Source organism: Catharus ustulatus, chromosome 5 (assembly GCF_009819885.2).
Source record: "Catharus ustulatus isolate bCatUst1 chromosome 5, bCatUst1.pri.v2, whole genome shotgun sequence".
Lineage (NCBI taxonomy): Eukaryota > Metazoa > Chordata > Aves > Passeriformes > Turdidae > Catharus > Catharus ustulatus.
Window position 1 is genome coordinate 56,878,545 of NC_046225.1, and position 123,130 is coordinate 57,001,674.

The 123,130-nt window shown below is 38.9% G+C and overlaps 1 protein-coding gene across 2 annotated transcripts; it reads right to left on the reverse strand.

Annotated features, from left to right (window-relative positions):
- Positions 1 to 34,478: 34,478 nt before the first annotated feature.
- On the reverse strand, positions 34,479 to 111,557 carry STIM2 (stromal interaction molecule 2). Of its 2 annotated transcripts, XM_033059934.1 has the most exons (13): positions 111,503 to 111,557; positions 70,667 to 70,797; positions 59,352 to 59,466; positions 52,447 to 52,558; positions 51,707 to 51,822; positions 49,418 to 49,595; positions 48,399 to 48,576; positions 47,661 to 47,828; positions 47,361 to 47,461; positions 46,877 to 47,115; positions 43,011 to 43,212; positions 42,589 to 42,737; positions 41,665 to 42,211 (listed from the first exon to the last, which is right to left on the reverse strand). In XM_033059934.1, the coding sequence occupies exons 2-13, from the start codon at positions 70,727 to 70,729 to the stop codon at positions 42,174 to 42,176; spliced, it is 1,659 nt and encodes a 552-aa protein (XP_032915825.1). In that variant the 5' UTR covers positions 70,730 to 70,797; positions 111,503 to 111,557; the 3' UTR covers positions 41,665 to 42,173. The 2 variants fall into 2 exon arrangements, with proteins under 2 accessions (XP_032915824.1, XP_032915825.1); XM_033059933.1 differs by lacking the exon at positions 42,589 to 42,737 and having other exon boundaries at positions 34,479 to 42,211.
- Positions 111,558 to 123,130: the final 11,573 nt, after the last annotated feature.

Sequence of the window (123,130 nt, forward strand, 5' to 3'; positions counted from 1 at the left end):
AATATTCATACGTGTGAGAGCAGGGGTAAAAATAGTATTTCCTCTTGATCTTTTTCTGGGAGAAGGCTGAAGATTTTGGTGGATCAAATACTTATTCTGCCTTCCAAGCTCTTTAGACATTTATCCAAAGATCTGCTAAAGCAGTCAATGCAGATGGAAATGAAACTTTAAGACCTAGCACTACAAGGTATTTATATTGAATTGCTTTAGAAAAATCCAACTACACATATTTAAAAAATGCACCTTCCTTACAAAATGCCATTAATCTGGAAGCTATGCCTCCAGTTTCTCCCAAAATTTATGGCATTACTTTTAAAATAAAACCTAGTAAAATTAACAACCTCCAGAAAGATCCAGTTCAGAAAATATTGTGCTCAAAGTCCCAGAGTTTCCCATTATTTATCAAATTGATTTCTATGAGAAATTCTGTGGTTGCCTCCTCTCCTCTTCCCAGCAGTTCTGCCTTTGTCTCCAATAACAGAAATTTAAAGCTCTTTCTTATATCATTTTGCAGTAAAAAACAGTTGGGAAATATAGCTGGTTTAATGGTAGCCTGTAGAAAAAAATATATATATTGACTGTAGTGGTCTGAAAATCAAGATATATAGCTCAAGAAGTGACCTACTGACAGACACCAGGGTTTTCAAAGTATCATTGCTCCATGTAGTTTTATATCTACTTGCATTGAAGTAGATCGCATTAAGGGGCCTGAGCCAAGCCAGTTCAAACTCAAGAAATTATTAGTAAGCTTGCAAGTCTATATACATGGAATAAAAAGTACCATTTAGAAACCAGTAGTAGGTCTGCCTCCATGTGATTTATGTGCAAAAGCAAAATTGTGCAGAAATTGACTAGTAAAGGGAAGGCTTCAGTTTTTTCCTAGTGGCTGTGTTCACCATTAGTCATTTCTAACACACAACACTTACTAATAAATGGATCACATCAGGTTTTCAAGTTGTTTTCCTCATAGTACCTGCATGTGATATATAGAATTAATTTTATCTTCATTTATATACAAAAATTTGGGCCCTAAAATATGCTCATAAACAGAAATTCTATGACAGTAAAGGAAGCTACTATGCCAAAATACAAAGTTCATATAACCAGCTTTTTCATTCCCATCTATTAAGTCTCTTGTTTACTCAGACATTTCTGAGATATTTGTCTCTCTGCCTAAACAAAAAGCTACAGTTTCTTTCAGGGAAGCATCAGTAGTTCATATCAATGCCATGAGCATGTTCTGTACTGGTCCTGGATGGGGATTCACCCCAAAACAAAGGATAATTGCCTGTTTCTCAAAGTCCTATTCCAGGTTCCACAAGTAAATTTCGGGTTTTCCAGGGCAGCATTGACATGGGAATCAGCTTTGGCACATTAATCTTCACTATTTAACGCTGCAAACACTCCTCATCTGCCAAATAATTTATGCCTTTTACTGATGCTAAATCCTTAGAACAAACATATCAACTATATAAAGAATCAGTTTCAAATAAAATGATGATTTCTGCCCCAATGACGTGTTTTCACTCAGGAGCTTAAATTTCTTTTGCCAGGCAAAGCAAAATCTGCTGCTCCCCTCATTAGCACTTCACAGTTATTGAATAATTACTTCTCATTCCTAAAAACTCACCTTGCTGATACATGTGGATGTGCATGATCTTTCACTAAGCTTCATTCATACTGCATTTTCAGTCAGGTATTTTACAGGAGCCACATAGCATAATCTTTGTGATATGTTTTATAAAGCACAGAGTACACTAATATTCAATAAAAGGTTAAGAAACAGAGTAAAATTAATGAGGAAAAAAAATGGTTGTTCCAGTATCATAGGCATTTCCAATATTTATTCTTATTGGTTTTCTCTCCTGCAGGCCACAATGACATGGAAGACAAAGCAAAGGAAAGCAATTCAGCTCATGAGTTACATCTAGTTCCCATGAGGAAGCTGATAAGAACACGATTAAGTGGAATCATCCAAAAACATTTGAACTATGAGTTATTTTTCTGAAGCAAAATGTTTCACTGCGCCTGTGCAAAACACAGAATTGCATATATTTTTAAAATTCTGTAGAAAACTGACCATGTTCAAAAAGTAACAAGAATTATATTCTTCTTCTGTAGATGACCAGATGGAAAATAAACAAACAAGGTCTCAATGCAATTTGTCCCACTAAAGAGTTTCATTGTTTTGGGTAAGAGTTGTAATATTACTTCATTTTAAACAATCAGTCCTTCAAGAACATCAAGTCACTTAAAGCAGAACCATTAAAATAAAACTAAAAACAAAACAATCTAATTTCTGCCCTTGTTGTAGGATGGGTAATTACACAAAACACAACAACAGTGAAAGCAAGATCATTACACAGAGAGTTAAATAGAGGGAAGCTCCCAGAGGAGCACATAACAGATGTGGATGGTATATTACGCCATTGTTATCAGGCAAAACTATTCTCTTTTCTTGCAAATTAAGTTAATGTATTAGTATTAATACATAGGGATTTGAAAAATAAACCAGATTTTAATTACCATCACATTTCTATACATGGTGAGGATTGAGTTCCTTGTGTCAGGATGCATCTTGCAGAGTATTAGCTACTTAGATGTGATTTCTCTGGATTTTTACCTCCACTGCTTGCAGGACAACAGGGAGGGAGGGAAGGTTGACATGGGTGGCAGCAGCAAAAATTCTGACTTTCCCCTCACTGAGACCCCACGTAGGCTCTCAACACTACCCATCCACCAACAGGGATGGGGGCTAAAGAAAAGCAAAGTAAGGGTAGGCCTTAGAGCAGTCCATTTGAAATATCCCTAGGACTGATCTGAACAGACAGTGCAGAGCTAAGGGCTGTGGTATGTGCATGAGTAGGGAGAAGCAACACCCAAGGGCCCAAAGTCAGACCCAGTCAAGAGAGAGGGAATAAAACATTTCCTCACCTCCCCTGCTGCAGCCTCACAGCTCATTTGTGTTCTCCAGTTTGTACCCCCCATGGCCCTTGCCAGGGGAATCTCTCTGCTTTTGGGCAAGGACCCTGAGTCTTTGCATCCATCTCTCCCTGCACAGCTTCACAGAGAGCCTCCTGTGCCAGATCCACGTGATACAAACCAGGGCAAAAGGTTCCTTAGGAGTACAAGGAGCCTTCCTCCCACCTCTGGAGCAAGAAATGAGAAACTTGCATAATTAGTTAATTTAGACCCTGTAATGAGCAATGTTTTATGTTCTGACATTAAAGAATGTAGGAATCATTTAAAACCTGGAAGGCAAATTCGCTGTTGGTGCAAACAGCTGACTCCAGTGACATTCAGCTTGTTTATGCAAGCAGCGAATTTGGCCTGCGTGTACTTTTTGCTCAATGCTTCTGTCAGACAATGCAGAACAAACAATATTTGGCTTCATCTCACTCTGGGCAGATCAACTATTTGCACCCAGGACTTTTTTCTTTGCCTGCCAGTTTGAATTTTCCCCCAGCCCAGGCTTTGATGTACCTTTATAACAGCTGCAAAACACATTTCATGCCAAGGAGCAATTTGCAGGCACAGCACTAGACATTTCAGAGCATTGCTAGTTATTCATACAGTATTTTTTTGGCAGCTTTTCGAAATATAATTCCATAGAACTGTCGTCTCTCACAGTAACATGCATTTTCATGCATTAGTCTTTTTTTGTGAAAATAATTTATAATTTTTTACCACAACAGAGAACTCATCCTAGCAACATAGAAATTTTAAATCCAATAGTTCGTTTTAATAGTGCTAATCCTAAAGCAGTCTTAACAAAAGCTGTGTCGACATTTGTGTACAAAACATCTCAGGTAACAGAAAGGAGGGGTAAAAAGGCAAACCTGTAAAAAGCACCTTACATCCCCCACTGCATGTTTTAGCTGACCTACCTTTCCCCAGGGAAAGAATGCAATGCCTGATAAATCATATACATGCTGTGAAAGAAAAGGCTCATTTCTCTGTTCCCTGCTTTTTCTGTACAAAATGTACATAGAAATACTTTTAATTTGGATTACAATTCCCCAAAAGAAAAGATTTCTGTTAAGTAAATGTAACTCTTATGTACCTCATTTACTCAAAACTCCTAAAACTAGGCTAGGAAGGTCTTGTACGCTGTCTGAATTTATGAGTAATTGCATAGAAAAGATATGGTAAATATTATTTGTTTTAAAAAAACCCAAACATATCTTGCCTCATAGTTTACTATCAGCAAAAAATAAAGCTGCTCATATAAGCTTAGCTCAATGAAAAGAGCTTTCCATCACAAGCTAGATTCTGGAATATGAGAGGGTGACATGTTCTTAGTTTAGTTGCCTTTTAAGACCCAAATATATCTCCTACAAAGTTGTCCAAGGACAGTTTCATCACAGAATTTAAATTCTATTGATATTCAACTAAAAGTAATCCACTCCTACAGGCCAACAGCCCCAGGGCACCATTTCTAGCCTTCTATTTCTCTCAGTTCAGCAGGCACATCACTGTTTTCTTACTTTGTGTTTCACATCACAGGCAGACTGAGCCATCACCCTGAGCTACATTTTCAATGTAGAAATCAGACACTCAAATCTCATATTCTGGAAGACATATATCCCTGCTCACCAAACCCTCCCATCTCATTCACCTTGTCAAGTCATCTCAGTAGACTTAAAGGTATCCTGATATTCTGGCTTTTAGGAAAATATTAATTCATCCCCAGGATGTGGGCTGCAGGCACATCAAGGAAAACCTCCAGAGAAGAGCCACCTGCAGCAAGTTTCAGCTCAGCAGCATAGGTCCCGTCTGTCCTGGAAGGCAGGTCAGCCCTGCTTCTGCAGGGAGGAGTGTCTTTGTCCCATCTGCTCCAGGCCCAGAACCTCTTTGGGAAAGAGAGAAAAGGATAACCCCTGCCAATTCACCACTCTGCTCCTGCCCCCTCACACACCATCCCCACCTGCCAGGGATGAACAATTTGAGGTTTAGCTGGCAGCAAGCATCTTGTTCTCTCAGAGAAAATAAAAACTAATTGCCTTCATTATTACTGCTGTTTCTCATCCCATTTCTGCTTTGTACCACTTGGCTCTTTTGATCACTCACCTTAAATATACACAGACTTCAATCCATTAAGATTTATCAGTGTTGTGTTCTGCAGGTTATTACTCTCTCAGAAAACAAGTTTTCTCATAGTATGATAGCATTTGGATAAGTAAGGAATGAGTGTCTCCCTTTGCACCTTATTTACTTTTCCCCTCCCTGCACGTCAGTTAATAAAAAAATACGGATGCAAAGTATATGAAAATCTTATGAGATGAGGTCCTGCACAAATATACAGAGAAGTTAAACACCATCACCAAGGAAATCAATAGCAAAGTCAGAAGAAGATCCAATCCCTTGATCCAAATCCAACAGTCTCAGAAAAGTATTTTATGTCTAATATCATGTTGGTTTCATTCATGACATATTTCTCATTGCTGTTGCTTGAAATACTTTCAACAGGGAAATAAAAAATAAGTGATGAGCTGGCCTTTATATTCCTGGTTTATTTTTAAATTTAAAAAATCCTCACATCATCCCTAAATCCTATATTTCAAAATTTATTTTGCTTAAAGAAGACCAAATGAACAGCAGAAATTGTGGGTATTTTTTGTTTTAAAAGAGGATCTTTTTATTTAAAAAGGAAGGAAATATCTACAAGTATTTCTCAACTGTGATTTGCTAGACATAGATACAAAATACAAGTGCAGTTTAGTTGACATAATATTAAGTACATAAGAAAAATAGTCAAACCCTAAAGACTGATTTTCTAATATTTAAAACTTTACTTAGAAGCATTTTTGGCTATTTGGTAGGTGAAAGAGATCCACATATCCAAAATGATCAGAGCACGTAGCACAGCATCCAGGTAGCTTTGGGGTTGTCATTTAAGAGACTCAGACAGCAAAATACTCATCCAGCAAGGCAGCTGGATGCACAATTTATTTCCAGTCCCTTTTCTCATAATAAAGACTACTTTTCTGTCATAGCAGCAACATTCATTATATTTGAAGCAGTGAAACAATGAAAACATCATCACACTGTAATTGGCCTGAGGGATGCTGGCATGTCAGTTCTTTCAGTCTGAGGAACATTGTGGCTCATTCCTCCAGTGATCCCCAACCAGAAACTGCTCTGCAGATGAGAGCTCCTACACCTTTGTTACAGCTGTTAGTCTGCCCTGTCAGTGTTAGATATCCTAAAATGGAGTAAGCAAACTCAACAATCAGTCATCCCTACAGGATTACACTCTGGCTTGTCACAAATTGTGGGGTTTATGAGCAATTACAATTAAATCATTTTGTGCTGAAACCGTTATTGAGAGACACGACAGAAACAAAACCAGCAGCATAATTCAATTTGTTTTCTCACTAAAGATACATTGTTGATCAGCATTTTTCAAATCAAGGCCTTCTACCCTTGTGTCTTGCAAAAGACAGAGGACATTTCTCTAACCTCATTAAGTTCTCAACAAAGACCAGAAGGAATACTGTCTTCAGTTTTCAAAAGATGACATATGGTGTGTTCCACAGGATTGTCAGAACTAATCTCTGAAATCTTCACCTTAAATTGGCTGACAACTGTGCTAAGCTAAAGTTATTTTTGTGTTAACCCTTAGGAATACAGATTGCCAGCAAACAGTAAAACTAGTAACCTTTGCAATGCCTTTTAGCTGAGGATCTGAAAGGCTCAAGGCATTATGTGTGTGCCAGCCTTCAAAACATCCAGCAGGAGAGATACTAAAGCCATTTTAAGGTAGAAGTATCAAGTACCAAATTGAATAAATAGACAGCAAGAGACGTTTGCAACTCAAGGACAGACATAATTTCCCCAGTCCTAGCTCACAGCTGCAGAGAGTCTTGTCATTAAAGGAAGTTATTTCCTAAATGTTTTCCAGACTCACTACAATATCAGCATCAGCCAGTTTAAAAACTTCTGAAATCTAACATTTTTACATTCACAGAAAAACATACGCAGAAGGCACTTGCTCCAGTTTTGTTGACTGTATGAAAGCTGTTCTGGTCAGGACCCAGAAAAATACTGATTCCAACACTTCTATTGATGTAAATCAAGAATTTGATGAAACCTGGGAGACCTCTGCCTAAACAGAGAATTAGATTGCTGTTGTCCTGAGCAAGAACCCAAAGTGAGATGCTAAAAAATATTAAGCAACTTCCCCACCTTCCCCCCACAAATCTATAAAACATCATTCTGCACTTCACAGGTCCCATGCAGAAAGCTGATTAAACACTAATATAGTCAGCTATCACAGCCAGCAATCATGTAAGACAGGACTTTATTAAAAGGAAAGTTTTTTCCATTAAGTACAGAGTCACCAGATACAACTTCTTCCATCATTTCAGATGGTCTCTTCCAGCTTTTGCTGAAGTCTGTTTCTAGCATTCCTCTGTAGAACATGTGAGGCTATCTAAAAAGATCAATAAGATCAGTGAACACTAGCAAAATCTGTTTTAACAACACATCCAGACCATTTTTTCTCAGAAACTAGACAACGTAGGCATTCTCTATCTCAGTAGTGGAGAAAAGGAAAGCTCACATCTCTAGAAATCATTTCCCTTCGCTGATTTCTTGATCAGACATAAGATCTTCCCTCAATTTCATCTAGAGATCTTGCTTTACCCCTTCCTAGATTTTCTTCGCATTAAGGCATATTGCAACATACTTCTGCTCCAAGGTGAGGTATTTTTCTCATAAATCATTTGACTAGAAGAAAAGAAAAGCTTTTTTGGAAGCAAGGAATATCTATTGTCCCCAAGACATTTTTGTGTTAGATTCCTACATATTTTTATCTCTAAACCCTGCTTCTCACAGCTTCTTCCTAGTTGTATTTCCATAAACAGCTACAAGCCATACTTATTTTTGATCTGCATGCTCATTGTGCTTGACTGTAGTGCTAGAAATCACAGCCCATCTGGGTATGTCTTTTTTCTTTATCTGACTACTGTTTACAAGAATTTGCCTCTGCATATTCCCCAAGCTGTGAATGTGGTTATTCAATCATGATACATAAAGATCATTTCAGGGAGAATCTCAGCATTGAGTATAGGCAAAAAGATAGGCATTCCTTTCATGAACAAGGAAAGAATCTTCAGCTGGTTTTGTTCAGGAAGCAACATCAACTTACACACAATTTTTGGGAGACATCACTCATATTCTTGTGAATAGAGAGTCATCAGAGCCAGAGACTCTCTGGCATGCACCAAACATTAAGCTTGCAAGCTCCTCTAGGCAGAGAGAAAGAAACAAAGAAAGTATTCAAGTCCCTTTTATATCACATACACCTAATACACAAGTGAAGGAGCAAAAATAACACCAGTATAAGCTCTTCATCTAGCAGCTCATCACCTCCATGGGAACTGCTATAGCAAAGATTTCATGCCAGCTTCATATTGATCAGATGAAAATCAGTTAACCATTTTCTCCTCACAAAGACTCTTGTCATGAAACTGCAAGCATCTTAGTGATAGAGAAGTTTCTTGCTCGATAACAGAAGCTTTAACTTCAGCAATCCTGAAAATTAGGCCACCAACTGCATTGTGCAGCATGCTATTCTCAAAACTCATTGCATTCAAAGGAATTATAAATGTCTATTGTTCAAAATGTTATCTGTTGATTTTATGAGGTTTTTTTTTTTTTTGCAGCTGCACAGTTGTGATAGATTTTTGCAAACTTTATTTCAATTATTCCCTAAAAATTAATGATAATCTTTTGCAGTAGGCCAGTATAAGTTCAGAATCTGTAGATTCTCTTACAGAGCTCTGAGAAATAGACATTACTGCAAAAATTCACGTCATCAGAACACATGAAATGTTACACCTGAGAATACCATAAGATTGTCAGATCAGAGTTGACCTGTAATTAATAGCATTGCAATGAAAAGCATATGCGTGTGCATATATATTGAAACTTTTATATGCATAAAACAGCTTTGTCTTGCATAATATTCATAGCATATAAATTAATACATAATCTAAATAATTCTCTCCTACAATACTAATGATAGTGGTTTCCAGTTAGACCTCATATACACTAAAAATTTATGCCTTTGCCAAACCATGTATCAGAATATGCAACACTATCTGTGAAGCACTGGCAGCCAGCAGGCCCTAGGTTTCCCAACATCTAGAAATCCAAGCCTGCTTTACACCAGCTACATTGGCAAAAGTGTTCTGCTTTTAAACTGAAATCCTGACTTTTCTAGGGCAACAACACTTTCTACTCTGCATTGCCATTTCCAAATATAGGCAGGAATAGTCCTTTCTGTAGTAGGTTTACTGGAAGGCATTCAGGGCATTTTCAAGTGAAATACAAATCTATTTTCCCAAGCAAAACAGTGAAATTCCAAGGTTAGGGGAAATGGCTTCTGCTGATGTCTGTAATGTGAAGATACATGGCTGGCCAGGATCTAAGTGCCCCAAGATGTGTTTGTGAGAGCCTCCAAAAATCATGAAGAGTGATAAGACAGTGTTTCAACAGCCTCTGTAGGTCACACCACCTCTCCTACTGATTTCAGTGCTCCAGTAGGTTTTATCATGCCAGATTTGTGGCCACACTCTGATGGGCTCAGACTCCCCAGGTGTGTCCAGCCCTGCCTCTTTAGGCAGGGAAGCAGCTCTGTAAAACAGCAGTGCACTCCTGTAGGAACAGTCACTGCCATAAACACACACAGCCCAGCTCCAGGGGACACGCCTGTTCCTCCCTCATCACATTTCTACACTTCAGTGTTTGATCCACATGTTCATCCTCATGACCATAGCATATTTAGAATTCTCCTAGCTGGCTACAGAAGAGCAGGACCTGAAACACATCTGCTACCTTCTCTTGACTTTTGATTCAACAGAACTTGAATAAATCATATCATTTAAATAATCATATTAACATGAGCGGTTACCACCACTATGTTGTTTCCTCTCCTTCTACGTCCATCAGATCTTTTTAACACACAGCATCTCTGAGATGAGGACTAATTATTGCTTTGTGTTTGCACTCCAATATGATTAAGGCCTACTTACAAGCATTTAAAACAATAATTGCATACTTTTATAAATTGCTACACAGACTACACAACTGTTTATCTTCAGTGTATGTAAAAAAAATGTCACTTTGCAGTCATTTGGAAAACAAGATACAGCACTGAGGGCAATACAAATTGGTAATTTTATATAGATAGAGATATAGAGACAGATATGTATTTAAATCCCTGTTGAAAAACTTCAGGACCTAGGATGAACTTTTCATGCCTAAGCCTGTTCCTATCTCAACCAACTCTCTAGTGAATACAGAAAACAATTAAGCAAAGCTCATGGAGGCATCCTTGAAATCTGGCTTTAAATAATAAAAATTGCATGGAATTTTTTTCCCACTATTTGGGGTTTAATTAACATTTGCAAGATATAACATCATTTAGTCTAAATGAGACACTTCATCCGATCTGGCTTCAAGTATCATAGACACAACCAATTCCACAATGTTTTTCCAGGGAAGCAGATTTCTGCCTGTAAAATAAGTTAAAGTGTAAGTATCTCCAGGTTTACTCAATACATCATATAACTGATGGCATATATTAATGTGACATGAGCTTTCCAATGAGATCATGGGAGAAACATTTCTGTGTTCATGCATCAGTGTGTCAAATTCCTTTCTAGTTGTAGCAACATTCATTGTTCTCTCCATTACACTATGAAGAGTTGCACTGGTTAGTTTGGGGTTCTCTTAAAGCAAAGAACCTGAGAAAAAGTGGGTATTTTGATCTATGTAAATATTAAACTAAAGAAAATGATTATGAGACTGTTAAGGTGATGCAGGATATTACATTAACCCGCCTCAGCAACTCAGGAGGAATGAAAGCTGGGCCATGAAACTCAACTGTAATTGTTTAATGTGGATGAAAACCAACAGTTTAGAACTGATCACATAACTCACAGCTAGTGTGCAGTGTTAATATGCAATACCTATATGAGACAAAAAGGCAAAAAAAATTTTTGATACTGCAATTATTCAGAGAAATGGAATTTAAATCAGAATTTGGCGTCTTTAAAATGCCAGCTCAGAATCTGAACATATTACCATATTATTGTACTTAATATCCCAGTATTTTCAGGGAACAGGAGTATGTTTGCCTAATTTCCTGAGATGTTATTAGGACATTAAAATTACATGGGAAAGCATGGTTGTCCCCACTTGTACGCATTTGTAACACCATCACATGAAGATCTTACACATGCCACACACTTCTTTGCCAGCTTAATTTTCAATCTATTAAACATTTTAGTTAACTCTGGGAGTAAGTCCCGAACGAGCACACAAATGCGGCAGATAAGGGAGCAAAGGGAGAGGCGCCACAGGCCAGCCCTGCATCCCCAGCTCATGAGCTCTGTTTGCCCCTGACATCTCCAACACCCCTCACAGGCAGAGGAAATTAAACACCTGAATTCAAGCTGAAGGGAAGAATGAAACACAATATGCCTGCAGCACATGACTCATTCAATATCACTACCCCCAGGCCAGCAATGTTGGGGAGCATTGCTACAGGCAGGTTTAATGCCATCTTTAATATGCTCAGCATAAGCTATTTTTTTTTTCAATTGGCTATACTGAGTGTTTTTTCTTTTTAACAATAATGGAGCACAGTCTCCAGACTCCAAAGAGTTTTTCCAGATGAAAAGTAGCTCTAATGGCACTCTCTGAGTTTTTATAACACAGTGAAATAAGGTAAGTCCAGTATCATTTGAAAGTGACACTGGAGGCAGAATACTTCTCTGTCTACCCCTCAAAAAGAAGGAAAACCTTCAGGAAAATCTGTTCCCCATTCAGAGTCACATGGCTAAACACCACTTAGATTAAGTCAAAACCAAAAGTTATTAATTCTCTCTGACTTTCAACAAGCTAATTTTGAGGCGTCACATGGATAAACAGAGCACACAAGAGTCTGGTTGGGTATAGTACTTGAGTTAATTCCCTTCCTTCGCACAAGTACTTAAAAAATATAGGATTTTCTATTTAGACAATATAGTTTAATTTCACAAAAATGTATGCCAAATAATAAGCAAAAGGAAAAAAAAAATCCAAAACCCACCATCAACAATCTTTAGGAAGACTTCAATGTGTAGATCAGAAAATAGATCTTTTTGCTCCCTTACTGTACCAACCAGAGTACAGTAATTTCACGAATACAAGCCACACGGACTGTAAGCCGCATCGCCAGGTGTTGGCAAACATTTCGTTCTTTGCCCGTAAATAAGCCGCACCCAAGTATAAGCCGCTCTGTCGTTCGCAGCGAGGACCCATGTGCAACAAAGTTGCCAAATAGTAACAGAATCGCGGCAAGGCGAGGTTTACTGGCTCAGCTCAGGCTGTGAGGGCTCGGTCCACTCGGGGCTGCAGACAAGGCCAGGTGGCCCAGCTCGGCGCTGCTGCTCCGCGGGGCCGCTCGGGGCCGGCCGCCGCCGCCGCTGGGCTTGCTCGCCCCGGCCCGGTGCTGCCCCGCGGTGGCAGCGGGCCACGGAGCCCACCGGCACCCACGGCGGTGGTGGGAGGCAGGGATGGAGCCCCCCCGCTCCCGTGGTGGCAGGAGGGGACGAGAGCCCCCCCGCTCCCACGGTGGCAGGCAGGGACGGGAGCCCTCCCCCTCCTCCCGAGCCGTGGGAATGGCAGGAGAGAGCCCCCTGCCTCCCTCCTGAGCCACGGGGATGGCAGGAGAGAGCCCCCTGCCTCCCTCCCAAGCCGCGGGGCTGGCAGCATGGAGGCCTGCCTCCCCCAAGCTGCGGGAGAGGAAGGAAGGAGGGAGCTCCCCTGTCTCCCTCCCCCTCCTGCACTGCCAGCAGGCATCCTGGCTCCACCCGCTGCCAACACAGTAACCAATGTGTAACAATGGCTTAAACCCGGGTTTTACTGGCTGGTGCTCGGCTCACCACATGGGTTTGCACTCCTGGGGTTGGAAATGTCAGAAAATTATTCACATATTAGCCGCTCCTGAGTGTTAGCCGCATTTCCGGTGTGGGAGCAAAATTTTAGTCAAAATGGTGCGGCTTGTATTCGTGAAATTACTGTATTTATACTCTTTACCTAATGGGACAGAGCAGTAGTAAGTAAGTAGGATAAAATTTAAAGTATTTCAGTTCTGAATAACTGTGACTAGGTTACAAACTCACCACAAGTGGTGGTATCCAAATTCTCCACAAGAGAAGGGAGCATTCACAGATGATTGCTTGACTTTTGTAGGAGGTTAAAGAATGTGTTAGACCCCTTTCTTATTCACATATTCTCTTTTCCTTATTATTCTTTCTTTGGTTATCATAACCAGTAAAAACAAAGAACTTCAGGTTGAACAGCATTCCCAGTTACAGAAGTAACATTACATGTATTGGGATTAAGGCAATGAATACAGGCTTGTAGTCCCCAAAATTTTCAAAGATAGTACCTAGAAATCATTAGAATGGGTGTGAGCAGATTCTCACATAGAAACGTATGCACACAAGAGACTGAAGGTGATACCTAAAACACGACATGACTTTCAGAATTAATAGGATTTGACCCTTGAAAGAAAGAAAAAAATCTGGGGAAAAAAAAAATGTGACAGTGAAAATAAATATCAAGCCACAATGAGGGAAGCTGCTCTTGATAACTTATATTCTCTTCTCTGTGCATATGACCTGTAGAGCCTCTCCAGAGACACTCACCTCCCTGAAGGGGCGTAAGCTGTTCTCCAGACTGAACAGACACCCCTGCTCTGAGTGACCAAGCATTTGTGCTGCTTCTGCAGCCTCATTTGAGACACACAAATGCAGAGAAACCAGAGCTGACTGTGCCAGCTTTTGGGGCTTACACCAGGCTACTTTCAATCTCCCCTACTTTTTACCTTCCCTGTTCCAGCAACCATCACACAGGGAAGAATGTAAAAGGAGAAAATCCCTGAAGCCTACAAAAGAAAAATTAACAAAACAGCAAATCTGTATGCGCAGTAAAGCAGGCAGACCCTCACTACCAAAAAGGGAGGAGCCTGAGACAAGAGCAGCCATGCCCAATGTTAGGAAGGATAGGTTGGTTTCTTTGCTGTCTAAAATCCTTCCACTACAAGTATTATGAATAAATGTTGTATTTAAAGAATCTGTTCAGATGAAGTGCATGGAAATTATTTTTGTGATCAGATTCTGAAATCTTTGGGGTGTTTTTATCCACATTGATTAAGAACTAATAAAGGCCTCTTCAAGTAAAACATCAGGTATTCCTATGCATTACTCAGCAGACATTAGAAAAGCAAAAAACTACCAAAATACAAACAGGTTTTTGTTGAGGTACATCAAGAGACCCTTAAAAACCTATTTCAGCATGAGACTGAGGGAGTGTTAGCATTTTGAACAAACTTTAAAATTCCATTCTTGTGCTGTTTGCAGAAATAAAACCCGCAAACTATTCCCTGCAGTCAGAGAGTCTGCTCTGATAAGAGTTTTATGAGACTAAGCATAATTTAAAATGGAATAGTCTTTTTTTCTCCATATAATTTGCTGTTTCTCCCTGTTCTCTGTCTATGCCATAACTTTATTTTTTAGAAGTAGTTTTCCTTTGAATTGGATTTAAATACTCATCATTACAATTCAGTTAAGTAAGACTGCAAGCACAAATGTTCCTCTCAGTCAGTAAAAATGTCTTGTGACAAGTAAAATTTTTTTAAAGTTGCTTAGTTTTTCAGGTAACATCTTTGCTTAGGTTTTTTTTTTAAAAAAAAAAAAACAAAAAACACCAAAAAAAACCAAAAATTCCATAACTCCTGAAAATCCAGCCTATGAATGGATCCACTTTGTTCAAGGATCTCCAATCCACTGTTGACACAATAATCCTTCATGATCCTTCAGTTTCCAACATGTGCCACCTCTCCAATCTCAACTTTGTCATTTTTAATCATTAATAATGTTCTAGTATTAGTCATTCTCTGACAACACATGAATGATGCATCTGCATGGATTTTGAAGAAGGTTGAATCTTTATTAGCTGCAAGGCTTTTCCTCCTCTTCCAAAAACCTGTCACCTTACTGTGCCTGGGCTGAGTTAGATGCCCTCTTTCAACAGGCAAGGAATCACAGCTAGCACTACTAAAGCAAATCCCTTGGCATCTCTCCCTCCTATGAGGAGAAGTATAAATCAGCTATCCCCTAAGTCTCTGTTCATTATTTGCCCCTGGATGCTGGTATTCTCAGCATACCTTCCTTACAAATGTTGTAACTTTATAAGATATATCCCTGTAACATGCCAAACCGTATTTTTACTTCCCTTTGAAAACAAAACTTTCCTTTAAAATGCATGTAATGACATAAGCTGTTCCCTTTTCTTCCAGATAGTGAAAAACTCTTCAGGCCGAAAACACACAGGCAAACCAGGCATTAGGGTCTGGGTAATATTTCCACTGTAAAGGAGAAAGACAGGCAGTGCTAGCAGAACCACTGTCATTCTCAGGAGTGCTCAAATGCAGAAAAGACTTGTCAGATTGCCAGTGGCTGCAGAAAAAAGACCAGTCCCCCTCCTCCTTCAAAATGTAAGGAGATATATGTCTCATAAACAGCATATTTTAAGGGCAAGAATATAAGGAAACTTCAGCTAAGGACACATTTTAGGTACTGCAACAATGATGAAATATTATGATTAATACCTGAGCAATGTTCCAGCATGCATCACACTCCATTGAAACACATTTTAATTCCAAGGTATTTATCTTTATTCTGATCAACCCCTATAAATGCAGGGGGTGGTTAGCATTTACTTTATTTTCAGCATTTACTGTGTTGTACTATACCCTTTTAATAATTAAATTTGAGATGCAGCATAGACTATATATATTCAGATAATATTTTGAAAACTACTCAACTTCAAATTATTTTTTCTGCCTGTCAGGGTTCTTCATAGGTCTAAAATCATCAGACCTATAAATCATTATTTGTTATAAAATCACAGATTTCTCACACCTCTCTTTTCTCTGCAGGTCATATACATACAGTGTTACAACCATTCCCTAAAACGGCTTGTGCTTCTGTTAAAATATGTTTTCCACAGAGAAGAGCTCCAAACTGAGAATAATTAAAAAAAACCCCTCTGAAAACTAACTTCTGTCTTTTGATTAAAAGGCAAAATATTTGAGCAAATATTTACTACTAAGTTGTCTCCAGGTTTTCTCAGTGAAACTACAGCAGCCCCACCAGGCAGCCAGCTTTATCTTCTGGCATCCCTGCACAGGTTTTTCCCTGATGGGCTCTGCAGCAGCACAGCACATTGCTTTCAAGAGGGCAGGTAAATCTTTTCAATCACTGTTTGAGCAGTAAAATACTGAAATGATATTGCTGGAGGAAAATGAGGGGAACATTGAGATAAAGGTCAAAGCATACAAACTGACATCTCAGAGAGAAGCTAAGACACTTTTGCCTAATGCTATGTTAATAAGGGTGGAGTAGATACCAATACTGTTTGCAGCTCACATAAATAAAATTGTGCATAGTACTTGGTAAAGTGGTGGGTGTTAAGGTTTCACTTATGCTTTCACCAGGAGAAAATGCAAAGTCAAAAACCTTTTGTATGATAGCTTCATAAAACAGTCAAAAACCCTTTGTACAACAGCTTCATAAAGCACAGTAAAAATCCTTTTGTAAGATAGCTTCATTAACATTAAAAACATGTAAGAGTATGACATTCCTCTTGTACAGGGAACAGCTACAAAGGTAGTAACCCTCACCTCCTGAACATCACTTTATGTTACTTGATAGCAAACCCCTGTGGAAAGCACATTAAACAATATTAGCATAGAGCTTCCTGCTTCACAGAGAACAGAATCTCCTCGCAGTGACTAGAGCAAGTAGAAGAAAAATGATGTCATGAAAGGTGACCTCTGAATAGTTTTATAGAGAGGTGATAATATAAACCTATTCTCCCAAAATAGAGCAGCACAAGAATTGCAGTTACTACCTAAGGAGGATTAGTTCAACTCTTCTATAGCAAGGAGAAAGTATTTTGTTTAAATTTAAGAAACTAAAAACTAAGAAATATGATTACACTAGGAAAAATCCAGTTTTGTATGACCTTTCCTATTGACAACAAGGTATGAGTAATCTATAGAAACACCAGTCTTGTCATATCAAGCAGTGCATAGAAGCATTAATGCTGAAGACCTTCAAGACTCCCTAATGATAAATGGTTGCATTGCAGTAGAACTAGTTAGCATGCAGAGTGCCAAAATCCCTCGAGAGTCAAAATATTTCTGAAAATACATATCATAAATTTTGGAAGGATTTGAAAAGTAAACGCAACAGATTTTCTACAAACAAACAGAACAATTGAAGGCAATCTTTAATTTTATTTAGTAATGGGGTTGATTTATTTTTTTAGACGCACTAAGAGAGCAAATTCATACAAGTTTTAGTCAATAAAATGCTACTTTTATAGTCTATAGAAATGCTAAACTTCTAAGCTTTGAGGATTTTTACATAAATAAAGATGAAGGTCAGAAATAGGAACAGCACTCTTTCATTCCTGTTTAAAAATATTTAGGAGTCTTTGAGCCAAGCTGAATGATGGATTTTTTTCATAAATTCAAGTATTCATGTTGTCCTGAAATTTTTACATTAAAATTTTTTGTTATTTATACGTACTTTTGCTTTCACAGTTAAAATAAATAAATAAATAAAAAAGGCAAGAAATCCCTCATTGGGATGGTTCTCCAAATTTTCCCTTTAATAAAAAAGCTTTCTTAAGGGGTGTTGGGAACAAGAGTCACCTCCAGCATCTCCAGCCCAGGACTCTGTCCTGGTCCCTGGGGAGCTCATGTCTATGCTCTGCCTGAGGGATGTGGCCACTTCTTTTCCAGCTGCAGGTTCAGCCAGTGGCAAAGCTGCACACACATCCAGAGATGCTGACACGGTCGCACAGGCTGCCACAGAAAAGGTGCAGCGTTCAACATCTTCACAAAACACAGACAGACAGCCAAGTGCCCTCCTCCGCAGCTGGTAGGGACAGGAGGTCACTGGTGAGAGCACACACGCCTTCTTGCATCCCCCAAGCACCAGCACAGCCCCTCTGTCCCCCCAGCATCCCTGCCCACATCCTGGGCCCCCAGCCCCCTGCACAGCCCCTCCTGGGGGCTGGTCCTTAGTGGGGTTTGCAATGAGCACACCCAGACACACCTGCTCTGGGGGACACAATAGCAGCAGTGACAAGTGCCAGGCACAGGCTCTGACCAAGCCTCCCCACCCAGCTGTGGGCACTGAGCCCGCACTCGCTGCTCCTGCCACAGGAGGATGTGGACTAGGCCTCCCTGCCCACTCCCATGGGTGGCACAAAGATGCTACTCACTGGCTCCAGTGGGTGACAACACAGGCCAGAGGAGCCCACATCCCACTCTGACTCCAGCTGCTCCAAATCCACTCTCACAGCACCCCAGCTGCTGCACCTGGTCTGTGCAGCACTCAGGGATTGTACAGAGAATCTTTAAGACACAATCTGGTGAGAAGGTCAGACTGACTGTGATCAGTATGGGTTCAGTCAGGCAAATGTTCTGACCAGCTTTGTTTTACAAGTGACCAACAGGTTTTTAGTCCCTTTTCTCTCTGTGTCCACATTTTTCTGTTCCGACTCCCTTCCCCTGCACATTCCCCCACCAGTTTGGGCAGTACCAATAACCCTCTACAATATTCTGGACCCTCAGGTTTACAACCTTATCAGTTTTAAAGTGCCAGTTTGTAGATAGCTCATTGTTTTTTGTTTGCTTCTTGTCTTTGTCCCATTATGTTTGTCTGCCAGGTCTGTCTCTGTGTTTCAGTTATTGCTTCCCTCTTCTTTTCATCATCATGCTTGACAAGGTCCTTGACCAGATAATCTGACAGAAATAAGTGTTCCCATATTCCCCACACTATCAGTTAGTTTGACATACCTCTACATACTCCCACATAGTCTTACAAACTGCTGATTGAAGTGAAATCAAGTAAAAAATGCACTTCAGAAATATCCAGGGATAAATTCCTATGGGAGCATTCCACCTTCTATTCTTGCTTCTGGTGTGCTCAGGCAAGGACTGCACTCATACACTTGCAGAGGACTTATATTCCCTGCATTTACAAAGCAGTTCCATTTTATTTCAATGAATCCTCCAGCAAGGAGAGTTATACTCAGCATGAGTAAAGGGTGCTTTCAACTCAAAACACAAAGGAGATTATCCTGCAACAAGTCAATAAGAGAAAAAAAACCCCACAGCCTAGATGGTCCACAAACCAAAGACAAGTATGTCGTCAACAATTCTACTTTCTATGAGAAGGAGGAAAATAAATTACACATACTCCAACTTCAAGGAGAGGCTTGCAAACCAACGCTATAATTGCTTCACTCTCTTTTTAAACCACTAAAAATATAGAAAGCTTTTGGTAAAATGTAGTATAACTTTGAAAGAAAGGAGAGTTTTTCCTTCCCTCGTATTTCAATATTTACATTTGTGTGCCCAGCTAATAGTCCCCACGTTGCAAAGATGAGCACCATCATTCTTGGGAGTGGCACTACAAAATAGTGTTTTGACTCCCACAACAACTCTGCTACAAAACGAAGAACAACTGGTAGCACTGAGAAGATTTTTTTTTCCTAAATAGTTTTAATTTAGGAGTAGCAATAACCTACTCACCATGCGTGGAGAAGGAGCCTAACAGCGTGGGCAATGAAAACACATACTAAATAGAAGTAGTAAAGGTGGGGAAGGAAAAACACTAACATCCTTGGAATTCCCTACCTCCCTCCAGAGCTCCAGAAAGATTTTCTAGACTTGAAATCTCTGACCTCCAAAGGAGTCTAATTAAAACCTCCCTCCTCCTGAAAGATTTCACTGCTTCCCCTTTTTTCCTCCTATAATCTAAAGTTCAGAAACAGTGCCAGAAGGACACAAGAAATTATGCTTAAAATATATTACACTGGCCAACAAAGAAATTATATCCAATGTTTCAAAATTCTTGGAATTAGAGGATCTAGGTAACCATTAGAGGGGCTGAATCCTTCTAGGTTTTTACAATGCACAGAGCAGTTTACACAAATGTATTTCAGCCTGAAAGAGCAGCTTCCTTACAAATGTGTTTAAAGTGTCCCATCTCCCTGTTTAACATGCATTTTGTGTTACAATTTAATCCCTTCATATGCAAAGAATTTGACATAGCACTGTTGTAAAGATTAGCTCTTCCCCCAGCCTCAACCCCTCCTAGGAAACTATACATACATGGCAGTTCACACAAATCACCTCAAAATCATTTCAAGTATCAGCATTTTGTAGCAATTATACTTTACAAAAAAATTTGCAGCTTCTAATTGAGCAAGGCACTTTTCATATAGGAAAACACTTTATTATTTTTTCTCCTTTAAAAAACATGGCTTATGAATTCTACCTGCTTACTGATACGTTTGACACTATTGGAAAAATAAGGCAACTGATTTAGGCAACAAGAATTATTCACACTAGGGAGATCTATATCATTAACCATTTTTTGTTTCTTAATCTGTTCTTTGTGCGCTGTAGATAGAGCAATTCTGCCACCTAGAGTAAAATCCAGGTCCAAGATAGAAAGATTTTGGTGAACATATTCTGTCTGCTTGACTAAATTGAAATGGAAGACATACCTTCTCTGGCAGATAATTAAATGTAAATATTATGGGTTTATTCATTTATTTTTTTAAAGCATCCTACAAAATATTTAGTTGGCTGCTTGCTATCAAAATCAGCAGCATTGCCAGAGAACCAGGTGAAATATATAATAAATACAGTTGAGATAATTTACATTTTTATTGGCCCTTTCATTACGTACTTCTCCAAATATTTCCACAACTTCACATAGAAGTTATAGGTTTTCCCATATAAGTAGAAGAAAATTCCCTTAGCAAGGTTTTTTAATGCTGCCAGTTGATACATAAAACACTGTCTGTTACCTGGGAGGGGAAAAATAAGGCAACGGCAAGGCAAATTCCTTACATAGAGCTGATGATCTTTAGCTTAATTTATATAAAAGCCAGAATTTCAACATCTCATTAGTACGAACTAATGCCACTACATCCAGTTGTCTCACAAGAATGAAGAACTTATGTCTCCTCAGATAGGAATATGTGGTTTTAAAGATTCTGATAAATTTAAAGCAATAAATCATCCTTTTCTGGGGGCTGAAAGGACATATACTGAGCTTTCCCATGAGCGGTTATGTCAAAGTACCTAATATCACATAATTTTTACTCTAGTGACTCAAATACCTTTGTCATTGCAGTGGACAGAGATTTGTTTGCAACTAAAAAGACTAAAAATATTGTTTTCTTCCTCTATTTTCTCTCAGTCAGGGGAGAACACCCTGCAGAGGGTATGCAAGGTTAATCCCTTGGCTCACCAAGCATTGGTTGAAAAGGCAGGGACAAGAATTCTCTTCAGGGGCAAGTATTGGATGTAACCTTCAGATCACAAAGTCTTTAAAAATTTGTTTCTAGAAGCCAGGAAAATTTGCCAGATAAAGCCTCTGTCTTTTGTGCAGATCTGTTCCTTAAACACCTGCTACTCCCGAAGCTGAGACAGTGAGATGACTGAACCTTGGCACGACCCTTCCTGGCCATCCTCTCATGATAAAAAAAAGCACCAAAATTAGTTGTTGTTGGAATTAAAAATAGCCTCTGCTTATTGGCAATAATATGTTGCACTGAATGCACATAGCACACTTCATTTGAGTATCTAAGTGTTTTGCAAACATTAATTAAGCTCTGCACTGCTATTATGATTCACAGAATGCCATTATCACACCCAAGGGACGCAGGAAAGAAAGCCGTTGAAGCAAAGTATAGGGAAGTAAGCCCTTGAAAGCACAATGAATCTGGTTCCATTTCAGATCACATCAACCTACATACATCCTAGGACAAAGAAAATAAAGTCAAGGATTACTCAGAATAGAACAGCTGGTTTTAATGTGATTTATGAAGTATAGATACTTTTAAAAAGTACTGGCTTCTTTTGACCTTTCTTCCTTTTCTTGTCATTTGCAGGATTATGTATTATTAGCATTTCCCAGTCCTACTATTATTTCTGTATATTCTGTCATCTTCCTAACCTTGAATACATTCACCTTTCTTTTCAAATCTGCTAGTCTCAACCTTCTTGCAATCATTTGACCTTTGAGTATCACATTTCCTCCAAACACCCTATCCCCAAAGTTCTTTCACTTGACATTTCCCTCCAGAAGTCAGAGAACATTTTTCCTCCCTCAACCTTTAGCACATTTTTCAATAATGCACTGATCATTGCTGACTCCCTGGGGAGCAAATCATTTTCTATTCTAGGAACTAGGAGTAAACAGGCAGAGTGGATCTTGGGAGCCAAGAGCAGGAGGCATTCATTGTCCACTGCTGCATCCTTTCAGCTCATCTCAATTACAACAGAAACGCACTGAAGAGGTTCCATAACTGGTGTGTTCTGTGCTGTTATAGGTCTTTGTAGCATCAGTCATATTATCAACAAGCAGCCAGGATGACTGAGTGCCTCTCTGAAGTGCCTGTGTACCAACATTCGGTGTGCAGACACGAGGACTTGCGCATGGTTGGAAGGGCTACAATCTCACTGGGACCATGAAACTTGGTGGGATAACTTACACAGCTTCTGCAAGAGGTGGGTATGATGGTGAGGAGCTGGAATTGCCCTTGAAGCAAGAACACTGCAGGGGATGGACAAGAGCCCTACCTAGGGATGAATGATGAGCCAGCTGACAGCTTATGGGCCCAGAATCACTGCTTAGACCAAAGCTGGTAATGCTGTAGTCAATGTCTGCTACCAACCACCTGATTTAAAGTGTTGGATTTTCTTCAGGCAATTGTAGAAGTCCACTATGCACTGGCCCTGCTGCTCATGCAGGCTTTGACCACCCCACTATCTGGTGGAGGGACAATACAGTAGAGCACAAGTAACTGAAGTAACAGCTGAGGATGTTTCAGGAGTGCATTGCTGATGACTTTCTGACACAAGTGATCAACCAACAGCCAGCCAAAAAGGGCAGATGCTCTGCTGGACTTCATCCTTGCAAACAAAGAACAGCTGGTCAGGGGTGTTGTGATTTAAACCCCACAGGCATCTCAGCCCCATGCAGCTGCTCACTCACTACCCTCTGCACAGTGCTGAGGAAAAAATTAAAGAGGAGCAAAAGTGAGAAAAATCATATGTTAAGGTGAAAACAGGGAGCCGGGGAAAGGAAAGGGAGAACAACAAAGCGAAAAAATTTGCAGAAGCAATTGTTTAGGACAGCCAACTATTGCCCAACCAAACCCCTGAGCAACAGCAACCCCTGAAAAACTCATTCCCAGTTTTATGGCTGAGAACAATGTTATGGAATCTCCTTTTGGTAAGCTGGAGTCAGCTGTCACAGCTGTGTGCTGTCTTAGCCTCATGTCCACCTCCAACCTCCTCACAACAGCAGAGCGAGAAACACAGAAGACCTTGATAGTGTGTTAACACTGCTCCGCAGTAGTGAAAATATTGGGGTGTGATCAGCATCACTTTGGTCACCAATCCAAAATACAGCACTTAACAGAAATTAACTTCACCCCAGCCAGACTCAGTACAGGAAGTGTAAAGGCTTGCGGAAATCATGGGTTGTGGAGTTCAGGATCCAGAAAGGAGGGGACAAGGCATATAGCAAGACCCTGCACTCCAGGAAAGAGTACTTTTGGTTTCCTCGGGGACCTACTTCCTCAGAGGAGACATGGGGACTGCAGTTCTGGAGAAAAGAGAGGGGTAGCTGTTCATTTTTGTTCAAGAATTGCCTCCTCCAATCTCAAGATTTGTCTCTCCAATGGAAAGGACTCCTGCACAGATGAACAGGGAGTTCCTGACAAAACTATTCTGTCAAAAGGAAAAAGTAAGAGATGACAGCAGGGACAAGCGACCTGGCAAGAACACAGGGACACTGTCCAAGTGTGTAGTAATAGAGTTAGATACATCAAAGACCATCTGAAGCTAAATCCAGTGAGGGACACAAAAGGCAATATAAAAGCCTTCTACAGGCACATCAGGAACTTAAGGAAGATCAGGGGAGTGTGGCCCTGCTGAATGGGCTCTACAGTAGTAGTCAACACAGATAAGGCTGAGGTACTCAATGCCTTCCACACTGTGGTCCTTCCTGGAAAGAAATCTCAGGTTCTTAAAATCAATGAAAAAGTCAGGAGCAGGGGAAGTGGTGTCAGTAGAGATGGGATGCACCCAGAAGCGCTGAGGGAGCCAGCCAATGTCATTGTGAACCCACGATTAACAATCTTTGAAAGGTCACAGTGATTTAAGAAGGTTCCTGAGGACAGTGAGTGTCATCCTCCAGAGGGCAAGGAGGCAGATATGAGAAAACACAGGCCAACTGGCCTCACTTCAAACCCTGGTGCACAAAATAATCCTGGAAGCTATTTCCAAGCACACAAAAGGTGGTGAGTCAGCATAAACTTAGAGAGCAGGACTCATCCTGAACAGCCTGACAGCCTTTCTCAACAAAGTGATGAGCTCAGAAGGTGAGAAGAAAGTCATGGATGTGGTTTATCTTTGCTTTATCAAGACCTTTGACAGTCTCACATAACTTAAGAAACACTGACAAAATACAGAATAAATAAGTGAACAATAAAGTAGATTGAAAACTGGTTGAACTGCCAGGCTCAGATGGTGGTTGTGATCAGCAGTACAAAGCCTGGCTGCAGGACAATCACTAATGTATCCCTGAGGTTGATACTGGGGCCAGTACTGTTTAACGTCTTCATTAATGAACTGAAAGATGGAACAGAGTGTGCCAACATCAAGGTTGCAGATGATAAATTTTGGGGAGAAGTGGCTGATACACCAGATGGCTATGTTGCTTTGCTGCCATTCCAAGGGAGCACAACAGTTGGGAGAAATAAGCAAACCTCATGAAGTTCAGGGAAATCAAATTTAAAGTCCTGTATTTGGGGAGAAATAACCCCATGCACCAGCACAGGCTGTGGAGGGCAAATGGAAGGAAAGGAGCTCTGGAGAGAAAGGCTGGGGGATCCTGGTGGATAAGGAGCCACCCTGCACCCTTGAAACATTCTGGAAGCACTAGGCAGAGCCAAGCCAGCAGGCAGAGGGAGATGCTAATTCCAATGGTGATACACAACACAAGTGCTGTGACCAGCCCTGCACTTCCCAACACATACAGTTAAGATGAACTGGAGCAATCCCAGCACAGAGATACTGTGGAATCTCCATCTGTGGACATACACAAAACCAAACTGAATGTAGTCCTGAACAGCCTGCTGTAGGTAGCCCTGCATTCAGCAGGGGTGTTAGATTAGACAGTCTCCAGTGGTCCTTCTGGTCCTAAAGGTTCTATGACTCTGTGACCCATATTCTGGTGACTGAACAAGATGTAAATAAAATAATTTTTAAAATAACAAAAGACCAAATTACTTTCCCCCAATATGTTTAAAACTGAATATACAGAAAGAGATCAGATAATGTCAGACATTATCACATACTGACTGCAATCCACCAACAGGTTAAACCTGCAGACATCTCACCCACAGTAAGAGCCCAGAACACTTCTGAAAAATTAGGAGGGCTCACTGAGTGCATTGAATTCCAAGTAAGACAAGCTGCAAGACTTTTTCAAGAATGGAAATGCAAACTACAGAAACAGGGACGACGCTCCAGCAGACTACTTACGTTAATGTTGTCAGCTAACGAGCAGAAAAGGGGATAAGCTTGAACATTCCCCTCTCCTATTTGTGTGGACTCCATTAATATATATAGGGTTTTAAAATAACTAGAATAGAGATGTGAAATACATAGAGAGCACTCCTGAAAGTCTTTTTGATGTTGTCATACCACTTATGTTTTGCATTCTCAATACTTCTATATATTTTCCATTTCCCATCATGTTACTTTATGAAAGTCCCTATTTAAGATGAAGGAAGGTGAAACTGCTTTTTATAATATACTCTTTCCTGGATTTTCATTTTACTTTCCATTCACTCCTCCCCCTACCCTCTAAAATAGGAATTGGTTAGAGTATCTTGAACAACAGAGGAGAGTTTAATTTAGCTTTAAAAATCAACACTTTTCTTTGCAATAAAAAATGCTTAGCTCTCAGAAGTTCTATCCCTTCATCTGGTGAATTACTAATATCTAGAATTCAAAATAGTTCTTTTAAGTAGCAGAAGCTTAACATTCATTCAACCCATTGCAAGAAGCCAGTCACTATTACCTTTATTTGACCAAAAGTTGAACTGTCTAATTAAAAGTCACAAAACAAACAACTGACAATGAGAACTAGATTTCAGCTTCTGAAGCTTAGCTAAATGTATTATGTTATCTATTTATATTCATTAGAGCAAAGATCTAAAGGTACTATCTTTACCAATACTCGCCTTTGAAGGGCCAGAAGACAAAAGAAATCTCTCACTTCAAAGTGACAATAGACGTAACAGAACTTTTCCCTTGAAAGATTCATTGCTCTAAGGTATTAGTGAGAATTTATATAAATACAGTAATTTCATGACCATAAGGCACACCAGACTATAAGGCACACCCCCCAGGAGTCGGCAAATTTCGCAACTTTGTAGATCGTATAAGGTGCACTGGACTATAAGGCGCACTTTTTTTTGCAGTGAGGAGCCCCGCGGCGTGCAACAAAGTAACGAATTAATAACAGAATCATGCCATCGCGGGTTTACTGGCATGCGCTCAATTTGCAAGCATTTTGCACAGATTGGCATAGCTTTTAGATGCAGTCCTAGGCTCCCTCCCCGTGCCGTGAGTCTCGGCAGTCCCGCCTGCCCGCGGCGCCAGCTGGCGAGGCGGGGCTTGGGGCAGTCGCAGCTCACAGCAGTCAGGGGTGGCTCGGGGCTGCCCGTGATCTGGGTTGGCTTAGGGTGGCCGTGACTGGCGGCTTCTGTGGCCGCCCACTCCTGCCTTCCCCGTGCGGCTCACGCCGGGCCAGTGGTGGCGCTTCCCTCTCTCCCCGCACAGCGGTCGGGGCCGGCGCCGCTCCACTCTCTCCCTGCGTGGCTCGTACGGGCCAGCACCGCCTCCTTCTCTCCTCGAGCCACATCCAGGGCCAGCGCCGTCTCCTTCTCTCCTCGAGCCACATCCAGGGCCAGCGCCGTCTCCTTCTCTCCCCGCATGGAGGCCGGGGCCAGCACTGGCTCCCTCCCTCCCCACGCGGTTCCTGCCGGCTGTGGTCGCCTGCTCCCGCCCCCGCCTTGCGACTCGGCACTCCCACGGCACCGCCCCCCCATTGCGGCTCACACTTCTGGGGTGGCAAATGTCACAACCTTGTATATCATATAAGGCGCACCGGACTATAAGGCGCACGTCCAGGTTCAGGGGAAAATTTTCGTCAAAAGGGTGCGCCTTACAGTCGTGAAATTACTGTACTTAGCCATTTATTTCTTTTTACATATATATGTATGTGTATACATATATATATTACACACACATACTAGCTGATGCTGAGCTTGAAGTAGACAATGTCAATTTTCTTTTAAGGAAGCTTCTTTAAGGGGTTTGGGGTTTTGGGGGTTTTTTCCCCTGTCACACTAGTGTGTGCCATGCTAGGCAGTGGATATTTGATCTAGACAGAACCTGGTTGAGCTGCTCAGGGTTGAGTCTTATCAGGTGCAGCTCTGAAATCACACAAAGCACAGCCAGCAGCAGCCTAAGCAGATCAAATACTAAGCTGGGGTGCAGTGGGAAACCGCAGTAAGGACTGCTTTATCTGTCTCCTGAAACAGAAAGAACAAAGTCCTACCAGTTCATTAAAAGCAGCTTTGAAAGTCCTGTAGTATTCTCAGGTATTTTCAGAGTCACGTAAGATGAAGAGGGCTGTAAAAAGTTGTCTAAGGTTTATGAAGCAAACTTCTTCCCAGTTCAGAGCAAGATACAACTGTTACGTGTTATCACTAAAACAAATGAAAACATAAACACCATACTACCTCATTTTCACTAAAGACAGGCAAATGACTTGCAATAGTGCAGATTAGCAATAATAAATTATGTTCTTCCACAGTGAACTGCACCTTGTGTTTTCATACACAATAGACCTTTTCTGTGTATTTCTAAAATCCAGTTCTAGTGTTGTGGAAAGAAAGCACAACTAAAGATTCAGTGATTAAGGTTTTATTTGCACTTCTAGCAGGACTTAGCATGAAGCTGACCATACCATACTAATAGAGATGAGAGGCAGAAGTGCAATAGAAACATAATTAATAACCTAACTGGAAAACATTATTTGAAAGAAGCTCCCAAGCTAACTTGCATGAGCTATAATTTCAAGCTGACAAGTTGATGGAGCACTATTTAAGTGTTTCCAATTTATAGAATAATATTTTAAACCAACTTAAAATCCACAGGCGTAGATAAATCTTTCTGGTGTCCATACCAGTAAGCTATAAAATTCAAGGAGCAAGGAGGCTTCAAACTATAGATCCACAATCCAACAGTATTTTCCAGAAAAGTAGTATCAATGTGATCTTTGAATTCCTGCCATTTCTATTATTCTCTGTCCCCTGAATTCTCCATAGCTCCAATAACACCCTACAGTACACTACTGATCAAAGCAGGTGTCCCTTACTGATGTAATCCCCGCTTTTCTTATATATAGAAAAGCATCCCAGTAGGACACAAAGATTTCCCCAAGTCTTCAGGAGGAAAATTATGAATGTGCTAAGTCATGAGCACAGCACTAAAATACTCACTCACCACTGCAAGATCCTGAAGAAAAAAGAGGAAACAGCCAATGTTTCAGCAGAACTCAGGCTGCATCTAAAGTGAGGGAACTATTTGTTTAATTTCCAAGCCTTTCTGTTAAAATGAATGTTTGACTTCTCCCAGACAGTATAATACAGTAAAAAATACAGTAAAAAGTAAAAGGCTTTTTTACATAAAATAAGAAATGGAGCTGTCTGCCTAGGTTATGTAATTCTTTGCAGAGAAGTCATCCTCTAATGTGAATACTAATTTCCCTTGTGAAAAGGAGCAGCAATAATAACCAACAAGTTGAATGTTAGCATATTTGCGACCTAACTGTCAAATCAAAATGTGTGAATTATAGGGCTGCTTTCTCCACTGATGGTAGAAATCTAACATATGCCAGTTTACACTGTGCTTGGAGATGGAGAGCATCTTTTAAAGACATGGAAAACATATGCCCCCTTCTCCCTCTGGAACAAGAAAATTAATGTTTGATTGCAGTGCAAAAAATAAAAAAGAAATTTTTAAAAAATCAATTACAGCTCTTTGATAAAGGTTTGTCTGAGATCCCCTGGAAAACAGGACACTTGACAATTCTTGACTACAGTAGATACAAATCCAAAACAGTTACAGCAAATAATTGCCAAGGAAGGCTGAATTATTTCCATACAAATCTCAGAATAGTCTGGTTCCACAGGAATGCTGAAAGATCTGGCAGAAGCCAAAGAAGATGATCACCCAAACCAAGAGGCACCACCTTTACCTATACATGTGTATAGTAAGTAAGTAGCATGGGCAAATATTCTTCACAATTTTGGTAAAGGGCATATTTAAGATAATCTAGAGAAAGGAGTGAATATATGTTATTGGGGAGCTTACACTTGATTTCAATAGTTCTAGATAAAATGAGGAGCACAAGCAGCAGAACTGAATTCTCTGCTACACACCCAGGAACAAGGCATGGGGAAGTCTAATCTTGAACTGAAAATGCCAGCTGGAGTTTCTGCTTTCATGGAGCTCCCCTTCACAGTACTCCTACAGGATCTTTATTTTTTAAATATAAAATCTCCAAATAATTCTCAAATTATTACCATACGATGTTACTAATGATACAGTAGGAGTCTGGTCAGAAATGTGGAGGAGCCCCATTTGTGTTTTTCTTTAGCTTACTTTAATGCTGAAGAGTATATTACATCTCTCAATATGATGATTCAAAAACAAAAAAGTTTCTCTTTTACAAGAGAAATTATTACCACAGCAGCTAATGATTAGCTTGCACAACTGGCCTCACTATAAATGTCTTTATCACTGTATTTGTACACATTCAATCCCAATTCCAATGTGCAAATTCAAGTTGATTAGCAGCTCAACACCAAATTCTACATGAGGCTGCCAAGTCTCTTTCCTCACATCTAAACTACATCTAGATCATACTATGGGATAAAGTAGTTGATATTAACAAAACTAATCATTTAATCACTCTTGTATGCTTTTTAATGCACATCCCATCTTTAATGAAAATAAACACTGAAAAATCTAACAAGGTGCCTTCACTGTTCCTATCCAGTACTCAACTTATTACTCCTTTTAGTTACAATTTCACAATTATAAGCCGCACCTGATTATAAGACACACGTCCGGGTGTCGGCAACGTTTAAGTCTTCATCCATATATAAGCCGCACCTGATTATAAATGGCACTTTTGTTCGCAGCGAACTTTCACAAAGTTTCCAATTAGTAACAGAATCGCAGGACCGCGGGGTTTACTGGCAGGTGCCAACCTTGGAAACATTATTTCCAAGCGAAAAAAGATACAGACAATTGCTGCGGCAGTTTACCTCCAAGCTTTATTTACAAGCAGAAAAAGATACGAACAATAGCGTGGTCATTTTGCAAGCATTTCCAATGGATCCGCGTTGCCTTTAAACAACCACTCAGCTGCACAGCTGGGCAGCCGCTCAGTCCCGTGGGCAGGCAGGCACTCAGCCGTGAAGGCAGCCAGGCGCTCTGCCAGCCAGGTGCTCAAGAGTGAAAACACCGAAAAAACATGGGCTCAAATCAGCGGCACTGCCCTGCTGCCGGGGCCACGCGGGCTCCGGCTCGGCTCGGGGCTGCTGCAGACTCGCACTTCCAGGTTGGAAAATTTCTGAACATCGTTCTTATATTGGTCGGTCTGGATTACAAACCGCACTTCCGGGTTCAGACCAAAACTTTAGTCACAATGGTGCGGCTTATAATCGTGAAATTACTGTACTTAATTCCTGACTGCTATGTCATGAACACTGTCATAAAGGGTTTGCAGAACTCTTAAGAACTACTGTGTTTCTTTTTATTCACACTACTTTTGGATATTGAAAGAATAACATATTACTAATTTTTCTTTACAAGAAAATAAGCTGATTCAAGACTGCAGTAACTAGAGCTCCTTGAAGGTTTTCCCTTAATTTATATTGGAATGATTTAGGTAGATACTAGAGAATTTTCTCCACTACCTGCAGAGCCTTAATTGATATACTTGTCTCTGGCTAGTATTAGCAATGGTACTGAGTAGCTACAGCAGCTCTCTCAGACACACAATTGATCACTAGCCATGCACAGTAGCTCTGGCCAGACTGCCTGGACTGCAGTATTCCAGGCTCAACAAAGCAAAACTCCAATAAAAAACCCTGAAAAAAAATTAAAAGCCTTGGATTTGCCTGTAGGATTAGGGGATACATTGCCAACAGCAAAGCCGCAGAGGTGTCCCAGTCCTGCTTTAGGCACTGGAGGCTGCACGAGTCCATTGAAGAGCACAGAGCACTGCAGAAACTTTTCATTGCAAGACACAAGATTCAGATTCACAGCAAAACAACTTCATGTTGAGGGCTGAGCACATGATTGAAAGAAATCAGGATCACCAATACACAATTAATTGCTATATTTAGTTAGTCCACACTAGAAAACTTGTCTTTTAGGGATGTATTCTTTTCTATAAGAAGTTTCTAAACTGAGGTGTTTGAAATTGATTTTGTTTTAACTTTTATATGTTAATTTTGGAATTTCTACCGTCATACCGAAGTCATACATCAAAGCAGAAACTACAGACTTAAAGCACACCTGTGGTCGAGCAATGTCTAGATGCATGAATGCAAGAACTCTTCAAAGTGACAGAAACTTCGTTAGAAAACGTTCACATTCAGAAGCCCTTTGCTTGTTAGGTACTGGACATACATTAACTTTGCCAACTTTATCAAAACTCAGTATGTGCTTCTTATGTCTCTACTGCTTCTTCTGAAATTAATCAAAATCTCTGACAATCTAAACTGCATTTATCCAGGCTATTATATGCTCCAATTAGGCAACAGCAATCTGAAACAACAGGGTTGGGGTGTGGGGGAATTTGGAAGGCGAGGGCTGTAGCTTGGTTGGTTGTTTGGTTTGTTTGTTGGGAGTTTTTACTGTTGTAGATATTTAGGGTAGTTATCTATCTTGCAGTGTTCCTGGTAGATGACATTCTATCTCCAGAGGCATATCAGATGTTATTTCTGATGTTTTATTTATCTTTCTCAAAGTATTTTATCTAAAATTGCTACAAAAAATTATACGCACTATTGACTTTTTTTTTTTTTACACAAGGCAGTATTTCCATTGACAATCCTCCTTAGGATCTTATATCTACACCTTAAAAAAGGGTGCATTTCATAGAGTAGGAGTAAGGGAGGGGAAAAAATATCCAAATATCAATTACATATTCTGTGTTTGAGCTTCCCTCACACATGTGCCTTCAATCATTATTGCAGACTCTTGCATTCCAGAGTACAAACAATTCATGGTACCCCTTCTTCTCCTGTGCCTTCGTCCCCTGTCTCTTTCTTCACCCATTTAATTATTCATGTGCCTTCACACCCAGGCTATAATTGTGAAAACTTCTGGAATATTTCTCTATTGCTAAGCATCTTCTGTATAAAACTGATGAGAAAAACTGGAGAGTGAATAGTTTAACAGTAAAGAGAACAACAGGAAATCTGGCATGAGGTTCAGAAATTACTTCCATAATATGATCAGTATAGGCTGAAAGATAAGACCTCTTAGAATACAGACAAAACCTGGCCTTTAGACCTTAACTATTTAACCTCCTGTTTGAAACACAGAAGTAGAAAAGGAAGGACTGAAACAGCCAAGTACTGCAGCATTAAACAGACAGAAAATTCAGCTAAAATTCTCTTTGAATACAAATAAATTCATTGAATAAAGAAATATTTTCCAGTGCATTGATACATTTGTGGATAGTAAGCACATCCTTACAGTGCACTCAAAGTAACAGGGATTGTATGGTAGACCTTTCTGAAACTCTTCCAGAACCAATATAAGCAGGAACACTCTATGCCTAGGAACAGCTAAATGCCCAAAAGACCTTACAGGAGATTACCTGTCCCATTTAAACCCTATTTTACATTCTCCATCTGACATAGGGTAAGCAAGATAATATAGAATTTCACAAGTGATTCCATCACCCAGTGAAATTGGAAAAATTATCCATTTAAAATCCTAGTTTTGGCAGGGTAAGAAAAAGGACTTTGATTAAATAGTAGTCAAATGCAGTTCATCAGAAAAAAAATCAAATCCTGACTTCACTGATTGCATACCAGCTTGCTGAAGCTGTTAATTAACCAAAGCTCAGTAATGTCCTTTGGGATTAGAATGCTCTCTGTTCCACTTGCTTGGGTGCCAAGTTTTGCAGTAAAATAAGCCATTTCTTATAAGCTATGCTATAACAGCTCAATCAACATTTGCAGAAGAAATTAACAGAAGGTTCCCAATAATTTAGCTCTCTGAAGTGGCTGACTCAGGCTTTGCCAGCCTATTCCCCACTGATAAACTGTTAACACTGTTTAATCAAGAGCACTAAGGACAAATTGAAGTGAAACCAGTGACCAACTCAAACATACACTAAATTATTGCTTCTGAAGTGGGCTGTATTAGACAACTACAGTTGAACATAATTTATATACAGATTCAATTATCAATATTTGTTTTTGTCAGGAAAAAAACTAACTTAAATCCTCAATGATTCACAATGATCCTATGGTTCACCTGGTGTCACTCACCAATTTACCCCCACCACAATTGTGTCACCTCTACCTAAGTGGGATTTTGGGTTACAAGAGAAGCTGCTTTGTAACAGCTTGAGCTTCTTCCTTCTCCGAGCTACAAGAAAGAAGAATATTTAATACCAAGGAATATTAAACAACAAGGATTTTTTTGTTTTTTCTGGTAGAGAGCCACAGGCTCTCAAATCAATCCTCATGCTCAAAATCACAAGGCTACATATTATTCCAGCAGTCACTTGGAAAGGCTTTTCAGCTTGTTCAGAAGGGAAAAGAAAAGAAACAGTGAAAAAAAACCCCAACAAACAAAACAGCACAAGCCCAAAATCCCAAATCTTCAAAACGTTAAACAACTTAAACTCAGAAAAGCTCTTTCAAGCAAAACCAGTAAGACTCAGGATTTACAAGCATGACTGTAGAACCCTGGTTGCCAAACAAAATGGTCTCCACCTTTCCTTTCACAGTAATATTGCTGTCAAGCTTTAACAACAGCATGAAAAAAGAGATACTTGCCAGAACCCTAAGCAGAACCAAGAAAACTTACCTCAAGATTAAAAAAAATTAAATAAAAAAATTCTTAAAAAATCAAAATTTCAATACTCAGGGAACAGGCTAACATCAATTAAAATTACATAACATTTTCACTAACACAGTTTCACTTTTCAAAATGAAAGTCAGATTTATTCAACATTAAGTGCAACAACACATCAGAAATCAATAAAATCAATTTTCACTTATAAAGTAAAGCAAAGTAACATGAATAAACACAGGAAAATACTGTCTGAGACTCTCCAAGCAGGACATTTCTCATAAGACTCACAGAAAAGGGGGGGGAAAAAAGGATTTTTATATGCAAACAGACTAAATTCCCCAAAATTCAGGTTTTTTCCAGTTGTAAAGCAATATATAGCTAATGGGAGGTAAACTAGAAAAGGGAATGAAATGCATCATGCTGTACAACACCAAAGAAATAGTCCAAATGCATTTGTGTACAGCATTAACCACATGCAATAGGTGAGGTTAAAAGCAAGTACAGTGTATATATTAGAGACAGAAAATAGTCAGTCTGAGGGCTTTGTTTCTTATTTTAGTTCAATTAATGAAAACAAACAGAAGCCAAGAGCAAACAGAGGAAGAACAGAATCTGCATGGAGAACATCTCTTCCCAGAACAGTAAAGCATCTTAAGATTCAAATTTTGCACATATTTACTTGTCTTGGTCCTCTTCTTGCTGTGTCATTAAAATATATCCAGATCCAATGGGCTTTATGCAAGTATCTATATTTTTATAAAGCAGTAATTAAACAAAACAATGCAAGTCATTCAAATTCTGCAAATCTTTTAAGTCAGACATTAATATGCTGAACACTCACTACAACTCAATGTTATTTGAATTAAAAATAAAAACAGGGCAAGACATCTCCCAAACAGCCTTGCTGAAGTCTAGGGTATTCTAACTATATTTGTTGCTTGGAGGAGTGCAATGTGAAAACAGACGTGCTACCCAATTCATATCATTATGAATTATTTAAACAATACTTTTAGACAACAGCTGGTCTCTCTGTTCATTCTATTCAGTTCACAGCCTGACAGATTTCTCTTGCTGGTCTTTTTTTTTTTTAACAGCAATTTTTTAAGACAAACTCCCAAGATCTCCTATAGATTTTGTCAACTATTGAAAAGCAAGCAAGCATAGCACACATGCAAGTTAGAATTAGAGAGCCAAATATAATTAACTACAAAGTTCCAAGCAGTAAGTACATCTGCATTCCCCTGGGGAGATTCCATCTTACTGGGAGATGGATTTGAAAGCTGATAAAGAACACAGGTTACCTAGTTCACTTCAGAAGTTCTCTACCGTCAACCTGAAGGCTTGCCAGAATCCATTCTACCACCCAACAAGCTAGTACAAATACTCAAGCTTGTCATTAATTTCTGTAAGAATGGAGTGATGGCTGACAACTGAAGACTGACTTTTGTAGGGCTGGACATACTGACCTTAATTTTAAATTAATTCAAGTCTGAAAATAATTGTGCAGCATTAACTCAAAACACAAATAATCAATCAAAGGATAATTAAAGGAAAACTTTACCACTCATACACAAATCACACCAGCCAATGCTCTACCTCCTTCACCTGAAGTACAACCGTGTTTTTACAATATCCAACTGTGACAAAGTCTTTAAAAGGCAACTATTCACCACTTATCTATTAATAGTTCCCAGCTGAAGAAAACCTGTACTCTAAACAACTATCAGTACCTGTTTATTTCTTTAACAGGAGAGGGATCACGAAGAACTGAGTTAAAATAAAAGGAATGTGAAGGACAAAATTTTGATTCAGATGTCTTTAGTACATTTTACACCAAAACTGACATTAAGACATGCTACTAAAATTATCTGAAAATGCTCTGAGGTCTGGCAATCACCTCAGTTAGTACTGTAACTACTAAATTTAATGCTGGGTGAAAAATAGAATAGAAATTGGAAATAAGAAGGTAATGCCCTGAAGAGTACACCTAAAGAAGAAAGTGGCATTTTTTGTTGGATAAGAAGTTACTGATCTGAAAGCCTTGAGACAGAATGTACCTCTTATCTCCAGCAATCTAAATTGTGAGTGTTCCTTAGGAGACTAAATACCACTGAACATTTTTCATCCTCTCTAATGAGCAAGAGGCATTTCGTTTTACCTTGCTCAAATGTGTTATCCTTAACATCTAAGCAGAAATCAACCTTCCCACTTTCATTTCAGTGAAGCGTTAAATACACAGAACACACACACAAAATTTGGTAAACTTGAGATTGAAAGTTGTAAAGAAAAACAAAAGATAATAAAAATCTACTTTATTTCTGAATGCCTGAAGTATATTGATAAGTACTGCCATCTGCTTAAGCAATGTCAGATGCAAGAGCATCCAGGGAAAATAGTTTAAAGTTTGATGTTGTTACCATTTATATAAATTGGTGCATTCTGTTTATGTAACAGAGGGCTAAGTGGAGAGTCAGAAAAACACTGTCTGTACTGGGCTGGAAGCAAAAACTGTCTGTTAAACACCTGTATGACACATTTGATCTGCTACTGAAGCCTCAAAGAATGGTCACCTAAACATCTACACACTGGCAGGCAGCCAAGCTCTGCAGGCAATTTTTGGTTATTAGTTATCCCAACATCTGTCACTAGCAGAAAATGCTAGCAGCACTTAGACTCAACCAGGCTTCACCATGAATCACTGAAGATGAAACATCCAGGATTAAAATGCCTACAAGCAATTTGGAGAAGTGACTCAAACATGAGATAGTAACACACCCCTATAGTAAGAGTAACTGGAACAGATTAGAAAAATATGTTCTTTCTACTTAACATATTGCACAAGGAAATAAGCAAATAGAGAAGAGGTTCAAGAATTAGGAATTAGTAATCAGGAATCAGGAATTAGTAATTCCTCTATTTGGCTTTTAATTTATTTTTTTTAATTTACATTCTCCACTGCTCATAAATATGCTTGTAATTAAATGGAAAAAAAATATTTCACTGTATACTTATGAAAGTAAGGTAGTAATCCCTCTCCAGCAATGTATTGTGGAAATGGAATTAAACTATCCTGAAACTCTAAAAGCTGGTGATACAAGAAATACTAATCAGCTCCTGTGCATGCCATGTTCCCATATTTTGAGAAGCAAAAGGACAAAATCTTGAACACTTTAATTTCTAATTAGCTTTATCTTTTTAGGTTTTCAATCAGTTGTAAATGACTGCCTAACTCCAGCTGGCATCCATAAATATCCTAAGAAAAGTGAAATCGAGTATTCTTGGCTTCATCATCTTCTAGGCTTCCAAACAAGGAACTATGTTCTTACTATAATATTACTACTTGGCCCATGATTGAGAATTTCTTTTCTTTCAGTAAACTGCCCTTCAGGAAGCAGAGGGTCATTTGCTACCTAGGTACCAGTGGGGGAAGAAAAGTTGACATAAGCCTGGAACTGCCAATGAACAATTTTAAGATCTATGACTGAGCTGTGAGGATGAGGGATGGAAGGGAACCACCAAAATTTTGGGGTTTTTTTTGGAAAAACCAAAAAACACAAACACAATCAACTGTTTTAATCTCTAAGTCCACTATAAGATGGTAAAAAGCATTCCCCAACCAAAATGCCTTTCCCAAAACTTTTATGCTAATCAAGTGTCATATAGCTTTTGTAAAAATTGTGGAAAGATTTGTTTAGGTTCGTTTAGTTTTGGAAGAACTGGGATTTTTTTTCTTCTTTATATAGAACCATACATTTAACACTTCCTCATTTTACAAGTGACTTAAACAGCAACGTTAAACAGGGAAAAGTCTTTTAGGTAATTTCCACAAAGGAGCTGCTGTCCTGACAAAATACTCTAACAAAATATTTAATTAGCGAAGAGCCTCATCTTCTGAAATACCAGAGAATTAAAAATAGAACATGGATTTTAGCTATAAAAGCGAAAAAACGCCCAAAACAAACAAACAAAACAAAACAACCCACAAATCAATCTCTACTGACACTAGCTGACTGTCTCAAGAGACTGATATGTCCTATGAATCCTAGTGGTTGGAATGTTGGTTGGACTCACTGACTGCCAACAAGTTCAAGTTACACTGCAAACGGAGTGGAACAGAGAACCTTTTGAGGCACATTTTCTCACTTCTTAGATGTGGACATATGCCAGGTACTTCAAGCTAAGACTGGATTTGATGACCGCCAGTGAAGATTTACCTTAGAGCCAGTGCTCTCAACGTCTCTCAGTAAAAGGACTGGAACCATTTGAAGACAAGAATTTCTGCATTAGGAGCAATGGAAGCCATTTATATTGTGGCTTACATTAAATGGCAAGAAATGCAAGTGGCTATTAAAATAATAAAAAATAAACTCAATTTACTTAAAATCAGTTTGTGCTCCAACACATAATACTCACCACTTCTGATTGTATTAATTTAAGCTTTTCGTTTTCTAACACTTATTAAGAAGCAGCTATAAAGTTACAGGACAGATGGTGAGACACTGAGTGTTGAGAGTAGTCTTTGCTCCAAAGGTTTGCCATTTTGAAGCCAAAATATATCACTAGGATAATCTCATTTGATTTGTTTGTACAACATGATGAAATACTTTTTCCAGAAAACAGTTTTTTAAAAAAGCTTTTTAACACTTTAACTCTCAGCCAATGAAGAATTCACTTTTAGTTACACTTACTACAGAAAACTGAATTTGTCTGTTTTGACTCCTCAGTATTTGAGTTTGCTCAGTTTTGATATCAGAATTAACAAGTGTTGCCCTTCTACTACCCAGTACCAGCTTTTTTTCCATGTGTAAATATTTACTCTCCAGTACCAAAAGGCCACTTCATTTTTTTTTTTTGTAATGATAGAGTTACTCAAACCTCTCACTAAGATCTACTGTCTAGCCCCAGATCTTATTTCCAACTCAATTATTGCTATAGCCTTCTCAAGTGCATCAAGATTTTTCTGGGAATAGTCTTCTCCATGTTGTTTGGGAGGCACAGTAAGTTCCCTACTTGCATAAAAGTAATTGTTCCCTTTGTAGATGTTCAAGTACTTCATCAGGCTTTAAACTACAGCTCTTGAAGGCTCAGCATTGAAGTGGTACTTCAGAATTAGTCTTTTTCCATCGCTGCTTTTTGTTGTCTGCCACGTAGAGAGTGTACAGTCGTTGTTCAAAGAGACCATTGTTACCGTGTGATTACTTTTTTTTTTTGAGCTACAGTTGCTTAATCTCATGATTCGGAGAATAATGGAACAATATTATGTTCTCATTATTTTCTATTCCACCAATTTTTTTCTTCTCCAAACTTTATCAAACAGTTGATTTGTCCCATGCTATTCTGCATAGATGGCCTACAATCAGTCTCTGTTAGACAACAGAGACAAATCAGTCTCTGTTAGTCTCTGGATTATTTCTGTTCTCTTAAGGAATTAACCAGTGTACCAGGACATTTAAAGTACTTGCATTTGCAAGGTCTCCATCCCATTTTATAACCTTTTTCTTTCAACCATGTGACTAACCACAATAAATCTGTTAAAACGACCACCACTTCTTGAGGAGAGAACTAACATATTGGGTATGTACAGTGGAACCTAAACAGAAACTGATAGAAAAGACACATATCACTTGATTTCAATTAGCTACAGGTTTTGAAGGCTCCTTACTAGAAAAAATGTAGGCAGTCTGTGAAATAATTTTTTCATACAGTACATCACATACGTATTGGCAAGAAGTGAGCCCCTAATCACAAGTCCCTGGCAGTGGCACCTGCTACTGAGGCAACTAGAACACCCCTATGGAAGATCTGAGACAGTTTAGTCATCACTGGGTAAATTGCTTCTGTTGACTAGAGCAGGAGATATTTCTTTGGAATGTACCTCAGAAGAAATTCCTGCTCAGTATTAATATTTTCAAACTGAATAAAAGGCACTGTTGCTTAAGCCATACATTTCTTGTCTCCAACTGTTAAAAAAAAAATAAAGAGATGTTTTTTAACAACTAGCTACTGTTACCTTAAGAAGGCTTCCTTGTTACCTCACAGTAATTTCATCTCTCCCTAAAAAAACTTCACAAAAATTGCTTTTATCTGAAGTATGTCATCTCACCTTTATACCTATCTTTATATCTAAAATCATGAGTTAGTATAACAGTATGCATTATAAAATTATACCATTTACTTCAGACATCTCTGAACAGCTAAATCTTCAAACTATACAAAAATAAAGTGTATGAAATCTTACAAAAGGAGGACATTAAGACAATAATAGCTAATTCAAAAAATATAATAACTTATACACAGCAGTAAGCATAAGCAATGTAGCCTACAACAGTTTCCAATTAACAGGACCTCTGCAACATGTCTGAAACAAGCATCAGCTAAAATTGGAACATTCCCAAGCACAATAACATTTCCAATTTATTATCTTTACCACAGTACAAACTTTCACAACCCAAATGTTCATTGTCTGTCAATCTGTAAACAAGATCTACTATTCCCTCTCCTCATTTTGAGGGAGTTAATTTTTTCAGTCTTCAGTCAAGTTTCACAACCATCTTGCATAAGGAATCAAGAGCCTGTTCTCTTGGTAATTTACTTTTTTTTCTTTTTTTTTTTCTTTTTTTTCTTTTTTTTTTTTTTGTCATACAGCCTGCAGTGAATTAAAATCACAGTGAAAGTCCTGGGAAAAAAATGATCTTTACAGCAGGACTTGAACCATTCTAATAATAAATGCATCTAACAAAGCTTCCCATAATAAAAGCATGACATTTCCATTTCCAGAAATCAAGTCAATTAGAAATGCTAAATTCTACTTAAAAACCCCAAAAGATCTAAAAGTGAAAAGATTCATCTTCTCAGTCCAATACAAGTCTTTCAGTTTCACTTGCAGAGACTGTTCCAGTCTGTAAAACAGTAGTGCAATTCATTTAGTTCTACTTCTTTTATTTTAAGTCCAGTAGATAAATGTCCTATTTCTATGGAAAGATAGGAAGATGCTCCAGTAAACAAGAAACTTTGGCAAGCCCAGGAAGGCTTACTAGTCCATTAAAGCTTAGGAGTCCAAAGTGGCTTGAAAATGGTTCATGAATAAACTTATAAAAGCCCAACAAATCAAATCTAAAAAAAAAAAGGTTGAAAAAGACAAACTAAAAAAATAAAGAAATAAATAGGCAGAAATTAATGTAAACTGTCTGAACTTTTTAATGATTTCTCATTGACAGCTGGCACAACCATTGATAGTACAGTCATTAAATATAGGTGACCTACAGAGTATTCCATTAGGGCATCCAGTCAGGAATGCTCAAATGGAATTACATTCCTAAAGACTTAAAAAATAAAGTTCTTATAATATTACTATAGGTTTTCTTCTGCCCACCTCACTTGCACTTCTTCCTAAAGAGGCTTTTTATTTTTGATGGCTTTTTATTTTTTTCACCATTCTGGTAGAGGTCCTGTGGGATGCTGCTTATCCTAGGGACAGAAGCAGCTTCATGGCTGGGTTTACTATCACTGCCAGTTGAAGAACATGAGGTGTGACGAGGTTTTGGGACTGGGATCCCAGTTGAAAGCTGGTTCATGCTGCAAGACTTCTCCAGGATTCCATTATAAACTTTGCTTGCAGGACTAAAGATCATGCTCTTAGTTTCTGCCATGCCTACACAGTCAGGAGAGCCCCTAGAAACATCTGCAGTTAGAGAAGAGGAGTCTCCCGTAGACGATTCCTCAAGTGAGAATTCTTCTGGCGATACTTTCTGAGGAGAAACTGTCTGGTACATCTCAAGACTTGCTGGAGGAGACTGTTTTCTTCCAATGGATGAATTTAAGGAGTCACATTCCGAACCTGTTTCCTGTACTTCCCTGAGTCAGAGCAGAGAGAAGAGAAAATATAATGAAACGACTAAGGAAATTACTAAGGAAATTAATTTAGAATCAATAACATTAGTCTAAAAGCACCACCCACACTTTTCCTTAGTAGTTAATTAAACAAAAAAAAAATTAAGTTAAACATTTTAAGTTACAACTTGCATTACATCATTTTATTATCTAAATTTAAGGGAATTAGTTTGTGCAATCTTGCTTTTGTGGGCAGCAGCATCTGCCCAGAATCAGTCATTTGTATCTCACTTCAAAGAACAAAATATTTCTGGCACGTGAAGTCAGAAAAGTTATGAAATGAAAGAAGGAGATTTAAGCCTATCATATACAAAAAGTTTCTTCAGGACAAGTGTCCCTACCTTTCAACAAGCTCATTTGCTCCTTCCAAAAGGAATTTAACCTTTTCCTATGAGGCCATGTAACAAGAGTAGGTACACGCTCAACATGCTGTAAGAATTGTGTTACCATCCATCTCCTCTTCGCCCAGTAGCTGACATTGCTTTTGATCCTAGTTTCAGATGTAAAAGCCAGTAACATATTGTAATGGAGAATCAGGGTTAGTTCAGTGCACCCTGGATTGTAACATTACTTAACTGTACATGACATGCTAGTTATTTACATACACATACCAGACAAGAACTCTCTGCTCCATGTAGACTATATTAATTCATATTATCCTACAGATTACTTTAACTTTTGGCTTGGTTTAACCTCTAATTCTAAACTGTTAGTCTCAATAATCCTATCAAGAGTTCCAAGGGCTGTTTGCTAATCTCCGTACCATTGTTTATCAGCAGAGAAGTAAATGGCTTCCTCCTCCTCTTCAGTTCGATAGAGAGCTGGGCAGCTCGACACAGAGAGGATGTCAGGGTCAGGGGAGTGCAAAGCGTGCTGAGACTGTGGAGATGATGGCACAACACTGCGTCTTGATCTACACAAGCTACTGCTTCTTGCCAGTGTGCTGGGAGGTTTTACAATGGACCCTGAGGCAGAGAAAAAGCAAACCAAAACCCTCCGAGTGACATTGATGTTAAAGGATCTACTCTGAAGACCAAGTAGTAGATATCTGCTTCAGTGACAGTGACTTTTAAACAACTTTGACATTGCTTGACATTTTCAGAGGAAGAAAGACTGGCACAACTCACACATTCTAGGTTAGATGAAGCAGCTAATCAAGATGCAACTGCAGAGATTTTGTGCCTGCCAAATACTACCCTGACCAAGTACACCAAAGCTCTGGCTCACTATGCTCTCTTGAGAACAAAAAGGAAGATTCTACTAAAACTCCCAACCCTTCATAAACTAAAAATAGCAGTGCTGAAATTAGTATGTTACACAATGTCCTGTATTTTAAGTGTGTGGTGATTTGGTGGTTGGAAGAAAATTTAAAAGTTTTTCAATGTAGGTGTGACTAACCAAACAATTGGTATACACTACACTAGTTGTAAAGTAGGTTAGATAGAGAAGACCAATTTCATTTATGTAATATGACAGAAAATACATAATTCGACTTCATGTTCTAAGAACATCCTCTTAGATAACATTGTCTCTTGCCAGCCTAACTATGAATTTCTGGAAGTAAAAATACTAAAAATGGGTGGAGGCAGCCACACAAGACTTCATCAGCAAAGTACCTAACAGGAAGTGATAAATGTTCCTAATCCAATTCCTCCTTCAAAAGATTATTAGGCAGCAATACTTGTACTGAAACAAATCTACGTGCATTCAGGCTAGCTGTTACAAGTCTCAGGATGCTTCATACCCCTCCTCAAACTGTCCCATGGAATGCATTACTGCTTATGTAAGATACACCAGACCCATACTGGTGTTCAAAAATGTTTAACAAACACAACACACTAAAAATCCCTCCAATTATTTCTGTAGACAAGCATGTCTAGCCTGGCAAAATACATTTTATTTTCTGCAATGCCAGTTTATCATCATGTAAGCTACAGTTTCCCTTCCTGGAATCTCAGAGAGATTCCGAAAGCTGGACAAATTGTCCACTCTCTTTCAGTACAGGAAATAACAACTTTCACTGCACCTTTGCTGACATTTAATTTCCAGTCCCGAGCAGGAAAGAAAGGTTTGTGAGTCTCAACATGAGAGTTGTTTGTAACTCAAACTTCTAATATTACTTTTGAGGAATTCCCTGCTGACCTTAAAAACATGTTGGGAGCTCAACAAAAAAAGTTCCTCAAGGAGCAAATGTGAACTGAGATAAGAGAATAAGAATCTCTTCAGGAAATTTGTGCTACAGGTCCACAAAAATCAGATGCCATCCTATTTGATGGTATTAAAAAACAGAACAAAACAAAACAAAAAACAAACAAAAAAATCAAAACAAAAAAACATGGGAAAGAAAAACAAACAAACAAACAAAACCCCACCAAGATTGCCCCATCAGTGAATTTTGAGAAGTAACAAGCATTTTGATTATTTGTAGGTACATTTACACAGGAATATGAAGCTATGACAATTTAACATGTAAAATTTCCCAGTGCAAATGAAACTCACTAAATCAAGGCACCAGCTGAATCCTAATCAGTCAATAGGAAAGTAGAAGTTTCACTATCACCTTCCTGCTCTAAGGACTTTTTTCCATTGTCAGACAATATTTCTTAATCTATTTTTGTTCTTCAGCTTGATATTGATCAAACAGCTCTATTACTTGACACCATATTAGCCTATCAATGCAATTGCTCTGCCACAAAGAAGCCTGTCCAACAGACTTCAAATTTTGTCAATTTTAAGAGTCCAAAGGATGCTGGGGCAAGGCAATAGCCCAGACCACTTTAGATCCAGCAACTAAAATAGCCCCTTTCTTAAGTGACCTCCTCCACAATGCATTTTGTCTGATGCCTCATGACCAAGACAATCCATTTTGCTTCTGTCCTTCCTCGTGTGCATTTGTTATTTTTGTCTAAAGGATGAGAATAATTCAGCAGTTACTGAAATAACCTACAATAATTTCAATAAATTCAAACAATCCTCAACACTAGTTTCAACAACAGATCATTTAGCATATTTTCCTCTCCTTCCCCACTCCTAAGTGTTCCCATGCTTTATTTACTGCAGAGAAATTCTAAAAGCTAGTAAACTAAGGACAAGCTACTTCCTTCATGTGATAACTTTGACAACATCAGGTTCTTGTGCCTTATTCAGAGAGAAAAATAAAAGGGGAAAAAATTTTTGCAGTGTTACTAAGATTCAGATTACTTTTCTCACTGAGAAAGAAATACTTGCAAATGAACTGATCTTTAGCAAAAAAAAAATTTAAAGTATAATTGCAAAAGCATACAGTAAAGTTTCAGCTAAGTATTCTCTTAGAAACAGTACAGTCCTTTTCTAATTGCAGTTCCTTCAACTGCACTCTCTTCTCTAGCTTCACTTCTAAGCAAGACTAAATGAGTGAGCTAGAAAAGTGACTAAAAAAACCCACAAGTCTAAGGTCTTTTACACATCCAGGTGCTGTCATTGTAGACTATCTGGAAAACCATGACAATAAATGGAGCTCTGCATTTTGAAATCAGACCACAGGCTGCTCTATATAGAATTGGAAGCTTAACTCTAGACATCCATATTTTATTGGGTCTCCCACAAATTTATTGCTAGGGTTTAAATCACAGTATTTGCAGTGAAGATAACTAGAGAAACAGTGCTCCTTGAAAGTGATCAGAACTTGCAGTAAGTAGTGTTGCAAGAGGATTAATGAACTTTTCAATGTGGCCTGCAGAAAAAATGGTTGGTACATTTAGAAGAAAAATAAGTGCCCAAGGCACACTAAGTGAAGCCAGCAAAGTGGCGACCATATGTTATTTAAAAATACGGTTTGAATTTCTTCTGAGAATCCCAGTTCTGGAAGAAAAATGTACCCATGTGACAGTTTTCCTTCCTACTCATTCCTCAGCTTAAAACAGCTTGTTTGAATAGCTGCATGGGAGTTCATCTTTTTGATTTGCCTCTAGAGTCCAGTTAATCACGGTCTCCACGACACAGGCTCTTGTTCTGGCACAATGACTCATGATACACGGGTGGTCTGAATCCCCAGAGTGTATCTTCTGATCATAGTTTAACCAAAGCTGGATTTATCCCCCTCCAGAAGTCAGCCTCTCTGATGGACACTCAAACAACCCACTGCATCTAAACACAAACATTGTGCCTAAAAGCTTCCCCTGAACAACAATGGGATTTTGTTGCAACCATTAAATATTGTGTGCTAGGCTATGTAGCATGGGGCCTCCCAAAGGATGTGATCTTCCTCATAGCCCAAGGAACCCTGGACTAAATTCGTCCCTTCTATCTGAAAGACTAAATGAGCTAAGAGAAACTCAGCATTACTCATTACAAACTTCTGTCTAAGTAGCAATCCAAGGCTGACAGGCACTTTCAAAACCTTAGTTGAATTTGCCCCATTCTCCCACTGAAACAAAATAATGGCTTTTTCTTCGTGCTATCTTTACTGTAAAACCCAATTTTCCATTTATGTCAGTTCCACTAGATCTAGTGCCTGAAATGCTACAAAGAATTTTGGTCCTTTTGACTTTGATCCAATCCTGTTTGATTTCGTACTCTTCTCCCACCTGACTTGAAAATCCCATGTTCCCACAATTTTTCCCCTTTCTTTTTACTGAGTTCATCACTTACCATGAAACTGTGAAACTATTGGAGGAGTGTCTTCATCTAAGTCATCAACTCCCCCTGCAATTGGGTAGGGAGGAATGGAAACTCGAGGCATAACCACCCAGCTGTGATCAGAGTAGAGAGAGGAGGTCAAGCTTGGTAGCCCAGAATTGTGAGCGATTTGAAACCCGCAAATCTTCTCAATCTGCTGCCATCGATAAAGACGCTCTCGCAAACACGTTGTCAACTCAGAGAGTGCTTTCCTGAAGAAAGGCATATATTAAAATTATATACACTGTTCTTATTGATAAAGCAAAGCAATACATTCATTCCAGCATACCAGATGGTCCATTACAGCTGTTGTAATGGATCTTTTAGTACTTTTTAAATTGCTTTTCTAAAGTGCAAAATCACTAAGACACTCAATTCCAAAACTCTCAAAAATGCCATTGTTCCAGGAGCAAATAAGCACAAAAGAATATGCATCCTGTGCTGGCAACCCTCTTACTTTGCTTCAAGAATTTTATGGTCCACTTCATCCAGGGAGGAGCTGTGTGCAACATGTAATGTTCCAAATACAGTGCTTCTCTTCTTTTTTATCTTTTCTGCCTAAAAAGCAAAGTAAAGTGAAATGCATAAAACTAGAAGCATACTTAACAGATGATGAAATATTAGCAATATTGACAGGCAGCAAACAACAATTCAGTGAAGAAAAAAGCACAGATGCTTATCTGCTTTGTGTTTACTATTTCATATCTCTAGCAACAGATCAGAAAAATCATTAAGTAGCTGAAGAAAAATTTATTACCTCATCTTTAGCAATTGCCAGCTGCATTTCTGCATGCTGTCTTTTGATATTGTAATATTGTACTTCAACTTCATGTGTTAACTGAAGCCACTTCTGCAAAGCTTCAGGAACAGACCAATTACTTCTCAACTCAAACTCCTTCTCAGCCTTTTTTAAAGCCATACGAACCTAGGAATCAAGAATAAATTAAAGTGTCACCAAAAGTATCATTAGAACTAACAGGTGAATTATAAGCACATTTCTACCGCACAGCAACATACCAAAGCTTGACAGAGTTTTGGTGTGTGCCGATTGTTTTCAGGTATGCAGATCTGGCATCTCTGAAATCTAGCATATGACCTTTTATAATTTTTTCCAATTATATATAGTTCCTAATTTGAAGTTTAAATATTTTTGCAAGATGATAATTTAGTACAATAAATCCAAATTTATTGCTGTTCAGATGAAAGCTTACTCTCTCGCTTCTAATAACAAGATTAAAAAATCTTTTGTATATATTTTGGCTTAGTGAATCCCAAAATATTATGATAAGCTAATATACAAAGTTTACACCTTCTAATAGTTTCAGCATTATTTTACTAGATAATGGCATGATTGACAAACAATCAGTAAGCGCTCTCAGAATTTTTCCATTCAAATCTAGCATTTGGGGAATGCTGCTTTAAACACTGCTGAGGATCTAATAAAACTAGGACCAATTCAAAGTCCACACTAAATTTATAAACAGCTGGCAGATACCTGTACTAACTCTTCCTCTGCATATTTGAGCCTGCTGAGCTCACATTCAGCTCCCTCTCTCAATTCCCTTAGGCGATGAGCTTCACGTTTTGCATCATTGATCTCATCCATCATTTTGCGCTCCAGATTTTGCTTTTCAACAGCAACGTTTCTATTCTCTTCTTGTGCTTTCTCAAGCCTTCATAATTGAACAAAAAATATGAAAAAATACACAGCATATTTGTTAAAAGTTGCAGTCCTCGGGATAACAAAATGCATCCAGCAACAGGGCAAGAGGCAATGGGCACAAACCAAAGCACATGAGGTTCCATCTGAATATCAGGAAACACTTTCAACATGAGAGTGACTGAACACTGGCACAAGTTGCCCAGAGAGGTGGTAGTCTCCAACCTTGGACATATTCAGAAGCCACCTGCACATGGTCCTAGGTAACCTGTTCTAGACGATCCTGCTTGAGCAGGAGGGGCCGGACAAGATGAACTCCAGAAGTCTCTTCCAACCTCAACCATTCTGTGATAATAAAGACTCTGCAAGCTTCATGAATCAGCAGTAATTACATCACACAGTGTGATATCCATGCCAGGCAAAATACCCAAACTCTTAAGTGAACATCATTAAAAGTGTAGCATCAAAATACAACTGTGTTACAGGTGCACCACAGGCTATCAACTCTCACACTGCTATACATGTAACAGAAACTAATCAGTTCAGGTCTGTTTCAATCTTAAAAGCTTAGAAAGAGAAAAAATGTTCTCATTCCCATGTATATGAAAATGACAATACATACTTGTAAATCTGTAGGAAAAAAGACTGAGCCTCTATTCTCTACCTTCATCCACAAGTTTGTATTGCCTGCTAAAATATCCAGGAGCAAGCTCTACCCAAGAAATCAGCAACACTGAAATCACAATTTCCATGCAAAGGCAGTTAATGCAAAAAGTTCAAGACTGTAAAGGATCTGCATTTGTGTTTAACCTCAAAACAAAAGGACAACTTTTTTTTTCTTTTAGGTTTTATACCTTTCCTGCAAGTCAAGAAGACTTTGCTCTGCTGTTTGGAGACTTTCTAAGTCCTTCATCATTTTTGTGATATGTTCTCTTGAGGTTCTGTTCTGTGTATATGCAAACCAGCAGCCTCCAAAACCAATAACTATAGAAACTGTTAGTATAAAATCCTTCATCCAGTTGTGAGGGGGACCTGTGCAGAGAACAACACCATCATTAACTAGTTCATTGATACAGACAACAGACTAAGGCCTTCTCCCCACCTCTCCCCAGCCTAAAAGGTGACAGAACCTGATGCTAAACAGAATTCTAGATCATTTACATCAAACCACCTCCAACAACTACTTTTCAAATGTATTCCACAGCATTTTCCATACAACATAAGCAGCTCTGCTCTAATACAATTTACTTAATCTGTACTAAAACATTCATTAGACTGAGAAAACCATACTAAACCCCTTCACAGTACATACTCTGTATCTTTATTTAGAGTTAAAAAGAGTTCCACAATTACACTTTATCAGGCCAGTAGGAGGTGTAATTCGATTTTAGCAAGTTCTACTCAGTCTGCACCCTCTTGAATACCCTCTGCTGAATTAAAAATGCACTTGGAAAAAATACAGTACAGTAATTTCACGATTACAAGCCGCACTGAGTATAAGCCACACTTTCCGGGTGCCAGCAACTTTTCATTCTTTGTCCATACATAAACCGCACTTGATTATAAGCTGCACGTTACAATACAGAGTGTGATAAAAGGTATTTATTCTATCACCATCTGTTGTGGGTGGGGGCAGTGATCCTTATCTCAACGGCAGATATTCTGCTAATGGGCCATCCATTGAAACCAGGCAGGACATTGTTCTTTATCTTTTCACAACCCATCCTTCCTCCAGCGAGTCATTTTCTGCTAATGGCCCATTGAGTCCCACTGTGGGACTGATAAAATTACTGCATCCCATTGGAAGTTGCTCCAGCCAGCACAAAGAGCCCAACATTTCTTACCAAGACAAAAACAGAGGTTTTGGGACACTAAGGGAGTCCCTTTTTCCAGTAGACTCCAGAGGAAAACCGGATTTCTCCACATCACCACTGGACCTCCGGAGGGAAATTGCACCTTCTGCAGGAGCACTGCTTCAACTGAATCACATCTGTCACTGCAGGAGGATGCAGCCACCATTTAATGGGACTGCTACCAACACCCTGCCTGACGGGGTGTCAGGTTGTACTCTGGCTTTGTCAGGGTTTGGAGTTTGTTTCTTTGTAGTACTGTATTTCTATTTTAATTTCCCTAGAAAAGAACTGTTATTTCTAATTCCAATATTTTTGCCTGAAAGCCCCTTGATTTCAAAATTATAATAATTTGGAGGGAGGGGGTTTACATTCTCCATTTCAATGAGAAGCTCCTGCCTTTCTCAGCAGACACCTGTCCTCCAAACCAAAACAGCAACTTTTCATTCTTTGTCCATATATAAGCCGTACCTGATTATAAGCCGCACTTTGGGTTCGAACCAAAATTTTAGTCAAAATGGTGCGGCTTATAATCATGAAATTACTGTACATTTTAAAATGCTAACAGCAGCACTTTTAAAAAGTAAAAGTTGGATTGTCAAATTATTATATCCAAGATTCACATGAAGGTCTAATACAAAGTGCCTTTTTTTTTCCCCCCCTAAAAATCCCCAGCTCAAATCTGGTCTGATTAGTTCATGAACACCTGACATGCACAGCACCAGAGCTGAGCTGTAACTGTGTACAAGCAAGCATGCAGAGCACTGGTGATGTGGTATGGCCATGGCTGCATATGGTCAAATGGGTCAGATGTGGAACTCCTGCGTTAAATTGAACTGCAATTAAGTATGCACAAAAGACACAGATGTTGGATTTGCTTCACCATCTCCTTTTTTCTTCTTGGGGAAGGTCATCCCCTCTCACTTCAGCATCCCAGTTGCACTGTCCAAGCTAATTGAGAAGTGAATGTGACCTTAGTTATAAACATAATTTAGACAGTCAAAAATATTTAGGGGACACTTCTTGTGACACAAAAGCCAACTGCCAAGTGATGTTATACTAAAATTTCTACATGATCTTACACACAGAAGTGAACTTTTGTTCTGCTCACAGCACCTAAATAAGCTTTTTTAATTCACTGCAGAGTTCCACAATCCATGCCAAGCAATCCATCAGCACATCACACAAAACAGATAAGCTGTCCTATCTACAGTATCAAGTGTCATGGAAAATATGCTCTGTTGAATTCTTACAATTAAGAGATAAGAAAAAAAACTCCAAAAAGTTACTAACGGGTGAGAGGTCCAAATAAAACAACATCCAAGGCTTTAAGCTGAAGCTTCTGTCTATGACTCCGGTCAATTATTTTCAAGTGAGAGATCATGAAAGCATGTTCATTTACTGCTATCCTGTTAATGACAAGACAAAATGTTACTTATTCCATAAACTATATTTCCCATACTTATACAGGTTACAGTATGCAATTAGGAGTGAGAAATGCAATACAACAGTAATGCTATATAAATGCATATCAGCATGTGCCAAAAGAAGAAAATAAAATAATTTAACTATTCTTTTCCTTCTGGAAAAAGATCATTAAATAAATACATTTAGCATAGTGAAAGGTATATTTACAGACTTGTGACACCAGTTCCTAAATACATGCATTATTTAGCAGTACTCAGGTGTGGTATTTATTCTCCAGGTAAGGTATTTTACAGTTACATTGTTGCATATACCCATACAATTGATCAGAAGATGCTCAAAAGGAAGTTTGCTACCACACAGAATTATGTGACCTTTGAGAAAAGCTTCCACAGAAAGAAATAAAACTTTTATGGAAGTTGTATTTTGAAATATTCTGGCAGGAAAAAAAAATGCAGCCACCTCTTCAAAATTGCAAGGACACATCTCTTGTCTTGCATTTGACTGTATCTTGCTAGACTTTAGGTTCATATAGTTGTTCCTACCATACAGACTAATGCAGTAACCTAAGGGGAATTATTTGAAACTAATCCAGAAGATATATTCACCTGGGAAGTGTTGTTCCATTGACATTGCTGTCTCTAAAATTCTTTTCATATTGGGGCAATTCAACAAAGTCTGAGAGCCACTGAAGAGTGTCCTCTTGAGTCCAGTTATGAACTGAAAGAAAATAAATTACCTTTGGTTTTTAGTAAAAATCAACAGCTTAGAAGACAAGCAGTAGAAAAGCAGGTTACAATAACCAGAAGAGTTTAGCCAAATATAATTCCAGAAAAATTAGCATTACTAAGGTGTTTCTGGCATTTTGCCTTTTTCATTACATACTCCGCATAAAAGCTTAGGCAAACTATAAATAAACAAGCATGGAAGCAATAGAAGTATTTCTTTATTAAAACTTTCACAGAACAATTTAGTTTTTTGCTTTAGTTTGAATCAGGACAGCATCTTGTGACTTTCATCTACTTAAACCAATTCCAGCCTCAACCCCTTTGTCCTTGCTACCCTTGCAGAACTAAACACACATCAGCTGGTGCTGTAACCATTTGAGGCAATGTACCAAGATCTTTTCCAGAATGATGCCTTAAGAACTTGGTTTGACAACAATTTTCTTAGAGGCTTACACCTCCTAACCACAAAATAGGAGCTGAAGAGAGAAGGAGACTGAAAGAAAACACCAAAAGACAAAAGAAATTTTAACAAGAAAACTATTAAATCTCTCTCAAACATGCCCAAGAAAAGTGGAATTACGTGCAAAAGTACTCTAAGAAAAATTACTTAAAATATGTAGAAAATAATTAACAATTCCTTAATAACAGCAACAGTCTATATAAATACTCATAGCTACAAATGTGCTAAGAAAATACTACCCACAGATATTTTTTTTAAAAAATCATATTTCTCTCCCTTACAGACCAGCTGCTACAGTTTACAGCTTCACACTAACAGAATTGAAGGGAAATTGTTCACTCCATTTATGAGTCTGCAAAAGTCTGCGTATGAAAGAAGCAGGGATAGCCTCCTCCTGGACAGACATGTATTCACATGAAAAACTGGGGGGGTTTTAACATTTCTCTACCTAGAACTACTTGCATGTGACAGTGCTGGGCAGAGATTATCACTAGGACACACTCTCAGTGGTGACTTTTGAAAATAATCCTTTAGAAAGCACTGCTGAAAGCTTGACAGGTAAAGCTGCAAGCAATGGAAAATTTTATGAGTTCAAATTTGTATCTCAGTTCACACTGTAACTGAAATAAGGACTTCTAGGTCTCTTGTCTACACTAGCACAGCTGCAAAATAAGCTTAAACATTTTAGATTATTATCATTCCAGATAGGCAGAGACAGAACTCATTTCACAGACTTACTTATGGCTTCAAGAAACAAACTCACAATGCAAACCTCTTGTTATCTATTTATATGATTGGCTACACAACCCTCCCAGTATGCTGTGTATTTCTCTCTTCGTGAGCTACAGTCAGGTATTGACTTGAAACAGACTCAGATTTGTCATATTACTCTAAATTTTATGCTAAATATCTGGGCTCTATTTATAAACAGGTGTTTTGTGAATAATAAGCAATCAGATTTACAAATCATTCAAAGTAATTTGACTGGTCATTACAAGTCTCAAAAGAGTGGTAAAATCATCCAGAAAAGTAACACCTTAACTGTATTCTAGAAATATGTTCATAGACTGATCCAAAGTAAAAGCATTTGTTTTGTTGTGACATGAGAAAAAAAACACCTAAAATAGCCACTACACACTACAGACTATCACTGACAGTACAGAACACTCAATTTCAAAAGCCACACAACTGACTGAGTTTATAAATTGGGGAGGAAAGGGTTAAAAATACCATTGAGACTTTTCACTTTTACTGCTGAAAGAATTTTGTAGACAGTCTGTCAAATTTTACATAAATTTATAGGTTTCTGCAATCCAGCAATAATATTAAACATATTATCCTGAAAGAAATGAGGTACACATGTAAGTAATTTACCATAGAGCAAATCACACCTGTTGCACTGCTTAGACTGGTGTGATGTTTTCTTCATAGACTATCATGGAAATTTTCCCAAACAAATCAGTTATATTCTGGAAAAAGCACTTTATTATTCATTATTTATCACTGTATCAGATACCTCCATTAGTACAGAAACTGCAAAAAGAAGCAACCACAGTCTGTCCTAAACTAGAACTGAAACTTTCTGAAACTGGACTTTCTGTACTCTTATACTGTTACTCATTTATTAAAAAACAATATCAATTACTTCTTTATTTTGACTGATTAACTCACCACTCAACCATTTAAGCTATGACTGTATACTGTCATCTCTTATTCTAGGATGTTGAGAACTGAATCTCTTCTCACATACGTATTTTGTAAGAAATTTAGATTTATATGTAAACTAATTGTTCATTCACAGAAGTCCAGTGCCAGTGCCCCAAATCCTCAAGTTTTCCAGGTGGACTCAGACTCTAAACTACACTGTTCTTCCTTTCCTATTCTGTCAATGAGTTCAAAACATTCACACTGTTTCTTTTTGTTGATAACTTCCATGTCATAGGTTGGTAAGGAGCATTACTTGACTTGTCTCCAGTAAGACTTCATGACATACATTCATGTTTGTTCTACAACAGCATCAAGTACTGAAAAGCAAACTGGCCTTTCTCCACAAGAAGCACTTACAGTCCACTAAAACATAACACAAGGCAAGTGTGACATACACCAGGTGTACTGAAGGGCAAAGCTGAAATTCATCTTAATCACCACTGCCAATTAGAATGTGCCAACTCCCACCAACTAGCTGAGGTTGTAATTTTTCCTTAGTTTAATCACCAAAAAAGAAAGCAGTACTTCAGACAGCAGAGTAGCAAGTCACAATTGCTGTAAGTTAAATGCATACAGCATTATAGAGTAATTATAACACCCTTCTCTCTCACACCTCTTTTCACATAGAGATACCTTCAGAGAGAGGATGTGAGCACCATGCTTTGGGCATGTATAGAAGGCAGTGCTCACACCCCAGAGCAGCACTCAGTCTCTAGACCTCCATCAGCTATTTTACTTCAGACCACAAGTTTGAGTTTTGGGGGTTTTTTTTCTACTTCTTTTCAACTGCTGTACCAACACACCTGAAGGTGAAGACAGCAAAAGTAGCTTTAAACTGGCCCTGTATGAAAGTTTCTCATTGTTAAACCACATTAATTAGAAGATCAGGGTATTTACCACTTTTCTGTGTTAAATTTATCATATCCCACAAAAGGATTCAAAACTTAGTTGTTAGGCCCTTCAGTAGTTACATCAGCAGTATGCAGCATTATGTAATTCATCCTTAGCCAAACCCTGTTTGCACACACTTCCAACCTCCAGATATTTAAAACCTGAGACAGCAAATGGTAAGAGAGGAAGGCAGCCACAACGTCTGTGGTATGCAGCAGTTGCAGCAAGAACACTTATGTGGTAGTACATCAGAATACAACAGGTGATCACACATGCAAATATAGAGCCATTTTTGTATCTCTTTACCCTAATAAATAATGTAACAGACTTTAGTTCACATCCTATTTTTCACAAAGAGAGAAAGAGAATTAAAGGGGGGAAAAACGGTACACATACAAGGCAAGGAGAAGGTTTTTTGTATTAAAAGGCAGTCCATAGGAGATACTATACAGTAAAGCTCAAATATGCCATAATGGTAAAAAAAAAAAAAAACTACTTTTTTTTTAAAGGCTGTTTGTAACAACTAGGCTTTAATAGGATTCAAATTAATCTGACAATAGCCAAGCATTAATGAACTCCAGGTTTGACTTCAACAGTTTTTTTGTTCACTACAAAATCAAGTCCCAAGGGACAATGCTACATCACTGAGAATACAGCATCCAACCCTACTCACTGAGACAGGTCAGAACTATCCAGCTGAAGGCCCTGGACTGATTTTACAGCCTCTTGCTACTGAGACTAAACCCCATTCATCAGACAGCAAATTCACATGATCACAGCCCATTACAGGGCAGAAAGAGAAGGTAAGTACCATTGAGTGAGAGAACTTCCAAAGATAATTGCAGAAAGACTGGTATTCAGACATCAAATCAAATGTTCATCTGTCCCCTTTTCCATACTCAAAACTACCACCTCTTCAACGCCCTCGCAGAAAAAATACTGAAGATGCTCATTTGATATTAACCTAACAGAAGCTACTAAGTTTAGTACTTTTGAATTGCTGAAAGACTCTCTAGTACATGTATAATTACTGCTTAGTTAGGAAACAGTCGAAGAATACCATACAGCAAGCATAAACTGGCATTTACATTTAATAATAGAGGTCAGAAGACTTTGAGAGAGGAGCATCTTCTACGTTTTAAACAGCTATGATGGTTCATAGTCACTCCTCTAAACAGAGCACTCTGTAGAATTAGATTATGAGATTAAAAAAATTCAAAGGTCACAATAAGCACTTTCTAACTAAACTAAATTAAGCTGTAGTCTTGTTTTGTACTAAAGAAGTCCTTTAAGCTGAGTGGCAACACAGAAACAATAGGCTAGATGCTGATTCAAGCTATGATGCGACTCCTTCCACACAGGTAAAACCTGTAATAGCCTCGAGCTTCCTTTAGTTTGCACCAGCCTAGCCTGTGCCTTAAAGATTCTGCACTAGGCAGGGACATCAAAAACCTGCCCAGTGCCAGAAATATTAAAAAGCAATATTCTAAAGTCCCCTCTTTTATTTGGGAATTTTTAGAGCTTTGGAATGCAGCCAATCCTCAGTGTTACTTTCAGTGTATAAAATCCTTCTCAATTAATTAAAAGCAACCTCTATTTTCCTTAATCCTAAAAAGAGACACCAAACAGCAACAGCACTTTTGTGCTTTCTTCCCTCAAATCTTATCTGTCTTGCACCACCAATACGTTTAACAAAGAACATCTTTAAGCCATTTGACAAATATTTAAGACAAGCATTCACACAAAGCAAGGTTTATGGCAAAGAATGGGCAAATTCTACTCAGTATAAACTACTCAGCAGTAGATCAAGATGTTTCTGTATATATTGTCAAGAGCACTAGAGTCTGTAATTCTCACACAGACATCCCAACAGATTGTTTAAAAGTCTCAAATTACTGATACTGTCATTTACACTAGTTTCCATCCTCTTGTTTAATGTTGTCAAATTGGTACAAATTAGTGGCACATAAGAAACAAATAAATCAAAAATTCCTAAAACGTATAGAAAGGAATGGCAATATTTTGCATGTTTTAGATAAATTAAAATAGTTCATTTTCTGAGGGCTTCATGCTTTCTACCAGCAGACCACTGTTAACACTGCTCAGAGGTCTCATTCTAAAGGTCTCCCTGTGGTGCAAATTTAGTTCTCCCAGCAGGATACACAAAATAAAGCCACTATAAACAGACACAATGAGATGAGATGTTCCTCTCCAAGTCTTCTGAGTCTTCTGCTCACTACATTCAAGAAAACTGGAATAAAGATATACACAACAGACAAACTATACTTCCAGAATCACTATAGCCTAAATTTTTTGAGGAGATAATTTTTTCTGGTAATTTAGTAGTAATACTTTCAGGGAACAGGATCTTCAGTGAGTAAGTATTTAGAGAATATTTGAAGAGATCAGGCCAAAAGTTACTGGTTAAAACAGATACTTACTACATGCCAAACACTTCATGCATTACCTGAGAGTACACTTAAGTGACTTGCTGCATTAGCAGAATGAACCAATGCCATAATCCTTTTTATTCCCCTCCTGTTCTTACTTTCAGCTGCTTGGCCCATACCAAGTTTTAGTCTCTATGCTCACCATCAGAACATGTCGTGATTTAGGAACAGTATTCTCAGTTTCAGTAGTCCTTCTAAAAACATGTGTGTGGTTTTCCCTCCCCCTCCAATTGGAGGCACAAAGGGCAAAGATCACAGGTTGAGATAGGAACAATTTACTGGAAACAGTGAAGAGATAAGAAAATGAACAATAATAGCAATAATACAATAACAAAAGGTATAAGAAAAATAAACTACTTACATGGCAAGCCCCTGACAACAAACAAATACCAGATCAGTCTGTTCCCTATGTTTCTCGACCAGAACTCCTTCTCCCTGGAAGAGAGACTCACTCCCATTCCTGGGCTCCCAGCAATGATGTGAGCTGGTATAGGATAACACTCAGCCTTAGCTACTGCCCCTCGTGACTACTCCTGAAAATTAATCCTGTCCTGGACACAACCAGGACAGCACACCTTCAGAATGAGGGCTGGGATGGGGAAGGGGGTGAGGAAGTTAGGCATTTTTCTCCTAACAATTCTAACATTCCAGATCTCTTTTTTAATCACTATATCCTGGGGCATATTTGGCAATGAACCTTGTACTATTGATTAAATACTGTCCTTTGATACTTGGAACAGTTGGCTCAAATTACTTATTTCATTTAAACCAAAGTGAGGGAGGGCATGGTGTTGGGTAGTCAGTACATTCTACTGTATCCCAAGTTAAAGAAGATTTTCAAAAATGCTTTGGACTAATAATTCTAGATCTTCTTAGCTCAAATAAAATTTAAATCAATGTGAAAGTGAATTGAATTTTCCGCTTAATACTATATAAAAAAGTATTTTAAAATAGCTTGAGAGAAACCTTTAGATTTTATTAAATTAAAACATGCTAATCTGGAATTCAGCACTTGCACCAGTCATCTTGATAAATTAGAACCTCATGTAAGATATCTTAGTTTACTCACAATACAAAAAACACATGAAGAGGAAATTACCTCTAGCTGGATTAAATGAGTTCTTAGTCAGGTTTATGTGTGCCTATAAATAACAATGTCAAAACAGACTGATGAAGATGCTTCAAGATGCTTCACTACTCTATACCTGGTGGAAAAATTGTTCAATTATAGCTATGTCAACAGCCATGATCATTTTCAGCTACACTTCTTTACCTACCTTCAGACGTTTTCCAGCGTTTCCACAGATCCTCAATGGTGATATGCTTGTCTTCTCTGTGCAAGTGACTGTGTTTATTTGAGGCATCCTTGTATTGCATATCTTCCCTTAGAAACTGAAGAAAAGGGAAAAACATTACCTTAAATGTCTAAATGACAATTTCTGAAGCGAAACTACACAGAAATCAGATTGAGTCTTTCTTATCTCTTTCCCATGCAAGCAGCAGAGAACTGATCTGAGTTTTCTACAGCAAAGACTCAGAAATTTAGTTAAACACTCTTACAAAATTTGTTTTTCACAATAATAAAATCCTAGAAAAACTGATGATGCAGTTGCTAGTATACTAAACATTATTACTATGCCTCAGATTTATAGTGATTACAGGAACACACCACACAGTCCTACTGTACACTTCTCTATTCTGACAACATTTAACCAACTGCCCCTCCTTGAAAATAAGACCATGTAAGATTTGAAAGTGTGCCAGTCATTTTTGGATGAGTAATGCCTGAATCCTGCCATACTAGTTAAATGCAACTGCCTGAGGGATGAGTGTAAGCTGTTTACTAAGTAGCATTAAAGTCTTTTGATTAGACAACAAAATTTGACTTCTATTCATCGAATTAAAAAACAGAAGTCATCTGAGGGCCAATTTTCTGCTTGCTAATCATTCCTCAGTGGTTACACTCCAAGCACAGAAGCATTACATAAAGCTCCTTCATTTTCAGTAATTAATAGGAAGCCTTTTAGCAAACATTATAAAAAGGAAGATCATGCAGTCATGACATGCAGAGTGGGTGGTGAGGCACTGGCACAGGCTGTGCACAGAAGCTGTAAATGCCCCATCCCTGGCAGCATTCAAGGCCAGGTTGGATGGGGCTCTGAGCAATCTGATCTAGTGGAAGATGTCCCTGCCTACAACAGGAAGTTGGAACTAAATGATGTTTAAGGTCTCTTCCAACCCAAACCATTCCATGAGTCTGTGATACAATTTTATGATGGTAGCATTGTTTCAGTGTTCCACAAGTCACTACAAACAGTTCTCCAAATACATACCCAAGAAAAGCATGGAACTGTAAAATTAATTCTATTTTTTTATTTCATAAAAGCCTAGAGAAGTTGGAATACTGGTTGGCAAATGACCTCCCATTAATTGTGGAAACTTTTCATAAATATCAGTCCCTGAAAGCATTGTATGAAGAGTCTCTGTGGGTGATTAGTGCCTAAGCATTAGTATCAGAAAACTAGTATCTGGTACTAACAGTACCAGAAAACTAAGTAATCTTCCACAGTAGATAGCTTGCTTTCTTCAGTTTGTGAAGGATAAAGCAGCTCAAACAAAACCAGCTACAGATAGTCATGACAGCTAAGTCAAAAAATAGCCTTTTATATGGCTGATCATATGTAATCACCACTTCAAGGGAGGTAAGAAAGAGAGCCAAGCTAGTGATGCACTGCAGAAGAGCTCAATTCTTAAAATTCAGTCCAGGTAATAATTTAAGTGCAGAGCATCCTGCAAAGGCTCAATTTCTAACAAATCCAGAGACTATATCATTCAGAAACTGCAGGAGATACTGAAAAGTAGTCAATGATAAACAGCAAAATTAACTCTTAAAAAATAACTCTTAAAAAAAAAAGAAACAGAATATAGTAGCAGAAATACACAAGCAAAAGCTAACACTTATTAATTTTCCCTAACTAAAATCTTTTTACTAGAATGTAAGGGAATCTCAAACTATGAATGGATTCAAGTTTCTCCTCTAACTTACGGACTCAGGACAAAGTACTACAAACCACAGAGCCATAGTATCCAAACATTGATTGGATGTAAATCCTCTCATATTTATCTATTACTTCAAAACTTTTTCTGATTGTCAGACATTACCTTTGTAAAGCCTTTTGATTCCTAAAATAGTTCAATTTAGCCTGTACAAACTGCATAAGCATTTCTAACTCCTCTTCCCCATGTGTCTAAGAATGGGATAAATTGACATATATAAATATATATGCATACACATGCATATACATGAGAATTATATGAGAAACTTATGAAACATATGAGAACTGAAAACAGCAGCCTGTTGGGCCAAATGCAATTACAGAACTTCTGAAAAAACACAGATCAGCAACAGTAAAAAGGTTTAATAAGCACAGGATTGTATGCTGTAACTGTATGCAAAAGTAAAAATACCTGTTGCATATTCCATCATCCAAGTGGGAACTCTGAATACTTCCCATCTTGGCAATAAGCTGGCATGAAAGTGGTAAATTCTACAATTGTCATGCAACATGCAATGAAAGATGGATTGTCTTGTTCATTCCCACTCCATGTTTATAAAAGGCTAAACTGAAGAGCAGGAACTAAACAATAAGAAAATAAACAAAATAATTTTCTTATCCACTAATGTTCTCTAAGCCTTTCCAGATTATAGTACAGTCTTACAGATGGAACAGCAAGAAAGAACTGGTGTTTTCCCACCTTACCTTTTCCCTCCAGACTGCAAGTATCTACCTTCAACTGACATCTCCATTCCTGTCTTTCAGGAATTTGCAAAAAACGTACTAAAAATACAGCAAAAACATGTATTATGTGTCCCCTTCTGTAAAGATTGTCTATTTTCACATGCGTTAATGTAAATGCTAATGCTCATTCTTCAGTTTTCTAGTGACTGATGATGCACTGTCCTCAGAGACTCCAAATGGCACGCAAGTTTTTCAAAACAAGCATTGTAGGGTGATCAAGCTGTTGAAGAGGGACAGAATATCTTGTATATACATGTTTGGGCCAATTTTCCATCTGTTCAGTTAAAACTGATCACATTTTTTTTTGTACAAACTTGCTACCTTCACTGACAGTTGTCAGTAAAGGCTGTAAAATACCAAAGGATGAGAACATTTGTTCAGTTACAGGTGCTGTCAAGGAAAATCTGAACTGCTTTTAACAATACTATGACATTGTTAGAAGTAACGAAGAGAAGCAAGACGCCAACCGAAAGCCAAGAGCTCCAAGGTGTGACACCCGTCCCCATCCTGCCGGGCCCTCCCGACAGGAGCGCACCCCGAGCTCGCAGCGGGAGTGGCGCGGGCTCCTCCTGCACTTCCGCCCGCCGCCCGCAGAGGGCGCCGCGGGCCCCGCGCCGCGGCTGACCGGGACCGGGACCGACAGCGATGTACGGGACTGAGAGAATGTACGGGACCGAGAGCGATGCACGGGAACGGGACCGAGAGCGGTGTGTGGGAATTGGACAGAGAGCGGTGTGTGGGAACGGGACCGAGAGCGCTGTACGGGACTGAGAGAATGTACGGGACCGAGAGCAATGTATGGGAACGGGACCGAGAGCGGTGTGTGGGAATGGGACCGAGAGCGATGTACGGGAACGGGACCGAGAGCGTTGTGTGGGAACGGGACCGAGAGCGGTGTATGGGAACGGGACCCGAGATCGGAGTATGAGAACGGGACCGAGAGTGGTGTATGGGAACAGGACCGAGAGCAATGTACGGAAACGGGACCTGACAGCGGTGTACGGGACTGAGAGCGATGTACGGGAACGGGACCAAGAGCGATGTACGGGACAGGGACCCGAGTGCGATATATGGGAACAGGACCGAGAGCATTGTATGGGACAGAGAGCGATGTACGGGACCGAGAGCGATGTACGGGACCGAGAGCGATGTATGGGAACGGGACCAAGAGCAATGTACAGGAACGGGACCGAGAGCAATGTATGGGAATGGGACCAAGAGCAATGTACGGGAACAGGACCCGAGTGCAATGTACGGGAACGGGACCGAGAGCAATGTATGGGACCAAGAGCGATGTACAGGAACGGGACCGAGAGCGATGTACGGGAATGGGACCAAGTGCAGTATACAGGAATGGGACCGAGAGCAATGTACAGGAACGGGTCCCGAGTGCGATGCACAGGATTTCCCGGGAGCCAGGTGTGCCGCACGGAAACGGGACCCGGGTGTGCTGCACGGGATTTCCCGGGAGAGGGAAGGGCTGAGAGGGCACCTGGCTTACACCGACACACCGCCGACAATATTTGACTATGTCCCTCCTTAAAAGGGAGTGCCCACACACCCTGGAGAGCAGCTTGCAGTCAGTAACCGGTACAGTTACTCCTCAGGGCAGAGATAGTAAATCTATGAGAAATTCTTCCAAGTGAAAAGTCCCTCTTCTGTTCTGTCCTACCCATATTGCTCCCAGATCCTGTGAAAACAAGCACGATGATTTCCTCCAAGAGGTTCTCTGACACAGCAAGGTCACAACACTAATGTTACAGTGCACATATCTGGAAAGAGGTCACGGTGTTTCAAAGAATAAGTGCATTCACTAACTCATTCACTAACAGGTATATAGCAACATCAAACATCTTTCTTTTGCATAAAAGATCTTTGTTTCAAAAGTGGCCTAATATGGAAGTGCTGCTTTAAGAAAAAGAACTGAGACCTAAATGGAAGAAAGACAGAAACAGAACAACTCTAGTTAAAAAGAGGATTTTTCTGTTCCTTGCCATGGCAGCTAATCTCTCTTCTGTTGCTCTGGTCATTAAGTATACAAAGAAAAGGTTAGAAAAATAACTCTAAATAGGGAGGTTAAAAGAATAAGCTCTAAGAAAAACACATCTAAGTATTATCTTAGCCAACATAATTACTCAGGAAGGAGAAGTCCTTTTAAGACTACAAAGTTGAAACCAAGAAAGCATAAGATAAGTTGTCTAAAAACCTCGTACGAAACAAAAATAACCATTTGTCAAAGCAGTTACTTCAAAAACAAGTATAGAATTAAAAAAACACCACATCTAGGCTTGAAACTAGAGTTTTGAAGCCAGAAGTACCATAACAGCTGCACCTCTACAACGACTGACACCTCAAATTGCAAGTTCTGCAGTGTAAGAACTCCAAATGAAACTTTCTCCTGCCTGGAGAGGGCAGGACCTGTGGAGCCCTGGAGAAGTCCCAGGATCAGGAACCCAACCACCTTCCTTCCTCCTCAGAAAGCCTTTAGTACTGTAACTTTCACCAAAATCCAGCCAACTAATAAGCAAAGATCAATCTGAAGTAGGACCACCAAAAAAAAAGAAAAAACAAAAAGGAAGAAAAAAAGAAAAAGTTAAAATATCAGTGCTGCACAACACACGTGCAGGGCAAACACGCAATTGCATACTTTCAAGAATGCCACTGGAAAAGTAAAATTAATCACGGTCACTCACTGCAGCAGGAAGCACTCTCATGCTGCTTATATTTTGCTCTGGGTGAAGCTCAAGTTCATGATTTTCAGTCTTATCAACTTAAAACAGACCCTCTACTGACCAGTTTACTTTAAGAGAAGTTAGTAACATCTCTTGGCCAGGTATTACTCTAACCCTTGAGCATCTATTCCTCAAACAGCGTTATTTCCTTCGGGTTTATTCCTTCAAAGGGAAAACCTGTAAAAGTTACAATTTCAGCCTTTTAGTACATGCGCTCACATCTATTTGCTACAAGATTTATTGCAGCTATTGCAATGTTACACATACTGATTAAATTATGATGGCAGATGTGCCTTTAAAAGGTAACATACTATGATTCAGGTATCACTGCCTACCCTAAAGAAATGGCTTCTAAAGATGCTATTAAGTAAAATCTAAAAAAATTAATAATATTAATAATAATAAAACATGACTAGAAAAACATAGGACACAGCCAGGAAAGTGTTACTAAGTATATCTTAAGTAACCTACACATTCAAAACCTAAAAACCAAAACTACTGCAGCTCAAAACAAAACTGTACCTATCTACTGCAAAGTAAACTTTGCAATGTCTGTAAAGCCAAGATAGAATTTCCCAGGGATCATTTCATTGTAGCAGGACTAAATACAGAGGTGCAGACAGCTACATATTAGTTTAAGCACATCCAAGGAGGCAAGGCGTGAGGTAGATCTAGTCCAAACCACGTTGGAACAGGTTTTATGCAAGTGCACCCATGATAACATGTGCTGCCTCTCTACAGGGCTTCTTTGCACAGAAGTTGGGAGCTAACACCATCAATGTTTTCAAACAAGACCTGGCTCCTTATCCTGCTCTGCAAAAACAAATTGCCTAGACACGTTCAGAGCTGCTTACAAAACTTCAGGAGACTAAAACACACTCTGCCTGGGGACAAATACATTAGCAGTTGAATGCAAAAAAATTAATTCAGAAAAGACTTCTATCAAGAGAACCACAACAAATTAAGGAATTCAAAGTAATCCAACAGCTTTGGAGGCAAAGGCTTGCTGCACTGGTTAGGAAGCTCAAAATCCTTGTTTGAAAGATCAGTGTTTGTAACAGAACATCTTGCACAGTGAGATGTAAAACACACTTAGGAACGATCCCAGTGTCATAAAAAACAGTTATAATGTCTTCAGTTTCTGAACCACTGCAGCACGTATTTTTCCACATGCAGAATTTTGTCTAAACAGCTGACACCAAAATATTAAGCTGTTTGCAGAAATATGAACTCCGGTTTAAGGACTTTTATTACATAAAAGACAAGGATAAAACCAAAATACTAAGGGAACTTGAAAGGACATTTAACATCTCGCTGAGAGTATATTTACAGAGAACAAAATGGAGCCTATCCCTGTCAAATTTACTACAAGCAAAATGCTATAATAGTATTACCATTCCAAACCATGCCCTCTACTTCTCCTTCTTTAATCATGTATAGAAGAGAATCATCTTCCCTGGTTTAGGCCACAAAAGTTAGATTGTATTTGATTCTTGCCTCCAGACAACATTTTTAAGTCAGTCACTTCAGCATATCATCTCTGAGGTTCCAACTTCTTTCATCATCCTGCTAAAAGCTATTCTCTGATGCTCTCAATGCTGCAGTCTCTTCTTCTCCTGACTGCACTTTTTTGTCTTTTTCTTTAATTATTTTTTCAGGGGGAAGAGTGTTGGAGGTTTTCCATGGGGTTTGTTCAGTCTGTGTTTTTTTTATAAAGTAACTATTTCAGTTAATTCCTTAAAAAAACTTGAGAAAAATATGAAGTGATCTATCCAGAGATCCCATGCAAAACTCTACATTTGTGCCTTTAGCTTGGTGAGACATCAGACACACAGCAAGATACTAATACTTCTGCAGAGAGATTCCTTTATGTAGGATCTACTTAGGGAAATTCTTTGGAAACAGGAAAAACCTATGTAAATACTGAACATATGATAACTCTGTTTTATTGCTTGTGTGTCATCATTAAAACAAAACATGTTCCCATGGTGCAACAGATGCTTCCTGAGGCAGATAGCCTCCCACAACACATGACTAAAACCTCAGTTCTCCCTTCCATTTATCTGTTTACAGCCTACCTCTTGAAACCAGCTTAAACAATTGCAATCTTTGACATATAAAGAAATAATATCAGCAGCTAGGTCTGATAGGAAAATTCATGTTAGCCTGCCCTCATGGTAAGTACAAAGGGCTTTCTCCTTTTCTCTGCTGTACCATACCAAATAACAAGGAAAAAGTAATTACTCCATGCTTAGACTAGAGCCCCTCTAACTTCCTTAAAAGACTTTTACAAAATGTCTCATGTTTTGCTGACTTTAAATCCCATGCTAAAAATTTACATCAGGTTTCCTCACATCAACTTTATCAAGGTCAAATACAAGTTTCTTGCCCGTCTGTACAAAGTACGCCCAAAAGACTTCCAGTACCAGACAACTTTTGAGGAAATAAGAAATATCTTCATTCAAATTTTCTAATATCCTAGAAATGCTCCTTTACAGAATGGTTTCTGGTGGGCCTTCATTTTACAGAGGAAAAACAAGCTACAACCTAAAACAGGGCATGAAAACATAAGGAAAATAAACTGCGTGCAGATGAAATGTCTGGAATGACTGTTGGGAGTTAACTGGATTAGCAAATTATAATAGTTAAAATAAATAGTTCAACATCTTTAGCTTTTTTTACCTTCCTGTCTCAAAATAGCTTATTTACAAGAACTTCCTTCCTTGATGTAAATATACCCTTGTAACACTGTTGTAGTGCTGGTGAAACAGCAGAAAGTTATTCTACCTTGTCACATTCTTCCTGCCAAGTAAAAAGTTAATGAACACCTAATCAACATACTCAATATGCTGCCCTTCAGGAGTCTAGCAAGTAAAATCCATGCAGCATAAAGCAGAAAATCCATTCCCTGCTGTTAAGTAAAATCCCTGTATTTCATGTAAGCTTTACTTCTAATAAAGTGGGTTTTTTAATTATCAGTCCTCATTCTTAATCGAGATAAGCAGCATTACCCACTGTGACAGAACAAAAAAAAAATCCAGTTCTGAAATATAATTAGGACATATTTAGTACATATTCAGATCTACTACAATCAGGTAACTATGTAACTATGTTGTGTAAATGTAGATCTTTCAAGATAATGGTAAAGATTTAGTACTTCAGTACTACAAGAAAAACAGAGGTTACTAGTTGAATTTGCAATTAAACTGCATTTCTCATTAATTTCAGGTTTGCAATTAATGTCTTAGAAGAAAGCACTCTATGCAAATACAAATTCATCACTGATTTGCATGGAAATTATACGTAGAAAAGTGCTACTTTGCAGGGAGTGGGTTATTAAATATTTCTTCAATAATTAAAAATGAACTGGCAGAAACAAGGGCTAAAATTAAGTAATCTTATTTTATGCACAATATGTAGTTTGAACATATAGTTTCACTCATCTCTAATTATACAACTGAATAGTATGCCTCATCAACTATTATAATTTCTGCATTTAAACAGGTTTTTAGGGTAGCTTCTGCTGCTTTCCCTGAAACAGGAAAAAATTTAAGGTCAGATATAAAGATAGTCCACTGGAAACCAGGGTAAATCTTCTGAATACTAATAAAATGTTTCCATGTATAAATGTTTTCAGTATTTTCTTTTCTTTCTCAATTTCAATGTATAAAAAATGGAGCACAAGTCAAGAGAAACAATCAAAGTACTCGGAAGTTCCTCAGGAAGCTCACACTCCATCACTAATGTTTCAGTTTGCAGATTGAACTGTGCCTGTCCCAAACATTCTGCAAGAACAAAGACTATATGCACTATTTTTGAAAAGTCATGGCAGTCAGGTAAAGTCCTTGGTGATTGGGAAAAAGGAAACATCCCTCCTATTGAAAAAGAGAAGAAACACAGACCTGAGAAAAAAGAACATTGAGCCTCACCTCTATGTCTCGGAAGATCATGGAGCAGCTCCTCATGGAAGCAATGTTACAGCACATACAATGAGGTGATCTGCTTGGCTTTACTAAGGGCAAACAGTGTCCAGCTGACTTGGTGCCCTTCTATGATGGGTTGATGGCAGTGGTCGATGAGGGAAGACCAAACAAATGTCATCTACCTAGACTACTGAAATACCTTACCACAGTGCCACATAACATCCTTATCCCCAGACTGGAGAGACGGATTAGAAGGGTGGATCAATTGAAGGATAAGGAACTGCCTGAATGGACATAGCTGTCAATCATTCTATGTCCAGTTGGAGGCCTGTGATGAGTGGTGCCCTTCAGGGCTCTCTCTTGAGACAGGGAGTCTTTGATACCTTCATCAGCAACACAGACAGGAGATCAAGTGCACCTTCTCAGCAAGTTTGTAGATGACATGAAACTGAGCAGCACAGTTGAACTAAACGAAGGAAGAGATGCCATCCAGAGGGATCTGGACAAACCCAAGAAGTGGGCCCATAAGAACGTCATGAACTCCAAGAGCAAGGTGTTGCACCTGCATTGGAGCAATCCAAGACATGAGCACAGACTGGGAGAAGTCATTGAGAGCAGCCCTACTAAGAAGGACTTGGTGGTGCTGGTGGATGAAAAGCTGAACATAAGCCAACTGGGTGCACCCACAGGCCAGAAAGTCAGCTGCATCCTGGCCTACATCCAGAGAGGAATGGCCAGCAGGTTGAGGGAGGTGATCCTGCCCCTCTACTCTTCTCTTGTGAGATCCCACCTGGAATGTTGTCTCCAGGTCCTCAGCACAAGAAAGACATTGACCTGTTGGAACAAGTCTGGCCAACCAAGATGATCAGAGCACACTGGAGCACCTATCTTAAGACAGGCTGAGAGAGCTGGGCTGTTCAGCCTGCAGAAAGTTCCAGGAATATCTTATTGTGACCTTCAGTAGATATAGAAGGGGTATAAAATAGAGGGAGAGCAACATTTTACACAGGTAGATTGCAACAGGACAAGGGAGAATGGTTTTAAACAAAAACAGGAGAGATTTAGACTACAGGTCAGGAACCAATTCTTTACTCAGAGGGTAGAGAGGCACTGGAACAGGTTGTGCAGAGACCCTGCAGATGAGCCAATCCCTGGAAGAGTTCCAGGTCAGTCTGGATGGGGCCTGCTGATGCTGTTTGCACACAGGCACACAGAAAAGTAAGTAGCATCACATTAAATTTGACAATGGTAATTCATAACAACTCATTCAGGGATAACAATCTTCCCCTAGATGCAATTAAAAAGGACAACAAAATGAGGTTAGATTCTTCTTCCATTCATTTACCATGAGAATGGGTATCAGAACCATGTGACAATAACTCTCATTTTCAGGGGACATCTTCACTCCCCTTGGTTCTCAAGTATGTGCCTAACAATGGCCAGAAAGAAAAATAAGCAAGCACAATGAAACTACATAGACTTTTCCATTCCTACCCAATAATTTTGAGAATGCAAACTGTAAAGTTGAGTAAATGCAAGGGCAAGTTTTTTGCCAGGACCACCAGAAGCCTCCCTACCAAACTTATTCAAGCACAGTCACAAAAAACTTTCTTAGGTTGTAAGACTTAAATTACCACTAGTAAGCACGATGCTCTTCGTACTTGCCTGTAAAATCTAAACCAAACCAGAAATCTTTCTTCTAGACTGCTCTCTGTAAAGGTATTATTTTACACTATGAAGTGCCTGCAACAGATCTAAGGTAAATAGGATAGCCCAGTGATGCCTTAACCATGAAAATTTTGAGTGAAGAAACCATAACATGAAGCAACAGATTACATCACTGTCTTACTGCAAGCTGAACCTTTCACCTTTGCCTACTTCTTACACCAATCACAAAAGTAGCAACTTTTAGACATAGTCACACAAAACTTTCCTTTAGGCTAGAACAATGGACAATAATATCCCATTTCAGACAAGTACAGAAATTAGACTTTCCTTCTATATTTGTCTGAGGAAAGAGCTGAATTAAGAAGAATAGCAACAAGTACTCAAGTGCTGAAAGATAAAGAGCAGCTATACAAAACAAAAGGATGAGAAAGATTTCATGTATGCACAAGTAAAGTTTTTTTACTCCTACCTCATCACTTTCATCTACTTCGATGCCACCATCTTTGTCATCATCCATTTGCTTGTGGATCATACGGAGAGCTTCTAGGCTGAATCGGTCCTCCTCAGTAAAGCACGGTGGGCTGAGTGAACTGCAGGGATCTAAAGGGAGGAGGACAAAAAAAAACCAAAACAACACAACAGAAATGTTATTTACTTTCACTTCAGAATATAAAGCTCCCCAGCAAAATAAAGGGTTTAAAATTCTGTACTGTCACTGCACATGATCACCAGGTCAGAGATGCCAACTTAACCATAAAATAGTACTTGTACAAAAAAGTGAAAGGCATGTGTGTGCACAGCAACTCTTTTTTATTCAGAAAAAAGTCCCCAAAAATAGGCTGGAATATTTTTGACCCTTCAATTTATTTCTTCCATCCCAGTAAGTTACTATCTCCATTTTTTCTTTTATCATCCAGCTTCAGTTAATGTCAGTGAAGCAGCGAATAAAGCTACCACGTTTCCCAACCTCCTTTCTGAAAGTCTGAATGAAACAAAGAGCAGTGGAGAAAAAGGAATTGTCATATCATACAATCATAGTTTCATAGCAGAAAACAAAGGGATGGTAATCACATTGCAGATCAAATTCTAAATAGGCAGTACTACTGAACACAAAATACTCAAGCACTGCAAGAGCAGAAAGCACTGCAAAGAAAATTCAGCTGATAGTAGTACACAACGTATTAGTCCTGTACACTCTGATCACAAACTGCAGTCACTGTAGAGCAGGATTCCAAGTCAAAAATAGTACATTTGCATTTGCATTCATTACTGAAGGCTCATGATTTGCGCACATCTGATAGCTCAGCTTGCACCACATCAAATTGCTAAATCCGTGTTCTTTTCCCTTCTACAAGGTACATGCCAAATGCTCCAAAATTCTACCATGCATGATGATCAACTATCACCAGGGTGGCCTTGTGCAGACCTTGGCATTAACTAATAGCAGCTATTAAATTAATACTGATGTACTGAACACCAGCAAAGAACAGAAGGTAGAGAAGGATACAGAAACGGTTTTTTCAAAGTTGGACTTTAATAGGGTAGGGAAATCCCACTGTAATAACCATTATAATAATGCACTGAGTAGTTCCATAAACTGTTAAATTGCACTTAAATCATATTAATGCAAGTAAAAATTGAGGGAGCATATGAATAATTTTTGCTTCTTCTAATCTATCAAAGAATTAAGGTTTCATGTTGCTATAGAATTTATTAAAAAGCTCACTTACATAAGTAAAGGAAGCCCATCTAGAAAAAAAGAGGAATCAAATGTTTTCAGAGGAAAACAAATTTTTTGGTTTATGATTTCATACCAACTGGATTAAGATGATTCTCTTTTTTTAATATAAATTCCAAAATAATTAAAAATCAAAATAAAGGAATGCATAAGGTTACAAAGCAGGAAGTGCAAAGATAACAACCATGACATAGTTGGAATCTCAGACACATAATTAATAGGACTGGTTTCCACATCTAGACATGAGTCAATGCATTAATACTTCATACTTAAATTTTATTATACAGGAATTAATGGAAATCTGTGATGTGTTCCCATGCATCAATTAAAAAAACAAACAAACAAAAGAAAGTCAGCAGGAAAAAAAAACCAAACACTTCACTGACACTGTCCAAGAATTGAGGTGTTGCTTTTAGAACTACTTAATGTAATTCAAAGACAGATTTCTATATTTATTACTTACAAAATTACTAAATATTAAATATTAATGAATATTTAATTATTAATAATTACTAATTAATTAATTACCAAATATTAAACCAGAATAATCACAAACAATAAAATTTTCAGCTTTAGAATGCAACTGATATTTTATAAAGGGGGGGTGCTAATTAAAAAAAAAATCTATTTTATTTGTCTATTTTTTATTTATTACAAAAGGTTTAATTTGCACAACACTCAGCCTTTGGATTTTTGCCTCACAATGAAAAAATTACCATCATTGGAGGGTTTAAAGGGCTTGTCCCTGCAATAACAGGGTGCTTCATGTAGAAAGGTTTGCCTTGCAGTAATAATGAATCACCTCAAAGTTCTTCTAATAAATTCCCATGGCCATGAACAGAAAATATTGTTCTACTAAAATACAATCATATCAGAAGCACAATCTTTGTATGACAAGTTTTGATCTACACTGCATCTTAAGTTAGAAGAAAGCGTAATTGTCAAAACATAAACAGATCCCTCAAACACACCCAAATTAATCTGTACTTAATTTTATTGTAACATGGAATTAAATTTCAGATACATGTGTTTGCAGTTTGCAAGCACCCACTCAAATGGGTTTTTTCCCTTTTGTTCAGCTGAAAGCCCAGTTTTTCAAATCAAAAAGATTTTCTCAGAGAACATTTTCTCACAACTGAGGCTGATCAGTCCCTTAATCAGGGTACTTATCTTTAATATGCCTTTTTAGGATATTTAAGCATGAAGGCACTTTAAAGAGCCATGGCTTTTCTTGAGAGAAGTAAACAGGCTGCTTGTGCTTCAAATGTCCCATGTGCTGGCTCCAAGAACACTTGATCTCTCTTTTAAGAGCCGACAGAGTGCCAATTGCTCTTTTTGGGAATGAGGAACAGAGTAGGACCACACGTCAACTGTAATAAAAATTAACCCATTCTATAGAGAATCCAGATTTATTTTCAAGCTTATTTTCATCTGGAAAAATTAACATTTAGACTGACAGACTGACGACACTGGTCATTCCCTTCCTCAGAGAACAATCTCCAAACAAACTACAAAGCCATAACCTATAGAAGTGAAAAGCATTTCACAAGCATACCTATGGAGCCCTACCAAATCCAAAAAACAGATGATGGAAATTTAATCATCTGCAGTTCCACACAATATTCCATCATGCAGTAGCTTGCTTCAATTGCTTGGCAAAACAAATTCAAATTAATACTAGATGGAGTATGGTTACTAAAATGGATGAGAAAAAGTCTCAAGACACAGCAAACACTTTAAATGTAGCCCTGAAGCCCCACAACAAATCATAAGACTAGTTGATAATTCTTCACTTTGAATTGACACCATTGGAGATGTTCTAGGATTCCAAACCTCCTCTTGTACTTTAAGGACAAGCCTAAATTAATGTCTAGACCGATTTCTCCATTCTAGTCTGGTGTGTTGTCATAAATACGCTTAGTCCAAAATCTTCACCACAGGAAAGAACAGAGATGAAAAATTCACTCAGGGAGTGAACCAACAGCTTGGAATTTGAGCTTTCCTCTAATGAAAAACACAGAAGAATTAGCAAAGGAAACAAAAGAGACAAGGTGGGCAACAGGAATAAAGGCACAGCAGATATCACTCCAGGCACAAGTTACTTTACATCTGTTTTTCATGTTTGTTAGAAGCAAGGAAGTTTCAGAAATACTGGTCATAATAAGGAAGGAATTTGTTCCTAAAAAACTAAATGTCAGCCTCATGGCTCAACAAACTTGGCAGAGGATTTTGAAACAAACCTTCCTCCCACCTTGAGGTAGTAACTGCCTCCCATCTCTAAGGCAAGGGGGGAAGTACTCACCGGTCCATAGCAGACTCCCATAGGAGACAGTCTGATAATGAACCAAGTACAGTTATCCAGCCCAAGATAGAGAAAACTTTGCATTTATAGTCCAAGGGAAAATAACACTTCACACTTTTTCCCCCACTTAAATCTTCTTCAGTAAGACTAAAATATGGTGAGACTACAAAAAGAATTTCAGTTTGAAATTCCCCTCAAATTTAGATTCACAGCACTTCCATTTCCTAAAGACAACAGAAGTTAAACTTGAAATGTGACATTGTGAATACAAGCCAGTAAGGAAAATGAATTACACTTCAAGCGTTCATCTCAGCAAAGCCCTTGAAGTTTATTTAGGAATACACCATAAAAAGAGGTTCCAAAGCAAAAAGGAACATGCACCTCATAGTCCTTCATCCATCTTACATTTGCTTCTCCCTAAACAGCTGCAAATGTTACAGACTTCAGAATAAAAAGGACTGACAGACCAACAAACAGGGAATAAGCCTGCAGTTCCCTCACACACCTCCTTTTGCATACAGACACTGGAGCACAAGAGCTATGGCTGTGCCAAGCCTGACAGAATGACTCCAAACAGGTGTTCACAGCTCCAGTCCAGAACTTTTCAATAACTGAAAGAGTCTTTTTAAGAATATAGGAACATCCAGAAGCTGCATGATTTGTCACAAGTACCTGGAATCAGGTAGACACTTCCAAATCTAAAATTTAAATGCCTTTAAATGTTCCCTTTTTTTTTTGAGTTCACTCAGAGCAGCGTAGCAGTTGGGAGTTGTTTCAAGAAACTGACTACCCCACATCATTCTTGTTCTGCAGGGCTGTTCAGCATTCACCAAGAAAGAAAAGCATGTTTTTTTTATTATAACATATGGCAGTCCTATGGAAGCCTGCAGGGTTTCCATGCCTGTCTTTTACTGATGAATTGAGAAGTGTTGTGCTAGGTTTATGATTCCTCATTCCTAAAAAGCCATCTGGGATAAAGGGAAGCCTCACAGAAAAGGCAGGCACTATACAGCATCAGCTTCCTAAGTATGTACTCTTGTCTTAAAATAACTACGCTTCAGTGTGCCATGATGACAGAAGTGCATTTCTTTGCATTTTCCAGACACAAACAAGGTGTGTACAATATGTCCAACACCCTACCAAATGAATATTCACCTAACTGGAATTCCTATTTCCTTATATTTCTGTTTTACATGTGCATTAATATGTTGCAGTTTCTTAATCAATTCAGTAACATCTTTCAAGGTAAAAAACCTTTACAAGAACAATTTTTGAAAACCTGAGTACAAATTGAGGTGTCAAATACAATAGGGATTAATGAAGATACTGAAAAGAAAGTGTTTTCAAGAATTTTACTTGATGTTCAAAATAAATTTATTCACAGTGAAGGCAAACATGTTTTTATGTCAAATCCTTACATAAGGTGTCACTAAAATCTTTAAATGCTTGAGACAACCTCAGAGTGAGCTTCTTTTAATCTTTCAATTAAAAGCTCCCAAAGCAAATCACTCCTACTCTTAATAATTAAACTCCTCCATATGGCAAGTAGGCTGAGCAGCATCTAACAGTTAACTTAACAAAGTAATTTGTGACATTATTTTTCACTCTAATTATTTAAATAAAAGTTCATCATTGCAGCACATCTTTCCACTAAAAACACTTTCAAGAACCCAAATAAACAAAGAATTTTTTTGACAAAAAGTGTAGAATACCTTATCTTCCAACCACAACAGTGATGTTACTTAAATGAGCTTCCTGAAGAGGAAAATCCAATAATACTAACGACAGCAGGGCAAGGGGAAGGGGTGCAACAGGAAAGGAAATTCAGAACATTGTTGTCCCCAAGGATTTTGGCATGAAAACTGCCATGATTCTTTTAAAATCCACTAAACACCTTCAGTGAGAAACTGACAATTCAAACAGCCTAAAAAAAAAATCATTACAGCATCAATACATAACAAGTGATTTTTGCATGAGAGATTCAAATATGATTTTGTCACTATTGAAAAGTGTCCATTTATTCTGCTGTTTCGGTATCTTTTCATATATACAGATCAATTAGATTCTTTCCCCCTCATAGAAATTTGATGAGGCAAGCAAGGGTTTGATTTTTTTTCTTAAATCATCACTAGTTCATCTCTGCTTTCTCCACACCCACAAAAAAGCTGTCTAATTCTGAACTTCATTCTCCATACATCAGGAAAAAAAAAGAATATTAGTGAGATCAGTTTATTTAAAGTAGAAATTCAGTCAAATAATGTTATTAACAAAAGCACGTGTTAAGGCAGGTTTATTAAAGTTTTTCTAATCTTTCCAAGATAAAAGCATCAAAAGAAGCAGCAGGCACTTAATTTTCTGATCACTTGTTAAGACATTCAAAACATCACACACTATCTTAGAAAAATATTTAAGAACTTCATACCCAGATAAGCAGTACCTCAAAGGAAAGTATATGACAGGAATTCCCTAGAGAATTAGATTTGATGGCAAATTAATTTTGCTTTAATATAACTGCATTAAAAGCAACTATTCCAAATCAGCAATGTTTGTTCAAAAAGGAAGTTGCAAAAAGGGGGTTGAATATGTTAATCATGCCAAGGATCATTCCGACAAGATGAAAGTATCAGTATAAATACTTCATTTAGACTGATAGGAAATTAATTATTAAAATTACAATGGTGCTCTGTCTAAATAAAAATCAAGAAGATGAGTTCATGGCTTTTCCATCTCCTTCCCACACCCTCCCTGAGCAATTACACAGTTTGAAGGGAAGAGGAAGTTCAACAATTATTGTATACAATAGTCAAAGTAGACTGTTTTAGAAGAGGAACTCCTGCCAAGCCTAACAAAGCAGGACGAGAGGAAACTGGGAGATGCATCTTACGCAAGCCCCTAAAATCCTGTTTTTTCCTCCTTCTAACCTTACTTGTATTACTATGATACTATACAAACCTACAAACCCGTATGGATGGATATTCAGCATAAAAAAAGATGCCAAGTGTTCTGATACTTACTCTCAGCAGGAGGAAAGTCTCTTTCACTTTACTTATATTTATCAGTAAAAGACCAAGAAGGGAAATACTTTAAGTAGTTTAAGTATTCATGATTTGGTAGTAAAGACTGTTTAATGCATCTTCAGAAATGTATGATGTACTCTGCACATTATAGTGATTATCAACACTATAAAGTTTTAATAGTTCAAAGGAAAAAAAATTACAGACTTTTAAATATGACCTGAATTGACATGGAATAATCACATCCTTCACTCAAAATTTAAAAGGACAGTTTTATTTTCCATTTGTGTTTAGAAGACACATGTTTAGAGAAAAAGGATTTAGTGAATTCTGAGTACATTTGTCAATAGAACATTCATTAATCTGATGAAAAAAAGTTACAGATTTGTATTCATAAATACTTGCTGACAAGGCATAACACACAGCTAAGCACATATAACACACTTAGATTTTTGTGTATTTTAGGTGTGATTGGTTCATTACTGCTCTTCTAACACTTTTCTCCCTTTTCTAACAGCAGGAAGCTGGACAAGATGCAATATATCCCTGATTATACACTTTAATCTGCCCAAGAATTTGTCAGCTCTTAAGAAAGAGCAGCAGCATAGCATTTAAGCCACTTTCTTAATTTGGTCAGGAAATGAGAAAAGTGATATATACAGGTGACCTTCAAATGCCTGGTAACATGTCCATGTGATTTCGAAAGCAAACTTGCTGGTAACCACTCTCTTACTAAAACCTCATTTTCTTGCTTAGAATTCCATCCTTATTAACACATTAACCTGGAAGCTTGATCTCCAGATGCCTGGTGAAAGGCTATAAATCAATATTGAGTGTACTAATTTCTATTCAAGTATGGCTCAAGAGCTAGAAGGAGCATGAATCACTAAATTCCTTTCTGGAAGACAGTGTCTGCAAAATATAGCAACTACTATGATATTAAAAATTCACAGATTTTTCATACTGAAAACACAGTTCACAACTTCAAAGACTGAAAAAGGGGAAGGTAGGGAGAAAAAGGTTTTAACACCTTAATTTTTTTTTAAGTTTAATAAAAGGCATAGAAAGTTTTATAGATGTGGGTTTAAATTTTTTTAAAAATTGATATTTTCAGACAAATAAAGTGAAAATTTCTTGAATTAGAGGAGTTTATTAAAGTGTAATTAATTATTTTCATATAATACTATATATATTTATATATCTCTAAAATTAAAGTTTTTATCACGTCAGTGTTTCCTCTGATATATTTGTTTTCACATGTGATTCATAATCATATCCTATATCCATGAATCAGGCATGTAAGCATGACATTGCTGGCATTACTGAATTACTTCACTCTTCTACACCATCTGATCTAGTACGCATATTATTAACTGTTCCAACCAAGGAATCAAATTTAATCCTCTGTGAGCACCATCTGTAGCATCATCAGTTCCCTCACAGTTCCTGTAACAACATGTTGTCAAGATGTATTTATACTTTAAGAGATCATATCAAAATTATACAACTGAAACCTATATTAAAAAGATGCAATATGGAACTAACAATAATGGAAGATTAAAAAAAAAGCACTGGGGCACTTTTTTTCTTTTTTTTAAATTAATAATCTGTTAGGATTCTAGCATTTGAGTATTAAATTTGCCAACCTATGGTTATACTTTCAGAAATACAAAGGCACTAAATGCATAGATTTACTTTATTTAATAACACCACAATGAAACACTTCCTTTTAGCCCCATTCATCATATCAATAATTTTAAATATGTCTGATTACCATTTTCTTTAAATAGTCTTATTAGCTTTTGTGAAAATTTAGTAGTACAGAAGACTGTTGGCTAGTTAAGGACTATCCTACTTCCAGAAGCTTACGTGAACTGCTCTGCTGTTAGCACTCCAACTCTAGATTGCATAACTGGCAGTTTTGCTCCTACTAATATGCTGCTAAATATTTTTCTCATGATGAATTTCACCAAGTGATAAACCAGGCTGACAAATCTACTTATGGTGTCTCAGTTCACCTTGGCTTATTTGATAGAAATTAAAGAGCCTTTTAAAAAACCCAATCCTATAAAGAAGAAAAAAATTAAAGAATTAAATAGTGCATGCATCTTGGGAGAGACCATATTATTATTATGATGCTCTTGCTCAAATTTAGCACAGAACGTAAGATGTGTAATTATCAGAATGTTAGTATAAACCACAGCTGCACATATCTTAAGATATATCTTGGCTGATACTACTCTGGGAAATGTATTTCTGGGCCCAAAAAACAGTAGCAAATGGTGTACTTTTCCAGTACATATTTCATAGCTGTTAAAGTGGTGAATAAAATAGAAGGCAGCTCTTACACAACGAGCATACACTCTGTGCATAAAGTCATGCAATGGAATCGCTCAGAGTAGAAAAAGAGGAAACTCAGTACTTAAACAAGAACTCCAAAACCTAGAATAAGTTCTATCATGTTAGATTTAGTTCAGATGGATTGTTTAACAAAAAGCTCATGCTACAATCACATGGCCCTTGCCATCAAAATGAGTTAGATGTAATTCAGAAAAGAAAAATATAAAAGTTTAAAGTAGTACTATTCTACCTCTAGACAAACCTCAAGTCATTGCCTACAGAAGAAAACAATAAGGGAAACTCTACATTTGCTTGAACAGCACACCTTGTACAAAAACTACTTGTACAGCTTCAAACACTGTCAAATGCTCCCCAACAGCATGAGCATATTTGAGATGCAAGAAGAGCCAAGTCAATAATTCCACATATGCTCTAAGGCAGAATAAGCCGAAGACTAATGCTAAAAGGATTTCTAATTGCTCATGCCCCTGCTGTTCATTTCTGTCCCTGTACTATCTCCTTCCTGCTACCAGCACAAGCACATTTGTACAAACCTGCTGCAGGAAGGATCAGGAAACTGATTCTGTCTCAATTTGTTCTCTGTGCACCTGCACAAACTTTGGACAGCAAAGGTGCAGGAGAGGAGGAAGCAGAGATGCCCTGCACAGGCACAGCGCTGCTGCTCAGCCCTGGCACTGACACACCCGTGCTACAACTGCATCTACAACAGCCAGCAGCACGCCAGGGGACGGAAAATAGGGAATGGAATCACGTCTACGCTACTTGAGTGGAAAACTCCACCTCATTTCTTAGATCCTGGCTTCCACTACCGGAGGCACAGGACAAGGATGTGTCCTAGGCAACTTGTTGCAATTAACAACTATCAAGTGTTTTTCCAAGTTTTTTTCGAGTGTATTTTGTAGCCTTACAGAACTGAAAACAGACCTTTGCAACACTACAGCAGGAGATGAAGTAATGGCAAACCCAAAAAACCCTCTCCACAACATCTCCCAGAAGTTTCAAACCCCAAAGCCAGTAAACTCACAATTTGTTCTTTCTCCAAGGTGCTCCCCATGAGCCTAGAGAAGTCCTATCTCCAGGCATAGCCCACTTTGGCAGCATCAGCCCACATCATAAACAGAAGGCCTTGACAGACCACATCTCTACAAACACACCAGCAAGCTCAAGGTGTCTGCTAAGTGCACGACTGCCCCAAACACTGCTCTAACTTCTGCTGTGCCTTCATTTCAACTCCAGGCCTTTGACCCTTTTCCAAAACCCTGGCGCCAGAACATGCATTAAGAACTAAATACACAAGGCTATAAAAAAAGCAGCATAACAGAATCTGTCCCAAAGCTGACAAACTATGACACTTGGCTCAACAAAGCCAAATGAGTTTGCGTTTGGGAGTGTTTTGCTTTCTTTAGGGGCTTTTGAAAAGTTTTATTATTGGCAAACAAGACAACAGTTTTCTGAAGAGAAGAAACAGACATACTTAAGGAAAGCTCAAAGGAAAGAGCAAGAAAGTATAAATGTCTTATAATTTAAGACTGTGACAATTGAAATTATAACCAATTGCAAAACAATATTGATGTAAGATATCCTTAAAGGTAAACAGCAACATTAAGTGATATATAATCTACTCTTCAGTCCTCATTTAAATCCCATTGTATGTTCCTGAAACACACTGGGAAAAGTCAAAAAGAAATTAAGGGCAGTGTGCTTTTTCCAGATGATTACACTTTTACTTCTGAGATTCATTGCAACTATTTTATGACATTTATACATATTATTTATTTAAATACAAAATTTTAATGTATAGTTTCGTCACATAAGAATTCAAAAACTAACACTGATTTGTGTCTATCATACTTGAAAATACTAAAGCATGAAAAATAATATTCTATATTTTTTTGAACTCTCCTGGACACATACTGCAAATGAAGCTGCATCTCTTGCACTGCATCACGGAAGGTTCTGTTGCTATTTGCTCTCCCCACCAGACAGCAGTAGGAAAACAGGCACCGAGTCCAACTGCAATCGACAAGTATTTCCACTACATTACCTCCTCCTAATGTTTCAAGTATCAACACATACAGGCAGTCCATCATTTTCAATAGCAAAAAGGAAGCAACTTCCTAAAGTTAAAAAAGCCATTTGCCTGTCATTAAACATAAACAAAAATAAACCAGAACCATGAAAGATTAATTCCACTTTAATATATTCAATTAGACTCCACTTTCAAAACCACAGGAAGTTCATTTCACAAGAAATGTGATTCTGCTTTCCACAGAAACACACTACAAATAGAACATACAGGGGAACAAAAAGCACTTTTAAATCAGAATTGTTTTCAAATATGTTGGGGCTTTTGTCTTGTTTTGTTAGGTGTCCTGTTGCTAGGCTGTGGCCTTCACAGGCAATAAAATACATCTGAAGTTCTTCATTCACAGCTCTGAGAAACATGTTTGGTAATACTATTCTGCCTGGTAATTTCATTTTGATTTAATCAAATATTAGGAACATACATACTCCAGGCTTTATCTCCAAGGTCTGTTCTCATACCCTAAATGCAATATCTGACAAAGCTGACATCCAAAAAACAACTATTCCATGTCAATCACATCTATCAATCAGCACAAATGTTTTCATATTTTCTATACCAACACGGTGATTTGTAGGCTATAAATCTTTGCTTTTAATCTTTTTCTGTCTGTAACAATTTTAAAGTAATTTTTATACCAAGTCATCTGCTGAGGGCATGGGGACAGTGTTTTTCTATTCTGTATTTCTGAAGAATACTGAGCACAATCAACATACAGCTGATATCAGAAAAATGGGTAGCATATTTATGCCTTAGTGCCCATAACAAAATGCTACAATCTCTATTTGCTCTACTAAACAACAAAGGAAATCGTTTCCTCCCCTTAACTAACTCAATTTCTTTACTGAAATTTTAATTAACACATATACACAACACTTGAAAAAGTTTCCCGTTACTATGAAATAAAAAATCCTCTTTTGAGATTTAAAACATTTGATGAAATTCTCTTCACACAAGTGAAATTTTACTACCAATGTCAAACCAAAGCCAGATAACATTGCCTCTAAAATAATTTTAAACTTATACAGTATACACTATCAAAAAAAATGGATCAAATTTTTTCAAACTACGAGAATTTGCTCAGAAAAATTTCACTGCTATTCAAAAATTCTCTCTAGAGAAAACACACTGGAGACAGATCAAAGAACAGCAGTATATGTGACAAAGATAAGGCCATCATGAAAAGAGTACCCAGCTTTGAAAACCATGGCTTTAATAGTTTCACCAATAAGTTTTTATCACTTCAAAGTGGTATCACTGCAAATTGAAAGCTTAGTACACTCACCATATCGTAAGCAGATGCAGGTTTTCTCACTTCCTTTACCTGTGATGACATTACACACAGCCTACACCAGACTATGCTACTGACCCACTTTCCTACTAGCTTAGTAATAATCAATTAAGTTCTCAATTTGTCCTTACTTTCTTCTTCAAAATTTAAATTTGGTATTCTTAAGATTTGTTTAAAGGAGAAGGTGTCAAGGCATTACAGGAAAAGTCTTCCATCCAAGCATGTCAGAAATTAAATTTTAAATCTTTATTTTAAGCAAGTATATAAATTTGTTTCTCTCAGCATTTGGGAGTAGGTCAAATTACGTGTTCTTGCAATGTTGACCCTCCTGCCCAAAGCACAAGTTTGACATTCAATGGTCCCTTTTCAATCAGCATCTATCATCTCTTTGCAAAGGCAGATCACTCAATAACAGCTGTGTCATCATTTCCTCCCCTACCCCCTGATACTGAGGGCTCCAATTCACAAATAAAAATGTCATCCTTATTTACAAAATCTTATCCTCACCCTGTTTTCTTAGAATGCTCCTAGGAAGCACTCTGTAGTAAAGGAGGTGCTGATGCAACACATACATCCCAAAGTACAAAATAAATTAGAAGAAGAAACAAGGTAAGGCTGAAGAAACCCTTGCAAAGTCCTGATCAAATCCCAAACTGGACTATCGTGCACAAGTTCTACTTCCTTTCAACATGTATCTTGTGACAATAGTAAAAAATGTCTGTATTCATTCATGCATGTACAGTAATTTCACGATTATAAGCCGCACTGAGTATAAGTCGCACTTCCAGGTGTCAGCAATTTTTCATTCTTTGTCCATATATAAGCCGCACCTGATTATAAGCCGCACTTCGGTTTGGACCAAAATTTTAGTCAAAATGGTGCGGTTTATAATTGTGAAATTACTGTAAATAAACTTCTCCTAAGCAATGCCTTGGCAAAATCTGTTTTTACCATCATATCAGTTATTACCAATACGTTGTACATAATGAAGAGAGATGAGTTTCAGTGGAACTTAAGGCATGCTAAGAGAATAGGGTGTCAAGAATTGGTATGCCTGTAGAAGCTCAGAGTTTGAAAACAGGGCAATAACCATCCAGAAGAAAGAATTCATCTTAAAAAGAACAGGCATGTTCATTCAAGAATGAGGATTTCTGCAAAGCTACACTATGTTGTATAAAATTGCTTTCCATCTTGCAGTTCTTAAAGAACTTCTTTTTACACAAGCAGACATTTTGTATGCACAACCTTATTAAGGTAAAAAGACCTAAAAATCTACCTGCGTGGCCATGTCTAGCCCCAAATAAATGATAATTCACACTTTTAAAATGAGACCTATTGCAAAAGTCTATACATTTGTCCCATAGCTACAGTAAAGAAACTCTCTGACACTGCCAGTTTTCTAAAGTACCAGTAAAATTCCACATTGCTTTGGTAAGGAGCCTCACCTTTGCTTTCAGTGATTTAATAATTGAGACATCTGAAATTTTCTGGGGATTAATACATTTTATAAGTTTTATACATTATGGAAGAAAAGACAAGGTTTTTTCCAAAATGTTTGTACAAGCCAAAAAAGTAATTAATGAGAAAGTGTTACATAAGTTACTGCACTACAACTGCAGTCATGATCAAAAATAAGATTGATGATGCTGTTAGCTAAGTTGCAGTCAAAAGCAGGGGGAAGGGAAAGAGAAGAGTATAGAAACAGAAGAAGAGATAAGATAGTAAACCATCAGTTTTATTGATCTAAACAATAAGGTGTAACAAAAGCACCTTACAAAAAACTTTCAGTGTATTGCAAAAACTATTTGCAACCCTAGATAACCTTCAAGTTTATCCACATTTCGATGGGAAGCTGTAGAAATGACTGCATATATGAAATGCACTAATAATGAGAAGCAACGAAATCAAATAAATTGAAGTGAAATTAATATCCAGAATTAATGCAACCAACACCCTGAAAAACCCAAATCTATCCCAGCAGAGTTCAGTTCTTAAAGAAGTCCTAACTTAATAAGAAAAATACTGAGCTCAGAGCTCATTTGTTTGTAGCTACCCACAGCAGCACCTTACAAAAGGCGCAAACCCCGAGGCAAATTCAGGACTTACGCAGAACTGCGAAGAAAAGAATTCCAACCCTTTCTGAAGAGTTGTTCCGTGGAACTTGGGCATTGCCTAAAGGTAGGTTTTAATGCAATCAATCAATCAACACCTTGGGTCTCACACTTGCCCAGAGTAGCTTACCCAGTAAGCAGAGTACAACTATAAACATTTTTAAGTAACAGTACTTAATCAGTCTCACGCAGCAAACTGACACAGAGAAATCATTGCAACAAACATTGTTTAAGTTTACCAAAGGTACTGGTGTAAACAATTTCAAGTTTCATTGGGCTTTTAAATCTACAGGTTTCGAGAATATAGAAGTCAGCAGATAATATAAATTATTGGCAGAAAAATTTAATCTCTGCACTAACAGCTTGTTCTTTTTTCCCCCAAAGAAGTGTAATTATTTCAATAGAAAAACACAACCTTACTTACACTTGGGATACAACAAGTAAGTTACAACAAACATTAACACTTGTGTTCTTTAAATTCCCTTGTTTGATACAAGACCACATGTTTAATGATTTACTGATCCCTTACAAAGGTTTATCTGTTGCAGTAAAACCTGATTAATAGAATTCCTTTAGCTTGGCAATTAAAATAACTATTACACCACTATTAAAAGCCAAAGACAGAACTGCAAGAACACTGGACTGAGGCAAAAATTAAGTAAATACTATTCTACATACAAAAACCAAAACTTACAGGAATTGTCAAACAAGTGAAAACACAAAAAACTCACAACTTTAATAAAAGGAAATTTGACAGCCAAGTACAATTTTTCAAACTGCAATAAAATTTTGCAAATACATGCAGAGACAATAAAAAATCTTCTTTACCAAAAGTACAATCTATGATGCTACCAAAGCACCACCTTTAAATTAATCATTCCTTTTGTCATCATTTAGGTGTGCCTTTCCAGGTTAAACAAGAGTAGCCAATTCTATAAATGCAGAGCAGTGAGGTGACAAATGAAATAACTAGCTTCAGAACATGAATTTTCATAGCTTTTTACTCTAAAAGCTAGTATTCCTTTTATTCTAAAAATAAGTAACAACTAATTCCTGCCAACTCTCTAACATATATACATTTTTAAAAACTCCTTTAATAAACACAAGCACATGCTTTTCTTACCTGAAAGGGTTTTCTACCTGCAGGCCTATTTAAAATGGCTCCAAAAAAGAGAGAGCAAGAGGGTAACGACTTTCATAAAAGGAGATAATATTTTATATGCTTTAACATCCACTTGCACTTTTCAAACTAGATCAGCATTTGTCAGATTGCACACTTCTACATATGCACCAAAGCATATACACGAGCACAAATAAAGTGTACATAATTGCTGAAAAAACGATATTTGAGGAAACAAAACACAAGCAACTACAGAATACTTAAACGAAGACCAGTAGGATTTTGGCCCCATTTTTCACACAGACATTTTGATACAAATGGCATCTGAAGATTTACATTTTCTAACACTATTTTATTTTTATTCCCGTAAGTATTGCTACATAATAAACCACAGCAATATATACCAAGTTCATATAACAATACCTGAGCCCAGGCCCATTGACCCACATATGAAAAACACCTGCAGTAGCCCAGCAAAAGCCAGAAGGGAGGCAGAGTTTTTAAGAACCAATTTTCTACCTTGTTGAAAATAAGCCAGATGGCAACTTAGAACAAACCTGAGCAACAGTTTCATGTTACATTTTTCCTTATAAAAATGCCAGTCAGAATTTGTTCAGTGGTCCCTATTGCTATAATCTAAACCTAAGAGTGCCACCCACATGCTCTCTGCCTGCACACTGTACATGAGTCTGATTAATCTGTTTCTGCACTGTAGCAAATTACCCACCCACACGAAGATGTGGCGATAGAAGCCACACCTCAGAGAGGCTTCGAGCAGAAACAAGGAAATCAGGTCAAACACCCAGCCATGTCTGCTGCATTGTGCCTTCTGTCATCTCTGAGGCCCCAAACTAACCCAAAAACCTCTCTCTTCTCATGAGCATCATCCCTGCTCCGATCAAAGCTCCCCTGCCCAGCCACCGCTGGATCCCTTGCACAAGCACAAAACAGGAGAAAACTGCAGCACAAGCCCAAGCTGCAGCCCTTGGTGCGTCACTAGCTAATCAGGAAGATAACAGAAAGATTATTTCATAAGTCAATTTTGAGATTTTCTGTATGGGTGCAAATATTTAACTCTGCTTGCACATGCCTCAGGCAGAACTTGTAAAATGAACATAATCACTTCTAGCACCTCACTGAGCAGTCTGCAAGGAGAACCACCAGCCTGTGGTTTTGCAAGCTCAATTCACAGCCAAGAAAATATATTCCCTTCTGTTAGGGGACAAGAGAGAGACAAGAAATGTGTTGAAACTAAAGGAAATAATATCTCCATAATTGCATATTCAATTGGAGATACAGTAACTCACCAGAATCTAAGCAACATTACCAAAGATGTTTTGTGCATAAATACTCATAATATATAAATAAAACGTTGCTTTTTAATAGGAGTTACTCCCCCCCAAAATGTGATACCATTCATCATTTGTTACGTAAAATATTTTAGCAGAAATCAGGAAAATTTTGTCTTGTTTCGATCCACAGGAATGCTTGGTCGCACAAAGCCAACACATTCCTGACACAATGTCCTCCAATTGTTTGCTATTTAACATCACATGTTTACCAAAGATGGGAAAATTACCCCTCCCCATAATGAGTCTTTTTAAACTCAGACTACCCCAGTGCCTTGAGTTTCCTCTTCCCTCATCAATATCACAAACATTGCATTAATGTGTTCTAGGAAGAAAACAGCTGAATTCGATTCTGTCTGAAAAATGTTGACTTTGTTTCTTGATGGTAAGCTAGCATTTTACCTGTAGACAAATTCAACAGCCAGTAGATCATACAAAATCCTTTACATAAGCTGTTGTACTCAATAGTACAGTACAACATGTAAAACCAAATAAAAGACAATTTTCAGAGACAGGATACAAATGCATCAGAGAAATATTGAACGCAATGCATGGAGCAGTTCTTTGCACTCAGAGGCTTATAACCAGTTTATGCCTGAAACAAACACTGACTTCCTTTTTTCCTGCTGGAGAGCTACAAGTTCAATTGCAGAAATGACACCAAGCATAACAATCTTCTTCCTTCCTACTGAATTTTGCTGTTGGCAAAGGAAAACATGTCAGCAGAAAATGCCATCTATGACAATTTGCAGAGAAATTCAAGTGTGAGCTGCAGAGGGAGATGTGGAGGGGAAGAGGCAGAACAGCTGACCATTGCTGACTGGCACACTAAGTCACCTGAGGTAATTAAACATATTGGAATGTTTTTGAGAACTTCTTACCAGAAAGATTGCTAATTGGTGTTAACTCCATTAAATTATTTGCTTAACAAGCAGTTATTAAAAGTAGCTAAACAGAGAAAAGTAGAGGTAATTACACCTTCCTTGGTTGAGTACTGAGCACTGCTGTGCTCATCTCTAAAAAGAATAAGCATAATTTCAAAGGAAAAAAGAAGTCTTCAGAGGCAAAAAGCATAGGACAGAAAACAAAGTGAAGAAAAAAAACCCCAAAAGCATACAACAGGAAATAAAGAAAAGTTATTCCCCAATTGATAGTATTTTGGAAAGATACTAGCTAAAAAAATTTTAAAAACCAAACTAGATACAAACTGCCTTTACATAAATGCATTAATACACAATTACAATAATGGATTCTATCGATCATCATGTCCAAGATACCAATTTTTTCCAAGTGTGACCCACATGATGGAACATAAAGCCATGTTTTACTAGGTAAAATCAAAGCCAAGCAGTCTGGAATATATCTTCACAGTTCAGGACACAAGGTGTTTAGTAATTTTTTTTTGTTAGGAAGAATTATATTAAGTTGGTGTGCACTAGACTTCTTGCAATACACTTTATCAAGCCCCAGGCAGACAGTTATTTCAAGATATCAGATAATCTATTTATTTATCTGTATTTGCAAGGTAATCATTAGGTGGTAAACAAGATTTTAACCAAATTACAGTAATTTCACAATTATAAGCCGCACTGAGTATAAGCCGCACTTCCGGGTGCCAGCAACTTTTTGTTCTTTGTCCATATATAAGCCGCACCTGATTATAAACCACACGTTACAATACAGAGTGTGATAAAAGGTATCTATTCTATCACCATCTGTTGAGGGTGGGGACAGTGATCCTTATCTCTGCAGGAGATATTCTGCTAATGGGCCATCCATTGAAACCAGGCAGGGCATTGTTCTTTATCTTTTCACAACCCATCCTTCCTCCAGAAAGTCATTTTCTGCTAATGGCCCATTGAGTCCCACTGTGGGACTGAGAAAATTACTTCATCCCATTGGAAGTTGCTCCAGCCAAGGGGAAGAGACCAACATTTCTTACTAAGATAAAAACAGAGGTTTTGGGACACTCCCCTGGACTCCAGAGGAAAACTGGATTTCTCCACATCACCATTGGACCTCCAGAGGGAAACTGCACCTCCTACAGGAGCACTGCTTCAACTGAATCACATCTGTCACTGCAAGAGGACAACAGCCACCATTTAATGGGACTGCTACCAACACCCTGCCTAATGGGGTATAAGGTTGTACTCTCACTTTGTCAGGGTTTGGAGATTGTTTCTTTGTAGTACTGTACTTCTATTTTAATTTCCCTAGTAAAGAACTGTTATTCCTAATTCCCATATTTTTGCCTGAAAGCCCCTTGATTTCAAAATTATAATAATTTGGAGGGAGGGGTTTTACATTCTCCATTTCAAAGAGAAGTTCCTCCTTTCTCAGCAGACACCTGTCCTCCAAACTAAAACAGCAACTTTTCGTTCTTTGTCCATATATAAGCCACACCTGATTATAAGCCGCACTTTGGGTTCGGACCAAAATTTTAGTCAAAATGGTGCGGCTTATAATTGTGAAATTACTGTACTTATGGACCAGTGTTGGGGGAGAAGCACACAATAATATGCCTATTTGTGAATAGCATTGTGTTTTGTCTGAACAAGCAGTCTCTGGGAAAAAATACAACTCCCTAAAGAGCCCCCGTGGATTTCTACATTACACCAGCATAGATAATAAACATGGTTTTTGCTTACAAATGCAGACACTGATGTTTCAGTTAGAGCTTATCCCACAGGAATTGAATCCTCTCTCCTATCAGGAAGTGAAATTTTAGTAGTATGTTTCTGAATAAGACGACTGTGATAGATGCTGGGTAGAAACGCATCTAAGTTAATTCTTTTATGAATGCAGTAAAAACAGTGTCCAAGACACTTTTTTTCTGAATACAATACTTTGATAGCCTGTGAAGATCTACAGTTACATCCAAAATTTGACTCCATTAATTCATTTCTTTGAAATGGGTTAACAGAAGAATATGATACATGCATCCTCCTTATCTGTCATCCAAGTCTTTGGAAGAAAACAAGTACAGCAATTTCACGACTATAAGGCGCACCAGATTATAAGGTGCATCTCCAGGAGTCGGCAAATTTCGCAACTTTGTCCTTATATAAGGTGCACCGGACTATAAGATGCACATTTTTTTGCGGCAAGGATCCATGCCGCGCACAACAAAGTAACGAAATAGTAATGGAATCGTGCGATTGCGGGGTTTACTGGCTTGGTTCGGGCTCGGGCGGGCTCAGCGCCAGGCGCCCGAGTTGAGCCGCTGTGCCGGGAGCCCGTGCTGTGCCGGGATGCCGGAAGCCCATTCTGCCCCGCGTTGCCAGGCAACTCTGCCGCAGCGGTACCAGGCACCCGTGCCACACTGCAATGCTGGGAGCCCGAACCGGCACCACGGCACCACTGGCTCCCCCCACGGCTCCCCTGGCTCGCACTTCCGGGTTGGCAAATTTCGCAACTTTGTCCATTATATAAGGCACACCGGACTATAAGGCACACTTCCGGGTTCGGACCAAAATTTTCGTCAAAAGGGTGCGCATTATAGTAGTGAAATTACTATAATTGTAAGTAAGGCTAAATTACGTACAGCAAAGTAAAAAACCTTTAAGGTTTCTTGCAGCTTATTTTCAGTACTACTGATTTTTGGACAATCTGTTCTCATGTGTACACTAAAACAAATTCTGCTAAACCAAGTTTTTTAAAAAAGTAAACCTACTCTAAACACAAAGGTGCTTTGTCAGTGAATTAGCTAAGAACTTCCAGGCACATAACGAAAGTATGCAAGAATATGCCGTGAGTAGAATAAAAAATACACAGTGCAACCTGTCAGGCACCCTCATAGTGGAAAATTTCAAAATCACCATATTTCTCCTATAAAAATAAACAACACAATTAAAGATGTTTCTTAATTCAGCATTTCTGTTTTGTTTTGTAATTGTTTCTTAGACAGTTACAAAATTTATACATCTAAAAAGTATTATTTACTTACATGAACAAATACACCAAAAGAATGGAAGACAAAGAATAATCCAAAGCAATATTTCACAGCTTCCTGACTTGTTTACGGCTGGGGACTGCATATGCAACCCTTTAACCCTACACAAAACAAATCTGTTATCTGTGGGTCTTTAGGATAGTATGCCATTAATGGCCAGGGTTTTTTTCCCCTAAATAAATGCCAAAAATTACTCAAAAAATTTTACAGTGGGATGTGCAGCATGGACAATCTTTGTTACCTTCCCTTGACAGAGCTTTTCTCTACTCATGCTTTATTCCACTGGCAACTTTTATTTAGTTGCTCTCTCCCTGTTCAGTCAGTATTCATCTTCTGCAGAACATTCATAAGGCCAGACCGGCAACCTCTCCTTAGTTACTCTCTTCTTTCTACAATCTGGTTGGGCAACAGTGGCAGCTGGTTGGAACATCACATACTGCAGCAAGCAGGTGCACGGAGGAAATGGAAGAGTCAACTTTGACATAACTTTCGCTGAAAGTTTACTGTGCTACTTTTAATTATGGAATATTTCATATCCATGGAACAGTCGGTTATTTACTAGCATCACAATACATAAGCAAGGTCTCAGTTCAGAGACGTTAACACTGTCACACTGCATAAAAGAGTCTTTTTGCATATACTTAATGACATAGGCATTCAATAATTGGGCAGAAATCACAAAAAGTCAAAATAAATTCAGTCTTAACTAATCTAAATGGCTGTGCATTATATTTATTAAGAACAGATTTCTGAAGTTCTCACCCTCAAATAATTTACCCTCTCTCTGAATAGAATTACTTTATAAACAATATTTTTAAAAATTTGCACAGGAAAATACTTCTGGACTTTTTTAACCCATTGCTTAGCAAGTTCCACTGGATATTCAACTCAGAAAAGACCAAAAGTGAAGGTAATGTTAGATAGGTATCCAAGCCCAGAGTTTTCAACAAACAAAAACAAAAAGACATGTTTTTGAGATTACTTGACAAAATAAGTAATTTTATACTAGAAAAATCATTACTTCTAAAAACGTTTAGGTATTAAAAGATTTGTGTATAAAGAGCTGCCCAGAAGGTTTCTACAAGCCCTAATTACATGAAACACATTTGCTGTGCTCAGAATTACAGTGCAAAACTTAGACATAAATGTTCATCTATCACAACTTGCATTAGCCAGACATAACAGGCAAGGTTTCTGCAGATTGCAAAGTTCATCCAAGAAAGTAAACAGCCACTCAGGAGAATTCTGTCAGATATTCCCAACAAGTTCTAAAAGAACCTCAAACACAGGACAACTGTAGCCTCCAAACAAGCTGCAAATTATCTTGCCAAAAAGTCTTGAAGATTCTGGGTTTTCTCTGTCTCTGTATCTTTCAAAGACAAGTCTATGCCATCAGAAAAAAAGGCACTGCCCACAATGTTCATCCTTCTGACTGGAAAAAAAAAATTAATAAGTAATAAACCACTCAGGGTAACTCCAGGGCTATGGTAGCTTCAACAGCAGAGTAGGCAGCCCAGCATTCTGCCTGTGACTAAACCAATCACAGCTGCACAATACTGAACAATTGTGGGCGAGTAGATCACAATTTCTAATTTAGTACAACATTCTGCTATGAAGTACAAAGTGTAACTTCGATGCAATTAATGCAGAGGTGGAATTGTTTTTCCTTTTTTCCATAGCTCTGCTTCAGTCTTATCTACTAAGAGTTTTCAGAACCAAAACTGGCTGATGGCAGTCTACTTCTGACACTCTTTATGAACACAGGCAGAAGGGTCTAAAACCATCTGTGCATCTTATATGTCCCCCAAAATAGATTTAGTAAAGCAGTGAAATTATTTCTGGAATCTACATGGCATTTTCAGTTATGTACTCTTGCATCCAGCATTTTATAAGACCTACACAATTCCTGCATCAAAAGTTTCGCATTAGAGAAATGCTGTCTTTACCTTTTCAGTATTCCTGTTCCATTCTTAGCTTGGAGCAAAAAATAAGTCATAAATCAAATTAGTTGAGAAGGCCTGTTAAGGATGCTTGAGGTATACAATCAGAACATACAAAATATTTGGGGTGAAGAAGGCAAGGCAAGACAAATGCAACAGATAAGACATTTTAAAAAGAATTTACCAAATATATTATGAAACCTTACATCCTAAAAAATTCTGTTACACTGCAACTCAGCTGAAGTTTGTAAAACAGTTCAAAAGCTGAAGTGAATTCAAGTATCAATCTTCTCTAGTAAATAAACCATCTATTAGGAAGTCTCAAACCTCCTGAAAGTAATAAATTATTGCTAACAAGGTTAGCAAAGATGAGGAGGAGTTAACACCACTTCCCTTTCCCTAAGCAGCATATTAAACCATAGCTTCCCAGGTAGTATTACTGATTGGCTGAAACCTTATCCTGCAACTTTTTAAAACTAAATAACAGAGAAAATAAAACTTAAGTGTAGCTAATAAGTGCTGGAAACATAAATATCAAATCAATTATTCATTGTTTAGCATTCAAAAAACTTAAAGATGTTAAACAAATATGGCAAAAATACCTGACTCAAAAAACGCTTAAGTTTATGTATAAACATATATCCTTAAACAGAATAAAGCACTGCTTTTAGAACAGTTCTCATATAAAGCCAAGAGAGTAGTACTTTTCCCTGTATCATCTTCACTCAACAGAAATCTGACACAGTGAGAAGACTTAGTGTCAAGGTCTATATGTCCAAACACCATTTCCTATCTCACAAAAAAACACTATTATAGAAGGAGCCCAGATACTGACACCTCAAGAGACGTGACATGAATCTCATCCCTAAAGATTCTGGTCAATAACACTGTGGTTTGCACTTCAACGCTTCTGGGCACTACAAACTCAATAATGTGAAACAACTAATTAAAATAATATGACTAGGTGAAGCAGGAAACTGCATAGTAAATGCTACCCAAATATGCTTTTCCAACCACATCTTCAAGTTTGCATGATCTGAAACACCAGCTCCCAAATGATGCTGCATTCTCACAGTCTGGTATAACAATAGCCTTGGCATGAGCCACAGCCATTCAGAAAAGCCAAGAAGGAAGCAGGCTCACTGCTGGATATTTCCAGTGTGAGAAGTAACAGCTGCTACTGATCTGGCTGCTTTCTTCTGCTCTGGGCCCTGCACCCCACCAGTAACCGTGGCAAATGCTTCACCCAGCATTGCAAAAACAAAGCTTTCTGCCTGCCCTGCCAAATGCAAATCATTATTTCCCTATTTCCTCTGAAAGGAACAACAGCCGAGAGAGAACTGGAGGATGCCTGAAAGCCATCCTTTGGATGGTGATACCTTAACAAAAATAAAGTACCATTTCTGATAGAAGTATTTAACCCATATTCAGATATTTAGGTATACTCATTGTCTTTAAAAACTACTATGTTAGGAATGAAATACTGAAGTTGTTTTCATTACAATTAAGCCTCCTTTCAATTGCTAACAGAAAAGTACAATCTGTAAAATCAAGGGATCTTGCCTATTTAACAAACAAACTAGCTCCAACTTGTACTTTGAAGTAGTCTCTGTTTAACAACAGTTTGAGATAGGCCAAAGAAGTAGCAAGTTTCAATATGTTTCTAAGCGAGAAACACAACACTGTTAGCTGAGGCTACTTCATAAAATAGGTGAACATGTCAGAGACAACAGCTCATTACTCATGGAAATATTACAGGCTACTTAAAACTCTTGGGCAAGATGCACAGGACAAGAACAACATTTACCTAGCCCGAGCACTGCCATACATTAAGAACTTCATTATTGGTGTTGGCACCTGTACTGACACCTGCATGAACGTCATAATTCAGCCTTTACTGTATCTCTAACTTACACCTGGTTCACATCCTAAGCAAAGGCTCAGAAACTATCCTCTCCACTAGGTACCAAACAAACAGCCCTGGGGTTAAACAGAATACTTCAGGGAAATTCCTTATATGCTTTAGGTCCACACAATACAGACTGTTCAGTAGTCAGGTGCTGAGGTCAAATTCACTACCTAGCCAAACAAAAGGGGCTCTTTGAAATACCCAAGCAGTTGTATAAATGGCAGCCTCTGAGTTGATCCTAGGACATAAGATGTTGTTTTTCCACAGTGGTTTTTCCAATTCTCATCTGTGTGCAGAAAGCAACAAAGAATTTCATATTTAAGTCAGTCTACTTCAAAATTCTGAACACAAAACTTGCCAAGAAAAACAATTATAGCTCTGTCTTGATAGTTAAATACATCCTCCTTTCCAGCTCCTAACCATCTCTTACTACATTCCCAATTAACATAGAATTAAGATTGTCCTTTATGATCATTCAAGCTACAGCACAGTCCTAGAAAAGCAAACACAATTTTCACTCCTTTAAACATCATACTTCCCTTAATTTTCATGTGCAACAAGTCCTTGTTACCAGCAGAGTGTTTCACTTCCACTTTCGTTTTAATTGCGTACACCAACAAAATTTTGAAGAAGGCAAACCGAGCTAGACACATCCATGAAACATTTCTACAGTCAGTTTTCAGAGCAGAACCCAAGACAAGACCAGATAGTTTCACTTCAAATATTCACAATCATATGAGAAGCAGTGAAACAATTCATTCCAATAACCCTTATAAACCTTTGGCAGGGCGGTGGACCGAATAAAGAAATACAACAGGCCACAAAGTCTGAGAAGTTAATAATGTTCCCTCAGTGTCCTACAAATAAGAGTGGTCTGGCAGTAACTACAGAGCAAATGCCCATTTTTCTGAAGCAATTTGGATGAACCATCTTCAAAAATTAGTTTATCGACCTGCAAAATCGTCACTATCACTTAAAACCTTACAGCCGCCTAAAATCTCCACCCACAGTCAGATCTGAAGGTAAAACACCAAGGACAGATAGCAAGCCACAATATCTAGTCTTTAAGCAGTTACACTTTTACTGTATTCTGAAAACTCTGTATATCCAGTTGGAATGCTTAGCTCTCCTACTAAAGTCTTTTCAAACACTTCACAGACCCCAAGAATACAGTAGTGAACAACAAATGACCAGAATTAAAGAAGCACTTCTTAAAACATTTCTACTAAAGCGTAAGAAATATCTATTCAAATAAATAATCAAGTATTACATTCATATTTAAAGAATAAAATCATTTGGGTTTTATTTGGTCAACAAGGCAATGGCTGCCTTGTTCTTTGGCTTTCGTAAGAATGTTAATGTGCTGCTGACAGCCTTTTGGGCACAGAAAACTAAATATGATAAAAGAAAATCAAAACCAAAAAAGTCATTGTAATTTTGCTAACTTCTGGCAGGAAAGAAAGTTCAGCGTCAGGAGTCTGCAAACCAATACAAATCAAGTGCAGAAATAAGTTCAATAAAATTAATTTTAAAAGTGAGTCAATGCCAGCAAAAATTTTGCTAGTCTTCAAACTGAAAACGCCTCCCAAAAATTTAACACATAAATTATGATGCAGCTCATGACATTGTGACATTCTCCTTCAAGTATTTAACCCTTATTCTTTCTACATTAGCAATCATTTTAAATCTTTGCACAAAAAGAAAAATGAAATGCTAATGGAAATGGAAACCATACTGTCAAACTGTTTTGCCTCAAACAACACAATCATACCTTGCAGTTTCACAGAAGATTAGCAAAAACATGTGAAATAGCCACCCTTACTCAAAGGTGTTCACCCAATTCAATCTTGCCAAGGACTATCTAGCAGCAAATGGTGCAGTACAGAGGGTGATGGCAACAACAATTTTTCCCCAAAACAACACATTTTTATTTTACAAAACAGTCCACTGTAATGAGATTTCTAGTTCAATTGTACCTGTTCATGCAGACTTACTCTCCTACTTCACCCTGGAAACTGGGAAGCAGGACATCTTTTCCAACATTCCGCTGATTTTACAATTAATGCCTCCAGGTCTCATAGCATGGAAATAAGTACAGTAATTTCACGCTTCTAAGCCGCACCATTTTGACTAAAATTTAGCTCCCAACCCGGAATTGCAGTGTACACTCAGGAGAGGTCAATATATGAACAAATTTAGGAAATTTCCAAACCCGGAAGTGAGAGCCTGCAAGCGCGGTGGCGCTGCCTGCCCCCGACAAGCGTGGCAGCAGCAGCTCTGCCCAGCCCCAGCAGGCGTGGCAGCGCTGCTCGCCCCCGACAAGCGCGGTGGTGCTGCCCTGCCCCAACAAGCGTGGCGGCTCTGCCCAGCCCCGGCAAGCACGGCAGCAGTGGCGGCCGGGCACGCCCCTCTCCCGCTTCCTGGCAGCTGTGGCGAGTGGGGCCGGGGCCACTCCCTGGTGGCCGCCCCGAGCAGGGTCAAGCCAGTAAACCCCGTGATGCCATGATTCTGTTACTAATTCGCAACTTTGTTGAAGTTGCACGCAAATCCTCGCTGCAAACAAAAGTGTGGCTTACAATCTGGTGCAGCTTATTTATGGAGGAAAAACGAAACGTTGCTGACACCCCAGAAGTGCGGCTTATAATCAGTGCGGTTTGTAATTGTGAAATTACTGTACCAGTTTTCTTATAGTTGCCTGCTTTATAATACACATTATTTCAAAGAAGCCTACCACACTCTTGCCATCTCCCTCCTAAGACTCAAAACCCATCTGGTTGTCACAGTGCTTTTCCATCCCTCCTTCCACTTCTTGGCCTTCCTTGCTTCCAGCCCAGTGTTCCATTCAACCTTTGCTTAGCTAATTTCAGCATATTATTTCAGCAAAAAATGAACTCAACAATTAACCTGAAATAGCTCAGCATGAGGAAGAAGACATGCTGAAGGCCTAAATTGCAGCTTCCCTTAGCTTCTGAAGAACTACAGCCAGAGGACAGGTGTTTTAGCACCAAGAAGTCCTACTAGCTTATCTTACACAAAAATGTGTATAAAAAAGCACTGACAAGCTTGATTCAAGTATCTTAGCTCAGCTGGTAAGAGCATGGCTCTAGTAACGCCAAGGTTGTGGGTTCAGTTGGAGTATGAGTCATCCCTCCAGATCCCATCTAACTAAGAGTATTCTGTGTGTTTCTGTATATTTTCTAGTTTTACCCATCCTTTAAAGTAACCATGATTAGTATTCTATTTCTCTGTATTCATAATTCATAGTATTTCTTCCTGACCAACACCTAGGTGTCAGCCTGGGAACCAGGGAAGCAGCCAGGATTATTCTCAGGCTGTTTGAGTTTTGCTCTCAGGCCCCTCAAGGACAGAAACCCAAAACAAAGATTATAACACCACACACAGAGTGTGTTTCTAAAGGCATGTCTTCCACTCTGTCCAACGAACTTTCTTTAAATTACAGTAATTTCAAGATTATAAGCCGCACCTGATTATAAACTGCACGTCCGGGTGTCGGCAACTGTCTTGGGTTACAATACAGAGTGTGATAAAAGGTATCTATTCTATCATCATCTGTTGAGGGTGGGGGCAGTGATCCTTATCTCCGTGAGTGATATTCAGCTAATGGACCATCCATTGAAACCAGGCAGGGCATTGTTCTTTATCCTTTCACAACCCATCCTTCCTCCAGAAAGTCATTTTCTGCTAATGGCCCATTGAGTCCCACTGTGGGACTGATAAAATTACTGCATCCCATTGGAAGTTGCTCCAGCCAGCACAAAGAGCCCAACATTTCTTACCAAGATAAAAACAGAGGTTTTGGGACACTAAGGGAGCCCCTTTTTCCAGCAGACTCCAGAGGAAAACCGGATTTCTCCACATTACCACTGGACCTCTGGAGGGAAACTGCACCTTGTACAGGAGCACTGCTCCAACTGAATCACATCTATCACTGCAAGAAGACTGCAGCCACTATTTAATGGGACTGCTACCAACACCCTGCCTGACAGGGTGTCAGGTTGTGCCCTGACTTTGTCAGGGTTTGGAGATTGTTTCTTTGTAGTGCTGTATTTCTATTTTAATTTCCCTAGTAAAGAACTGTTATTCCTAATTCCCATATTTTTGCCTGAAAGCCCCTTGATTTCAAAATTATAATAATTTGGAGGGAGGGGGTTTACATTCTCCATTTCAAAGACTCCTGCCTTTCTCAGCAGACACCTGTCCTCCAAACTAAAACAGCAACTTTTCGTTCTTTGTCCATATATAAGCCGTACCTGATTATAAGCCGCACTTTGGGTTCGGACCAAAATTTTAGTCAAAATGGTGCGGCTTATAATTGTGAAATTACTGTATTTTCCATGATGCACACTATTTAAATCCATTATTTCCTACAATGGATGTTCTTTCTTGCTCATGTAATAAAGTCACCATGCTGCTGTTTCTTTTACCACTCAGAACCGCATACAGTAACATATAGAGGCTTCCATGAAGGTCATTACTTGAGTGGGCCAAGAACACAGAAGCGATCTCTGACTGACAGAACAGCACCAGGATAAGCTCAGAGCTGAACAGCCTGTGATAACCAGGACGGACCCACCGAGGTCTGTCATCAACAGGGGAGCAAACCTGGGGCCAGGACTGGAGCCAAGGAACAACCGGAGTTGGAGCTATCTGGGACATCACGGACTCCCCCTGACTACAGCAGGACGGGAGATCTGCGGGAATCGTCAGTCGTCTCCTCTCCCACAGAGAGAGGTAATATATGGGTTTTTAGTTCAAAAGCCTGTCAGTTCATTTTTTGGAGTAGTGAACTCCTGGCTTTTTCTGGGAAGGAGTTCCTCTTTTAAACATGATAACTCCACACTCCCGGGAGCAAGAAGGTGCACTCTCAGCTCTGAGAGATGCTTTCACAGATTTAGGTTGCACCGGAACTTTTCGCTGTTAAAGTCTCCCCATTTGCAGCGCGGAGGATGACTCCCCTCCGCAGCCATTTGCGCTCAGTCCCATGCGGAGCTGTCCATGCTCTGTGTCTCCATGCAAGACCGTGACGGCTTTTCCCGCACAGACCCGGCTCTCCACTGTGGGGATCGGTGCTGGGTCCGGGCGTGGGGGGATGTGATCGATCCCTGCCTGCCCAGTTCCTGGCGCCACCGCCACGGCTGATCTCAGCGGGGTGGTAGCAGTGCGTGCAGCGCTTCCTTTGTCTGGGGAGCGACTGGTTGTGCGGGGCTCTCCTATGAACTGTGCCTTTGAAGCTGAAGTGGAGCCACGCAGGATCCCCCCTGCGTCTGGCAGAGAGGGGACAAGTCCGCTCTCCACGGGGCCGCAGGGAATTCTCCCCATGCCCAGTGGAGGGGATCTTCTCTCGCTGGTGTAGGCAGGAGCTGACTCCTATGTTGCCACCGCCACACTCGCTGCCGCTGCTCGTCAGATAGCGGCTGAGACAATCGCTTTCACAGCAGTCATGTCCCCAGAGTGCGAGCTCACAACCAGCACTGGCTGGGGGCGGCCCATCCCCTCTGCTTGCCAGGTTCTGCACACATCGCCTGAATTTGCCGTGCCAGCATTCAGCCCCCTACCCAGCAGCTGGTGCAGGATGGGGGCAGCGCCGGCGGGGCAGGACCGCCTACAGCCAAGGAGGAGGCGGCACCAGCCCGTCCCTCCACAGTGCCGATGACATCGCTTGGCCTGCCTGCCGGGGCCACACCATCCCTTAATAAGGGGGCTGGGGTGGTGCCCATCCAACTTCGAAGACGCCTGACTCCAAGAGGGAGCTGTCAGTGCCACCCACCCCAGAGAATGGGGCAGCACCGGTTCCTCCCTCCTCTCTGATTTTGGAGCCCGACCTGCCTATTTGGGCAGAGTGTCACCCCTTCCCCTCTCCAGCGGAGATGGGGCCACCCTTTCTTCTCCCCTCAGTTTCCTCGCTTGTTCACCTGGAAGTGATGGTCTCTTCATCAGATTCGTCCACCTCACCAGCTAGAGGAGACCTGCTTGCCTGCCTGAACGGACCGCCCCCATCAGTGTTTCCAGCTCCTCCGTCACTCCCACCCTCTGCTGACTGCAGCAATGGCTTCACCTTCATTTCAGAAGGGAGAGCAGCTGGAGCTGGTCCCATTCCTGTGATGGGCATTGGGGAAGGGGATGCTGGGGCAGATGTTGCTAATCCCGGTCCAATCTCTCAGCAAGACTGGAAAAAGAGAAAGAAAAAATCTAAATAATCCTGTTGCGAATCACCTTTGCCTCATTACAGGCTTCAGCTGAGACACATCTAGGTCCTTGCTGTTGACCTGCAAGCTGCCCGCCCTGGCCTATCATGCCAGGGGCAGAGTGCGATCACTTCAGCTTTCACATGCTGACCAACTCACCAAACACCAACCAAATGACAACACTGACCAGATGACCCTTCTACAAGCAGGGAATGGACATTCATCTTCATGTTTGAACTGTTGATGTGTGTTCTGGTGAATGGTGGCAGTTTTCACTATTGTATTAGAATTATCACTTAGTGGCGAATTTCTCACTGCTGTATTTCACTTGGTATAGGTTTTCACGCAGAAGAAGACACCAGGTCCTTGTCACTCAAGATGTTCCCAGGACTCCTGAGTTGTGTTCGTTCTTCTTTGCAAAGGGCCCTGCAGAAGATCACAAATACTTCTCTTTCTTTCTTTTTTAAAACTAAAAGGGTGAGATGTTGGCCTGGGAACCAAGAAAGCAGCCAGTTTCTCAGGCTGCTTGAGCCTTCTTCTCAGGCTCCTCAAGGACAGAAACTCAAAACAAAGATTATAACACCTGCAGTATATGTGACTCTACTCACGGAGTGTGTTTTTAAAAGGGTATTTCTCCTCTGTCCAATGAAATGTCTGTAAATCATTTTCCACGATGTACACTATCTAAATCCATGATTTCCTTCAATAAATGCTCTTTCTTGCTCATGTAAGAAAGTCGTCATGTTACTGCTTCTTTTCACCCCTCGGAACCACATACAGTAACAACCATCTAGTACTGTGAAGATGCATCCTTTTTCTTTCCAGTAAGACAACATGGTACCTGTGATTGTTCATCACTGTTTTGTAAGAAAACAGTGATTTCTGTGAACCTGATTACAGACCAGGCTGCACACAGAGCTTCCACTCTGTTGGAATAAGGAAGTCTTACCACTTGTCAACATCAAGAGAAATTAAGAGTCTTGACTACTGTTCATGGGATAGTATAAACAGACATGAGGCAACATAAAATAAGCTTCCTAGTGCTTCAGAGACAAAAGAATAACATATCACAGATGCATAGCTTCTTGGGATATTTACTTAATAAACAAAACAAACTAGTTTTACTTGGATTCTTTTATAGCAGTGTTTAAAAGTAGTCAGTTGGATGCATTTAGAGTTCACATAGGTGGGTGGTATCAAACATTATAGCCGAATCAGAATAGGACATGTTCTTATCATCCTGTATTAATAAAATCACATTTTATCAGTTTCACTTTATAGAAGTAAATAATTATGTCTGTCAAGCAATTTTGAGATATAAACTCTCTTACAATAAATCAAGGGCAAAAAACAAATTAACTTCAGCAGCAAAAGTTTCATTCCAAACCATCCATTTTTCTGCAAGCTAAGTTACTATCATTTACAATAACTAATCTCTTTAAGAAGCCATACTAAAAATCAAGGCCCTACTGCTAAAAGCCTCTAATCTAAAAGCCTCTCTCTACAAGTGTTATAGATAGCTGAAATACTTCCTTATCAATTTTGAATGCCACTTTTCAGATTCACAGTTGGTAACATCTGGGTAAAATGTTGCTTTTTGTGCTTACCCACCTTTCTCAATTGCTATTTACTTAGCATGTGTGGGCTTCCACTAAAGTGGTTAATAATAGTTTCCCCCAACACTTTTATCTCCTCACAAGATACTGTTGTGCAGCTGAGCATTGAACTGAAGCAAAGACCTGATCCTGATTAAAAAAATACCCAGCTTTCAGCTCAATCAATTCCCCCAAGCAGTCCACCTCCAGACATAAGTGAGCAGCCAGAACACACAAAATAAGCAGAGAGGGAGAGAAAGCAACAAGCACAAAGGAGGAACATGCCTTCCTGCAGAAACAGCCCATTTCAAGGTTGGGTTAAACCAGTCACAAGGTTAACATCCTCCAAAGCTGCAGAGCTAGGTCCCAACCCCACCCTGCAACACTGCCACTGTAAAACCAGCTATCAGCAGTGGAGCTTCACAAGACCAAAGCCAAAACATTACTTTAAATGCAGTCTTGGAATGAAATCCAAGTGAATGTATAATGCAGGTTCATATGCTGAAGTCAATGGAATCCTTTTTAGTGGCTCTTATCTGTATTTTAGACTGACACATCACTGTGCAGTTTCCAAAGTAACTAGAATACCCTCTACAGCACTGATAGTTTCAGGAAATATATTCAAGGAACATGAACCAGGTATGAACAAGAGACTGAGGCAGCCAGGTTCCATTAAAATACAGGCAAAGTTTTTCAAATAAAATTTTAAAATATACTCTGGGAAAGACAGAACTGTCTCTGCATATTTCATTTGCAATTAAAATCCACCAGTAGGAAGGGATATAAATATATTTTTCCTTTCTGTCACTTAACAATATAAATTTTGGAAACTATATGATATTATATAATCCAGTTTTCATATTTAAGAAAACAGTAATAAGTATTTGGCACTAAAAAAAAAGGCAATTTCATTTTCACTTTAAAGCAATCTTTAATACTTCAGGCCATGAAAATAACTGAAGACAGTGGTATTTTCACATACATTCACATACAATGTTACAGCAAGAAGTTACCCTTGCAACCTTCTATATATAGTAATCTATGGTAGAAGGAAGACTCCTTCTCAGAATAACTACCTTTCATATTTTTTTCAAAATCATCACACCCGATTTGCATATGGTTTTGCTTTCTTAACAGTATAGTATTTCTTGTTTGTTGTTTTCCAAGTGAAAATACTGTGTAACATATCAAAACGAGGAAAAACTAATCAAGATTGTCATTTCCAAACTACTAGAGAGAAACAACATCTTTTTTATATGCTTTAGATCTAGGCATAAAAAGAGAAGACCCACCTACTTAATGCATCTAGTGAGGGCAGAAGGGAGGATGCATTTCAAGTAAAAGCCTGTGGCTGGGACAAAAAAAAATTCAGCAGATTGACAAAAATTATTAGTCAAAGCTTATAATTTCCTAGCAAAGCTCACTGAACATGCTTCTACATGAAAACTGGGTATATCTAAAATATAATCACTTATTAAGCCACTCACTCATTTGTCAAATGCTACACATATTGAAAAACAAAACAAAAAAACCAAAAAAACACATACATATCATTCAGGAGTTATTCTTGACAAATCTCCACAGAGCCACAAGGAATAATTCACCAATAAAAATAAAATAACATTTCTTTGAAAAATGTCATTCAAAATAACATATTTAATTTGCAGGAAACTCTGAATTTAAGTAATTCAGTTCACAGAGCCACTAGATGGAACTGAGAAAAACTTCCTTTATCTCTGTAACATTATCACATACGTTTAATAACTGCATACAATTAACCCCTTCCTTTATTCTAAACCACAAGGTGAGGAGCATTCAGAACTTTCATGTGTGGAAAGTTTCTCCTTTTAAGGAGAAAGTACACAGAGCCTAGAAAACCAAAATGTCTTCAGCAAATTTTAATTCAACAAAAATCTCACTTAAATGAATACTCTATCACAATGTTTGTTTGCTTTTAAACACAGCTTTAAATAAGTTAAGGTATAAACTACTATTTTTAGTAAACTACTCATCTCAGTTCTAAAAGCTGAGCACATGACAATTTCTTACAAATGAACATTAACTAGAGAAACATAGTATATAAAAAAAATCAATCAAGTATTAAAATTTTAGCTGGAGACAGTACAAGAGGACTGGGATGCTGACAGTTTTTAAATTATTCATAATGCACAAGAAAAGGTAGGAAACAGAAAGTGTTGCCTAGGGGAAAAGGATCAAAGCTATCTTTGCATTCCTCTAAATTCCGAGCTACTGCAGAAGTTAAGCTTCACATAATCCAAGTAGCCTCAACAACAATTCCAATTTACACAAGCTTCTGTGGTGCTGCTTGTAGTTTGCAACACAAGCTACAGTAACTCGGTGATGCATTCCCTTTCCACCTCAACCTCTAGGAAACGCTGAAGAAGATTCACCTGTCTGCATAGAGAGAAAATCCCCTGATATATTTAAAAATCTTGGCTAGAGACCACAGGAATGAGATCGAAATGGTCAGTGGTTCTTACCTCTTAATTTGAATTCTGTTGAATCTAATGAGTCAACAGTTCTGAATGCTGACAAGCACATTATCTTCAATTTCCAAGATGAATTTTAGTTAAAATTCTACCATACATCTCATTATACAGATTTAGAGTCCACCTCTACCGTTGAAAAATGCCATAGGTTTTTTGGATTTGAAAGAAAATGAGCAAAATCCAGAAAGGGCAGAAAAGGTATAAATAAACTCTCTTCCTCTAAGTTTTAATCTCTCAGAGAAATCAAGTAAACAAGGGCAAAATTTCTGACAATAATCACATTCTGTTTGTGCTGATTCTAAATTTTAACAACACATTATAATTGTATTCACCCTTCCTCTTTCAGATATGCAGTTTCCATAGTAACTGGAGATACTTAGTAGTAACCAAAGGCAGAATAACACTAACTTATGTAATAACTTGAAACTCACCTTCTTTCTAAAAATGTGTATATGCTTATTTTAGGACAACCAAGTGGTTATTTATTTTTTACACACTCCCTATGTGGTCAAGATAAACATCTCAAGTCTCTGTATTTTAAAAAGCCAGTTTCACAGACAGGATGTAACAGACTAATCCCAATGAAGTCTTCTCATACATCAGGATTTCTGCAGTAAATTGGTCAACACTTGAGTAAAATAACAGACTTTTGATTTCTGAACAGTCTTTGACAATGCAATTTAAAAAAAAAAAACCCAAGTAATTTTCTTAGCTTTCCCACATCGCAGCTCTTTACTATGCATTCCTCTCTCCAAATTCCGATTGAGAATGAGTACAGAAAAAACACAAAAAAAGCTGTAAAGATGTACAAGTTAGAGAACACAACCTAAAAATCAATTAGAAGGCTATCAAACTGCTTACTTCACACAAATGCTAAAAAACCCCAGTATTTTTAGTTGATTTTCATAGTAGTAGTATCATCATGAGAAGTCTTATCAAGATCAACAGCTCCTGTCACTGGGTGCAGTCCTCTTTTGACAAATACATGGCAGCTCAACCTAGCTATGACAGATCAGTATCCCTGCAGTCAGGTAGAAGAAAATGAGTCATGCCCAAGCTGCGTGGGCTCAGCTTGTCACAATCGGGTAGGAGGTCCTCAGAAAAACAGAGCTGTCTTCAGAAAGCTTATAGCTGAAAGGGCAGCACAAAAACCTGCTGATGGAGACATGACAAAGCTCAAACATTTCAGGGAGCGACACTGGGGGTATTAAGAAAGGGTCTGCTACATACTATTACTCTAAGACAAGAAAAAAATGCCAGTTAAATAACCTGTGTAAATCACAACACTAAGACTGAATCCCCAGAAGAGGTGAAGAAAAAACCTCAGAGGACACCAGAAGGTGCAGAACACCAGAAGGTGCAGAACACACTAGCAGAAGCACTGAAGAGTTACAATCAAAACAGTGGAAGGTTGTAAGGTAGAAAAACTCAGCTAAGGGCAAAGGAAGTTACAAGTGCTTGATGTCTTATCTCTGAGTGGGAGTCCAATGCCACGCAGCTACATAAACGTCAGGATTTTTCCTGGTTAATTGTTTTTAATATTTGCTTCAAAACTGTCTACAAATCCAGCCACTCAGTTTTTTTAACTGTATCTCATAGCTATGACAATGCAACTGCTGACTCAGCTATCAAAACACAGATCTCTCCTGAACTTCTTTTATTCCTCATCACTAAAAATAAAAAACATGCTAAGAAATTAAAAATTTAACTGATAAATTAATTATATTTCAAAGACAGATGACTGCATTGAGATGCTATCAAAAAGTAGATGGTAGCTTGACATCAACACCCCTTAGAGGAGACAGGAGTTGAAATTTCTGCTCTCCCACCAGAACCACTAAAACCAGATCACAAGAAGCTTTACTAGAGACATACAGAAGAAATGGAATTGCAAAAAACAAACAAACAAAAAACAAACCTGTAATGCTGAGTCTCCATCACTACAGAAATCTATGAGCAGTTTACTGAGAAAGCAACAAAAATCCCATAGTTCACAAACTTTTAAGAACAGTGCATGCCAAACTAGTCATGCAAAAGCATTTTGCTATGTGCCCAAATTCACCGTCCTCTTTGTATTAGCTCATCATACGTGAAGTCTCACATACAAGCACCAAATTCCACACGTATTATTCAAGCCCCAAAAAGGTCACTGATGCAGTTTACAGTCACCTTAACAATGAAATTCCATGAACAGCTCTGTTCAGACTACCACTAGGTGCCATCATAGGAAGCAGACGATCCTTGTTCCCCACTCTTGACAGCATGGTCCTCCCTCTTCTTTGCACTGGTGCTGGCTTAAAGCAAGTCAGGAAAGAGTCTGATAAGAAATTCATAGTTTTACCTGTTGCCTGTGGCTCTTGTCACATTCCTGCAAGCCAAGGCAACAGACAGTGCTCATCACAACATTAAGGGCAAGTTGGGCAGTACAAAGGGAGTGTGAAACTCCTTCCCTCCTTGTGGGTTTCCAGCAGTGGGATGAGCATGCCTGCTCCTACCAGCTCTCTTGTGGTAACAATATCGCATGCATGGTCAGCTGGGGTCAACTTCAGAGAAAAAAGCCCCACTTAAACAGCCACCCACATTAGAACAGCCTAGGCCAATTGTAGAGTCGCAGCTAAAAACACATTTTCCAGAAACCTTCGCTTCTCAAATGACAAAGTCTGATTAATTTGAAGAGCTCAGAGTTTTAAGACGATGGCTAAGTTCCAGAATAGAAATGTAATTAAGAGAAAAATCTTTGAATTACTAAAAAAAAAGGTTACATTATGTTGCCTATTGTTTCTTCAGTAAATACAATGCAGTGCTGTAGTTAAAACTGCTTTCAAATAGTATAAGACATCATTTGAGAGAAATTTATTAGCCAAATACAGTGCAGGCTCTCTGTTGCACCCAAAGGCAGACAAATTTATCCATGATCATGGATTAAATTTAAACATTAAAAGAAACCATAATTATCCAGAATTACAAAGCAACTTAAAAACGGGTGAACACAAAAATGTGAAAACCCAGTGTTATCTTCAAGCTTAGAAGAGAAGGTTCCTTAAAACCTTCTACCAAATTAAGTAGTGAAGAAGCAGAGCTGGAGTGAATAGCAAATAGCCTCATGATGCTCCCTCCAAGGGAGACACAGTTCTGTCAGCGCAATTTTCATAATCGTGACTAAATACCTTCAAGCACAGCGTCACATGTTACATATTCAGCTGTCATTTAAAAATACTGTTAAAAAGGCATATATACAGACAAGACAACAGCAATGATAATCTATATACTCAATTAAGTAAATACCTGAATATCTGATTAAATACGGCACAAACAGAATCACAGGCTCTTCCCTAGCCCTAAAACTCATCACACATCCTTTTTCTGCCAAGCATCTTGATTATCTTTGTCAGCTTCTTCTCTAAGCCAATGAAAACCACTAATATCGGGAACCTGTTAAACAATCTACGTAATTTGACTGTTATAGATAAAAACTTTCCAACCTATATTTAACCTAAATCACACCCACAAAAATTTACTTCCTCTTAAGCTACATCTCAACAACAGTAAAAAAAAAAAAAAACAGAAAAAAAAGTTTTAAAAAAACTCCCAGTGCTTCTGTGAACCATTTCTTACATACCCATCCCGCAACCTTTTCCACATCAAAATAATGCAATACTTTGATGAAAAAAAAAAATAATTCATAGGTTCTGAACCTCTCAAGCCACATCACTACATTCCTCTATACTTTTTGGAATTAATACTCAAAACTAGACAAAAAAGTGGAATCAAAAATAAATGAAAAAAAAAAAAGCCTTCTGTAGTGTAAACTCGATCAACATACACTAGGATGGCATCTACTTTCACCAGCTGTATGGACTAATTTGTGACTAGAAGTCCTGAATTATTTCCTACCACTCTGTTTCCTAAACATCTCTATCTGAGCATCCCACAGCCTCTTCCTAGGGCAGCATTTTATATTTAGCAGTTTTTTATCTTCTGGGTAGTACTTCTCAAACCAGTCAAAATTACTGAATTAAAAGTTAATTCTGTTGTTCTGCACATGAGTGTTGGCATTCTCTCCTAATTCAACAGTGCATTTGCAACTTTTACCTCTTAGGAAAATGATAGCTAATATAACTAAAATCACCCCCTGGAGAAGTAATCTGGTTTTTTCCAAACCTTCAAGAGTTCTTCCAGCTTTGCAAAAAGTAACTTAAAACTATTTGGGAGGTAGTTAGTTAGATAGGCAAACAACCTCCATGACAAATTGAAATACATATTTATTAAGTAGATGGACATAGAACTACGTTGAAAGCTCCTAAAATTTAAAACTGTTTGTAAGATGGGTGTTTAAACATATGTATTATCCAGACCATAATGTCATGTAACACAATAAATCCATTTATAGCAAGTTAAATTTCTCAAATAATTGTATTTCTTCTTCACCAGAGTCACTGTAAGAGAACATAGCTTATAGACATCCGAGTACCTTTAGAGTCCATAAAACATTTTTTAAAAATAGTTTTTTCCACACATCAAAATTGATAAGGCACAAAAATGTAGACAGCATCAGCAGTATTCATAGTACGAACCACTTAATACCACCTACATCCAGATCAGTTGCAATCAAAAACCAAAAAGAGAGAGAGCTGCTCCGATACAGCACTTCCACAACACCCTTGGGAGGTGCAACTGCTGCTTACAGACTGCGGATGTTCCAACTTCCTCAGTTTATACAGCAAGCCAACAGACTGGACACTTCAGATTTCAGAAATGTCGCGTCCTCAAACAGGACCGCTAGATCACGTAGCCTTGCATCTCTACCTTGGAGTTATTGCATGACTACTGCTGAAGTTTCATTAATCATAATTAAAATTCACGTCTTTAAGGTGTTGGGCCAAGAAGAAACCCAGGTATGTGTCATCAGCTGAAGTTCAGCACTTTCAGTTGAGGGTGTCAATACTATTCCCAACAAGACCAGAAGTTTTTCTCTGAGAAATGCACACTACTTTGATTCTGAAGGGATACGGGTTTTTCTTGTTTCGTCCACCTTCCATGTTCTTCCTTCCAATCATGGAGCTTTTTGAAAAGCACATTATGAGACAGGACAAACTTCTAAATGTTTCTGAGTATTTCTAATATACAAATCCCATTTTCTTAAGTGAGCTGTCTAAAGGCAGTAAAGCTTCCTCTTGTTCATTACAAGATAGATTCAGAATATGTCTAAGCGATTCAGAGTCATCATAGCCTGCTGAAATTACATTATTTTAAATGTTTCAGTACAACCGCTGGTTTTAATTGCGGGCATTCCCAACTGCCCTAAGTACAGTAATGTGACTTTTCTTTAAAGAATTAAGTGCAGGCTGGAATGCCTCCCACTTTCCTGGAGAACTAAACCCCCCTGGGGGCAGGGATGGACAGCTCTGCCTTCCCAGGAGCCGCGGTGCAGCGGGACTCGCTGGGCACCGCGGGTCTCCCGGCCCCGCCGCAGCGCCGGCCCCGCCGGAGGCCGCCCCGGACACCGCACGGGCGGCACCGCGGGAGCCGACGCGGAAGCGGCGCCTCCGGATCTCAACAATATCGCTATTCAACAGGATCCTGCACACATCCTGCGGCGGGCTCCCTGCCGGGAAGGGCCGCGCCGGGCAGTACCGCAGTGCCGCCGCCGCAGCCGGACCCCCTGCAGACCGGCCCGGCGCCCTCTGCACAGCCGCACCGCGCCCGGCCCCGCGGCGGCGGGAGGCGGCTCGGAGGCGCCCGGGAGCGCCGCGGCCGCCGGGAGAGCAGCGTCTCACCCCTGCACCGACAGCCCGCCCGCCGGCGGGACGCGCGGGGCCGTTACCTGTCACCGGCTCCGCCGCAGAGGCGGCCGCGCCTCCCCGTCCTCCCCGCCGGCCGCCGCCGTCCGCAGCCTCCAGCTCGCACCCCGCGGCGGCGGCGGGCAGGAGCAGCCCCAGCAGGAGCAGGCAGGTCGGCACCGGCCGCACGCCGGGCGCTCGGAGCCCGCCCATCGGTACCGCCGCTGCCGCGGAGCGAAGGCAGGAACGCAAGGACGGAAGGAAGGAACGCAGGGCTGGAGCTCCGCGCTGCGCCGCGGTCGCTCCGGCGGCACCGACCCGCTCCGCTCCGCGCCGCCTCCCGCCGCTTCCGGCGGGCCCCGCGCCGCCGGGCGACACGTCACCGCGCGGTGACGTCACCGGGGAGGGGGCGGCCAGCGGCGCGCGGCCCCGGCCCCGCTCCCCGCGCGGCCCGGCCGGGACAGGGCAGGACAGGGCAGGACCGGACAAGGGCCGGGACCGCTTCGCCGGCACCGCACCGCCGGCACCGCATCGCCGGCACCGCATCGCCGGGAACGCATCGCCGACCGCCCGAGCACTTTTGTCGGGTGCGGGGAGCAGCCGTCCCGCGGCGGCCCTCGGGGTCCGTGCCGGGACCCGGCTCCCCCGGGCCGCCAGGCGTGTCCCGTACCGCTCAGGTCCAGCTGGGAAAGGTGCCACGTGAAAATAAGACACTGAAACTGCAAGGCAAAACGAGACCCTGGACTTTGTTGAACTTGCTCTTATGGCACCACCAATGCAGAGACACCTGCTTTCTGAAGTTTAGGTTCAGTGTGTACCACAGCACTCTCAAAACATCAACAGAACGAGAAGAGTTTCAAATCTGATCCCACACAACCGAAACCAGGAAAACTAAGTCTTTACAAAGATTCAACTGTGATTTCATTGTGCTTAAAATCTTGCCCAAACCACCCCCCCCACACACACACTTTTGCTTTTATGTTTCTATCAAGCCGCTGAATGGCAGTAAAGTCTTCGTGCTTTGAGGTATCCAAACCTGTGGTACTTTACAGCAGTACGTTTATACCCATTTAACAAGAATAACACAGCCTTTAAAAACCAAATTCAATCTTGTATCTTAGATACACAGTACATGAAACAATAATGCAGCACAGATGCTAAAAGCTATATAAACATTACGTTTGCTATTAACTATTGCAATTACCTAAGAAACAACAGAAGAGGGGTGGAAAGAGCTTTGAGAAAAGCCTTTGCCTGCTAAGTAGAACCTACAGGAGACAGGAGCACGAAATGGAGTTGTACAAGCTCCTTCTGCAGGTCAGCAAAATCCAGAAAGCTAACTGTGAAATCATTACAGTACTATTAAATGCAGCAGGAAACAATTTCCCTAATGATATAGTTGGCATGCAAACTCCATCCCAGTAGAAACATAATTTTATGGGAAAAAAAAACCCCAAAACTTCTAAGTAATCATATAGCATATAAAGATTTGTAAAATGTCTCTAAACTTAATGAACTCTGATTGAATTCTGAAGTCTGTGCATAGTGTTATCATTCCTGCTGGTGAATAGAACAGCTTTTAAAGACCAATAGTATCTGACCAGATCTTGTGCAAAGAGAACAATGAAAAGCCTGTATCTTAAGAAAGCTTGTTCAGTATTGTTTAACTTTAGGGAGGGGAGCTGGAGCAGAGTAAATTTCCAGATGGAAACAAAGAAACCTGCTGTTAATTTAATTAATTAGTTAATGATGTATTACAGAAAGAGAAGAATGCACAAAGGGTACATGAAAGAGTTTCCTGGACAAGTGTGAACTGTTTTAACTGAGAGTTAGTGAAGTCAAAAGATCCAGACTGCACAGGTACTGTAAAGAAAAGCCTATTCTGTATCAGAATAGCTGTGATATGGGGACACTCCAAGAAAACTATGTGGGCCTAAAATAGTAAATGATCCTTGCTAAAAGTCCTCTTCCAATATTGGTTCATTTTCACCTCCTGCTTTTAACTACAAGTCCCCAAATCATGAAGCATGGAATGGATTGTTTTCAAGCAATGTCTGTGTTCTGGAGTTATGGGGATGTCACTGCTGGTCAGGACACCATAGCAGAAGATCTCACAGTGAGAACCTTCTTAGCTGGAAATGCCTCATGATGCAGTGCCACTTCATATCATGCACAATCAGCTGCATGAGGTCAGAATCAAGGAAAGGCTGCAGCCTAACCCATTAATCCACAGAAACCTAAATAATAAGAGGTTTCAATATGAGGACACAAATTCTAAGGAGTGCCCTGCAAGGCTTCATTACAGAATCAGAGAAAAATGTATGACTTCTAGAGTTCCTCTAGTCTAACTGCCCTACTCAACCCTGAGGAACATCACTCATAACCAGATGCCAGTTTCAGACTGGTCACCACTGCTTTTTATGTGGAGTGGTTCAGACTGCCATCCACCTCATCTACTTACCTATTCCCTACTGGACTACAAAGATGCTGTGGATGTCACAGCAAAAGACCCTTGCTAAAATGAGTATGTTCTGCTCTTAGCTCTTCATAGAGCCAGCTCTGTCATGACCAAAGGAATTGTGCTGGTTTTTCTGAATTGACTGGTCCTTTGTCATCCCAGAAATGGCTTCCAGAAATATTTCCTTCATTATGTCCTCTGAGAGAGCTACTTGGTAAGGATGACTGCTCTGCAGTTTCCTGCACCTTGCTTTGATGATGCATGTGACATTCGTTTTTGTTTTTTTTTTTCCAGTAACTGGAAATCCCATCTGAAAATCCCATCTGATTACCACAGTCTTTAGAAGGTGATAGGAAGCAGCACAATGGAGTTACTCACCTCCTTCAGCACCTTTACAATCAACTCCAGTTCAGCCCTAAGGACTTCCAAACAGCTGCTAAATTTGCTGAAGTCTCCTCCAAACCTCGCCAAACTAGGTGTAGAGGTCTGTGAACCCTAAGTGCTGACCTTGCTAGTACAGAACAAGTGAAAAAGGGCTTTGAGCATCTCAGCCTTTTCACAGTTCTTCATCACTAGTGACCTGCCCCATTCATCAGCAGAGCTGTGTGGTTTTTGGGTATGCTTGCTATTTAGAATCTACATCTGAATGTAGACAGCTGTAATAGAAGGGCTGGAATTTTTTGTGGATGGAGAATGAATGGTAATCTGGACATGGGTCGGTGGATGAAGCACAGAGCAGCAAAAGAGTTTTCAGCTTGGACTATGCTATTGGCATCCAAATTACTCAGCACATCTATGTGCAGTTTTACAAGACACCCGGTTCTGGAGAAAAAGAGCAATGAAGAAATCCTGATGACTCACAGAGGTGAGACAGGATGGAGACACTGATTACTATCAGCTGCTAAAGGCTACAAAGAGGCATATCCAAAATCTCTGCATTGTTCCCAGACAAGAGAAACCGAGGAGAACCTCAGAGTTGGTATCACTTCTCTCCTGTGGCATTGCCATGGGTGCTGGACCCAGCACCATCTGGACAGAGGCAGATGGGCAGCATGGTCACCACTGCCTTGGCGCCCCGTGGCTGTGCGGGCTTCAGGGGAGCTCGTGTTCCCGGTGCTCAGAGCGCGGAGACACCCTGAGAGCGTGAACAAAAGTTAATGTTTCTTTGGTTTGAGGTCCGCTCTGAGTACGGCCGCCTTTCCCGAAGGAGGTCTGGTACTGGCGTATGCTGCATTGATAGAATGTTGCAACAGCATTTCCCACAAGTGCCTACCTTTATCTTTTTGCAGGGAGCAAACTGGTCTCGAAGGCTTAAGAGTTCTGACATTTATGTTACTTTCTGTCACGAATCCTGATGAGTATCAATGGACTCCTAGAGTCTTGGTCGAATTCTCTGAGTGTCATTTGCAGTATGGATAACCCGAGTGGCTTTTATTTGAGTCCTGTCCTGCATCCTTCCAGTGATCTTCAGAGCAGAAAGCTTTTTTTCCTTTTATTATTGTACATTAATTGCTTTGATTTGCCTTTCCCGTTAGCAATTTTATCATTCACCTAGCCTTATTCACCACATTGATTTATCTGAACAGAAAAAGGAAGAGGAAATAATCTTCAGAGTTTAATGCCAACAGTTCTTTCCAATATATACATTTAGCCAGCCCTACAATAACCCTGAAGCGGGTTTGAGCAATAGAGTAAAGGAAAAACAATATGTTTTTTCTGCTTTTTGGTGCTATTTTCAGTCTCTCCAAACTACAAGCTGTGAATGCTCTGGGTAGATGAGAAGACTGATGAGGAAAAATGAGCCAGACTAATAATAACAGATGAGAAAGAAACCTGGTGGGGGAAACAGAAACAAAGCACGAATTTAGAAAAAATGCTACAAGATAACCTTACAGGAAAGAAGACTCAGAAATTAATGCAATAACTTTTTTAAAATTTTTATTATTATTATTAAAAAACAATGTAAGTACAAACTGGCAATAAATTCAAATTCAAATAACCCATGTCCACCAGATTATTGGTGAATTGTCCAAGAAACATTTGATTCTATTAGTGCTGTGAAAAAAACCACTCATTTTTGAACAGGACTGAGATTAAAATTCAAATATCTTCTCTTGATTAGAGAAGATATTCATATTTGCACCCAAATTATAAAACTTTCTAGTTCTCAGATTTCATGTGCTAATAAAATATCAAACGAAGGTGGAATTTTATAAGATTTATATTTGTCAGGAAGAGAGGATCAGTTTAGGAACCCCTTTTCAGTTATTTCTGGATTACTGAAGTTTATGTTTTGGGGAAGGAAAGTTGTTAGTTCAAGAGGAAACTATATAAAATATTTTAAGTGGTCCTGTATTTCCAGCTGTTAATGGACTAAGAAACTATGGGTCACAGATTGTTATCTCAGTCCAATAAGATAATTGGAACGTAGAGAATGGAAGTTAGTGAAACATTTTCCTTATCTGATGGGAGTATTAGCCCTTAGGATCTTCTTATCAGTGACCATGAGTCTAGATATCCCTTAAGCGAGTAAATTTCCTGGTAATAGGCCAAAATGCTGCAAAAATAACAAAATCTCTTTCGATAAGAAAGAAGGAACAGTCATTATGGGCAAAACAAGAGCTGCAGATCTGCAAGAACTTTTTTACTAAGATTCCTAATTTGAGAATTTTTTTTTTCAATCAGTATTGTCTCAGGCATTGCAGAAAATATTTTCTTTAACTTATGGAGTAAAGACAAATATAAGTCTTGGAACACACAATGTTCAGCTGAGTCTTGTATTTGCATAGAAGCTTTGCTTATCCTTTCTTCAAATTGTTGAGTTCTTTATGGGAACAAAGATGCCATTCCAGTTAGAAGATGTTGGCTAGGCAGACTGTGGTTGGATTCTGTTTATTTCAAAAATAAACGAAGACTCAATCTGTTTACACAAGATCTGGAGGCACATCCGGAGATACAGAGTCTGAAGGAAAACAATGGCAGAATAAGTGAATAAAATATTTCAGACAGCACTTTGATTTCTGGAATCTGTAGTAGGAGCCAAACAGCTTGCCAGGACACAATCTTACTGGTGGTGCAGGAGCAGGGAGGGATCTTGCTATCTTGACTATTTTGGCTTGTCAGATTATAACAAAGTGATGGGTTGTTATATACTTTGACAGCTAAAGACCATTTGGAGCAACACAAAAACAGTTGTGGAAATTAACTACTTCACAGGTTTAGATAATCAGAAATATGTTGAAAACTATCAAGGGAAATTCTGGAGATCATGATGTGACAAAGTTCATCATCTGATCAACCCAGAACATACATCACTACAACTGGTTTTGCCAAAATTGATTGTCAGACTGTAAAAGTCCAGGCATCTTATTAAATTTTAAGAAGACTTTGATTGTGGTAATTTTGCATTCACAGTAAAATCATAATGGGTTCATTTGTAGTTCAAACTGTCTTTAAATGATCAGTGTAACCATTCCTGATGTTTAATGAACTGCAATATTATCACAACAAATCCATACATTAAAAATAAATTGCTGGCTTTTTCACTATTCAAACAATGTGAGAATTTAACCAATTTCAAAATAGAAGTGAGAGCTATAGGCATGACTCAGCAAAAAAGGCTGTCTTAGAGGGAATGGAGAACAAAGCATTTTACCACCAAATGAAAAAAAAAATCCCAGTACATACATAATATTTCTTTCACTTTCCCCGAATCTCAGCAAATCTCTAAATCTGCCATTACCTACGCAGAGAGAGTCAGTGCTTTGTGTCTTCTTATTCCCTCCCTTCCTGCTAGACAGGAAACAAGCAAAAGCACAATCAGGAGGCGATGAGAATCATTACTGCACAACTACTTTTTATCTTACAACAAGCATATTGACCAACTGTGTAAAAAAAAAAAAAATGACAATTAAAAAAATCATTTGGACATAGTCATTTAGCACATTCTCATGAATGCAGCAAGTATTGAAGAGTGCCTCCTGGGACATGTTTGGCTATGTTTTTGCACAGAGAGAATAGTTCCTACTCACATGTAACAGGAACTGGCAGGATGGATTCTGCTTATTCAGGCTGGTAGAGGCATTCTGGGGATCAGTTTCAATTTTCTCAGTGTCTATGAAGTAACTGTTGACTTAAAAGGAATGTGAGTAGTGTCTTTCAGAATATATTTTTTTGTCTAAATAAAGGCTTAGTTCATAACATGTAAAGCTGTTCTTTACCTGAATGAGCATGCTCAGAAAAATGCTGTCAGATTAATTATTTACGATGGAAATAATTTGTCCCTTTAAGACAATATATGGGATAAGAACAAAGACCTTTATTTACAAACTTCTGAGGAAGCAGGAAGAAAGTGGCAAAAGCTTTTACTTCAAGCGCAGTTTTGATACTTTTAGAAACTGTTGATTGAAAAGTGGAGTGAGCAATCACTCAATCAGAGGTCAGAACTTCGGTGAGTAGGAGATTATATTCTCATGATCTGTGACTAACAGAGAGTAATAAAAAGCCTAGTGAACATGTGTATCATGTAAATACAATTCTATTGTCAGATGGTTGGTGGTAAATTGAAATGGCTGCTCTGAGGTCAAAGCAAGCAGACAGTTTCCTGGAATTTCTGCAGGCAAGTTGCACATCCTGTAAACAGGAGCTCTCTAGATCTGTGGCATTGCACTGCCAGGTACTGTGAGTGACACAGACTCCAATAAATAAGATCATTCTGCCAAGGCAGAGAAAGCTGGTCTCAAATTACCCAGAAATTTGAAGGACATATGGAAACCACTGCTCAGAAAATCAAATAACAGATATTTTTTCTTTGTCTCAATTTTTATTGAGTTTTTTTATTTTGAGTTGGATAATAGAGAGAAAGCATCAGAAACTGCATCCTCAGTTACAAGGTCACTGGATACAGACCATTTTCTTACAGTCAGAACACAACCTTGGGCATTTGGTGTTCTGATTTGGTACAAACAGCTGTATTTCTCACAAAATTTTTTTTAAAGAAGAGAGTAAAATTTCATCCATTGCTTACATTTTCAGAAAGAATATACATAGTTCAATTTTGTTCCTGCTTGCTTGGCAGGCTGTGGTACTTGCAAGATTGTGTGCAATGTGCTAAGCTTCCTTGTGCATTGGAGTTGAATGAGCTTTCATGACCTTCCTTGGATCTGGACTTTTTTTTATTTCTTTATCTGCCCGTTATGAAATTGTGACTGTTTTGGTTAGGGTGGGACAAAAAGGTTCTGTATTCAGTGAAGTTTTTCAGCTTTCTGATATGACTTGTATAGCACAGGTCATAATTTTTATCTTCTAGTTAATGAGTTTGAGCAGTTCTTTCTATATGTGCATAGTAGTTAATAGGAAATGCAGGAAAGGGCTCAACTAGAAGTCTAAATCAGAGACAGTCAACTCTGAAAAAGAGAGCAATGGGAACTTCAGGTTGGTAATTTCTTACTAAAATAAGCATCTAAAATCTGAAGCTTTTGAAACATGTAGAGGAGAGGCAAATCAGCTTTCAAAAAAAAAGATCATCAGTATCTTCTGTCTCTGTTAGGAAACAACCAGCGAGCAGTGCCCCTGATGCCTTTATTTCATATTCTTGGGACACAGGAATCAAAATACCTTTTAGGCCTTACAGATATAACTAGAAAACAGCCATAAAGGAAACTGCTCACTGCATGGAGTTGGAATGCACATCCCACAGCAATGGGTAAATTTTTCCTAATGTTTTAGCATCTGCCTTCATATTTATGCTGCTGTAATTTCAGATAATATCTTCAGAACTAAAATGACTAAAGAGAGACTCAAAAGAGTATTTGGTTCCTAAAATGTGCTCCCAGTGGGATTATCTGTGCTGACACCAGCAGTGCTCTCCTTCCCCTGGAATTAGTGTCTGTGATCATTCAGTATTGAAAGTCTTGATATCACACCAGAGCAAGTCTCTTCTACACAGTCTTGATATCTTTGTAATCTGTAAAAAGAGACAAGCTCAAGAAACAATTACCTATTAACTATGTTCATAGAATCACAGAATGGGTTGGGTTGGCAGGGACCTTACAGCTCACCTTGTATGTTGCTAATGGCTTCTAAACTATCAAGGCTTGAGGCAGATGTGGCACCTACAGAGTTACTGGAGAGAGACTGCAGTAAACCACAAACTATGTCAGTGGCTGCTGCTCCTTAAGGCCTTGTCCTGAGAGTTTTAAACTGAAAAGAATGAGTGGTGTACTTTTTAGATACTATCAACTTCCCTTTTTAGATCTAACTGATCTCACAGCCTGAAATCTCAGAGTGAAATAAGTGGGCTAGTGAAAATTTAAAATATATTACATTATGGAGGAAATAAAAAGCTTAGATGCCTAGCATTAGTCCTCACTGAAATCTTAATAAAGCACTGAGTCTTGAAAGAACATTTCTGTTCCATAATAGCCCTGCCTTTGAATGGCCTGGTCCCACCAAAAGCAGAGCTCACAACACTGACCTGTTTGCACTGGAACAATTTCCTGAGCAGCATCAGCAACCATCTCTGTTTAAATGTCTGGACTGAAATTAGGAGAGAATAATTTATCCTGCACTTGTAATTTAAAAATCTCTCCATGGTGTTTTCTAAGAAGGAACAAAACTTCCATCTAGAGAAAACTGAAAAGATGGCTTACATTTGCATCAAGAACATATTCATTTCATTGGGTTGTGCCCCGTTTTCTGAAAGATCTACAGTAAAGACTACAAAATGAGGACTAACAAAGCCAGTTCAGCCCAGAAATACAAACCTCAGGGGTAGAATTTAATCATTTTACAGAGACCAGGAAAACTCTGACAAACTAGAAAAAAGTGTCAAGCCGCTATTATTATTAATTACTATTGTAGATACCACTTAAGATGATACTTGGTTTTTTCTTTGCCCATATTGCCAGATTAATTTAAGCCTAACCCTAACCCTAACAGTCTCTGCCTTTTCTGTGTCAACAGTATTTTCACTTTGTCCTAGTCTTATGTTCTAGAATACTGTGTAAAGATCTAGTGTTTACAAAACAAAGAAGTTTATTGTACAATCTACCATCTCGGCCCTTCCCTCATCCAAAGTCTAGTAGTAGGCATGAGTTTTCTGGCAATGTTTTCCATTATTTGCTTGCAAGTTAGTGCCTAACACTCCTATGTGTGGGATTTCTTCGAAAGCCAAGGTGGCCAAGGTCTTAGACAGTTTTTTCCAACTTTGAGTGAACACATAGATTATCATCCAGCCTGAGGAAATGTGTATTTACTATGATGTCTGGTACTTCCTTGCTTCTCTCTCACTACTCCCTTCTAACTGAAATCCTGGCAGGCAATGCAGCACTCCCTTTGTCCACAGAGCTCTCCGGTGTCTGCACTTAGAATGGGCACCTAGGATGTTCAAGAAAACACCCTGGGCATCACTTCCTGCTGTTTCTGGAGGACTGCACTGACAGGAAGACCTTTGATATATTTGACTTTCTAAGACTGCAAACCCCTATATAAGTCTTTATTAACCTAGATTGTTGCAAAGCCAAACATCTACCACATCCACCTTTTAATTGCGTGTTTTCAAGACTGAATATTGATTAGCTGTCTAAATAAATAATACTTATCAACTCTTCACTATAATACTCACCCCTTAGTCATATTACCACCTAATGCAGGAATGGACTGATAGCAAATTTAAAGTTTTTTCAGGGTTTCTTTGGAACAGAATAGAAACATATTTCTCAGGGGAAGAGAATAATCCTAATCAGAAAGGTTCCTATTTTCTGTAAGCTGTAAACTGTAATTCCCATAGACAGGAAACCCAGATTAGACAAAACTATGTACGGATATTTGTTGAAGAATGCAAAAAGAGAAGAGAGAAGATAAAGCTCTGGAATAGAAAAATGTAGTAGTACAAGTCTGAATTTCAAAATCTATACAAACATATCAAAAAGATATTTAATCATTTGTTTGATTAACAAAACTTAGTTAAGCTTTTAAAATTTAAAAAAAAAAGTTGAATAAAGATGCAATATAAAGTCAGTAGAAGAAAGTGTACTTTGTTAAAAATACAAGTAGCAAATGATTGCTTTTTGTGTTGCAGAGGTCACAGTCTACAGCATTTGAACACCTTTTTCCACACCTTTTCCCTTTCTTTCAAGGATTGCTTTCCCCACATTGGAAGTGCATTGCTTGAGGCAGAGGTGGCAGGTGGGTTCTCCTGCCTCTGTGTTCATGGAAATGAGGAGCACTAATACTCCTAGCACCTCATTCTCATGTCTATCAATTAACTGTAATGCCTTCAGAAACCGGGTAGGGTTAGAAGATTAGAACTATTACAAACTAACATGAAATATCTAATTTCGTCTTAAGGTCAGAAATGATGGAGAGAATTTCACCAGTAATGTGAGCACTGCTAGCAACTGGAACTTCCTCCACATGCGGTAACTACGCCAGTTTTCCACAGTTAGAACTTGATGTTAACTTTAACGGACCACGGTTGGGCTTCAAAGAAAAGCTTGTTGTGGTAACCCAGATGCACTTGGAAAAAAAGGAAAAAAGGGAAAATGTTGTGACACTAGACTCATTATTAAAAAAAAAATTAGATAAGAAATAGCACTGAACACACAGAAAAATAAATATTATTGCTTTTTATAACATAGTTTCTGCTGATTTGCTATTAATAATTAGACTTATTAGGGTATAACTATCCTAGAGTTTTTCAGAAAAAAAAACATAGAATGTAACACTCAGAGAACATGATTCTTGAATAAAATGAGCAATCAGATACCTACTAAAACATATTATGTGATTAAAACATAATATTTTGCAGTTGACTATCAGATTCCAACTTGTATCTTAGCAACATGATCCAGGCTTTTTTGTTTAAAGCAAAGCACAGGAATTGGTCACATGCTTTGTCTTGCACAAATTGTGTCTTTAACTCTTTTGTTAAATATTCCATTTATTTTGGTCATAATTCCAAAAGAAACAATTTGTTCAAACTGTTCAGCCAAACACAATGTCATTTGGCAAAGCACTGTGGTCCTCCATAAAGCCAATTCTCTAGAGAGAATTGTTTGCACGTATCAGTAGTCCAACATCTACAACATGCTGATTTTGAAATGTGGGTACACAGAGGCTCCTCTGCAACTTTCTTCAGAGAACCTCAAACTCACTTCCTTTAACCAGCAATGTCCAACAAGACACAGAATCAGGTGAACCTCTCTGGGCTTAA

What these genes read in the sequence shown, in the direction of transcription:
- STIM2 (XM_033059933.1), bottom strand. Translation starts at nt 70,729, where the DNA reads ATGATCCACAAGCAAATGGATGATGACAAAGATGGTGGCATCGAAGTA. An exon ending in ACGCTGGAAAACGTCTGAAG is followed by an intron (nt 52,559 to 59,351) that starts GTAGGTAAAGAA and finishes ATTTTCTTTCAG; the next exon opens with TTCATAACTGGACTCAAGAG. An exon ending in CATAAAATTCTTGAAGCAAA is followed by an intron (nt 47,116 to 47,360) that starts GTAAGAGGGTTG and finishes GCCTTTCTTCAG; the next exon opens with GAAAGCACTCTCTGAGTTGA.